The sequence below is a fragment of the Manis pentadactyla genome, chromosome 4 (assembly GCF_030020395.1).
Source record: "Manis pentadactyla isolate mManPen7 chromosome 4, mManPen7.hap1, whole genome shotgun sequence".
Lineage (NCBI taxonomy): Eukaryota > Metazoa > Chordata > Mammalia > Pholidota > Manidae > Manis > Manis pentadactyla.
The window spans coordinates 174,934,138-175,078,316 of NC_080022.1; the positions used below are offsets into that span (position 1 = coordinate 174,934,138).

The window sequence follows — 144,179 nt, forward strand, 5'->3', positions numbered from 1 at the left end:
GCTTTCTCATAGGATGCTTAGGGCTTGGAGCTCTATTTGCAAATGGAAGAACTTGAGGTTTTAGGAATTTTATTTACATTAGATGTTTTCAACTTGAATGGCTCTTCCAGGCTCTGCTAACCCTCAAAGATATCGCTTTGTTTTGATCTTGGGTCTTGTGTCTAGGCTGCCTGGTGGAGTCCACCTGTTTGTGGTAGTAGAGTCACTTTAACTGTGGAACATAGCAGGGAATGGGACATAATTTTGATGTAATTCATGCCTAGCTTTCCTAAAACCCTACTGGCCCCATAATTCATCCCAGGTGAAATCTTCCTCGCAGCACAGTCTGCACTGGTGGCTCCTGGTCTGCAGGGTGTGGGTCTTGGGGGTGGGAGAAGCTCCTCTTTCTCCTCAGCCCACCACCCCCACCTCCCTGCTCTCATCCCTTCTCTGTCCCTTCCTCCATTTTAAAGGAAAATTCATTGACACATATTCTACGGTTACATTATATCAGAGAGTTCACCATTTCAAGCGCTCAGTGCAATGAGCTTTAATGAATTTCTCAAGTTGTGTGAACATTTTCATGAAAGATCTTTAGAACACTATTTTTTTAGCCTCTTTTTTTGTTATCATTAATCTACAATTACATGAAGAACATTATGTTTACTAGGCTCTCCCCTACCCCAAGTACCTCCCCCACAAACCCCATTACAGTCACTGTCCATCAGTGTAGTAAGATGCTGTAGAATCACTACTTGTCTTCTCTGTGTTGCAAAGCCCTCCCCTTTCCCCCACCCCCCACATTATACATGCTAATCATAATACCCCCTTTCTTCTTCCCTGCCCTTATCCCTCCCTACCCTCCCATTCTCCCCAGTCTTTTTCCCTTTGGTAACTGTTAGTCCGTTCTTGGGTTCTGTGATTCTGTTGCTGTTTTGTTCCTTCAGTTTTTCTTTTGTTCTTATACTCCACAGATGAGTGAAATCATTTGGTACTTGTCTTTCTCCACCTGGCTTATTTCACTGAGCATAATACCCTCTAGCTCCATCCATGTTGTTGCAAATGGTAGGATTTGTTTTCTTCTTATGGCTGAATAATATTCCATTGTGTATATGTGCCACATCTTCTTTATCCATTCATCTACTGATGGACACTTAGGTTGCTTCCATTTCTTGGCTATTGTAAATAGTGCTGCGATAAACATAGGGGTGCATTTGTCTTTTTCAAACTGGAGTGCTGCATCCTTAGGGTAAATTCCTAGAAGTGGAATTCCTCTATCAAATGGTAAGTCTATTTTGAGCATTTTGAGGAACCTCCATATTGCTTTCCACAATGGTTGAACTAATTTACATTCCCACCAGCAGTGTAGGAGGGTTCCCCTTTCTCCACATCCTCGCCAACAGTTGCTGTTGTTTGTCTTTTGGATGATGGCCATCCTTACTGGTGTGAGGTGATATCTCATTGTGGTTTTAATTTGCATTTCTCTGATAACTAGTGATGTGGAGCATCTTTTCATGTGTCTGTTGGCCATCTGAATTTCTTCTTTGGAGAAATGTCTGTTCAGCTCCTCTGCCCATTTTTTTAATTGGATTATTTGCTTTTTGTTTGTTGAGGTGCATGAGCTCTTTATATATTTTGGATGTCAAACCTTTATTGGATCTGTCATTTATGAATATATTCTCCCATACTATAGAGTACCTTTTTGTTCTATTGATGGTGTCCTTTGCTGTACAGAAGCTTTTCAGCTTGATATAGTCCCACTTGTTCATTTTTGCTTTTGTTTTCCTTGCCCAGGGAGATATTTTCATGAAGAAGTCACCCATGTTTATGTCCAATAGATTTTTGCCTGTTTTTTTCTAAGAGTTTTATGGTTTCATGACTTACATTCAGGTCTTTGATCCATTTTGAATTTACTTTTGTGTATGGGGTTAGACAGTGATCCAGTTTCATTTTCTTACATGTAGCTGTCCAGTTTTGCCAGCACCATCTGTTGAAGAGACTGTCATTTCCCCATTGTATGTCCATGGCTCCTTTATCGAATATTAATTGACCATATATGTTCGGGTTAATGGTTGGAGTCTCTATTCTGTTCCACTGGTCTGTGGCTCTGTTCTTGTGCCAGTACCAAATTGTCTTGATTACTATGGCTTTGTAGTAGAGCTTGAAGTTGGGGACTGAGATCCCTGCCACTTTATTCTTCTCTCTCAGGATTGCTTTGGCTATTCGGGGTCTTTGGTGTTTTAGAACACTTTTATAAATCCAAAAAAGTCCCCTGGAGCCTGTTTGCAGTCACCCTCTGCTCCTAGGCCCAAACCCCAGCAACCACTGATCTTTCTGATCCTATGGTTTTTTGGTTTTGTTCTGCCTTCTCTAGAAATTGAGTCTAAATAGAATCCTATGTATTCTAAATATGTGGTCTTCTGTGTCTGGCTTCTTTCACTCATCATGTTGTTGCATAAGTCAGTAGTTCAGTCTCTCCATCTTTGTTATTTTTTTTACCTATCTTTGTCTCTCTCTCTCATTCTCTCTCACACACATACACACACAGTTTTCTCACCAACTTTCTCTGCATGCCTCACTCTGGTTCTTGAGCCCTAAGATGTAATTAGGAGATAACTGTGGGGTCCATACACCAAATGCATCCTAAGTGGGTACCTACAGGGGCAGCCAGCCATCCAGCCTGTCACAGTCCATGGGGGCCAGGATGTGTCATCCCTGGTGGTAGTGATGGCAGGGACCAAGGAGAAGTGGAGGTGGGATGGGGGCTGAGATGACCTCTCTCCTATTAGTTTGAGGTCCTGAGCCTTTGTCCAAGGACACTGAAATGAGCACCAAACAAAGCTGGGTGAGTAAAATCTGTTTACTATTATATGAATACGAGGCTCAATTCCACTCATGGTTGAGTACGCCTGAACAGATGCCCTCAGCAGAGGGACACCAGGCCACCTGCTGGAGCTGCTGAGTCCCCTGGGGCTTCTGGGCTGAGGAGCAGCTGCAGGGGCCCAGCAAGCCCAGGCTGTGTGGCCTGGACTGTCTGGGTCTGGGCTGGTCACTGTTGCTGTCTGTTCGCCAGACTCCAAAAAGACAGTGGCAGAAAAGTGAAATGAGAACTGCAAACACATTGGTTTCAGTTTCATTAAAGAGTAGGAAGGGAGGTGCATGGGGGCGTAGGAGAGGTGGCTGGGGACAGAGATCTCTGCTGAGCTCCATGGCCAGCTCCCTTGCTAGACGACCTGGCTGTTGCATTGATAAGTGCTGCTTTCATTTCCATCTCCCACTTCGGAATCTAGAAGCAAGAAAATCTCTCAAGCTATAGAGCCATAGCAGATGGTGGGATCTGTCATGGGGTGGGGCCCCCCTCTGGTCCCCATCCTAGCCCCAGCAGCCAATGAAACATGCTGCAATGCCTGGGACAGTGGGGAACAGAGACCACAGTCCGTGGAATCCCCAGACTGCCCCACTGGGCTTCCAGCCAGGCCAGGGCAGCTGGACTGTAAATCCCTCAAGAAAAGCATCTTAGTCATCTCCACATCCTCACGCAGCTTGGCGCAGCAAAACGTCTGCAGGCTTACTCGCTGGGAGGAGCCTTCGCCTCCTCTCTGGGTAACGCCTCCACATAAACTCCCACTTCCTTAACTCGGCAAGGAAGGGGGGAATCGACTTAGGTTTTTAAGAAGTCAGTCAGAGATCAATGGCTGGAGGCAAAGGGTCCTGCAATGGGAGGGAAGGGGGCAAAGAGGCAGTGGAAAGCAAGAGGGTCTGAGTGGAGGAGGTAGAGTGAGGGATTCTGCTTTATTCTTGGGGAAAACTCTTGTTCTCAATATTTCTGTTCCCAATGGCTTGAGTGAGTGCTCCCTGACTTTTTGGAAATGTTTTCTGTCTGTTGAGAAGGGCAGCAAACAGGAGCAATTGGCATTCTCTCATCCCTACCTGGACCATCTCAGCCTCTATCTCCAATCCTAAGGAAGCCCCAGCCTGCCACCCCCACCCATTCCCTTACCTGGCCTGTTCTTTCAAAAGCCGGTTTCCTTGACTTGTGTGTATAGAGGGAGGTGCTCTGGCCCAGCCTTTGGCCTAAAGGTCCTCACGCCTGCTCCTGTCGGCACCTGTTTGGATGGCTGCAGGGGGCATTACTCCCCTCCCTGGCCTTGGCCTTGGCTGTGGTGACAGTTGTTTGTGCCACTGGGAAGCAACTGTCAGGGGACTGGCCACAGAACCATGTGACAGGTTGTCAGCTCTGGGCACACCCACCCAGGAACTCTCCCCAGCTGCCCTTACCTCAGTGCTCCTATGGCATTTGTGTGTGGACTCAGGTCCCAAGTGCAGAGGAGTGGGGCCTCGGTGAGAAGTTTGGCATGGGTACCACAGAGCCATAAAGAGGCTGGCATCTCTCTGTGCCACCTGGTGGGTCCTGATGTTTCGCCCCCTTTCCTCCCTGTTTTCCTGAACTGAGCTAGGGTGGCAGGTCACAGCTGTGACTCAGCTCTTAAAGAGCCTCCAGCTAGGCTACTGGGGACCAAGGAAGAGTGTGTGGCCCAGGGGAGGGCAGGAGGCATGTGCATCTGCCTCTGGCGCCCTGGCTTTTGTCTTGAGTTGGCTCTGGCAGGAAGCCAGCCAAGTGCTGTGTCTGACCAGCATGCCCAGGATGCACCCTCTGTGCAGGGCTGTCCTCTGCCTCGGCTGCGCCCACGGGAGTCTGGGGTGTGTGGGGGCTATTTCCAGGGGAGACCCGGCAGTCCCCGTATGGGGGCTGCTGCAGGACGGGGCGGCTTCTAGAGCTGGGCTCAGCTTCCTGCAGCGGGATGGTCAGTGACAACCAGCGGGACCAGGAGCCTCAGCAACACCGAGGGCTGCAAAGCAGCACAGGGCACTGCAGGGAGAGCCCGCAGGGTCCCCCGGTGGAGATTCCTTTAGGAGCACCACCCAGAGGTGCTCTTCTGCCCGCCAGAGACGTCCGTCTCCTCTGCAGCACAGGCTGGGAACCCAAGTGCCCCTTCTGCACCCCCGGGAAGGCCCCCGAGCTCCGGGGAAAGGCTCCCGGCGGGCTCAGCGCCTCCCGGGTCAGCCGGGCGCAGTGGCCCGCAGTGGGCACTAGGGGGCGCCCCTGCCCTGCCGAACGCGCCCGGATGCCGCAGGTTTCCCCGAACCCGACAGAGCCCGGGCGCCTCGGGGGCGGGGAGGGCGCGGCGCCGAGCCCCGGGCCGCCGAGTCCTCCGGGCCCGGGCGGCCGACGTGCGGGGGCCCGGCGCCCGAGGTCGCCTCGCTCGCCTCGCTCGCCTCGCTCGCGCCCTTTCCGGAGCGGCGGCTCTCGCCAAAGGCCGCTTTGGGACCTGCAGGCGGGCGCGGAGGCTTCTCCCCGAGACACAAAGGTCTTCCTAGACCTCCACGCTCCCCACCCGCTCGCCCCCTTCCCGGTTGCGGAGCGGGGCAGCAGCCCCGGGGCGGCTCGGGCCACAAGGCCGGGGTCGCGGGCGGCGCCCGGCTCCCCCGGGGCTTTGCGAGGGCGCGAGGGCAATGCTCGGCCTGACGCCGCCGTGGCGCCGGCACTCGGGCTGTGCGCTCCTTTTGTGAACCGAGGGAAGGGCCCTCCCCCGAGGTTCTGAAAATGGTCAGCCCGGGTTCTCAGGGCTGCGGGTCTGGAATGGTAAATTGGGTTCTCCGGGGTCGGGATCTGGGTCCCGCGCTGTGGAGCCCCGAGCTGGTTCGGCTTCTCCAGGAGGGTCCACTCGGGGTTCCCCAAAGCATCGCCGTGAGCGGCTGCGTCGGGATCACAAGGCGCCCATCGGCATCTCGGGGGGTAGGGGGGGCGGGAGGGGCAGGAATCTGTATTTCTGGTAAGTTCCCCAGGTGGTTCTGATGGCAAAGCCAGTGTGGGAAGCACTGTTCTAAACCTTTTGGGGGCAGGCGGCAGGCAGCTGTAAAATATCCCCCCCGGAGTGCCTCTGGGGACGGAATTGGCACACGCGCTCAGTTCCCTGACCTGTTTATTCTCCCTGCTGATGGAAAAGCTCCCCCCGAGTCTGCTGCAAGCCCTCCTACTTTAATTAAGCACATTTTCTTCAGTTCGGTTTTCTATGGGATAATGAGACGGTCTGAAGACAGCTCTCCTGCCTCCTTTGCGGAACCTTTCTCAGGAGACCTGTTTTCCTCTTCAGCCTCTGACCCACTTGATTGCGCAGAACGGTGAGAAAATCCAATAAATAAAGCCACTGGTTTGTGGGTGACTGTGGTTTCCCCCTGGTAATGGCTAAACGGCACCCTTCCAGGGCGTAGAAGGGAACCCAAGAGGCTCCCCAGGACTGGATGCTGGAGAATCCCAGCAAAGGAAAAGGGGAAAGCCTGCCGCTAGGCATCCTACACCCGCCCAGCAAAACCATCTTCCCCTTCGTGGGCCCTTTTCCTTGCTTACAGGATGAATTAAAATTGTTATCTGCTCAGCTTCCAGCAGACTTGGACTCGCCTTCCTGATAGCTGCCGCTAGAGTTTCCCAAGCTTTGTGGGGTTATTTTTGCCTCCGGGTGGTGGTCATTACTTCCTTCCACAGCATTAGGTTCAACAGAGAGACAGAAAAAGAGTAAATTAGCAAACACCCTCAAAATGGCAGAACTGATCCCCAAACCTACTTTCATTTCCCTCCGGTCTGGGCTGTGGGCAGTTTCTTGACAACTATGAGAAAGAAGACAATGAAAAATGAATTGTTTTTCCAAAGCACTTGTGAACAGATGTATATAGTTCCCTGGCCTCGGGAATGTTCTGGGAATCCCTTGCCTCACCTTAAAGGGGCAGAGAAAACGGGCAAGGTGCTGTGGGTTGATGCACCCTACCAGGGCTTAGCCTTGCCCTGAGGACAGCCGCAGTGAAAACCCGGGTCACCTTTGCTGCTTGGAGGTGTCTACATTTGGCAGTGTAAACAGACTTGCTTCCTTTCAGCAACTGATCTGAACAGCAGAATCCCATTCTGATGGTCCAAACCACATCGACAGGCTGGGGGTGAAGGCCGGGTTAATTGGCCACTGGCCTCACCACTGGCTTGTAAACAATCAGTTGTATTCTCTGCCCGGCAGGAAGCAGCAGGCCCATCAAGGCTCTGGGCTCCCTCTTTGTTCTGACTTTATGGCATTTTATGCCACAATAAGAAACACTGTGTGCTCCGTGGGAGCCCATTGTGCCAGGCTGTAAGGATGTGGCTCTGGTACTGAAGGGCTGGGGCTCTTCCCCCAGAGAAGAGGAGCTCTGTAACAGGATAAACAAGGGGTGCCAGACACTGTTACTGGGGCAACAGCCTGGCCTGTGTGGAGGCAGCTGTGGCCCCTGGGTCCCTCTCACCAGCCGGCCAGGGGGAGGGCCGGGAAGGATGGAGTCCCTCCTGGAGAAGCAGTACCATGGAGACCTGGCAAATCATGCTTCAGGAATGCTACCTGTGGCCTCAGCCTCTGGTTGCTCCAGGCTGTGGAGACGACCTCATTCCAACCTGCTTCTAGACTCCACACCTGGTGACTGCATCTACTTAAAGCAACTCTCACAGTCCATCGGGGAACACCGCCTTGGTGAGTAGAGATGTTTTCCCACCTGTGGGCCAGCCACGCCTGGACGTTGAATTTTAGGGGTATATTGGGCCCTTTGATACGAGTTTGGGGTTTTGTAAAAATGGTGTGAATGAGGAGGGCCTAGAGAAAGACCACCCAGCTTCACACACAAATGGTCAGTGGGATTTCAGAGCTACTCGAAGTCCCTTCGTGCCTCCCAGGCCAGCCACTCCTTGCCAGGTTCATATACGTGAATGTTTTCCTGCAGTTAAAGTGTTAATTCTGCACACCTGGAGCAGAAGGCAAAGGTGGGAACTCACTCTGGGACAGCAAGTGAGTCCCTTTGGCCTCTGCCTTTTAGAATGTGGACAGATATTTTTTGTTTTACTTAGTGTAGTGAGTTAAGTACTGCAGGAGTATGGGGAGTGCCCGGGCAGGCGGCAAGAGGCACTTGATGCAGGTACATTTCACTGGGGGAATGGAGAGCATGGTACAGACAAAACCTGTGGCTTGCAGGAAGCCCAGAAAAGGGGACTTTGCAGGTACAGCCCTCAACAGTTGAGTGCCCAGATGGGTGCTGAAAGGGAAAGGGGAGGGAAGGCAAGTCCATTCAGCTTCGCCATCCAGGACAGCACTGTGTCCATCAGATTAAAGGGTGAGCCTAGTGGGATCAAGTGAAGCTGTGGGGTTGTGTGTTCTCTGGAGATGCTCCTCCATCAGCAGCTGAAGTGAGAAAGGGCCAGTGTCCTGCGTGGCACTTGCAGAGAATAGCAATCAGTGCCTCCTTCAGCCTGTGCCTCACTCTGTGCCCCCCTAAATCCTTCCTTCCCATCTGCAGTGCTCCCCACATGGGCCCCTTACCATGTCCCATTGCAACGGCTGCCCAGCTGATTTCTCCCCTCTCCAGTTCACCCTCCACGTGGCTGCTCCTGTTAGCTCTCAAAACTGCAAACCTCCTGGCCTGCTAGGCCCAGGCTTGACGCCCTTCAGTGGGCACACAGACCCTTCACATCCTGCTCCCTGCCTGTACCTCCAGGCTCACTTCCTGCCAGCACCAGCCACTTGACTTTCCCAAACACACGAGTCTTCGTTTCTCTGAGCCTTTGTGTTTCCTTTTGCGTGGAATGCCCTTTCCCTCTCCACCATCCTTGCCCATCTGCTAAACTCTATAAGATTGACTTCAAACCTCACCTCCTCAGCTGATGAGTTGATAAAGCATACAATAATGGAAGCAGTGTTGCCACCAGATTGCCAAAGCAGTGGGAGTTGAACCTGATTGGATTGAAGGCAAGGCTTCTGAAACATTGGCTGTGTCCCTGAAGCCCTGGAGAGTCTGTTATGGAGAAGGAGTGGAAGGACAGACAGGAATGGTGGCTCCTCATGTCCTCTAATTGCTCTGTATTCCTCCACATCTGGCTCGATCTTCTATCATAACACAGAGCACATTTTTTGATGCTCTTGGTTACATCAAATATGTAACCTGATTTAGTCTGAGTCTAACATAGGCAAGAACTATCTTAGTCATATTTGTATTCCCAGAATTTAGAACCTGGCACATAGTAGGCACACAGAAAATCTTTGAATTAATAAATATACCTAGGGAGTGTTCCTTTGCCTAGAATGCCTTTCTCTCCATGAATCTGTACTATCAGTTTCTCCAAAATGTAAGTCAAGATTCACATCCTGGAAGAAGTGGGTTTTGGCTCATTAGTTCATTGTTTGAGCATCAAAGGTTATTGTGCACTTGCAATGTGCCAGGCATTTTCTAGGCCCTGGAGGACTGTAGGGTACAAGAGAGGTAAGGGTTCCATGCCCAAGTTGCTGGTGAGCCCCCCTCCCAGCCCCCAGCAGACCACATGCTTCTTTGGCAGTCATTTGGCACTTTTGTCATCACTCAGTGTTCCTGGTATCCCTAGTGCCTGGGACATGGTCAGCAGTCAAATGTGATTCACTGTGTGCCCAGCATCTTGATAGACAGGTATAGAAGGCTCGGCTTTGCCTTCAGGTAGTTCACAACCTCACTGGGGAGACAAATTATTTGTTTATGGGATCACTGGAAACCCCAGGAAGCCCCAGCCAGTGCAGATCTTGTGCTGTCAATTTAACAACCTCTGGGGATTACTGGGCCCACTGGTTCTCTTGAAAGTGCTACTTTCCAATTATTTCCTGGTTTTATAAATAGGTGTGGCTCATTTTCCAAGTTGATCATAAGCTCCTCAAAGAAAGGGATGTTATGGCATCTTGTCTGGCATCAGCTGCTTTTTCTGATCCCCATCTCAGCACCTGATATGGTTCAGGGCATGAATGAATGAGTGAATAAATAAATGACCACCACCAGTGACAGGCATTCACCCCTGGGTGTCTGTCTTATTGAGACACAACCAAGAAGCCCGACTTGAATGGGTTCCCTAGTCTTGGTAGGTAAAGGAGGGGAAGGAGGGTTTCTCTTCCAACAGAATGCCTCTCTTTCGCTAAATGTTACCCTCAGATTTTGAGTATTTTCTACAAAAAATACTGCGACTCAAATCCAGAAGGGTGTGAGTTTGACAATAGGCATTTCTTTTCCTACTTTCCACTTGGGTACTTCCTAACTGGTTATTTGTACCGGTCAATGCTCTGTGGTTTCAGCGGGTGAGATCTATTTCAGGGTTTCTCAAATTGAATGTAAGCTTGCGGTAAGAGAGGAGTGTTGCCCTGTCCTTTCTGCTCCCTTCTGGTGCCCCTTGCTCCTTCTCTAGGACGGTTTTACCAGACAGTTCTTCAGAGTCAAAGCTGGAGAGCTTTGGTTTCCCTCCATTGGGTTGTACTGTTTGAAGTCTTCTCATGCTTGCTTTGCAGTCCTGGAGACTAACGTTGCTCGCACTAGCCTGCTGATGCTGCGGCCCTCTGTAACCTATATCAAACCCTGGGTGATTTGAAGTTCAACGTGCAATAAAAACTTCATTAAAAAGATGTGGAATCATGAAAATGAGGTTACAGAAATATTAACAAAGGATCATTTCCTGCTTCCTGTGCTTTCTTCTTTCTTTCTCTTTTAAAAAAATGTATTTCTTGGAGGAATTTATGTCACCATTAAAACTACGGAAGAGTTAAAGGAAGGACAGGCCTGGGTCAAAAGGAGGGTGAGATTCCTGTGCAGATATCTTGGCAAAGACCCAACCCTTTTCCTTAATTGAGAGCTTAGGGTCTGAGAGAAGAATTTAAGCAGGAAAAAAATAGGGACAAATCTAGAATTCTTATGTCTAAAGGTCTGAAACCAGCATTTTAAATAGCGATGGCTCCAAATGGATTGTGACAGCCTTCAGTCGTGCACGGTTGACAGCAATGTGATGAACACCTGCGATCACTGGGTTCTGACCTCCAGGCAGTGGCTGGTGCCAGAAGATGCCTCTTGTCTGCCTGAGGTTGAAGACGAGAGAGACTCAGAGAAGAGAGAGACGAAAAAGGGAGGTACGTGGGACAGGGTGGCGGAGCGTCACCTAAGCTGCTGTGGCACCACTGGTAGTTGTCCATTGCTGCACTGGCTTGCTCTCCAGTGATGACCTTCTGACATGAACAGAGGTCAAGTTTCAAGCCTCAAGGCATGTTCTGGGAATCCAAAACACTAAAACTGTATCAGCCCTTGTCATGACCTTAAGGTGAGGAAGTTCCTCTGTCAGGCCACAGGGAGGCGTTTAACCAAGAGAGAAGTCCGTTGGGGTGCAGGGTTCTGACTGACTCAGTGATGACCAAGTGGACTTGGACGCTTCAGAGGCAGGCCTGTTCACCTCCCACATTTTGGTTGACTTTGCTAAGTCCACATGAGGCTCCAGCGAGTCATAGGTCTGGGCTTCTCCCTCCACACCACAAAGCCCCTTAGAAGGCACCTGGTCCTCTTCAAGAAAGTGGAGCCACACATCATTCCTGGTAAATACACTGTCACTTCTCTAAAGACAAATGGGACACCATCAGCACACACATACACACTGCGCATGCACTCAAACTGGGATCCAAAGCAAAAGCAAAACGAACAGCTCTCCTATGGGGGACGGTCCCTGATTTCACAGACCCCCATGCTTGGGCAGTGGGCAAGCCTACACAAAACGCACCCCCAGCCCTGGTGGCTTTGAAGGCCTGCCTGTATTTTGGGGGCCAAATGTCCTCTTATGTAACCATTATTGACCATTTAATTACTACTCATGTTTCATAGTAAGCAATTATGTGATTATCACTAATTTTCAGCCAGAAGGCCACTGTGCATACACTTAGCAGCCACTAGATCTTAGTCCTAATGATAACAGTGCCATGTCCCACCAAGCGACTGTGAGGACCTCAGCAGACTGCACGTCTAATAAACAGCACTGCAGGACTTGGGGGGGATGGCTGCAGGACAGTCCAGGTCAGAGCCAGACTTACCCTCTCTCTTGCAGCCCAGTTGTAGTTGAGTCTCAAGAGTTCTGCAAACCTCTGTTCATAGAGGTGAAGCAGCAGCACCAGGTACAAGCCCGAATTCATCAGCTCATTTTGTGTCTAAATATGGAAGAGAAAGCTCTTACTTTTCACTAAAAGTATTCATGATTTAAATAATGGGGTGGAGGGTATCAAGGCCAAGAGGTGACAAGAAATGGAACCAGAGCCCAAGCCCCCAGGCAATGCCTACCCTTGGGAACAAAGAACAGAGCAGGAAGGGATCCAGGGTGGGGGCTGGGCAGCCTTCCTGGAGGATGCTCTGAAAAACCCCTGGGCTGCAGGCTCAGTCCCGTGCCCTGAGCATTTCTTGAGCAGTTATGTGTCAGAGCCTTGAGCTGGGTGCTAGGGGGAGCTCAGTGCAAACGGTTGCAGCCCTCTACTGGGACCCCATCATCTGATGCGGAAGCGCCTCATTCATGAGCAGCTCCAACATGAGCTGGTGTGTCGACTGCTATGCTGGAGGTGCAAAGGGGAAGAAAGAGACTGGTTGAGTGTACGTGGGGGAAGGCTTCTTGGAGGTCCTTCCAGGATGGCAGGGACTTTGATGGTTGGCTAGAGCCTTTCAGGCAGAGGCACTGAATGCCAGTGAAGGCAAAAGAGCAGAGAGAACATGTGTTGGGCGAAGTTCCCTACTCACTGGTGTGGCTGAAATATAAGGGGAGTGTTTGTTTTGGACTTTAGAAAAAACTTCGGCTTAGACTGGGGAGACAGTGAGGTGGGACCACAGGATGGCGGAGCTTGGACGTCATGCTGCTTGGATGCGTGAAGCTATGGGCCTCTGAGCAAAGGAGTGCTGGGTGTCTTAGAAAGGCAAATTTTTCTGTAGGAGAGTCTGGGACACAGATGCCACCAGCTGTGGAGCAGGGGAGGGGCACTTTATTTTCCTAGATCCCTTGTTTACCCAGAGAAAGGGCCCAGGCCTTACTTGTGTATGTTTCTTACAATTGGGCTTAGTGATGGCCTCACGTAAGGCTCCATCTGGATGCTCTGCCACCATGTAACCCCCAGTGAGCTTGGACCCTGCAGGGTCGCCGATGGCCCTGCCAACCTCAGGGCATTTGCTCAGGCTCTTGTGTGGTCTGTGGGCCTGCTTTTGTGCCTCTGCTTTGAATACTCCTTTTCTGCCTTTCTACCAGACTGTGCCCACAACATCCTTTACAGCTGTCTCAGAGTCCCCTAAGAAGCCTTCCTGATGGACCTGATTTGTTCCAATCAATCCTTTGCTCCCTGACTCCTAGGTCTTTATTTTGTACTTGTTGTGTTTTGCAGTTGTTAATGTTTTTGCCTTTTCTTGGTGGGTGGGCTGTGTTTTGTTTTTCTTGTTGGTGCTTAGAACACAGGTACACAGGGAGGGTCTGGTGATCTGGCTGACCACAGCACCTCTGTTCCCGGCCGTCTGGTGTTCTGTGCTGTGGACCCTTCCCAGATCTTTAGTAAACTGGCCGCATTAGTCATGACCCCTCCCTGTCTGCCACTTTATTTCCCCATCTGTCCTCCTGTCAAATCCGCACGGGTGGGGGGATCATGACTGTGCTCAGGAAGCCTCAGGGAATCTAAAAACACCAGCCGAAGGCATGGCCCTTCACTTCACCCTTGAGAAAGGTCAGAACTGTGGCCACTTTCCCAGGATGGCCGAAGCTCAGACTTGACACAGCGGCCCCCTCAGCACTGCCTCCTTCCGCAGCAGCCCAAGGCACTTGTTCCCTTTTGAGGACAGCTCAGGAAGCTGGTGCAGAACACACTTCTTCCAGGGTGAAATAGCTGCCAGAAGAGGTGCCCAAGCTGAGCAAGGATCGATGTGCTCTTCCTCCTGAACGGGGACCACCTCCGGAACTTGCTGACCACAGGCCCCAAGGTCACTGCTGCAGGCCCTTCTGCCATCCTACAGAACTCTCTTTAAAGGCTCGAGGCAACTCTCCTTACCAGTTAGCCTCCTATTTTTAGCCTTTGGTCATGTTTTCTGTGCTCTTCTGACCTTGGCCAAGAGTGGGCAGAGAGGAAGTTGCTTGTTTTTACTTTTTTCTGTTTTAATTACCTCCTCCCACCTTGCCCATGAATGAGTGCCCCCTTTATGGTCTGTCTCGCAAGCCGCTGCCTCTGGGAAGCCTTCCTAACCTACTACACCACCCAGCCTCGACCCTTGTTTGCTTTCTTTGGCGGCCGCCTGCAAGCTGCCGGTGGTTTTATCTCCAGCCCTCTCTTCGCCAGTCCGCCTTTATGCTCATAGACACTCCGATGCATAATGGAAAACCAATCAGCTAGAAAATGGCTTGGAACTATCAGGTTTGTCAAAGCATTCGGGGAAATCATTTACTTTTTATGACTCAATAAGGCCTGGAGGCATGCAGATGGGAAAATATCCACTAATGTTTTCTGCAGATAATTTGAAAAGTCACTTCTAGCAGATTGTGTCTTTTCTCTGGTTTGTGGGAGGGGACCTGTCACACGGTGCCATAAATCTCCTTGGCTGGGCTCCTTTATGTGCCCTTTGCAGAACTTGTGATGCTTGACAAAGGGGCTGGGCCAGCCAATCAGAGCAGGTGTTTCAGTCATCTTTTAGCTCCCAGCCACAAGTGGGAGGGATTTGTTATCAGAGAGAGTTCCATGGTGTTTGTGCAGCCAGGGCAAAATGAGCTAGGTTTTGGAGCGTTATTTATTGGAGCTACTCCTGACCGCCCCTCCCCTGACCCAATCAAATTACACTTTGCCGCCCATGGGCAGCGAAGGGAGAGGAGCAGGGGACTTGGAAAACGGGAGGCATGTGAAGCAGTGGACAAGAGCTCTGGGGCACTCAGCCCGCCGGCCCAGTGTGTTTCTTTCTTTTCTCCTGCTCCCCCTTCATTCTGTTAATACTCATTTCAGCCAGGAGATTTGCTGCCTATGGAAATGCTCAATATAATCTACTCAAAGAAGCAGACAGCCTGCCTGAACGTTCTACCAAGTCTTCAAATATGTTCAAGAGATGCTCCCAGGTGTGAGGGTGATTAGGGGACTGCATGTGTCCAAGGACATCTGTCCGCGGCAGAGATGGAGCGAGGCCAGGCCTGTGCTTCAGAGCAACGACAGCCAGAGGCCCGCTGAGCGCCTCCTGTTGCTGCCGAGCTATGATGGCAGAGCACCTCTCCATCACACGGTGGGTGCAGGTCCCCAGAATGGGCAGCCTGGGGCACCCTCAAGCACTAAGACTTTGAGCCAAGAGTTTTAACTGGGCATTGCCAAAATGACTCCTTTTATAAAAGGGGAGACTTACCCTCTCTTCTGCCTGTTTCAAAGGCATTAAGGCAAAATGAGCTAATACAAGTAGACACAGTACTTTGTAAAACAAAATCATCCTACACGAGGAAAGGATTAAGGATAGGATTCAGAGCAAGGACTACATGTGTCTTGTCTGCCCCTGTGCTCCTGTGCCTAGCCCAGTATATAGTGTGTGCTCCATAAACGTGTACAGATGAAAGAATGAGAAAAAAGTGTACAGTTTTGGACCAGACAGTGGCCCATTCAGCCATGACTTTTGACTCTAGTGTCTCCAACTTGAACATGAATAATGGCCTTTTAAAACACAGTTGCCGGCTGTCTCCTCCCAACCAGGTTCTGATTCAGTGGGCCTGGGGTGGGACCCAAGAGTGTGAGTTTCTGAAAAATTCCCGGGCGATGCTGATACTACCTGTCAGGACCACCCATCTTTGAGAACCACTGCTATGAACTAAGGATCAGCAGGTAGCCATAGGCTGAATCTGACCTTTGGATGCGCTCTGACTGGAAGGAAGGACAGCATAAATGTCCTCAGCTGGAGAGGGTATTCTCCATTTGCCACAGTTGCCACCACTCCCTATTCGTGACTCTTGGAAGATTCTGTCCATGTTAGCTGCCTGGCCTCTATGGTATGTGCGATCTGTGATTTAAACTTTTCTTAAACCTTTTTTCTCCTGGCCCATTTTGGAGCCTGGAATGTTGCTATCTAGAAGTTCTTTCTTCCACTCAAAAACCAAGTGCCCCAACCAGAATCTGGTAGAGTCCTACCTCCCAGTTAAAGAGTGCACACACAGGAGGAGGTGTGCAATCGCTGATGGGCAGAGGCTGCCGCAGGCCTGTTGGGCTTGATTTTCAGGCATCCTTGAATAAGGAGGAAGGGAGAATGATTGGGCTGCCAGGTATCAGCAGCCCCTGAGTGCTTAGTCCTGGTCCTGGGGCCCCAAAGTTGCTTTAGCTTCATGGGACCACTCTCTAGCAGCCCTCAGAACTTTCTAATCTAGCCACTGGAAGCCTAGTAACCAGTCTTGACCCTATGGGAACCACCTAATGTCTCAGAGGGATAAACATATTTCAGTGCCGTGTTAGGCCCATAGCATTCGCCCTGCCCCTATTCATTTGCATTGAACCAAACCAGGAAACATACTCAGACATAAGCCTCTCCACACCCTCAGAGACCAGTGACAGTGCTGACTGCGCCCTAATGGGCACCCGGCCATCTGCATGCAGATCCCAAGTGAGGTCTGTCTCTGGTATCTTGGACTTTGCCCTCAAAGGCAAATGGATAGAGGGCTTGCTCCTTTTTTTCCTTCCTGGTCTTAAATGTCTCTCCTGTAGGGAGGTCATCTCAGCGGGTCAGACCCTCAGTTCCCACAGCGGCCTGCACACCCTAGTTCCTATCCTCCCATGCCAGGGTGACCACTCGCTGTGGTTTTCTGCATCAGAGCTGTGACTGCGTTGGTCTTTGGCACCATGGCATCTCCAGCTGAGGAGGCACTGACATGCATCCAAATGGGTTCTAAAAGTTAAACTCTTATGTGTGTTTTGCCATACTTGAAACAGATGGATAACCTGAGCCCATCCCAGATCATTTTAATCAGAATCTCTGGGGGCTGGGCCCAAGCATCAGTAATTTAATAGGAAAAAAAAAAAAAGACATGCAGCTGAATGTTCATTTTGGTTATGGGAGATTTTTGTATCTTCATGATTTTTATAATTAAGGAAAAGCAAAAATAAATCTGAATGGGAAAAATGAATGAGTTGATAAATAAGTGGCTTCACTAGCTAGTTAGTGAAGGTCAAGGGAGAGCCAGACTGAGCTGAAGCCAGTTCTAGGCTTTTTCTGGTGTTGCCCCTTTCTTTGTACATGTCTGTATTTGGTACCAGCTACCCCGCTTCTCGGGAAGGGGCCTGTTGGAAGAGCACTGCAGGTTGGCCAAGAGCACCCAGAGCTGCCAAGGTTTGGGAGGCAGGGGTAGAGCCTGGCCCGCAGAAGTGCAGGTGCACATGTCAGCTCCAGGGCCAAGCCGAGGGGCCTCCCAGGTGGGGACACACTGAGGTTGTATTGCATTCTTGATATCTTCGGGTTAAACTGTTTGCTGTTGATCCATGGAGAGTTTCTGAACTTAGTCTAAGTCCCTTATAACTAGTGACTCAAGTTAACTCAGACTGTTAGCAAACAGACACCATTAAATTCACAATGGGCCATCGGGGCAGTCAGAACTGCTGTAAAAGTGTGAGCCCTCAGCTGCTTTCCATCAGCAGATAAATATTGCACATGGTTCTTGGGACCTTTGTGCGGCTGGGGTGGGTCTGTCAATCTGGTTTCTACCTGTGATTATAATGAAGGGTATTTTCAAAAGCTTTGATGACCTGTCAAGTTCTCACTGAAGCTAATTTAAACTTGTTTCTGCTTCCATGTAGAGTAATTACGGTGCTGGATATTTTCCATTTTCCCCTCCAGATCCATTCTCCATCCTGCTCTGTGGCCTAAAGGCTGATCTCAATGAATTGCATTAACTAGACCCCCTTGTCCTCTGGCTTTCCAATAGGATTGGCCAGTGGGAGGCCCTGGCAGGAAACCAGAGGGTGGTTAGGAGTGAGAGGCTGGGGTAATCATGCCCCTTGTTCCCTCTCTGCTGGGCAGGGGTGTGGTGATGGCTGCTTTCATCTACTGATGATCACAGGCTATTGGCGACTCTCTCCTGTGACTGTCACTCTCCTGACCCCGGTAACTGCCTGCTCTCCTTGTTGCTTCAGGTCTGGGAGAGTTCACATTGCCAGTCCCAGGATGCTTCGTTGCTCCTTGTTGCTTTCTTTAACTGCCCACAGTTTTGCCCTTCACTGACCTCTCATCACTCACCCTTTGAGTGTGCCACCATCTCTTTCCTTGCTGACACAATTGCTTTCACAGTTCTTCTCACAATGTGTTTGTAGCTGGTTCTTCAGCTGGTCTGATGCAGTGAAGCCCAGGACGTGACCCCTGTGCGGGCTGGTTGGCTTTGTTCAGCGATGGTCATCAGGCCTGGACCTGGTGCGCTTAGCTTTCTCCAGTGAGTCCACAGGGGTTGGGCATCTCTGGGGCTGTAAGATGGGGTTCTCATCATCTGAGTGCCCCCTCTGCTCAGGCACTGTGTGAGGAGATGTGCTTAGGTCTTTTCCTATAGACAGTGTGTGAAGTAAGAATTATAATCTCCAGCTTGCTGCAGATGAGAGAACTGTGATCCGGAGAGTTTGTGTAGTTTTCCCACAGTCACATGGCAACTCTGGGAAAGGGAATGGGGTTTAGGTTGACATCTTAGCTGAAGCTGGTGTGATTTTCGGCGGGGTGGGCTGCCTCTGGCTATGAGTGCAAACATTTTAGTACAACTGGAAAAATGTGCTCTCAGTGAGTCGGTTTTGCAAATAGCAGTATTTGGTGGCAGCAGAAGCTTTGCAGAGGGACAACATGTGGAAATGCTTGGGACCAACGGGGGGGGTCTTTCCTGGCTGAGGCATTCCCATGCGCTGCACGGTGCTCGTGATGTCTGCAGCCCGTTCTGGTGGTATTCTGGGTAAGCCGGCCTCATCTGGACGTGTCCTTCTCCAGAAGTCTGACTGGCTCTGTTTCTTGGAATGATCTATCCTTTGAGGTGACCGCATGGAACCTGTGTGCACCTTGACCTCAGGCATTCAGAGGACCTGGTTCCTTTTGATAGTTTACTCCAACATCCTCAGGGTCCAAGATTGGGAGTTGCTTCTGTTTCTCATCTCAGCTCTCGGTGCCAGGGGGTCATGACTGAGTGATTTGAGACCCTCAGGCCTCCAGATGTATGAACTCAAAATAATTTCTCAGGAAATTCTTTTTCTCTTCCTTTCTTTCCTCCTCCTTTCCTTCCTTCTACTCCTTCATGCCTGATCTTTGGGACACTGGTGTGGCATTATGTCCACTGTAACGGACTTACTGGTTCTGCTGTTCAAATCTCCATTCTTATCACTGTGTCGTTCTTTTGTCTAGTAGCCTTAGAACTTTAAAAAGGTAGCTATGTAATTGCTGAGACTCACATGCACCATTTTGACTCAGGTGTGCTTTTTGCAAAAAAGGGTCTAGATACAGGCTAATGATCTGAAAGCCAAGTGCCTCCTATGCTGAAGAGTGACATTTTAGTTGCTAACATTGATTTTATAGTTTTATAAGTATGTGCTTTATGGTCGTGGTTATTAAATAATTTTTTTCTGATCATCTTTTGGGGGAGGCCAGTCTTAAATAATAATGGTAATCATGGGCTATTTTCATTTGATAAATATTTATTAACTGCTTATTATATGCAAGGCACCTTCTAGATCAGCACCAGCCAACAGGAATACAATGTAAGCTACGTATGCAAGCTACATATGTAATTTGACAAGTCCTAGTAGCCACATTAAATAAATAAAAGTAAGCTGGTGAAATGAATTTTAACAATGTGTTTTATTTAACCCAATATATTAAAAATACCATTCCAATATGTAATTAATATAAAAGTATGTGACCTTTTCACACTTTTTTCTTTTTGTTTTGACTCTTTGAAATTTGGTATGTATTTGACACAGCACATCTCAATTAGAAGTAGCCACTTGTTCATCAGCCACATGTGGCTTGTGGCTTCCATACAGTGCAGTTCTAAATAGAAGATTGTTTGCCTGAGAATTAGGCAATTAATTATTATCTTGGGCATGCATCACCTTCCCTTGTAGAGTTAACTAACTTTCACAGTATTAAAATTGCAGTCCAAATGCCCCAGAAGAATTAATGCGCTAGGTGTTAGAAAGCACGCAGTAGGTGCTTACTACATGTTTATTAATCTCGAATAAAGCAGTTTCTTATTACCCCCAGAGTTTCTTGATACATAAATTGGGGATCATTTCCTCCAAGACCCTGATTTTTTTTCCCCTGTTGCTGTTAAACTGCTTTGGCAAATTTGGGTGTGGAGCTTGCCAGACTTCCTACTTCTATGTGTCCAGTCAGCTAACGCAGCCTCCGGCTTTCGTCCCTGGCAGCTGCAGAGCCTCAGCCTGGGGCACCAGGACTTTCCCGGCCTCCAAGTGTCCGGGGGAGGGAGCCAGCCAGACACTCCCAGACTCGCTCCATGCACAGGCCGTCTGCATTCCTTGTATCAGGGTGAGGGTTTCCTCCCCACTCACACCTCGCACTGACTTTGGCCTGTGAGGCAGAGTGCAGTGAGCGTCTCTTACCCGGGAATGCTGGTGCCTCTGGTAGAACTCGATCACGTTAAAGTCATCCAGGTCGACCAGCAGGTCTCGCTTACACATCTCGCAGGTCTTCACGGTGCCTAGATCAGCTCCTTAAAGTAAAAAGTTCTTTGTCACAAATAACCCTGAGTCTTTTTGTGTTGATATATTGGGTCTTTTCATGTTGACATTTAAAGAGCGAGTGTATTATGAATTCTGAGTTTCAGTGGCCTTCTTTTTAAAGTTAGGCATCTTATGTAGAAAATGACCTTGAATCTGAGATCTGAAAATTTTCCTTTGTAGTACTTTTCATTATTATGCAAGCTTCGTATTGTAAGATAAATTCTAACTGAAATAAGCAGGCGACCAGAGGCAACAAAGGACTAGGCAGTTTATTTGAGCACAATTCCGGGCGAAGTTCACCAGTCTGAAACACAGGCTGGAGAAGTCGCCCCTAACCAGATAGGTGGGGAGTTTTTATAAGCACAGGGAGGGGAGGGGGAAGTGGGCCGCGCCAGGGATATGTGGGGAATTTTTTATTGGCTCAGGGTTGGGTGATGGACAGCCAGAGGTCTCCTCCTTCCGGATGGAGGGGGTCTGCATCTGGGGTTTGTCTGCACGTCACGGGACTGGGGTCCAGGAAGAGCTGTCCGTTCCTTCCTTATATGGCACAGAGCTATTTGGTGCTGCCTTTGTTCCGTTTGCACTGTCCTCACTTTCCTCCCTCCAGGGCCTCCAGCCTTACACGTATAAGTCAAACTCCCAGGACTTTTAAATAACAGGTTTTGCTTTCTGTTCAAATATAAACATGCTGGTCCATAAAACTGGAATTGGTACATGAAGGTCGAGAGTGTCACACAGGCATTTGACAAAAGGGTGAATATTGGGCCTTGGTGGTTGTTTTCTGGCAGACCTAACACAGATCCAAACAAATAAATTAGTGAGGACCAAAATGATGGCAGCAGCGCTCCTTGGTCTGTGGCCCAAAGACCCTCCTTTACTCACGCCCAGGTGACTTCCTACCTGCGAGAAGGGAGTGAGCCGGGGGCTGTGTGTGGGAACTAGTACCACACTATCTTGGCTCAGTACAGAGCTGGAGTGCAGTCTCATCTGGGACAAGAAACAGGAAAAGCCTTCCTTGGTTGCTACTTTTTTTCTTTAAACATGCATGTTGGATCACCATTTTTTCTCTGCTTATCTTATTCCCCAGTGCGAAAGTGGAGGATGCAGAACTGTGGCTGTTATGTCTAAGCAAACAGTATGCCATTTGCCTTGCCCCCGCTGCCCGCCGCCCACCCCCTGTTCAGAGGCTGCCTTTTGGCTGATGGTATACTGGCATTTATTTTATGTATTAGAATATAGAGGATTCCTGAGTTACCTGAATGTATTTGGTAAAGAGAGGGTGTATGCCATTTTATACCTCAGTTCTGCTTTTTCTCCACTGAGGATATAAAGAAATGGTAAATAATGAAGAATTTCAAAGGACAGGGATGAGCAGTAATCCCTTATCTGCTTGTTGTTTGCTTGGCTTTTTTGGCATCATTCTGTAATGCTTTAGGCTACTGAACGTCCCCTGTGTCTTCCAGTCTAATCCTTCTCAACATCCCCACACTGACACTGGTGTTTACAAGCATTTAGCAGCACTTTCATCATGCATTTCATGAGTAATTTTTTTCTGTGCTAGATATTTAATTGGCCCAAATTTCTAATAAGATAAAGCACTGCGTGGTGGAATCATTAGCAGCCAAAACCCACTAGTTTGCTCTCTGAAGGACTGAGCGCTCTGCTTACTACGTGGAGATGCATTTAAGCAGGGCGGGCAGGGGTCTGAGGCTTCTCAGGCCTGGGAAGATGCACGGGGCAAAGGGCCTCAGGGAGGAGCGGTTAATGTGCTGCTCCCCGGGATCTTTCTCTGACGGAGCGGTGGGCCATTCTCGGTGAGGGGGTGCGGCCACACCCCATTGGGACAGGGTGGAGCTCTTGGGTCTTCCAGGCTGCCCGGAAGAATGATAACCAAGGAGGAGAACATGGGAGATGTGAGAAAGAGGGTCTGGCTATGAGGTAAAACGTTGTCTGAAAGACACAGCAGCTGTTTTCTATCCAAGCTCTTCTTTGCATTGAGGTTCCATCTTCTTTTGTTCAAGTTGCTCTCATTCCAAAAACCTTGTTTTAAACGTCCTGTTCTCTGCTAAGAAAACTACAGCTGACCTACTGATGTGACTGTATTTAGGTTATAATGTCCCCAGGATGTTGAGAAGGGGCTTCACACCCAGTTATAAGATCTAATAAAACAAAGCTGACAAAACGAGCACATGGAAATCTGTGTATCTAACGTGGTTTAGAAAATTAGCTCAGTGCTCTTTTCCTACCTGTACTACGGAAAGGCATCTCTGCTCAGCTTCTTAGGTGGCACCCCCTATTCCCTCACAGATGAAAGGGAACAGAACTGTTTTTGCCTGGTGTCTACCAGCTGCCATGGCTGCTGTGTGCTTGCAGAGGGTCAGCCGCTGACCTTTTTCTGGGTTCGGCAATCTTAGCATCTCTGCTCAAGCCTCAAGTAGGGGTAGAATTCAATAGCACACTCCAGGAGTCTTCTCTCAGACTTGGGAAAAGAATTTATCTCCCTCCCATTATTTGAAGACAGCATTTAGTCCTACTACTATCCATCAAGGCTGCGTGCAAGTGTTCCGGGCTTCGGGGCACGATTCCCGAGCTGCTGCTTGGTGGAGACTGAGCTGTCGTCAAGGCCCTGAGCCCCACGCTGCGGTGTCTGCTATTAATTATATGTCATTGCACGCTCGCCGCTCTTCCTTCCCCACCTACCTGATGTTATTTTCACTTCCAGCCACTTTCTCAGGCACTCGCGATGAACGAACCACAGGCTCCCCACGCAGCTGCAGGGCTCCAGCAGGGGGTTGGCCGGGAAGCCCCCGGCTGTCAGGCAGATGCGACAGGAGTCTCCCTCCTCCTCGGAGTCCTCTTCCAAGAGACTGAATGGAAAACAAGCCCTCGTGACCAGGAATCCACATGTGTGCCGTTTGCACAAATACCAGTTTGCAGGGCATCGAGGGGCAGGGAGAGGGAGCCATCCCCCAGCACCCCGCCTGCCTGGGCTCCCTCCAGCCCTGCTGAAATCTTGGTGTAGTTACTGATGACAGGTGCACTAATCCTTAGATCGGGCCCCTCAGCAGTTACTGATCCGCGCGAGCTGCCCCGGGAACCTGCACCACTGCCCTGGGAAACCTGCACCGCTGCCCTGAATCTGCAGGCATGGGAGAGGGCTGTGCAGGGAATCCGTCGAAGCAGCTGGGGCCCTGCTCCCTGGCGCGGCCGCTGTGAGAAGGTTGTGGTGTGGCCTGTGGGTGGGGGAGTGGGGTTTGTGGTCAGGGGTCTGGGTGGCAGGTTGGCCTCTAAAATCTGTGAGTTTGGTGATTCCATGGTGTCTGTTTCCTCATCTGCGAAGCCGTGGTGGTGACAGTCCTGCTGCTGTCACTTCACAGGGCCGTGGGTGGACTGGATGTGACAGCTGTGGTGAACGTGTTCTGCACGCTGTAAAGTGCATCTAGTGTCTGGCAGGGTATTTGCACAGAGACCACTCAGCAGGTGTTGGTTGGGATGACTGATGAATCAGTCAACCTGGATTTGAGCTCACCAATAACACAACACTTGCCAACAAATAATGCCAGCATTCCAGAATGTAAGCTGCTGGACTCTGATGGACAGAATTAGGAGAAGGTAAGCAAATACGTTTGCATCTAACAAGTGGTGAGTGAAGGATAGCTACGTGATATTCATGTCAGGAGGCTCTTAAGGAGCCTCAGACTAGGTTTTTGTTCTTTAGAATCCTCAGAAGGCCTTGGGCTGTCAGGTCGAGGAAGGGAAATGGACTCAAATCAAAGGGGAGGAAGAAATGGACATTGCTCTGGATATTGATGTGTATGCTCGGTTTCTTAAGATACCTTCCTCTCCAAGGACGAGAAGCTCAATGAAAAGGAACAGACTTACAGTTTTCCATTGTGGGCACAAACAAAAAAGAATATATTATGTTTATCAAAGGAAGTCTCAGTATCTCCAAGACGTCAGTTCTTCCCAGAATAATCTAGAGAGTCAATGCAATTCTGCTGAAAATCCCCACAAGCTGATTCTTAAATGAATGTAGTCAAAGACTCTTACGGAATAAAGTAGGAAGAGAGGCTTTGCACCATCACATATCAAAACTTCTAAAGCTGTAGACTAAGATGATGTGGTATTGGATTAGGGAAAAACAAAAAAGACCAGTAGGATGGAAATAGAGAGCCCTGAACCAGACTTAGACATCTATACTTGTGTTATTTGAAGAGATGTTTCTGTGGTTCAGCAGGGAGAGATCCCAGGACAACTGGGCATTCATAAAGCATACCTCACACATATCAAACCCTACGTCACATTTAAGTCCAAAATCTTAACATTTCATGTTAAGTCCAAGTAGCCAAGTAAAATTGTAGAGATTTCAAAAGAAAATAGGAAGTATATTGTAATGATCCCAGGTTAGGAAAGGATTTCTTAATCTGGGCAAGATACAAATCACAATCCATCCAGAAAATGGGTACATTTGACTACATTAAAATTAAGAATTTATTTTCATGAAAAGATGTCAAGAAAGAGAAAAGATGCAGTGCAAATTGGGAAAATATATTTCCAACACATAACTGCCAGATTACATTAGTAGCTGGAATATATAAAGGACTCTTAAAGTAAAAGAAAAATGTTCTGAAGGAAAAAATGAGCAAAAGACAAATAATTTATAGAAGAGGAAACACAAATGGTCACTGAACATTTAAAAGAGCATATAAAATGCCTAATCTCATTAACAGTCATGAAAATATAAAGCCACGATGTGATTCTACTCCCATCAGACTGGCAAAAAGTCGAAAAAACCAGTCATATATGTGCTGATAAGGTATACAACTATATGCATTACTGGTGAGAAAATAAACTGGCATTATTTAGTACAGTGGAAGCTCTGCTACCTGCCGGCCCAGCAATTCCACTTCTAGATAAACATCCCAGAGAACCCTTCCATGTGCACCAGGAGACATTTACAAGAATATTCGGATTTTTGCAGAAAACAGTGAAGAACCCAAATGCCTGTTGACAAGAGAATGGCTAAATTGTGGTATATTCATAATGGAATACTTTGTTGTTGAAAAACCAACAAATTAAAGCCACAAATACCAACAAGGATGCATCTTGCTAATGATGTAAGGGGAAAAAGCAAGTCACAGAGGAAGAGATTCCATTTCTGCAGAGTTCACAAGTAAACACAATGTATTGTTTAGGGGTACATATATTCATATAGTAAAACCATAAAGCCGAAAACTTCCAACAGCCATAAAATAAAAAGAAATGATAAATGCAGTGTGAGAATGTCTCCAGTGGCTGGAGGGTATTGGGAAGGAACAGAGGGAGGGAGGGAGATGAGGAGATTGGGTGGGTGAGGGCCTCATGAATTCCAGTAAGATTCTATTAGCTGGAAGGTAGACGTGGGGAATGGCTCAGTGTTATTTTATCTCTAACTCTCTACAGTGTAACACATGTTATCTACTTATTTGTATGTATGAAAGTAGTTGACCAGGGGAAAAATTTTAAAGAGTGTTAAGTAGCATTAAGAAATGGGCTTGAAATATTAAAATAAGGCATATTATAAAACGTGAGCCAATGTTTACTAAAAATTGCATTGATATGCAGAGACGAGAGACTGGAAACAAAGTTTTTAACAGTGCTTATTTCTGGATTAGAGGATTACAGGTGATTTTCCTTTTAAGTTTATATTTTTATTATTTCCTAAAATGAACATTTTTGAAACAATAAGAAAAGTGTAAGGTTTATTATGTACTGAAAAATGAGAGTGTCTGATACAGAAAGTACCTAAATAATAGCTGTTTAATGCATTACCATGCCTAAAAGTGGATGCATTTTTAAAAGAAGTCATTTTTAGCTTAAAGGCATCACTTTGGGATGATGGAAGTCCAGACTGCTGACAAGTGGGCCTGAGGCTGTATTTTTGGGTAGATAAAGGTGGGTGGGCGGGTGAGCATGAGGCCTTTCAGCCCTAAACCCTGGATCCGCCTTCTGGTGGCTTGTTTACTCTGGTAAAGAAAGGTGCTGCTACCTAGGAAGTCACTTCCCTCCTGCAGTAGGAGGAAAGACAGGAGCACAGTGGCTCCCACTTATCCGTGCTCTCTGTGTGTTCAGTTATGCGCAGTCAGTGGCAGTCCAGAAGCAGATGATCCTCCTTCTGACCCATCTTCAGGTCAGTACTAGCCTAAGGCTGGTCGCCATGCCTACATCATTCCCCTTACTTCATCTCATCATGCAGGCATTTGATCATCTTGCATCATCACAGGAAGAAGGGTGGGTACAGCATAGTGAGATATTTTGAGAGACCACATTCATAACTTTTATTACAGTATATTGTTGTAATTGTTCTATTTGATTAATTACTATTAATCTCTTACCATGCCTAATTTAGAAGTTAAACTTCATCACAGATAAAGGATGTGTATATAGGATAAGACATAGTATTCATAGGGTTTGGTTACTATCTGCAGTTTCATGCATCTACTGGGGGTCTTAGAACGTATCCCCTGAAGGTAAGGGGGACCACTGTATGGATGCATTCTATGTTCTTTTCTTTTTTGCATTCTAACTTGTGGCTGTGGAATTTTCTCACTTCTAAGTGAGTATCAGTAGGATATTCCCAAATGAGCCATACTAACATACACAAAGAGGGCTCACGTTCAGAGTTGATTTCCGGATCAGTAAGCCTGAACGTCAGCATGGGTAACACCTACCATAAATGAAATGACCAAACCCTGACATAGTGTTTAATGACGGCTTTAGAAAGTATCAAATTTCATAGTTGTGAAATATCCCCAAATCATTTCATAAGAAAGGGAAGACTAAAAAAACAAGGCAATTCGAAAAAGATGGTATTTCTCTCTCATGCATAGAGAGCACATGAAGTGGAAGCGGTGGTTACCTAAGCTGGCCCGTCGGAGAGCTGGGGTAACTATGGTAACTGCTTGGGGCTGGCCTTTTCATTGGGAAAATTCATATTCTAGAACTGTTGGTTGGATTTGCACAGTCCCACGAGGGAGAGCTGGTGAACTTCAAGTGTGGAATGGCTCCCTCTCTGGGGAGACAGCAACCTTTTCGTAAAAAACCTTGGTTCCTAATTGCCAGTGAGAAGAGCTAGCCCTATGTAGCAGTCAGAAACCCTTACCCTTGGCAAACTTGCCTTTCTTAAAGTTATGGTATTCAAGGAAAAAGACTACTTGGGGGATACTGAAGAAATTGAGCTGGAACACTGAACTTTTCTTTATATATATATATATGTATATATATATATATTTTAAGAGCAATGAAAGAGACAATTTTCTTGATAAGCAAATATTGATATGTCAAGGAAGGGCCTATCTATGCGTTAAAACTCCCACGACCTCTAATGAAAGCACTGCTTATTTCAGCGTGGGAAAAATGGAATGAAAAATGTATGGGAATATATATATAATTGTGAAAATTCCTCACCTTTCTTGCAATTTCTTGAGTTTCTCAGGGTCTGCCTTTATTTTCATGTCTTCCTTTTCATCTGTGAAATCAGAGACTGCCATTCTGGTTGCATTATCATTTTGGAAATCAGACACTGCAAAGAAAGTAAAAGGTGTACTTTCTTGCAGGGACCCAGGCACCTGCAAGTGGCCTTGTAAGTTCCTTCTTGATGGTGAGGAGCTGGAAGGTTCCACCAAGGGCAAGCTGCTTTGAGGATTTAGTAAAAGGTCTTCCGTATGTAATGGAGCTCCCAGAGATGGGCTTGTTAAAGTAATATTTTCCGCTCCCCTGACATCAAATTCATGTCCACTGTTTACTGGAAAATAACTGTGGTTTCCAGTGCTGGCAAATGGATTCCTACGCCCAATGGGCGACAGTGGTTGACAAACATTATACATTGAGTTTCCCTCCGCGTCTGGACTGTGAAATAATGTGGACAGCGACAAACGTACTGGAATATCGTCTCTCAGAACACGGTGCATTGATGATCTGGGAGTGTTGTAAGATGAATTCATGGGTGATCTTGGAGCTGTTGGTCTGCCAGAAACAAAGTAGTCAGGAGAGCTCCTAGGAGAGTTTAAATAGGTTTGCCAGTCTCTCTCGTAGCTGCGGGTACTAGGCCTGTCTTCCCTAGACACACAGTCGCTGAAGACATTTTCAGCAGTGAGATCACCATCTAGACCGGGTTCGAATTTGGCATCCCATGAATTAAAGGTCTTTTTCTCATTCTCACTGTCATTCTCTTTAGGAGGCCCGCCATCAGGCAACCCAGGGTCTTGGAACACCCTTTGCCAGACAGATGGCTGGTCTGTCACTGGCCCCACTGCACCACTTCTTCTTAATGAGCCATGATTGGACTCACTTCTTCCTGCAGAAGTAACTCTGCAATTTTCAGGATTTCCTTCAAAATTTTTATTTTTGGCCTGAGTGGCCGAAGTCCCAGGAAATGTATTTCTCTTATAACTGGCAGGAGACCTAGGGGGGCGCATACCAGCCAGCAGAAGTTCTTCCTCTACTTGTATTTCCTCTTCAGTGTCATCATTTTCTTCTCCAGAGTTTAATGGTAAAACAGAATGAAAATCTTCGTCTCGGAACCTAAACGGCACCCTTCTGGGCCCTCCCATGGTGCTGGTTGTGAGCAGTGGCCCCAAGGACTCTCTCACCCCTTGAGGACCGCTGGCTCCCTGGCAGGCCCGGGATAGGACCTGGCGTGCCTCATTCTGGGAGAGAGCAGCCGGCTCTCCTTTCCGGGCTCGCTCAGGGGGACTCCCAGGCATGGGCATGAGCTGTGAGGACCGGACTACGTTTCCTCTCTCTCGACTGGGCCTCTTCAGCTTAGCATCACCTGCCCATATTGGGCCTTCTCGTGGAGCGGCTGGGTCTGCATTGAGAAAAGACAAGTTTATCATTCTATTGGATTTTTTCTACTTTCATCAGGGATGAAAGGCCTCAGACACCAAGGGTGAAAATCCTTTAAGGCAACGAGCTCTAGAGAAGAAAATACGCATGGTGAAAATGGCTGGAGGTGTGAAAGGAGTAGACTAGGGTCAGCTTCATTTTACTGCTTCTGGATTCTCCTTTGTGCATTTGTGGAGTTCACGCTGGTTCTGGGAGACAGGGTGACCCTGAGGATACAGATCCTTAAAGCAGAAGCTTTGGGAAGACTGTTCAGCCCCAGGCCAGTCAGGGCTGCTAATGGGAAAATCTCTTAAGTGATGGTTTTCATTCCAGCATTTATGGAGAAGGAAAACTAGGGCTTTCTCATATGAATTCACCCCACATACATTTATGACCCTCCTGCTTCATACACAGCATTACAAAATCCTGAGAAAAATATAGTCTACCTTGGCAAATTAGTGGAAGGCTCTAGAGGCTGGTGCCCAGTTACACTGATGATTTTGGTTGCATTTAGTACTTAGTGCAAATAAAAATTCTAACTCTCTCATGAAATCATTATCTCCTCCTTGTCACTAGCCCTTAGTCAATTTGTAACCTCTGGCTGTAGTAGAATTCCTCCCTACCTTCCACTTCCTGAATCTTGAGTATGAGGATATGTAGAAAAAGGAGAGAGGTAAAATGTCCAAATGGGTAGGAATTTTTGTTGGTGAGATCACTTGGTCAGAAGTTGCCTTATAAAAATAATGAATAAGCACTACTTACGAGGGCTGATACTGAAAGGGTCAGGCACTGCGTAATATACCATGCTCACTGGAGTACATATATACATCAGGGCCTTACAACCCTATGAAACAGGTTCCACAATCACACCGCCTAATAATTGAGGGCACCAAGGCTTAGGGAGTTCATGTCGCTTACCCAAGATCACGCTTCTGCTAAGTGACAGAGTGATCATTCAAATTCAAGCCTGCCTGATACCATGACTTGTGTTCTTAACCACTGCCCTGTACTACCCCTCAAGAAATTTAAGTTTCCAATTTTCTTGTGGAAACCAGAACCCCTTTAATTCATTGCGATGTGTATGTACTGCAGAGGGTTTTGCGGGGCCCCCTCAGTGTTGACAGCGCACCAAGGTACTTGCCTCATGACACTTGGTTCCTGTCTGGTCTGCCTTCCGCTCTGCTGCTCTGGTATTGCGATCCTGCAGGGGCTGATGAGGCCCTGCTGACCTCATCATTCCGATTCTAAAGCAGTCGGCCTGTCGAGTGGACAGGACTGAGCAGGTTTGGAAGGGCCTACATGGTAACGGCTCAGGCGGGGGCGATGTAAATCCTCGGAGCCCCCGGCCCAGCCGAGCACCTCTGTCACTGCTGACTCACTTTAATTGAGGGCCTCCCGGCCGGGGGCACCAGCTCACATCTCTAAAGTCGTAATACTCTGTAAGCCTCTTTTACTGTTAACTGCATGGGACGCTCAGCGAAGCAGTGTGAGTTTTTACTCATCAGCTCTTCCAGAAATCAGTTAAGCTCTCTCGTCAGGCCCGTGTGGGTTTTAAGATGTGTCAGCGACTCCGGGATTCTGAGCATCAGGCTGTGTATGTCTAGGAGTGGAGCTGCTTTCCTTTTGCGGAACCAGTGCTTCTAGGGGACCAGTGGAATTCTCCCGAGATATATATAGATATATACCCACTTATTTTTTTTTTTTTTTGAGAAAAAATGTGATTTGGAAGATTCAAAAGTGTAAGCTCTGGTTGATTACTGTTCGTTTTTAATCTGATGAAGGGCCTCAGAGATTAGCTAACCTGAATCTTCTGGTTGTTCTCTGAACACACAGACCCTGCTGGATGGTAGGAGCTGCTCCTCTGCCCTGAGCCAGTTTAGTTCGTGTTTCAGGAGATGCCTAATGGGCAAAAGAATCAGCCAGGGCAGCTTCTGAAAAACAGACACTCAACAGGCACCATGAGCTTACTGGATGGAAGCCGCTGAGCTGTCACTCAGTGACCGTGGCATCTGGACCAGGAGCAGTGACAGGCTGGGTGGAGGGCTGCAGCTCCTGTGGATCCAGAAACACTCCAGGGGAGGCATCTTCACTCCTCGTCACCAGGACTGCACTTCCCGTACGCGTGAGCGTGTTTGTGTTTCCCCTAAAGGTAGCAGACTGTGCCATCCTACGTTTATGCTACTTTAGCCCCATTTCTTGCATCTATCAAATAGGGAGCAGATTTCATAGCTTTAGGGCTGGGACTAAACATCCAATTTGGTATTGCCAGGATGTGCTGTTCATATTCCAGGCTCCACAGATGCTGCTGAATGCCTCTCTGAGGCCCTACGTGGACTCCAGCTCTGAATGGAGGCCCTGCCATGTTCAGGGGTTCAATGAGGTACAACTGGATGTTCTGGGTGCAAGAGATGAAACCAGAAAAAACACCAGTCTATAGTAAGACTGTGCATGCATTCTAGACATCATGCACGTGACTAATAGTTTCTTACATTCCAACCGCCACGTACTTTTGCTTTCCTCTGGTTATAAAAGTAGTTGATGTTCACTGTAGAAAATTTAGGAAATACAGAAGAGGATGGCCATTTGCTGCTCTTCCGGAAAGCAGGGGTCGGCTGCACGCACAAGGCTCCTGGGCTGTCTTCATCTGCAGCAGTGCTTTGAACAGTAAGTGCCTTTAGGTGGAGCATGTTGTGATTTACCACAGGCCCTATAGCCCTCGTTGTATATTTCTCTTGCCTTATCGGCCTGTTGCCTGAAGGCATTTGAATTTACAACCCAGGGCTGTCTTTCTAAAACTCTATTTTTTTAATACAAAATTGGGATACTTGGATATATACAACTTTATGTCCTCTTTTCTTTTCCTAAACATTTTATTGTGAACATTTTCTCCCGACATTAATTACTCTTCAAGAACATGGTATGAATTATAATATAAGGGTACATTATATACATGCATCATAATTTAACTACTCTCCTGTTCTTTGGTAGATAGTTTCAAGGTTCTTGCCATGACAGATGGCACTGACAAGTGTCTTAGAACAGATTCATTGGAGTGGGATGGCTAGGTGAAAAGGTAGGAACTTTCCAAAGACTTATCACATGTTACAAACATTCCTTTTGTTGCCAAATTCTGGTCTGTACCAGATGACCCCACAGGTAGGATAAGAAAGCATGTCTGTGGGTAGAACTGTGACATTTCCAGAATATCTCGCCTGGCTTTTGTACATCTGCCTATCAACAGGCATTCAGTGGTGGAAAGAAGTATGGCTTTAGTGCATTTGCACCATTCCTCAGGGGTGGAGAGAAGTTCATCTCCATATCAATGGGTAAAATTACCTGGGCAATGGAGGGCTTATCTGTACCGGAGAGGTGAAGGGGAGGGTTGGTTTTGACTTCTGCTGGAGCAGGAAAGAGCTGGCCCGGACTGCAGTTTGTGAGCAATAAACGGATTTTAAACTTTATTTCTCCCTTTGACTGATTTTGGTTTCTAGAGGTATTTTGCCCCTGGATTTCCTCTCCCTGGACTTACATCTGGTACAGTCAGCAGGATTCCTCTGAACCCAAAATCTGTCATAATGGGTACAACCCTTGGGAGGGCCGCCCCTAGAAATGATGAGGAGAAGTGGCACTCGCGCCAAGGGATGTGTGTCTGCATTTGCGGTTGTGGAGGCACCACCACTGCTGCTGGCCATGCTGACCCCGGTCTGTGACCCGAGCCTAAGGCTACTGCTTCTGCCGCTGCTGTTGCTTCTGCTCCCGGCTGGAGCCTGCTCACAACTATGGGCAGAGGTCTGGTACATCGTGATAGAGAAGCAACTGGCTGCTGTGTACCATGCCTTGCTGGCTACTGAGCCCATTGCCAGAAAAACTCTGACCAAGGTAATAACCACTTATCCCATCTCAGGGTGGGTGAGCGACTGGACCCAAAGGCCACAGAGTGGCATGGCACAACTACCATATATCATGTGACTGGCCATTGGTATCCCCAGGGAATAATGAAGCAGATGCATTGGCCCAGGTGCACTGGCTAGAAGGAAAGCTTGCCTCTGATGTGGCCCAATGGCTACATCAGCGTTTGTTGCACGTGGGGCACATGACAATGTGGACTGTAGCCCATCGGTGGGGCTTGCCATTGACCTTTGAAGAAGTCAGCTCGTCCCGGAAGGAGTGCCCTGAACGTTGTGCAGATCAGCAAACCACCAAGAGGGGCTTAGAGTGTCTCTTTGCAGCCTATGGCTAGTCACCAGTGATTGAGAGCAATCAAGGCACCCACTTTATTGGACATGCGTTGCAAGGATGGGTGCAGCAATTAGGAGTAAAATGGACATGGCCCTGGACATGTCAACACATGGACCGGCAATGGCTGGCTCTTCTGGCACCTTGGGGGAAGAGGCCTGGAAGCTGGCCTCCTGTGTAGTCTTGGAATAACAGCAAAGTGGCCCCCCACAATCACGGTTGTTTGCTTCTACAGTCCTTGTGTCCTGGATGCACCCCCTGGACTTAATCTTTGGACTTAATCGGCATGGGACTTTGAACCTAGCTGAATCCTTTGGCTTGAGAATTATCATGATTGTGTTGCTGTTGTCAAGAAAAAAATGCTTAAAGAGAGGCTTGACTTTGTCTTATGTTTGGTAAAAGTTTTGTGAGTGATCTAGCATAGTTGTTAGGAATGAGTAAACAAGTGGAGAAACATATTTTGTGCTTAGTGAGAGATTGTGCTGTAAAGTACATTTACTCAATCTGCATAGGCTGAATCCTCTGGCTTGAGGATTATCAAGATTTTACTGCTATTGCTTAGATAGGTCGGAAGAGTAAATTTTAAGGCGAGATTTCTGGAGGGGTGGGCTGTGGGTAAAATTGTAACATTTCCAGAATATCTTGCCTGGCTTTGGTACATCTGCATATCAATAGGCATTCATTGGTGGAAAGAAGTATGGCTTTAGTGCATTTGCACCATTCCTCAGGGGTGGAAAGAAGTTCATCTCCATATCAGTGGGTAAAATTACCTGGCAATGGAGGGCTTTTCGGTACCTGGGAGGTGAAGGGGGAGGGCTGGTTTTGGCTTTTGCTGGAGCAGGAAAGAGATGGCCAGGACTACAGTTTGTGAGCAATAAATGGATTTTAAAATTTATTTCTCCCTTTGACTGATTTTGGTTTCTAGAGGTATTTTGCCCCGGGATTTCCTCTCCCCAGACTTACAATGTTCCCAGCAATGCAGGCCAAAGGCTTGGCATCATATCTTGTCACAACAGTGCCCAGGATGTGTTAGTTATTAGTTTCACAGTCAGTATTGAGTACTACTTTCAAGAACCGAGCCAACTTGACTGGCCAAATTTACCTCATATAAATTTACATTTGTTACTTCGTGTGGTTGAACTTCTTTTGAAATGTTTATAGCTATCTGTATTTGTTCTTCTGTGAAATTGTCTGCTCTGCCTCTTCCCCATTTTTCTAGTAGGTCGTCTTGCTTCTCTTATTGATTTGTAAGAGCTTTCTATATATTACCCCTTTGTCACATTTGCTTCAGAGGTGTCACTGGTAAAATTCAAACCACTTCAGGATGTGCCAAAAAGAATGAGCGAGAGACCAGTGAGAAAATAACTGGAGGAATGAGTACTTATCCTTGTCTAATAGAAAATTGAATAGGTACTAAAATAGAAAATATAGAATAGAAAATTGGGACAAATTCTCAGTGACTCTCATGATAACAGAAGGTGTCTTCTAGGTGCAGGTGGAAGATTGTATGAGCCTCATGGGTTCTGGAATGCCGCTTGCATGGAGAACCTCACCTTTGAAATAATATTTGAGAGTTCACAAGGGTTGGTGGGGAGGTGGCAGGAGAGAAACTAACATTGGCTTGGTGTCCACTATAGCCAGGTGCCGGTCAGTATGTTATTTCCTTAGTGTTTGTAATAGTGCAGTGAGGTAGATTTCATCCACCTCAATTTAAGACAAGGGAACTGTAACCACCCAGGGCTCTAGTGCTTGGAGCAAGAGCTGGAATTAGAGGTGAGACCTGCCCTTCCCAACAAGGAGGAGGTCACTGGGGGCCTGTGGGCATCTAGGTCTACAGATTCACATATGCTCTAATTGCCCCTAATTCCAAGCCATCCAAACACTCCCATGTTCTACATGTACGTGTGTCCACCAACATATGTATCACATTTTAAAGTAAAGGCTACCATGCTGATTGGATGACAAGGAAGTGTGATGCTCAGTGGTTTCCCCACAGCCAAGAACAGGTCTGTGGTAAGGTTGGCTGTTGAGTGGCTCTTTTCTTGAGTCCCATGGGGGCTCCTTAGGTCCTGTTCCTCTGCCTCTGCAGGGGAGGGTATGTGGTCAGCAGAGCAGCATGGCTTGGGCCTTAGGGTGACGCTCAGGACTGAAAGAGGAGGTATCTACCAAGTGAGTGTTTTGAAATGAAGCATATATTTGTTTTGAAGTGATTTCTTACACATTGAGATCTTGGTGCCCTGGATCAGAGGGGAGACCATCTCCATGGGAGGTGAGCAGTGTGCCACCCACAGACACCCACCTTCTCTTCCTGGGAGGTAGGTGGGAACTATGGCCGGGTGAGACATGCCCAGAGCTGCAGACTGCATCCCCTCCTCCAATTCCCCTGCCCCAACAACCCTCCATCCCATCCCTTCTCTAGAAGCCAATATTTGTTTTGAAGTGATTTCTTACCCATTAAGATCTTGGTGCCCTCTCCTTCACATAAAAGCACAAAGGTCCAAAAACCATACAGAATCCACCAGGTGACAGCAGAGGTCAGCTCTCCTCTCTGAGGACCAAGATGCATGGGCCACAGGTCCTTACCTGCTCCCCTGAGGGCTGGTGCCTTTGCCAGCAGCCGCAATTTCTGCTGTCTGCTTCTGTCCCCGGATGCTTGTGGTCTCTGTATTTCTGGGCTGACTGTCAGTCTCCCCAGGTTTGGCCTCCTCTTCCTTGATAAAATCTGTGGTGCCTGGGCTTCTGAAAGGTGCAAAATCTTTTCAATAATTGTTTTTTTTTTTTTGAGGTACTGTGTTTTTTTTTTTTTTTTTTTTTTTTTTTAGATAATTATTTTTTATTGAAGGGTAGTTGACACACAGTATTACATTACATTAGTTTCAGGTGTACAACACAGTGATTCAACATTTATATACATGATAATTCTAAGTACCAGCTATCACCATACCAAGTTGTTACAATATTTTGACTATATTCCTTATGCTGTACATTACATCCCGGTTGCTTATTTATTTTACAATTGGAAGTGTGTACTTTTTCTTGGTTGTTGTTGTTAGGGCATCTCTCATATTTATTGATCAAATGGTTGTTAACAACAATAAAATTCTGTATAGGGGAGTCAATGCTCAATGCACAATCATTAATCCACCCCAAGCCTAATTTTCGTCAGTCTCCAATCTTCTGAAGCATAACGAACAAGTTCTTACATGGAGAACAAATTCTTACATAGTGAATAAGTTACATGGTGAACAGTACAAGGGCAGTCATCACAGAAACTTTTGGTTTTGCTCATGCATTATGAACTATAAACAGTCAGTTCAAATATGAATACACATTTGATTTTTATACTTGATTTATATGTGGATACCACATTTCTCTCTTTATTATTTTTAATAAGATGCTGAAGTGGTAGGTAGATACAACATAAAGGTAGAAAACATAGTTTAGTGTTGTAAGAGAGCAAATGTAGATGATCAGGTGTGTGCCTGTAGACTATGTGTTAATCCAAGCTAGACAAGGGCAATAAAACATCCACATATGCAGAAGATTTCTCTCAGAACAGGGGGGGTGAGGTTCTAAGCCTCACCTCTGTTGATCCCCAATTTCTCACCTGATGGCCCCCCTGCGACTGTGCCTGTCTTAGGTTGTTCCTCCCTTGAGGAATCTTACCCGTCTCTGGCTAACCAGTCATCTTCCGGGGCCATACAGGGAAATGTTAAGTTGGTAAGTGAGAGAGAAGCCTTATTGTTTGAAATGGTTAGCTTTTTATTTCTTTGCATATTTATGCCCTGTGGCTTCTATGCCCAGCATTTGTCTTGAGGTACCTTTACCACTTGGAGGAGTTATGATACTTGGTAAATTTGATATGAGGCACGAATTCTATTTAAGAATTCGTTGTAATTAGGAAGGAAGAAGAAAAGCTATAGAAGTAGCAGGCGGGAGAAAACATGGGAAGATTGATTATTTCTTTGACATATCTTCTTGTAGAGTAACTTCAGCATGTATTTATTTTAAGCTACTACTTAAATTGCGCACACACATTAACATAATAGGAGTATAGTTACATAACCAAAGCATACCTGTAATTACCAGCCATCTCCAGTGAAACCAAGAAAACCAGTTAGGCACCCTAGGCATTTGTGAAAACTTATCAATGATATGATGGTTATTATCTAACTGAATTTGAATAGTTTGAGAAAAATCAGACAAATTAAAACAACCCATTCCTGGGCACTGTTCACATCCCATATGTTCTTTTAACAGTAAATAGTCTGTAGTTGTAAGATTTTGGAGCGCTACAATTTCAATAATTGTTTTAAAATTTTATTTTATCAAATGTAATCACAGTGGTTCAACATCCCCCTTCCCCTCCCCCTTGGTAACCACTAGTCCCTTCTCAGTGTCTCTGAGTCTAATGCTGTTTTGTTCCTTCTGTTTTGCTCTGTTTTTATGTTCCACAAATAAGTGATCTCATATGGTATTTGTCTTTCTCCACCTGGCTTTTTTACTGAGCATAATACCCTCTAGCTCCATCCATGTTGTTGCAAATGGCAGAATTTGTTTCCTCTTATGGCTGAATAATATTCCATTGTGTATATGTGCCACCTCTTCTTTATCCATTCATCTATTGATGGACACTTAGGTTGCTTCCATATTCAATAATTAATTTTTTACAAGAAAACATCTTCTGCATAAAGAATGCTCAAAGGGCCCAGCAATGGGGAAGGCAGGCAAGAGAGTGGACCCAGGTAGCCAGAGAAGAGCTGGACTTGAAACCTCATTTTGCAACCTTATAGCCATGTGAGCTTGAATAACTTCATCTCTTAGAGCCTTAGTCCTCCCCCGATTACATGGGACTAATACCTGCTTCACAGGGCTGTTATCACCACTAATGAACATCAGTGACACCTGCAATACAACTGTCAAGAGCGTTCTACACACGAGCTGGGACACACAAAAGCCCCGTTCCCCAGGTGCTCTTCCAAGTTTGAATCACAGCTTATTTTGTACCTGCATATCCTCAGGTTGTTTATTAGCAGCTAAGATGGCTTTCCAGAAAGGTTCCAAGCATCTGGGGACCATATACCTTTTTTCTTGCTTATGCATTACCCACCAGTATGCTGACAGGATACACTTGCAGGAAGACAGTAGCAGAAATGCTAAATGTGGATTGAGTTCCCAATGAATATTTTTGAAATTCCACATTTTGAATCAGGTTGCTAATTGGTATGAATAATCTGAAGTTTCTCCTTCACATGTATTAAGTGTCAGTGCACGTGAGTTTGGGGAAAGAATTAAGGTAATTTTCATGTCTTTTTACAAGTTCTTAAGTCTGCAAGGCAGTTAAACTGTGAATATCTGAGCTAAATCCTTTCCAGAGAATTTTCCTGGCATGTCCCCTTTTGGACAGTTCAGAAATTTCACAAATAGCCATAGCCAGCAGGCAACAAGGGCCCTTGAGTTGTGTGCGAGAGCACAGATGTTCTTGGCCCATGAGGACAAGTGGATTTATGTTCCAGAGTGTAAGCTGTGGTGGCGTGAATAGTTTTCATCCAGATTCAGGAAATGAATGAAAGTTCTTGGCAACCCATGAAGCCCAGTTTAATACAATGATAGGTTCTGCCTACTTCTCCTGTCAGGCCCCAGGAGGGGAAAACAGTGGGCTCTGCGTCCCAGGACAGAAAGGACCCAGAGCCACGGGGATTTGCTGCAAGAGGGGAGGTGCTGGTGGCGTCTCTTCCGGGACAGGCGAGTGGATGGAGCCCAGAGGCTGTGGGTGTGACCAGGAAGGAGAGAAGAGAGTGCTCTGGAAAATGAGGATGTATTCTGCAGAGGGTATAGGGTGGTGAATAGGCACGATTTCACTGACTGGGAGGAGGAGGGGAGAGGGATCAAGGGCTTTCAGTAGGGCACCCAGCATGGAGGAAATGGGGGAGCCACATTCGCAGCACCAAGAGCTGCATCGCTCCCATCCAGAGGCTTCCCCTCCCTCACCCGCATCTCACCCTTCCCCACTCAGCAGCCAACAGCTGCCTCCTGCCTTTCACCTGACTGACTGGGAGGCAGCCAGATTCTTATTTACTGACGAAGAAACAGAAGGAGGACTAGGGAAGGGGAAGGCTTGGGTTGGGGCTCAGGCCAAGCTCTGTGCATATTCCAGATTGGCCCAAAAGTTGTGGTCACAAGGATTCACCTTGATTCCCAGCTGGAATCCCAGCAGAATTTTCACATGGCCTTCATACCTAGGAAGAGGGTCACACCACCTGGGCTCCCAGGGCCTGTCCATTCACACCCTCACTCTCTCCGGAGATTGATCCCCCTCCCAAAGGGCCTTCGTTCCCAACCTCGGCTAGCCAGCAAGTCCTTCCAGGCCTGTTTCCAGTTCTATGTCCACCATGTCTGCTCTGACTCTGCTTTGGCCAGAACTTTCACTGTTTTCTGATCTTTAGATTTTAATATTCTAAAGCTGCCTGAGGTGTGTGTCTTTTCTCTCCAACTAGAGTAAGCCCCTGCCTTGGCCGGCCTGTGCACAGGGCAAGAATAATTGCCTGGTATGATTTGCAGGGCTTGAGAAGATTCATTCAGCTGGAACTATAAGGACGTCTAAAAGTAGAACAAATGTTTTCCCATGCTAAACACCCAAGATAACCAAAGATGCCAGGTTACTTTGTATCCTTGTTCAAAAAAGCTCTCTTTTTTGAGCATCAGCTCTCTACAATGATTTCCGAAACGATTTCCATTACCATGTTTCCTCTAATCGAGTGTTCAGCAAACTAAAGTAGTAAAGCTGAAAAACTAGAGATTGTTTAACCAGGATTGGCAGTGAGGAAATCACTGCTGGAAGTACAGGCAGGATCCTCTGACTTTGGGCAGTTGGAAGCTCAGTATCCCCAGCTGTAAAATGGGAATACTCTTACCAGTTTTCCTGAGTGGAAATCTGAAGTCACTCAAATGAGAAAAGAATTTGACCAGAAACTTGTTTTGGAGGCTTCATAGGTTGAGAGCAACTTTTTCGGCAGTCTCCATTACTGCATGGTTCTTGCTCTCTACCTCAATCCTTTCATAAAATCCAAAAGGCAAATAGCAACCTTTTATTATAATTTGTTCAACAAATAACCTGTGCACCTTTGCTATGTAACAAAGATGAAGAAGACATTTTGGCCATGACCTGAAAGATTATAATCTAATTTGGCTGCCCTGATGACTTCTTCCCTGCCGGGACACTTCAGATGCTATGGAAAGCAAGCTCTTGCGAAACATTCCCTCTTCTCTGTCTGCAGTTGCCATCACAAATGATGCAACCTAGACTGCACAGCTTATGTGTACCTGGCTTCCGGTTCCTAATCGCCTTACCCACACCCAAGTGAACCAAACTTCAAACCTCTGGGGCCCTTCTAGGATGGTCCTCCCCATGGCACGGTACGTCTACTGATCTTCAGGAAGACCAAGTTATATTTACACTGGAAGATGAAACGTAATTTGCTCTTCAGGTGGTAGGACAGACTCTGCCTTACAGGGAGGGAGGAATTTGTGTTCAGGAGTCCTGTCGCCAGGCCACTCAACGTCCTGAAGTTTTCAGGGAACTTTGGAAGACTGGTTAGCTTTGGACAACATGAAACACCAGCTCCTCCTGGTATCTGAGCAAGCTGACTTCTCCAGTAGTAAAGAAACCAAACAGCAGTTTAGATATAAGGTGTCTGCGTCAGTTCTCTTGACAATGCTGGGACACGGCAACTGCTGACTGACTAGTTCTTAATTTGCCCAGGAAAGGAAGAAAAGGTAGAAAGCTCCTGTTTATGGCAAGACTCTGACAACTGAACCAGGTCCATCTGCCGGGTCGTGTTATGCACCTGATAATTGTTCAGTTCCTCACATCACTTGCCACACCCAGACATGGTTCTCAATAAAGCCGAAAAGAGAGAAGAATGTGATTCTTGAGCTTTTATCCCTCCCTCGCACTATCTTGACTCGTATGCCCGGGGCCTAGGAGGTGCCCTTTTAAAACAATGTATTGCTTCCTTTAGATCATGGGAAGAATTACAGCTTAATTGCAAGAGCCGACATCGCCTTGGTGCCATTAGGCAGCTTTCTGTACAGTCACAAATGATAGGCCGCGTCTTTTTGCCTATTTGTGCTGCAAATGTGTGTTGTCTCACATACCCAGAGGAGATCTTAATTAAAGTTTAATTATGTACCATAAATATGTTTTATTTTGGAACCCAGGAGGTGGGATTTCTGATTTTGGGAAATGTAGTGCCTAATAAGTAGGCAGGAAAGGAAATGTAAACGGTGGCTTCGCCCTTTAATTGGTCTCTGCTCTGAAGGGGCTTTCAGTCCCAGCGTGTGCTCTTTCACAGGGGTCTGTCCCCAGCCACCCTCCAGGGCCACCCTGGGTATGATCAGATACTGAGAGGCCTGTTTGATTTCTGGTGGTAAGGTTCCAAAGTGTGTCAGACACAGGAGTGAAGAAATCAAATGAGTCTTGAGAGATGATAGGATTTTATTGGTCACTTCCTCCCGAACACCGGGAGGCTGGGGCAAGTGGCAGCCACTGTCTGTCTTCCTGCTCCCTGCCCACCATGCGGAATTGTCGGCACTGTCCTCTGGCTGCCTGCTTCTGGGAGCCTGCAGCCCCCTCTCCCTGTGCTGTGTGCTGTGCCGAGGGCGACTCACCACATGAGGTAGATTTTACTGGGCCTCCTGCGGCTGGGTAGACATAGCACAGGGATCTCTGCCGGGCTGGGGCAGGAGATGGGGAAGGTCCACATGGTGGCCGGTGCCTTGGGCCTGGGGCCTGAAGAGGAGGGCGAGTAGCTCATGAAGGAGGGAAGGAGACGGGAGGTGGGGTCCTGGGCTGCTTTGGGGGCCAGTGGCACAAGTGGCAGGAGGAGGCAGCAGTGACTGCTATTGGGCTGCAGGACAGGGGACCGAGCAAAGACGGAGCAGAAAGGGGAATATTCAACACAGAACTGGGGGTACTCGCTGCTGTCACCTGCACAAAAGAAAAACAGCAATCAGGAAGGCGTGCTCACCATGGGGAAGGACCTAGAAGTCTGTGAACGAATCAGAAAGTAAAGACTTTTTTCGGGGTGGGTGTCTCTAAGCAGGTCTGGCCCCAGCCCAGGAAGCACCTGGCTTGGATCTCAAAGGCACCAAGGAGCTGACCGAGCAAAAGGCGTCACCGTCACACCCTTTCCAGCCAGGAGCCTCTGGCATCCCTGACGGCACCCAGCGAAGTTCCTTCCCTGCTGGGATCTGAGTGGAAGCGCTGGGTCCCTCCTGTCCCGCGGCCTAACTGGCCGAGCAGGCAGCCACCTGAGGGGGCCTGCAGGCCTCAGGTAAGGCTGTGTCCCCAGTCCTCCAGCTGCCCCCTGTGGGCCCTAATCTGGCCTTTCCGCTGCAGAGGGGCAGCCTGGGGAAAGAAAGCAGCAGAGAGATCCTGGCGGGATTCTGGGAGGGGAGAGGAAGCAAGGGGGAAAACGGGGGTGAGGGAGGTCTCCAGGCCGAGTTAATGATTTGTTTACTAACCTCACCCTCAATCTGCCAACCTTTCTGGAGGCCGAGTGTGGACACTGGTGGAGTCCCACCCCGAGAGACCCCCTCACGCATGACAAACCTCTCCACTCTGCCGCTAACCTGCTGGTTCACCTTGGGCCAACTGCTTACCTTCCAGAAACCTGTTTCCTCGTCTGCAAAATAAGCTGTGTGGCCTAAGGGCCAGCGGCACAGATGTCACTTGGGAGCTTCTTAGATACGCAGAGTCTTGGCCCACCCAACCCGACCGCGTCAGAACCTGCGGTTTATCGAGGTCCCTGGGTGTCTCCCAGGGACTTCACAGTGTGAGAAGCAAGGCTCTGGGACAGTTTCCCGGGCGCCGGGCGCCGTGAGGAGCATCGCCTGCAGTGCTGGCGGATGCAGTTTTGCAGACCTCTTCATTGCAGATTCTGATGCTCTGGGTCAGGACTGGGAACCATGAATATGTATTTTAATTAAGCACCTCCCCGGTGATTCTTATCTGAAATTAGTTCCAATTCTAAATGCCACCATTGTAGCAGCACCTGAAAACCACTGCTTACACTGAAGGGGTCTTCGGTGCTTCCTGGGATGCTCTGTAGGATTCGACGCTGTTACCCACTCCTTCGTTTCCCTCGGCGCCTGTGGTGGCTCCTGCTTCTCACATCATTTCTTTGCGGGTGGGTCTCCCACTCTTCCCTGTTCTTCTTTCCTAAGGTTCTTCCACCGTCTCTCTTCTTACTCCATCCCCTTGCATAGGGGACACACCCGTGTGGGTGCAGCCACCTCGTACTTGCTGTGGGCCCTTGGGTGCCTACTGGTGGCTGGGAGTTCCCTGATGGAGCCGCAGAACTGGGGGCTGGGTGCCTCCCGGCTTGGCCTCCTGCCTGCCTGCCGACCCTTCAGAGGCCGCACCCGAGGGATGGGATGGCCCCTCTTCTTTCTCAGCCTCTTCAAACGTAACCTCCCTTGGTCTAGTTTTCTGGGCCAGAACTCCACATTCTTGGATGTCTCCTTTTCCCTAAGCCCCACATGGTATAGTCCACAAGTTCTGCCAGGTTTAGGCCCTGAAACATCTCTTCCCTCACCCCCTTGCTTTTGCTCCAGGATGGCCCTTCTCCTTTCTGTCTGGGTCCACTGCAACTACACCTTGTCTGGTGACTCAGCCCTCTTCCCATGCCACAGTCACGGGCTCAGTGTGTCACCTCCATCGACTGATCCAGTCACATCCAGACTGATGCTCCATCGCCCACAGCGTGAGAGCCAGGCCCTTGCCTACCTGTAGTGTGGTCAATTTTATACGCTGCTCTTCCTAATTTGTAGTCTGGAGCTTCTCAAATATGCATACGAATATCCCAGAGATGGTGTTCAATGTAGGTTCTGGTTCAGTAAGCCTGGGCTGGCACCTGAGGGTCTGTGTTTTAACAAGTTCTCAGGTGATGCCTCTGTTCCTAGCCTGGGGAGACTTTGAGCATGAGGCCCTAGGCTATTTGTAGCTCCTCCATGCCTGTCTGCCTGCCTCTCCCCCTCTTCTTTGCTCTCTGTCCTCTGTGCCTTCACACAGGCAGTCCCCCCTGCTGGGCACGTCTTTCTCTCCTTCCTCCCCTGGCTGAATCCGGGGGGCCTCGGGGCTTCCACCCTGCTGCCCTCCCTACAAGCTAGCTGAATTTTCCCTGGAAGGGACCTGTTGGTGTCCTGCCCTCCCACCAAGCTGTGAGCCCCTGGAGGGAAGGTCCTGTGTATTTTATTTTTGCATTCCTGGCACCCATGTAGTGCCTGGCAGGTGAGCATGCAGTAAATGAACCGAAGTGCCGAATGAGGAGGAGCAATGGATGAGAACACTAGTGCACCCCTGGTGGCACATGCCCTGGGAAGAGGTGGGGGCCGAATGTATTTGCTAACCTCCCCATGGGTACTGGATAAATGGATGGCTTCCCTGATAGTCAAATAGTTAAAAGCAAGTTTTTAAAATTTATTTTGGTACCATTAATCTACAATTACATGAAGAACATTAAGTTTACTAGGCTCCCCCCTTCACCAAGTGCCCCCCACATACCCCTTCACAGTCACTGTCCATCTGCATAGTAAGATGCCGTAAAATCACTTGTCTTCTCTGTGTTGCACAGCCCTCCCTGTGCCCCCCCACACTATACATGCTAATCGTAATGCCCTCTTTCTTTTTCCCACCCTTCTCCCTCCCTGCCCACCCATCCTCCCCAGTCCCTTTCCCTTTGGTAACTGCTAGTCCATTCTTGGGTTCTGTGATTCTGCTGCTGTTTTGTTCCTTCAGTTTTTCTTTGTCCTTATACTCCACATATGAGTGAAATCATTTGGTACTTGTCTTTCTCTGCCTGGCTTATTTCAGTGAGCATAATACCCTCTAGCTCCATTAAAAGCAAGTTTATATAAAATTTTTGTAATCAAGTTGGAACCTCCCTTACATCTCAGACTAAAATACCTGATTGATCAGTTCTTGTCCATTTACAAAGATGCTAAGCCAGGAGCTGCAGGTGCTGTTGGGCTTCATAAACAGAGGGAGGGTTTGGGATTAACCTTTACCTGAGGCCTAGTCTATACCCAGGCTTTAATTCCCCTGTGTACCTGGTGAGGTAGATAATCACTTCATTTTACTAATGAGGAAACTGAGTTTGGAGAAATTGCCAGTTCACATTTGGGGCTATAGTGTGGTAGACCAGTATTCTGAGCCGGGACTTCAGATTCTGGGCTCTGTGACACCCCCAAGCTCCTCTGATGAGGAAGCATTCCCATAAATGGGCTGAGATTTATGATTCTCTGTATAAAATGGGAGCATTTGCTCATGTGGGTTGTTCTCTAACCTGGACAGATAGCTTGGAAAGTTCTTGGACACCAATGAACTGCCTGGAAACCCATTAATCTTGACTGTTCAGAGAAAATCTTCAACAGAACTTATTTGCAAGGTAAGTTACAAAGATTTGGAATTTGCCTCAAATTTCTCTTCAAGGTCGTTCTTCAAATAAATATTTCCCAATGCAAAGGAGACCACAGTTATTTTAGATGTTTATCCTTTGAAATCTGAATTCACTGCTTTTTCTTAGTTTTACAAGTACACACCTTCATGATAAGCCGCTATAAGGCCAGTAGGTTTTGCTTCTCCTACAAATCTGAATGTGGTAATGACTAACATTGAACTCAGTAATAAGTGAGGATAATTTCAGAACACTTGGCTTCATTTTAAAGGGCAAGATTTTGGAAGCAGGCTCACAGGACTCCATCCAGATCCGTTTTCCTGGCACATAGCTAGGGGACTGTGCCTGAGCTCTAGGTGAGAGGAGAGGGCAGCAGAGGCCACCTCACTCCCCGTGGACCTGGCACTGGGGTAGAGAGCACTACAGGACTCCAGGCGCCAGAACCCCATGGCACAATGGCCTTTGGATGCCTTTACGTGTCCTGGAAAGGAGAGGTGGCCCCTTTCCAACTCAGGCTAAGGCTGGGACAGGCCTTTGGAGCCAGCAGGAGTCCAGGATTTGGAGGCCACAGTAGCTCCCGGCACTTCTCTGTCCCCGTGTACTCGCCGGGCCTGCTGCCTGCTCCATTTCTCACTGATCCACACACAATTCTAAAATAAGAATATGTAACTCTGCTAGGCTTATTTCTCACCTTGCATCAGTATTCACCTTGATTATGAAATAGGGTTTCTGAATCAGTTGCACATCATGCCTAGCTGGGTCTTGACTCACTGCCTGAATTTTCCATGTCTTTTTGGAGATAAAGCAAAATCTCTGGCTTGGTGAATGCTTTCTTATTATTCATCTTTTTCCATTCAGTGTTTTGCTTTGGAAATTCAGCGTATATTAAAGTGTCTGTACCTGCATTTATGTTAGGATTTTTAAAAACACAACTCCAATTTTTGGTAAAGGAAGAAGAATATCGGGGGAGGAGGGATGACATTAGAACAAAGAAAACAAGGTTTTCTAGTTCATTCTCCCTACTAACTACAGCTCTCATGTGCTAGATATAATGCTACAATTTATTAAGTGCTTATGGTGTTAGGCACTGTTCTAATGACTGAGCATATATTTTATCACTGAATCTTCACAGCAATCCCAGCAGGTAGGATCTGTTCTGATCTGACCCCCCGTTTTACAGATGAGGAAACTGAGGCTCCGAGATGTTCCTTGCCAAAAGGTACCCAGAAAATAAGAAATGGGGCCTAAATGTTAATCCAAGCATTTTGACTTTAAAGCACTTGTCCAAAACTACACGGAGAGAGACGACAACGAGAATCACAAGTCAACTCATATGGAAACAGTTCCATGGAATTTATGAATGTAATTGAAAATGCATGAATACCTTCTAATAAGAGTGTGAAGAACAATGAAAATCTGACATCTTCTCAGTTATAAATCTATCTGTAGAGGGCTCTGATGGTTCCTATGTTGTAAATAGCCATTGTAGGGGTTCTAGATGGTAGTTTGCACGTAAGGCAATCTCTCCTATAGCATGGGTTGTCATTACATAGGTTTGCATGTAGGGCAAGCCACGTTCCCTCACTGTATTCTTTATTCAGGAGAGGTCCGGCATAACTTAGCATGGAAGTTCAGCCTATTAGGCAGATGTTGCAAAGGGCTTACACTGCATCTGATGCTTCAGTATTGCACAGAACCTCAGGTCTGATGTATGAAGAAGTTTTGGTGATGCTGCCAATTTAGGATTGACCCCAAAATGCTTTTGGAAAATATTTCCCTACAGAGGTGAAGAAAAAACAGGAGACTGTGAATTTAGTTGGTGCACTAGGTCAAGGTCTCCAGATAATTCAGGCCCCAAGTCCTCTTTTTCTATAGTAGCAGTGTATTTATGTAAATTCTTGGAGTTGTCTCTGTCGCCCAACTAGACTTTTCATGAAGAGACTCAGCTTAAATTCTCCCGCATCTCTGGGCGCTCATTTTGCTGTGCTAACTGAAGAATTCTGAGGGGGAGTTGACACACATAAAACAAATGGATCGTAACACACCAAGGCTTTGCTTTTAGCCAGCTTCACGGTCAACCCAGTTTGCTGCACAACTGACTTGGCTTCTGTAGCAATGGACATTAATCGCCAGGCCCGCTCCGTTCCTGGGACAGCAAGGCCATGGTCCAGCTTACGGCTGCGTGGACATAGTCTAGGACCACACATGATGGTAAAGGCTTTTACTATAAGTAACATCCTTCATTTGATGAAATAGATATCTTTCTGCCAACTTGGCTCTCTTGGTGTTTTCCAGTCTAGTAATTCGTCAAATTTGATGTTTTATAGAATATAAAGTGAATTCATTCTCCCTTTTTGTCAGTGTGGTAAGCTCCATATGGAGTTTGCTCAGTTGGAAAAACATCTGTATTAATCAGACAAACTAAAATCATTGAGTGGGCCTAAACTATTCATTTTAATGATTTTTCTCCACAGATGACAAAGCACACCATTAGAGAACAGCTACCCAGTTTTAGCAAGAAGGCTAAAAATTATATTGAGTAAATGGAGTTGCATTTATTTAAACTTAAATTCAATTTATTCTATTAAAAACATCCCCAATTCAGTGAGTTACAACATGTATTTTGAAATATTTGGGGAAGGATCTTATCTGTCCTATTTCATTCTTAAACAGCTGAATTAAAAACTTAATTCCTAACTAAGCATGTTCAAAATGAGAAATTGTTAACTATGATGATATTTTCCCCTGATTAAATAAGGAAAATGAGTTGGGGCTTTGCCTGGAAGGACATCGTTTTTTTTTACTTCATTAATGCAATAAAATGTGGGTGGTTAATCTGAGTGAGAGCTGCTGTTTTCTGAAAATGCTTTAAGATTTGTCTGGATGGGTGGATGCGTGACAGGCGCTATTTAGGATTAGAAAGTGGTTGTGATTTGGCTTCAAATGAACTGCACGCTATTTACGAATTCTTCAGCAGTTAATTTGGATCATTTCCATTCCCCAGCAAGCAGAAGGCAGACCTTTCTGCCTAGTTACCCCAATTTCAACGTGAGCTCCCGGAGGAGTCAAGTTTGTCCTCCAGATGTTGACTCTGATGGGATGAGCCTGGGGGACTCTAAACTTTCACTTGAATTTAATCCCCCTTTCTGGACACTATTAAATCACTCCTGCTTCAGGCAGTGCTCAAGCAGACGACCCGTCTTTGCTTCAAAGGCAACTAAAAAGTGAATTATTTACCAAATTGCACAAAAGAGAGGATTTATCAAGCCCCTTTTCTCTTAGAGGACAACCCCAGAAGTGGAGGACTTTATTACTCTCTTTCTTGACTATAAATTATTCCATTCAGATGCTTTTGAAAGCTTCCCTTCATGCTCTCACTTGAGTCATAAAACTTGATACCTGGGGCCAAATGCCTTTATCCCCCCTCCGAAGGATAAAGATGAACAGGCGGCAATTCTGGGCCCCCCGAAACCAATAACTGGGCAGAAAATGTGGGCAGCAGAGACTGTTACTCCACATAATTCAGGCCTCCTTGACTGGACAACTCCACTCTGACATACAGCCACTTGGAAAACACTAGGTGTAACCCATGCCACTGGTTTGTTGTCATTACCTTTACTCCTGGGATTTTAGCTTTGGTGACTATCAAGAAGCCAGCCACTCACCTGGAGAGGGGTTGCTGGGGCCTGCTTTCTCTGGTTTCTGTGGAGTTATGGTACTTTTATGTTTCTGCTTGACTGATGATTGGTCAATTGCTGGAAGTCTGGAATCACACTTAACTGCAGGATTCTCAGCAGATAATCTTGTTTTGGTTAGAGGATCCTCTTCACCAGAACTCTACCAAAAATGAAAGGTGTCTGAGTATCAGTGGCCAAATTGGTCACCTTTGTGGGGCAGAGGGAGAAGAGACGAATCAAGTGCAGCGAACCGCCGGCAGCAACCTGCAGCCTCCTGCTGTGCTCACCACACCCGTTGACCAGTGAGTTTTTGATAGACTGGGTGTGTTAACTTAGAAATAATAGCAAAGTTAATTACTGTTTTGCAGAAAATTTTGAGAATGCACTTCTTTGTGTCTCTCTTGTAGAACATCATAAAAAGAATGCATTTCCAACCCTGAAGTCATTTGATGGCTGAGAGACAGCTCATGATAAAAGCTGCATATGAAGGCAGGAGAAACAATCAGGGCTTTAAAACTTCCTGCTATTTGAACTACTTTGTGGATGGGCAAAGAAAAAAATGATCCTTATGCTAACCAGATACTTGATAATGGAAAGGAAATTTAGATAGAGTATTGAGACTGAATAAGACCTCAGTTTAATATTCCAAATTATTGGGTGTAACATAAGACAGACTCATCTTTTAAAAAGTCTTCTGAAAAGAAGTCAGTATAAATCTACTCATGGACAAATCGTAATTCCTGCAGTGTCAGAACATCTCGGCACAGCCTTGCAGACATGATGAAAATCATCCGGGCATTCAACTGTTTTATACTTTGCCGCACTTACCCCCACCCAAAGAAATGATGAAACAGTGTAAATGATGATGAGATATATCTGGTCTTAAAGGGTGATTTATGTCCTGCCTTATGATTTTAGGCCCTGGTGTTCATATGATTTTCTAGGTGATACGCTCTGCAACAAACAAAACTATGAGGTTCCCTCCCTTCTTTTCTGGGGGCAGGGTCACTAAATTCTACTTTGCACATTAATCTGGTGTTGGAAAATCCTCTGAAAATGCAGTCTTTTGTAGCAACAGAAGGCTAAATGAATGTTCCTCTCCACCTCCCCAACCTGTGGCAATTTGTATCGATCCTGGTCATCGTTCTCGCTGACAGTTGTGGCATTTTCACTTCAAGGCTCCTGACTCAGGAAAATACTCTGAGTGGCTTTGAGTTGTTGGGTACAGTGTAAGACAAACTAAACTCTAAAAAAGCCCCCTACTTTTCAGTCTACTGTGAGGAAATCTGTACAGATTTATAGGTGGACAGTTGATTATCCTCCAAGATTACAAATCATGTTTTGTAATTTAGAGTTGGGATACAGCCGTCAAACAAATAATCACTATTTCTCCCTACATGTTCAGAAAACAGACTGCCCTCAGCTAAAAGGACAGGAAGAGGAAAGGACACAATGGATTGGTTGTTCTCCCTTTTCCCTTTTGATTCTGAAATTTAATAGAAGTCCTTGAAAATTATTCTGAAATGTCAAAGATGAAACATTAGGTCATTTCTGAACATAAGGTGGGCTGTCTGTCCTCGGAGAAGGAAATGTGGGCAGATTTTAACTACAACACCTAAGGTTGTCACAGGCAAGAACATAAGTGAACATGTGGCAGAAATTCTGCCACAAACTGCCCAACACAAACCACACATATTAGTGGGCGAAGTCTGCTCACACGGTGATCTATTCTTCAGCCCTTTATTTCCAGCTAATGGGAAGGCAAGAGACATGCTCCGGGCTAAGGATCCCAATACCCATGATTAGAGCATCGGGCGCAGTGACAGTAATAATAGTAACCATCACTATTGCTGGTGGGTCTGTTCCCCGTTCCCCGTTCCCCGTTCCCCTCAGCGGGTGTGTGATTCTTTGCTTGCTCTGGGCAGTGGTGAATTGGGAGGAGTGAAGAGACTCTTTATTGGGTAGGGTGTCAAGCCACGTTTATCATTCCTTTATCCATTCATTATACCTCAAGCCATTAGGAGCACCGGAGGTGGGCGGCCCCGCCGCTGGGATAGCCTGCCTCCGTGTGCGGGACTGCGCGCCTGCGTTCTGAGCACATCCTTCTCTGCCTTCTGGTTCCTGGTTCCATCAGCCTTACTCCCGCAATCATTCTTAAAAGTGCAGAAATGGCAGCTAGAAGTGGGCGTTTTGTTAGCTGAAAACTAAAGTAAAGCCACCATAGCAAGAACTATAACACGAGTGAGCTTGCTTCACTGAGTAATTTTAAGCCGATCCTTCAGCCTTCTGTATCTTTGTGTCCTTTCATATACTCAGCTATTCTCATCTGTCCTGTCTTGTGAAAACCCACCATGTTATCTGGGGAGGATGATCCTTGGGTGGAAGATGTGTGGTAATTCATTCTGGCACTAAAGCACAGTATTTAAGACTCTGGATGGAGCCCAGCTTTCTGGGAGTGAATCCTGGCTCTCTCACGTGGTGGTTGTGTGACATAAGGTTAGTGTTAGTTACCCGTGAAGAACAGTGTCTATCTTTTGGTGGTTCTGTGAAGATTAAATGAGTTAAGGTATATGTATGGCACTTATAACAGTGCCAGGTACACGGTAAGTGCCATGTGTGTGCTGGCGTTTGCAATTAGCAATTAATTCATGTTCAGCCATTTAAAAAATTAACTAGCTAACTACTGAACATTAACTACCTACTGTCAAAACCAAAACCAAAGGCCCCTGTGAAAAATTCTCACCTATTCCAGATATGAATGAAAGGGTGGGTCATTCTGACAGCAGAATCTTGGTTAGGAATAGGTTATAAAATTTATGATAGTCTTACAAAAATGCAGTTGAAATTTATCTAGTATTAAGAAAATATGCTCAACTTTCTTTTTCAGATAGTAAAGCTCTAATGGAGAATACTTAACACATAGAGATTATCGAACAATAATGAATTATTCTGATTTACAGTTCATTTTAGAACTATGTCTTTTCCACTTGTAATTTTGAACAGTAATTACAATTTTCATTGCTTCCCCCACATGTTCCTAAGTTGAAATGTCACGTGGAGGTGGAAGCAATAGCACATTGCTATTTCTTTGAGGGAAGAAAACCAGCTTTGGCTTTCAAAATCAAAGTCTAAAAGGTTAAGAAAAAACAAACAACAACAAGGAAATAAACCAAACTGTGTGTGTGATACATGTGCAGACTTTAAGTTTCCTCAGGGATGTGAGAATAACTAGGTTTTCTAACTGGGACCTAATGGCAAGGAGACACTGAGCAGAGGTATCAGAAGATCCAGGAGACTAAAGGGACAGGGACCCAAGAGACAGCATTACGTCCGACTCTTGCCCGACGGTTCATTTCCAAGACCCAGGAAACTGGCTCTCAAATAGTATGCTGCCTCCCTTCTGCCCTCCCTCCAGGCATGCGGCTGAATTCTGCTGGATGTGCACAGACCCTTCTGCGCTGTGTGTCACGTGGTGGGAGGCTGAGCTGAGTGGATCTTATGACGCTGTAGATCAGGATGTGACTTGCTGTGAATAAGGGGTTAGAGGCAGAGAGCGGTGTCAGGCTGGTGCCAGAGGAAGACTGGGTGTTTGTTACATTGGAAATGAAAGTATTCTCATGAGATTATGAGAGAGACTGATCGAGACAGTGAACCTCGGCACGCCAACAGTAATGACACGGGAAAGGTCACCGAGGGAGTCTGCTTCCAAAGCCCACATTCAAACTGGGCCTCAAACATGCAAACTGCCCAGAGGATGGGGGGCAGCTTGTATAGATAGCATTCTAGATAGGCTGGGTACCTTTATGCCTTCAAGAAATGTAAAGTTAGTGCGTTCTACACACAGTGCTGTTGAATCGCTAAGTACACTGAACTTTCTCTCATCTAGAAAAAACTCTGAGAGCTGCCAAATCCTTCAGATGTTCAGGACAGTTTTGAACTTACCAGGATTGTGAACTTGAACAATAGAGAACAGGGATCAGAAACCTTTTCCAGGCTTTTTTTGACTCAGGTCCCACCTACCCACCTGAATCAAACTGCTGCTTAACTCCTTTTGCCTCCCCCGCCTGGAGACCCAGCTGCCAGGTGGGGCTGGGCAAGACCAGGGTCGGCAGTAGAGACCCTTCGTCTCCATTCTGCCCTGATATGCCCTCCGGAGTCAGCCAAGCCTCCTAGTGCCTCAGTACCACAGCCTGTCTCTACCATCACCCTCTGTAGGGAGCTCTCTCCCGCCTGCCACCTCCTCTGTGAGTCTCGTGCTAGCAGGTTGGAACCACCCAGCCTGCACCACTGGTTCGAGAGCAAAAGCAGCCTCAGTGATTAAGATCTTCATACCCTTTGGTGACCACTGGGTCTCCTCTCCAGAGGAGAGCCATGGGGGACTTTAGAAGTTGCTTCTTGATTACTACCCATCCCGCTATGGAATGGCCTCTGGGTGTAACTCAGCTCCAAGCCACTGTAATGGTGAACATGACATGTTTTCTGATACTTGCTGGGTATTTCTTATGATACAAATTAACCTCTTGTGTGCTGCACAGATCACGTTGATCTACTCGCATGGTACCATGCTCTTGGGGACCAGTGTTACAGTGTTCTCTGGGATGGAGTTCCATGTGGTGGACAGTGGGTAAGGGAGTGGTATGCAGCCAGAAAATTGTGAGACTTAAAAAATTTGAACACTCAAGTGTAGTGTTTAGTAGCACATGGAGACTGCCCTCAGCTGGGTATTTTCCAGGAATAGTTTTGCTGCAACGTATTTCTCCTTCATCCTTTATTTTAATTCATATTCTCCTTTTAGCTGAGAGGCAAGTCTGAGAAACGTGAAAGGCTTGGCCATCAAATGGAGATCATCTATGAAAATACTACCTGCACAGAATAACAGGTCATAGGACATGGAAATTAATTGAGAAATACCTTATGTACCTACCGTGTCTTCAACCCCTTGCCTAGGTACTATGAAGGAATATGAAAACAAGAAGTTTACAATGGGAGAGGCAAGATTTGTACCATACTAACAAAATGCAAGACAACATTCAATTAAGCAATAAATTGGTGACACCAATTCTAAGTTCCAAAGGAACTCAAGGAAAAGGTGAGAAGTCCAGGGGGGACTTCATGAAGGTGGTGGGGTTTTCTGGGACCTGGAAGATGAGTGGGAACTGGCTTAGGCTGAGACAGCACACAAGCCAAGGTATGGATGGAGTAGCAAGCCTGGCATGAGTCTCATGTGGTGAGGCAAGTGGCCAGAGCAGAGAGTATGGAGAGGTGGGATGAGAAATAAGCTGGATGGCAGGGGGATCTGAGATTCAGGCGAAGGACTGAGAGTCAGTTTCATAGAGAATGGGGTCCAGCTGAAGGTTTCTGAGTAGGAAAATGCTTAATTAGCATGGTACTTGAGATGAGCCTGACCATTTCTTTCAGGGGGAGAAAACAGCATATTGCAAGTCTGCCAGCAAAATCACCTTTTCACAGTTTCGATGGTTTATTTTTGTAAAGTGTAATTCTTTATTACAAAAGAAATGCATGTTCATAATGGAAAAATAGAGACAGACATACAGAAAGAAAACTTCAGACATAAAAAACCCATGAACCTTGAAATAAAGACTGCAAATAGCTTACTATATATTTTCTCAGACCCCTTTTTAATGACTGTGATGGAGAGTACTAGCTTTCCACCAAAATCCCTCTTCAGGTGATAGGGGTTGAAGCTGGGATGTGACCACCCACCCTGAACTGAATGTGTCAGCCTCTCCTGCAACGAGCTGTGGCCTCAGGAGGAGCATCTCACCAGTGGAGAAAGAGCACAGGTGTGATGTGTGCCGCCGGCTTCAGAGATCATCTCTAGCCCTGCGCCTCAGCTGGAGAGGCAGCAACTTTGAAAGTCATGTGTTCAAGACAATCCCTGAAAGTCCCAGTGGAGGAGAGCTGCCTGCCAACCTGGACTGGCACAGGCGCAAGAAATAAACTTCTATCTTGATTGAATCATCACAGTTCTTTTGGTCTCTTTGTTACAGTAGCTAACATTATCCTGGTGATGTTTATGCATATTGTAAATATTATTCACTTTTAAAAAAATAGAATCACACCATACATACTGTTCCATTCAACAATACATGGCATCAATAGACAGCTTTCTAAAATTTTTCAACTTTATTTTGAAAAATTTCAAATCTGCAGAGTTGCAAGAACAGTATAAATAACATCCATTACCCTTTACCTCGCCAATTTACGTTCTCTCTGTCTGTATATAATGTATATATGCTTTTTCTGAATAGTTTCAAAGTGATCAGGCTTCCTGATCCTTCACCCATAAATACTTGAACATGCATCTATCAAAACAGACATTCTCCTACAAAGTCACAATACCATTATCTTACCTAAGGAAATGTAGTAGTTCCCTAACATTATCTAATATGTAGCTACATATTTGAACCAAATTATCCCCAAAATATCTTTTGGCTGTTTTTTTGATACATGCATGCAGTTATTATGTCTCTTTAGTGTGTACTTTTCTGCCCTTTTTATGATTTTTGCTGTTTTAAAGGGTCCCAGCTTCATAGAAAGTTTTATGTTCTGAATTTGAATGTTTCCTCATAATAAAATTCAGGTTAATAATTTGGGCATGAGTATTCTAAAGGTGGTGTGGCGTCCGTCTTTATGCTCTCACACCGGCACCTCACAACGCTGCTTGGTCTCATAGGGTAAGGTGGTGACTGCACATTTCTCCGTGGTAAAGGTATATCCCATCTGCCTTTGTAATTAGTTGGTAATCTAGGGATGGTTCTTTGATCCTGAATAGCTCGCTTATTCATAAACAGCATTTTACCTAAGGATTTTAGCATCTTTTGATGTGCTTTGCCTGATTTGAGAATTACTCTGGGGTAGCAGAATGATGGTTTTTCCAATTCTGTCATTTCTTCAACAGTTATTAACTGGCATTCTTCTCTGAGGAGGAGCTTTCCTTTCCCTCCTTCTTTCTCCTTTATTTATTTATTTAACATACTTATGATCACTGTGATCTCGAGGATATCTTTTATTCAGTTACCTCATCACATTTTTTGATGCTCAGATTGTACCAAAAATGGTGAGAGGGAGTCCAGTCATGCTGACTCTGGACTTGAATCACTGAGAACTTCTTGGCTTTTTGGTACAATAAAATGTAGCCTCACTTTGTACTTTACCTGACTCAGACCAGGAATTAGCTACTTCTCCAAGAAGCTCTGGTTTCTTTTAGTTGAAAGACATACTTAGAAATCAAACCGCGCTTCGTAGGTGCGCTCACTGCTGCCAGAGTGAAATTGTTCCTAAATCCTTTCAATGGAATTAATTAGAAATATGTATTTAAAAAATCAGGAGTCCACAGCAGTATTTCTAATTAAAATCTAACGCTACATGGGGGTTTTCTTTATATGTGTATCTTTCTTCTATTTAAAATCTTTATTCCTTAATTATATTAGTATATTTACTCACATTTTGCTCTGCAATAAACATGGAATAATTTCAGAATTATAATACAAATATTACTCTAAGAATGAATCCACTAAGAAAAGCTTATTCTTTCTCAGCAGTTCTCTGCCTTTAGAATATATTCCTCATTGTATGGATCTGTCATAATTCCCTTTGTTGGTCATGTAGGTTGCTTCCAAACTTTTGCTATGATGAGTATTCTTGTGTATTTATACACATCTTTAATTAAGTTCCCCAAAGTGGAAATTATATTAGTAGATTAAAAACACCACAAAGATTTACAATTTTTGTTCCCAAATTGTCCTCCAGAAATAATGTACCAATGTACATTTCCAGATGTATGTGAGAATGCCATTTCTACATTTCTTTTCTGACTCTTTTATCTTTTCTAAAAAGTCTCTGTCATTTTTGGGAGAAGGTTATAATTTTAACTTGTAATTTGTGTGTACTTTTAACTATTCACTGGCTCATTTTTTATCTCATCTACTTAGAATGTATATTCCACTTATTTCTGAGGAGGATCTGAGATGACTTAAAAGTTGAACTCAAAACAGTTTAAAAAAATGGAACAAGAAAAGGCAAAACTGATTTACAGGAAATCGCTCAGAAAGTGGTCACCTCTGGGAGGAACAGGGGCAGGGATTGAGCAGGAAGGAGCATGAGGGAACTTCATGGGGAAGATGGAAACCCGATGGGGGTTTGGGTTATAGGGTTACATGCATTTGTCCAAACTCACAAAATACTACTCTTAAAGTCTGTACAACTCCTCTAGGTCATTTTTACCTCAAAAAGTGGAAGAAAAACATGAACAATCAAAACCACAAAACCCATAAATATTCAGCTCTAGTTAATGATGTGCATGCTGAAGTTTTCAGGGGCACAAAATATTGATAGCAGCAGCTTACTTTGAAATGCACTGGAAGATAAGAGGCATGAGTGGGTGGACAGACAGATTGTATGTGATAAAGCAAATATAGTAAAATTTCAGCAATGGTAGCACCTAGGTGGTAGGTATATATCCAGATATTTGCTGTACGATTCTCTTAACTTTTCTAGCTGTCAGAGTAAAATACTGGGAGGAAATGGAACAGAAATATAGATATAACTATATAGATGTCAGAGCTGCTGGGATAAACTGGGCACTTTGTGGGAACACTGCTAGTTTTCTTTTGCATGGTTCATAATAAACATGTATTTCATTAGATTAAAAAATTGTTCCCTGCATGATATCATCTGGTAACAGTGAAAGGTCGGTGATCAAATCTTGATGAGACAACCTGAGGAGAATTTACAGAGCAGGGCTTCTTGTGGGCAGGTCATGAACTTGGATGGGAATAAATTACATCTTGATTTCCGCTAATCTGTAACTGAAATCTAAGCATATTTATCATTCACGAATACAGGCAACAAACCACAGTAGTATTAGCAGTGCCTGAGATCTTTGTCGCCAATAGAAATCACAGGTATTTTCACATCTCATTAAATTTGTTGCAGATGTCTCAAAATACCCTTTACGCCCATCACTTGCTATTTAACGTGTTAATAAAGAAGCACATATATTACTGAATCACAGATTTCTAAAAATATTCTGATGACTGTTTCCATAAGAGTGGTTTCCTTTGAAATATAGATATGGCTGTGTATCCTCTTTTATGCTTTCGAAAATATTCTTCTGAGAAGAGGATCTAGTGCCCAAGAGGCCTGTGGTACAAAAACTGGACAAAACCCTCAGGGACGGAGAGAGCAGAGAACCAAGCCTTGAGGTGCTCCAGGACGCAGCCTGGAGAGAAGAGACGAGGAGGAGAAGCTGCCCTCAGAGACAGGGAGGAGCATGGGGCTTTGCAGAGCCCAGGGCCCCCGGGCTTTGAGGAGGAGTGAGTGGCCCAGGGAGTCAAAGGGGCCGAGGGGTGGAGCGCGGTGAGGGCTGAAGAGACTGCTGTGTCCAGGGGTGTGGAAGTCATGCAACAGAGAGCCATTGCCGTGGAGTGATGCGCGTGGAAGCCAGATTGGAGTGGGTCGAGGAGTGAGTAGGGGGTGGGGAAATGGAGTCAGGCAGTGTAAGTAATTCTCTTGGGAACTGTGGCCGTGAAGGAGAAGAAATAATTGGAGGGGATGTGGGATCAAGGAAGGGCTTGTCTGTTGCTTTTTTTTGGCCGGAGACCTTAGACTGTGATTAAATGCTGATGTGAAGGCAGCAGGCAGGGGAAGGGTGATGGATGGCGTGAGGGTCCTGAGGAGGGCAGGGAGGTGGAGGGGGGGGATGGGTGGGAGTGGGAGAGGGTGTTGCAGAAGGAAGGGGCAGGTGGGCTGGGCAGTGAGCTGAGGAAGCTTCCACGTGTGGCCGCCTGTGGCATGGGGTGGAGGCGGGGAGGCCGGGAAAGGGCAGAGGTCTGCAGTGGAAGAGCTGCCAGAGGAACTGGGCGGCCTTGAGGAGTTCCAGGAGGTTGGTGTCTGTGGCCTTCCACTCTCAAAGCTGGGTGATTTTTCCTCAGCAGTTGCCAGTGGCCCGGGGGCCATAGATGGGTGGGATTTCGCTAGAGAGGTGTGAGAAAGATACAAAGGGCAAGGGAATTATTAAGAGGATGGAGCACAGGATGTAGACTGCTTAGGAGGGGGAAATCAGTACAGAGCGGGCATGAGGGGCCCAGCGAGAGGGGCCGGCGCACCAGAGGTCCCCAGGGTGGAAGGGGCTGAGCAGGAGAGCTGGAAGGCTGGCGATGATGGGGGGCGGGGGGCACAGCAGAGTGGAGTGAAGGGAGCACTTAGATGCTGGGAACAGAGGGGTCAGGGGATGGCTGGAGTACCAGGTGGGCACTGGAGGCATCCTGGATTGTGGCAGAAGATCAGGGTGAACGGAGATGGAGCCCCTGCTCCCCTCACTGAAGAAGGGTGAGTGCTCAGGAGACAGGAGGGGTGACAGGAAGGGAGGGCGTGCCGGGACAAAGTGGTGCAAGCCTCAGCGAGCCAGTGTTTCCACCAAAGCCCGGGGAGTGGTGGTGTGGGGGCAGCACCCGAGAGCAGGAAGGGTGCCCTCCCACCTCCTGAGCCTGAGGCAGGTGTGCAGGAGGGGTACGAATGGCTCCCCCTCGACTCCAGGGAGGAGACCTCTTGAGAGAGGCTGACGCCCACTTGCTGTGTAGCAGGGAGAGGGATGGCTCAGCCTTTTCCAGATGTGCCCATCTCCTTGATTTCAGCGGTTCCTTCCACCTGAAATGTCCCTGAGCGCCCCCACCCCATTCCCATCTCTCTGAATCCTGCCCTGGCTGAAGTTTGAAATCAGCTGAAAATCTGTGTCCTCTGTGAAGCTTTCCCAGGCTTCCTCTTGCTTTCTTATCCCACTCCTCAGATACTGTCTTGAACAGCAGGCATTTGTGTCTTATTTCGCCAACACTGTGAACTATCCTGGGGTGCGCCCATGCTTTGTTCATGACCATATGCCCCTAGCGCCGAAAACAGGGTCTTAGACCTAAGTGGTTTATAATTCCTTAATGAATAAAATAATATAAAAACAAAAAAAGTTTTAGGATGAAATGCTCTATGTTGTAAATCATGTTTAATGAAGATATACACCTGGATAATGAGATCTTGCAATGGGAAAATTTTAAATTTTGATAACTGTATTTGAATTGACTTTTGACAATTTTTTTTTGGTTCTCAAATTTAATTGGAACCTTTATTTAAAAAGTAGGGAAAACTGATAAAATGTAATAAACTCATACATAGCACTACATAAACTGAGGAAAAAAAAGCCACTTTATTATAATCTCTCATGCAGTGTCTGAACCGCTGAGTCCAGTTAACACAAGGAACCCTTTGGGTCAGAGGCTACCAATTCTCGGCACCAACAATCTCACTGAGCTGGGATAACAGCTGGTTGGATCACTGCGCCACATGGCAGAGTCACCCAGTGGAAGGATTGACTCTAGGCCGTCTTGCTTATCTGTTGAAAAAGGCAGGACAACATTCTGGAAGTGGCTGCAATTTAAACCGACAGGCGCCCTGTTTTGCTGCCACGCCCTATTTTAAAATTACCTAGTGGAGCCGAGGCAAAGCACAGAAAAGGAGAAGAAATGAAGTACTGCTGGCTTTGCCCAAGATACGGTTATTATTTGTTTGCTCCGTTAATGCTGCTGAAGCCTTCCAGCACCCCGTGGGTTTGCCCACGGAGGGGCATGCCCACCAGGCATTCCAATTAGTCTATAATCTTATCAAAAAAGAAATAATCCAATTTAGTCTAGTGAGTTATCCAGTGGAATGTTTGATGGCAGCAAGACAACTTCTGTTATAAAGCACAAGTGAGTCCTGGGCTGTCCTGAGTTGGCTCTGTGCACGGAGAGCTGCAGTCCAGCCGCTCTTACGTCTTTGGGTTCCCGCCTACCTGTGACAAACGAAATTTACCTGGAGCTTTACAGAAGTCCCTCTGCAGAGTGGTAACCCAGGAAAAGACTGCTCTCTTTAGCCAGTTATGGCTGGTCACCACCAGTGTGGAGGTTTCCGAATGGTTGACTGTTATTGGCTCATCTTCAGTCCCAAACGGCTATGGCACACTGGCAACCTCATCGAGCAAACAGCTTGCCTCTCAATAATTTCAAGTTCCCTTTCTTCTCAGGTTCAGAGGGCGATGCCTATTTTGGCTGTTCCGATTACGTCGCTGTGACTTCAACATGTGCACGTTCCTAAAACATTCTTGCAACTGTCAGCCACCAATCATTCACTGAGCTCCTATTATGGGGTGGGCCTTGGAAAACTGACAATCAGCAGTGCCTGCTCCTGAGTAGCTCCCGGCCTAATGGACGAGGCAGACAGGAAGATGTACCCCAGGAGGACTTGGGCCCCGAGAGTGTTATGGGAAAACAGAAGAGGGAGAAGAGCAAAGTCACCCGACCCCCAGGAGAAGCTCTGGAAACTTCCCAAAGGAGGTGCCCTCAGACTTAAGGGTCAGGCCTGATACCAAGGGCCTTGAGTACCTTGCTAAGGTGTTTGAACTTGATCCCAAAGACAATGGAGAGTCACTAAGGAATTTTTAATAGAGTGACATGATCCAATTTGCTGCCAGAGGGATCAATCACTCTTACTGCTGCCTGGAAGACTAGCTGGGAAGGGTGAAGTGAAGGCAAAATGACCAGGGAAATGACTCCTCTGGGCAAAAAAAGCCAGGGCCTTGCCCGGGGAGATGCTGGAGGGCAGATTCAAGAGAGGCGATAAGACGGTCCTGCCTTAGTGTCTGGCTGCTGTGCAGCTGGAGCGGGAGCAGGAGGAGCCTGAGGAGGAGTCTGAGATAACTTCCACAATTTTGGCTTGGTCAGAAATAAAGTCAGGAAGAGGGACCAATCTGAGGGGCGGATGATGCATTCAGCGGCGGGAGTCTGAAGGGCTTGTGGGACATGCCCTGGTGAACAGGTTGATGGCTAAAAAGGAAAACTAACTGATGCAAATTCCCACGGATCTGCACTTGTCAAACCGTGGGCTGTACATTCCCTCCCCGTGACGTACGTTTGCAGCTGGAGATGTGCAGTGCAGGGCTGCGGTGTTACTCAGGTGCGCCTCGAGGGTGCAGAATCTGAGCTAGAGTCAAGAGGGCGGCTGTGACAAACTCCATGCCAGGTGTTAAAGATGACTCACAGCCTCCCAGGGTGGGGCCTTTTGGCAGTTAGAACCAGTGTGTGTGTGTGTGACCTGCCTGATTTGCACATGGGCCTGGAGCCAGAAAGGAGGGAGGCCTGACCCCCAAGGAATCTGACAATGGACAAGTAGAAGTTAAAGAAAATTAAAAGCGTGACTCACGGAACACTTATGCCATGCGCTAAGCCCTGGCTGCTTTCACCGCTAAGGGTGTTGGTAGGTTGACATTGACAGATTAATGGGAGAAGAACTCCCCAGGAGCCACTTGAAAGAGGAGGAGCTGAAGGTTTCACAAACAGGATAGGCTGAATAAATAGGTAGTGGATAAATAGGAGTCATGCAAATATACCCAGGTCGTGGAAAACAAAATGCAAATCAAGCCAGCCTTGGCAGACAGCTGAATCATCACTGAGAGCTAACATTTGCAAAGAGCTGCAGGGAGCAAAGTGCTGTGTTGCGGATTGTGCAGGGCTAGTTTCTGGGGGTGGAAAAAAACCTTCTTTGGCCCATGGGGCCTTCTCTTGTTTTGGTTTTTGAACTTGACCACAATCAAGGAAGATGCCACAGAACTTTTCTGCAATGTTGGAAATGTCCTATATCTGCATGGTCCAATATGGCAGCCACAGACCACCTGTGCTACTGTGCATGTGAAATGCAACTAATGAGACTAAGGAACCGAATTTTAAATTGTATTTTAGTTAATTTAAAGTTAAAGAGGCACCCATGGCTGGTGGCCACCTGATTGGACAGCACAGTTCTAGACTTTTGCTGCCCTTATGTGTGGATGGACAATCTGACTTTTTAAGCCACTACAGGTTACTTGAAGAGCCTTTATTTTTCATTTTAACTTCCAAAGCATCTGTGGATTATCACAGACAAAACAATTAAGATGTTTGTGTTGGGTAACTGCCCTCACACAAGTTTACCTTGCTTTCTGGGAGATTCAGGTGATCTCACTGCTGTAAACATCCCACTGGGCCAGGCCTGGGGCAGAGCCAGCTGCTGGCTGGTGTCAGGTTAACTGCCTCTTTCCAATGTAACATTGGGTCCTTGTGACCTGGAATCTAAATATTTAGTTGCCCTGTTGCTGGTGGTGAGGCGGACAATGATTCTATTCTTATTATCAGAGCAAATGGTGCTCTCAAAAAACTAGACCTGATCTCCACCTTTTTTGTCAACAGAGTAAATGCAGTGACAACATGTTCAGTCCTTGAGGTTTGTGCATTTCAAACTGTCCCTTCCAGCAAGGATGCAGGATCTTGCAAGACAAGACAGGCCCATGATGTCTCTCTTTGTGGAAGGCTGCTGGCCCCCATGTCCTGGGATAGTCATTTTCACCATTTTCTAGGTGGAAATCCTGTCCCTTTTCTGTGAAGGTTTGATAGGGTGAAGTATCCTGGTGCCCCGTCAATCATGGCAGGCTCCTCCAGGCCAGCAGCTGTGTCCTGCTCACATTGAGAGACTGCTTTGCTTTTTATTCTACTAAACCATCCAACTTCTACTTGGTTATGTGGAGCTGCTGTTTATTTCTCTATTAAATTCTAACCTGATTAAACAGTGCACAAGGTTGTATGTAACTTTGAAAAGGGTCTAAAATTAAGGCTACTTTAGGTTGGCTTCTTGAAATGTGGTCTGGGCTGAGACAAAAGAAGGTATTCTAGAAGCTTCAGAACCTGCTCCTCCACTGATACCTGCTGGAGCATCATTTGCTAGAATAGTCGGACACCAAGGCAATTTATAATGTAGTCTAATGTTAGCGTGACAGGAGTCTCACTTGCTCTCACAGTGATCCCATGAGATAAGCATTAGCGATAAGTATCTCCTTGATGGGAAACTGAAGTGCTTAGAAGGAAAGTGGTTTGCCTGCGTACACACTCTAATGGGGACAGAGCTGGTCCTCAATGATAGTTCTTTCTACTATACCACATCACTAACTGAATGTATTCAGAAGGTACCACTTTAAAGAACATCTGGTCCAGGCTCAGTAGTTACTACTTTATCCTGGATTTAGATTCAACACAACCTCTGCCTGAGGAGCAGTTAAAGCCACTGGTTGTAGTGAGGAGGTCATGCCATGTTAACTGTGCATTTGGTGACATGCCCACCTTTAGGCAGGTGTCTGGGAGTGACAGCCTGATACTGGATCTGCTACTTGGTGGTAACTGCCTTGCTTATTCTAGGCCCATCAGAATTGTGATCATGTGAGACTGGCCTAAGGGATGAACAGGTGATGGACATTGCAATACAGGTGTCGAAACTTGGTGGTGGTTCACTTCACATACAGACTGTACTGTGCATTTTCATGGGCAAAGCAATCCACTTTCCTACTCCCCACTCAATCAGAGAATGAACTTGCCTCCACAAATCGGAGGCAAAACACCCCAGAGGTTTCAGCCCCAGGAATCTCTAGAAGGAATTGGGTTAGCTTTGCTCTGTTGCATTGAGCTTTGTCTTCCTCCTGCCTTTTTCTGATTGGTCAGGTGACCAGGCACCTTTTGCAACTCTAGTGCCTGAAGTGACAGCCGATGTACTGAGCTCTGGAAGCTCCACCAGGCTGGCCTGGGATCTCCTTTGGGAGCTACCAGCTTTCTTATTCACAGCCTCCTCTGGCAGATGAGCTCCGGGAACTCCCTGGCCCTGAGGATCCTACCGGAGGAGGTTTGATAAGTTCTGCATTCCCTCAGGATTTGAGACAGAGCAGGGCAGGCCCAGACTGTGAAGGTTAAAGAACAACCAGATTTTCATAGGTATTTGGGCAGGGGTTCAAAGCCTGGGAGGGGCAAACTCCAAACCAACCCATGATCTCCAGGGCTGAAGATTTCACGTATGGGGTTTGAGCGTCACAAGGCATCTCTGGCTTCATTCGCACCAAGCAAAAGTCGAAGGCTTGAGCTGGGAGGGGTCAGCATAATGAGCACACAGGTCAAATAGCCCTTGGGAGTGGTACATTCAGTGACATTTTCTCACCCTGCCCTCCTGCACTTTTGTGTCCAGAGGCAAATCCTCCAGTATCCCCCAAAGAATATCTGTAATACGGAGAGCAAAGCAGGGGTGAATTTTACTATAGAAAATTCTGATTTTGTCACTCTTCTTAATAGAGAAGATGTGACTTTGAAGGCACTTGTACAAAGGCCCAAACCCTTGGGACATTATTATCTGGAAGAAATCAAGATGATGTAAGCAACATTGTTTTGAGTTCTCTGACATACTGGGTACAGTGACATAGTGCAGATGTGAAAAATCCTGTCCATGTTTACAAACTGCCAGATTTATGCATTTATTATATGTTTTTGTCCTTATTTCATAATCACTTTGATATGTACAACCATGTCTTTTGTTAGATGTGGTCTGAGTGTTTTGCAATGATGATTTAAAGAAAGAATAATTTTTATAGTGCAAAGAAGAAAACTATAGGAATCGGTCACCAGCTTGTCCCCCCGACAAAGTTTGAGGAGAGGAGCATGAAACTTTAAGACCTAGAATCTCCCAATTACATGACCATCACCAAGCAAAGTGACCATGGCCATGCAGGTGAGTCTTTGCATGACAATAGAGGAGCACAGCTGCCCATTTGTTTAGTAATCTCAACCTAAGAAGGTTACTATGTGCTACTGTTTGACTTAATTTTTTAATCTATCCTTGATTTTTGTTTCTAAGTGCAAAAATGTGAGAATTTATCTTAATGCTAGCAGTGTGTTGTTCTAGCCAAACTAGATTTAATTTTTGGATTAATTTCGCTCCCTAAGTTTAATCAGCAGCAGGCACTGTGTTTAGTCCTTTACTAACAGGAAAAGATTCAGGCAACAAGTTCTTGGTGCTGCCAGTATCGTAAGAGAGTCTCTTTCACCTTCAGACTTGAGGGGGAATATTTTATTGTGTGACTTTATGTTCCTTAATAGGGAGCACAGAACTCTCCTGGGGATATATCTATATCCATAAACATCTATCATTGATGTTTTAAAGGTGTCCTTTGAACATTAAATAACCGCAGTATGAACATCCTAGATTAAAGAAGAAATCCCAATGAGAACTTGATGGATATCAGGTATCCAGGATCTAGCTCAGGGATCCACGCCACTGATAGAAAAGAGAGAGTCTATTCTCTAGAGTATATTTTAGGCATAAAATATTAAATAAGAATTCATAAAAGGCATATTACTCATCTTAAATCAATTCTCCATGCTAACAACTGGCATTGAATGCAGCATGTGGTATTTAGAGCTTACATAGGATAAGTAAAATTCTTATACAGATAAGATCTTCAACATGAAATATGATCATATAGCTCTGTATTTCAGAGCACCCTCCCCGGGGTCAGACTGCTTGGATGGAAATCCTTACTCCACCACATACTGGCTGTGAAATTGTAGGTAAAGTTTCGTAACTTTTCTAAGGCTCAGTTTTCTTATCCGTGAAATGAGGCAATATACAGAGAATTATGAGAACGATATAAGCTAATGTGTATAAAGTGCTTAGCACAGTGCTGGAACATTGCAAGCACTCAAATAATGGTGACAACAGCCACTTTTACCATCATTATCATATTGCTATGAGGTGGTCTTATTATTTGTTATCATCCAGACAAACATGTTTGAATGATTTCTAGTTATTGCATGATGCATTTATGAGTGCATTTTACTCTATTTAAAATAAAAACTAGACTAAGCAATACAATGGGCTAGGCTCTAAGCCCACATGTAATGATACATCTATATACCTGTATCTATCTGCATCTGTATTTGTATAGACAGAGCAGACAGACAGAGCTATAGGTATATAGTAACAGGTATGCTTTAGAAGGCTCAGCGCCTTCAAGTCCAAAGAGCTGCAGCATTTCTGATTTGGATGTGCCTTGAGGACCATCTCCACCAGGGCCTTTATCTACAGGAGAGAAGAGTGAGACCCAACCAGGGTGAGGAGGGACACCACCCAGCGGAGGGGTTACGGGAGCGGTACCCAGAGTGGGCGGCTCCTGCCCCTGCTGCTCTCTGACCTTTAGGATTCTCCTCCATCCCTTTTTTAAGTCAGTTTTTTCCTAAGACAGACAGACAGACACACACACACACACACACACACAGAAGCAGGAGAATGCCTCCCAGAGTTCTAAGTACCTGTTTGAAAGAAGATCCGCTTGAAAATTGGGATCTCTCAAAATTTGTCTCTTGTCCCCCAAACTGATCACGTTTCTTCTCATTTGGGTCTCTTCTGTATTCCTGTTGCCTCAGACAAGCCTGGAGAACAAAGAATGTTTCTTTGGCTTAGGTCTATAACTAGCTTTGATAACTTTATGCTTAATTCCTATTGTGAGGAATGTGAAATACAAGATGTACGTCTCCCAGGTTCATCAACACCTTTACCAAGCGTGAGGGCACCCACCCAGGCATCAGTTCCTCCTCCCTTTGCCCAGAATGCCAGGCCAATATTATCAGTCACTGCTTTAGTAAATTCAAACAACACACACTAGGAGGCATTTTGACAAGTATTTATCCAGCAAATTGCCACCTCAAAGAAGGCAGTTCCCACTGCTCTGTATTAACTTCTCTCTCCTTTTTCATTCTCATCACAGCTCCCCCTCATACTACCTCCATCCTCCCTGTCCCCTGGGATCATGCCATAAAGGATTTTCATACACGAGAGCTTTAGCATATGCTGTTCCTTCCACTTGGTGTGCCTTTCACAAGATGTTGCTTGGCAAATCCTGCTGACCTACCAAGAACCAGCTCACTGGCCTCTCTCCTCTTTTCCCTGCCTTGTTACTCTCCCCCAGGCTGAATTAATTGCTTCTTTATACATACATAGCTTGAACTGTATGATTTTTTTGCTACTGTATTTCATTTTTTTTATTTTGGAGCCTGTTTCTCCTGCTGATCAGTGAGACCCCTGTGGGTAAGGACCACCTCTTATCTTTTGAATCCCCCAGCATCTAGCACTTAATGTTAGCTGAACTGCATTTTTGTTTTGGAGGGAAACATCCAATCCCAAATGCCAAATAATAAAAATAAAATAACCATCCAAAACAATGTTCCCTTTTTTTTTTAAACTGAAAATCTAATGCCAAAATTTTTATCCTCCAGTGTCAGGACTGAATCCAAAGGATATCATGTGCTTTTGGGGTTTCAACTGATATTTCAAATATTCCTAAATAATCAAACTTCTTGGAGCATTTCTATAGATCCAGTGACCGAATTCGCCTTTGGCCTGCCAGAGCCACATTAGCTGCTGTGATAGCAAAGAAATACAGTAGAAAGATCTACAATATTGTTCCTGAATGAGGTCTGGCATCTCCCTTTTCTTCGCTGGGTTGAGAAAGGAGAGCTTCCTCCTGCATCTTCCTCTTCCATTGGAAAATGCACCTCCTTCCTGATGTAGAAGGACTTGCCAGAATCTCATGGGGAAATGGGAATAGCTACGGGAAAAGCCTAATAACTACACGACAAGGTTAAGAATAGCAATGACCTGATACTAGCAAAGCATTTACCACTTGGAGCTGGGAACAGAGTCAGTTTTATACTGTGCTTTACAACTGAATTGCAGGTGAAGCTCTGGCCTCGTGGTACCTGCAGCAGATGGAATCCTGGATTCTCAGGAGAAAGGTGCAGTTTGCAGTCCCCCCCCCGCCGCCCGCCCTGCTTGGAAATGGAGAGCACTCCCAGATAGTCGAGGTTCTTTTTTTTCCTACAGCTAATCTTATTTCCAAAAACTATGCCCTATAGAGAGCAAGTCATTTAAATAAATCCTGGGCAGTGTTTAAAAAAAATAAACAAGAACCCCTGCCCCCCACAAATACTGGACAGTAACAATAATAAGGTAAACAAACAAATACCGAATAATAAAAAAATAACAACGTAGACCTAGAGTAAGGGAGAGTCAGCTAGAGAGTTTAATGAAGCTCAGCTAAGGGCCGACCTCCTCTTCTCCATTCCTCTTCCAGTGACTGCAGATCGGAGCTCCTATCTGGGAGGAGCCCTGGAGGGCTGCTGTGCCCTGGGGCAGCAGATCTGTGTTTTCCCCTTGCCCACTGGTATTAAGGCTCAAGGGGAAAGTGCTGATGGGCTGAATGGGAAGGAGTCAGTGTTAGCAAATGCGCACAGGACCAAGGCAGATTTTGTGGGATGAACAGAATTCTTGTGGGCTGAGTGTTTTTTGAAAATTCTCTCCAAGAATGCATGCGACTTAAATATTTCTTTACCAAATGGCGGGGGGAGGATGAGAAAGGTTTGCAATGTTGAAAAAAGAATTCTGTTGTCTCTGGTTCCCTGTCTCTCCCCTCACAGGGGGGCAGGGCTACCCAGGGTCAAGGTAGGCACTTCCTAATTTTTATCTTGATACAGCCAAGCAATCTTTCCATGTAAAACAAACATGAGGGCTCTTGAAGTTCCAGCTTTGCTGAGGAGAAGGAAGGTGGGGACAGAGCCAAGCCCCAGCCTTCCAGTCCTAGAAACAGTGAGAATCCAGCCATACATCCCCCAGGCGGCTGGGTTTCTTGTTATCTGCAAATGTGAAGGCTTTTTTGTTGTTTTGGATGCTGTTTGTTTCTGCTTTGGGGGTCCTGAAGTGACAGGGACAGAGGAGTGGGAAATCCATAGGACACGGGGGAGGAATGGATTTGTAATTCATAGTCACCAGGGGCTCGTCTTACCCTGGAACTTTGAAAACATTCTCCTTTGAATTGCACGTGTCTGGAGCCCAATTGCTATAAATAAGTTTCTGTTCACGTGGCAGAACTGGCTGAGGGCAGCCGGAAAACTGAAGGCTTTCAGGTACTTTCTGCCTTCTTCCCTCCCGGGAGAATCTGGGCTTCCCCCTCTCTCCTCCCTGGTGTGGCGCCACCTGCCAGCCCATCCCTCTGACTGCAGCGCACACAGTCAGGCTGCCTTCTGGGCAGAAGCCACGCTGTGGGGGCAGAATACAGAACGTGCATATATGCCTGTGGGGGATGACGTGGGCTCTGTGACTCACTGTAACTCGATACTGGTAAACACCAGCAACCCCGGCTCTGCCACCCTCTAGCATCGTGACCTTGGGCAAGCTGACTAACTCCACGGATTCTTGCTTCTCTCATCTGTGAGATGTGTCCCTGTGCTGCAGGATGCTTGGGAGAGCAGGAGACACTGCTGGGAACACGCGGAGTTAAGCCACGGGCTCGGGACCAGTGTTCAGTAAAAGGCACTCACCGTGACCACCAGCCCCCCTATCGTTGCCATCGTTAGGCTTCATCATCGTTTCCAATCCCATTTCATGCTTGGCTTCTGCAGTCAGCCTTTGCCAAATAACGTGACTCTGTGATCTTGGGCTCTGGGGAAGAAAGAATCTTTCTTCTGCGGTGCATCCTTGTGTTTCTGCCCCGGATGAGGAGGCCTGTTCCCCCAGCCAACCCGTGGAGGTTACCCTGCTCGGGGTCACTCGGGGGCCTCTCTAACGGCCTCTTTCCAGCATTACAGCTTTCTGAATCCACAGAGACGCTCGGTTTCTTTGGTCTCCTTTATTATCAGTCCCTTCCTTCCAGTCCTGCAGGCTCCTGGTGCCTGAGACGTGGTGCACCGCAGGTCACTCCCTGGCCTCGCAGTTCTGGGACAGAAACATCGCGACCGAGACCCGGCCCCCCACCTCATCCGCAGGGGCCTCTGCCGAGGTCATCGGTCCTCAACATCGTGAGCGTTGGAGGAGTGGGAGTTGCCATTGTCGTCAGTTGGCTCTTTTTTGTTGTTCTTATGATCTAAGCCCCGGTTTGGGGTTTTAGTTATCCATGGTGACATTAGTGAAGATCATTAGTTTTAAGAGCTTAAGAAATCAAAGGTGTAAAAACAGTTTGATGTGACAGTCCCCTCAAATGAGTTTATGTTCCTGCTCTGTCTGTGAAGAATAGAGAAACGCATACCTCAGAGGTGAGAGAGTAGAGAACCCTGCCCTGATTCCTACAGGCAGGGAAGTCGAATTATCTCCATCACCTCCACCCCATGAGCAGATGGATGGTCCCCAAACCCCAGCCACCTGGGTAGTCACCCATCACGCCCTTGATCAAGTTTATATAGTCATGTTCCGGTGTTGGCTCTGCATTTGAAAGCACCAGGATGAATAAGTGACATGAAGTGAAACCTACTTGAACACATTTGATAGATTATGGAAAATCATTCCGAAATGTCAAGTGTAATCTTTCTCTCCACCTTTCAGTGGACATTAATGACTAAATTCTGCCTCAAGTTACATAAACACATTTGACCAAAAGAAGGAAAAAAAAAAAAAAAGCCATGGAGCACGAACTCAAAGAGACAGGGCCAAATTCTGAGATGGCATATAATTATGGACTACTTACCAGATTCTGAAATAGCATGTAATATGCCAAATAGATGTTTATTTCCTCTTGTGTTTTCAAAAGGGTCCCACCCAACCACTGAAAAGAGTAGCATCAAAATGCCTCAGGGTGGATTTAATCCACTTCTCCCGCTGCTGGCACACAGACCTACCAAGGCACTGCTAATTTGGTGCATACCAACCCTTAGCATATTTTAGGATGTAGCAGAAATAGTGTTTCCAGGAGGTTTCTAAGGGCTTCAGTTTGAGCCCATTCATGAAAGGCAAGGCAAGTACAGAAGGAATATGTGGCAAATGTATGTGGCTTGGGAGTCAGGACTAGGTATCAGGCCTTACACTGCTTGTCATCCGGAAACAGGGAACCCCTAGTGTCCAAGCAGCTCGCTGCACTGAGAGTGACGGAAATCTCAGAGATTTCTTGGGCCACAAATAACTGGCAAAGCTCATCGATGACCCAGGGTGTCAATATCCACCCAATGCAAAGTTGGCCTTAGTAAATTCTCTGCACACAGGTCATACATGGACCAAATTATTGAGTGGTAATTAAAGTCTGCAACTGAGTCTTAAACTTCAATGTTAAATCCCTTCTGGAACAAAGCAAGGGATAGATTAAATAATGTAAATAACTCATCACTGTTCCCTTCGAAGTAATTTCTGTGGGTTGCTATATACTTAATTCAATAATATTTAGAACATATTAAAGACAACCATATTTATTTTTTGCAGACCTTGTGGTGCGTGGTTTTGAAAATGCTCAGTGAGGGTGGATTTGACTTTTAGGATTATTTACAAGTCAGCTGGATCTAAGTCGGATAAACAGAGTTGGTGGTAAAGTTAGGTAATGCTGGCTCTCATCAAAGACAAAGCATTCGGTTCAGCATAGAGTCCACTTCTGCCCTTAAGAAGCTATAGTCCTGTTTGAGAGGAAGTCACACAAAAGACAATTTCAATACAATTTCGTAAACATGTGAAAGAGGTATGGAAAGGGTGTGCTGGAATCGGAGTGATGGAAATGTTCTCAGACGTGGTAGCAGTGATGGCTGCAGCTTTAGCAAGTTTACTAAAAGCTATTAAATGATGCATTTAAAACAGGTGAATTGTATGATGTGTAAATTGAACCTCAATACATTAATTTGTTAAAGAAGGGTGCTGTGGAAGTACAGAAGTTCCCTTTAGATCTAAAATAAAACTGCTGTCTTTACCACCCTGTCAAGAAGTAAAGAAGGGGGAAAAAGAGGTTGGAGAAGTGGTTAAGGTTTAGGCTGGTCTTGCTGCAGTTCTTGGGTCTCGGACCCACCTTTAGGTGAGGGGAAGCAATGGAAGGGTTTCATGTATTCCAAGTGCAGAGTCAATTTCACATTTTAGATAGATTTCTAGAAAGCAATCTGAAAGATGGCAAGGCTGGGGGCAAGGGCACTGGTTATAAGGATGTTATAATCGTCTTGGAGAGAAACCATACAGCTTGGAACCGGAGTGCTGGCAATGGGACAGAAAGGAGGGCACAAGGTACAAGCTTTCAGGTGAACCTGGCAGGTCTTGGTAATTGGTGAGATGTGGATGGTGACAGAGAGGAAGGGGTCAGGGAAGACTTAGGCTGCTGTCATCAGAGAGAGAAGACAGAGGAGGATGGCAGGACGCATGGAGTGCCAGTGTGGACACGCTGAATTTGGGTCACGTGACATCATGATGGAAATGTCCGACGCAGAGGGCAGCCTGTGATTCTGACACTCAGGATTGCAAGCCATTAGTTTATGAGTGGTGGTTAAAAACACAGGAGGGGATGACATGGGTCACAGAGAAGGAAATCGGGCTGACAGAAACCTGGGGGAATTCTCATGTGAGGGGCAGAGAGAAGAATGTGATAGAAACAGGGCAAAGATCAGGAAACTTCAAGTGATGTCAGAAAGTCAAAGAAGTGAAATAATGTTCAAGGAGAAAAGAGCAATAGTGTCAAGTGTAGATAAAACTTAAGAAAACAAAGACTATAAAGGTGTCCACTGGATCTGGCTGCTGACCTGAGCAAGAACAGTTTCGGGGATGGTGAGGTGCTGCCTGGGCTGCAGGGCGTAAGGAGGTGAATGAGAGGGGAGGAAGCAGAGAAGTGGAACTGACCGAGGGGCCATCTGGGGGAAAGTGGCCGGGCTGTGGCTAGAGAAGGACACCTGGTCCTCAGACGGCTTGCTTCTTTTGTTCTTAGTGTGGGAGAGACTTGAGCTTGTTTGTAGGCTGAGGTGGTTAGAAGAAGGGAACTTTGATGAGAGGGCCATGGACGGGGAGAGGCTGGAGACAGAGGGGCAGGGACCAGCATCTCAGGCCGGGCACCTTCAGGGAGAGCGCCACTTGCCCCAAATTGGAGAGCTAGAGAGTGCGTAGCCTGGAATGGAAGGAGGTGCCCAGCTTTCACTGTGGGCTCTTTGTGTCCTGTGTCTATAACACAGGAAGGGAAGTTCTTTGTTGAAAGCATGGGGATTGGAGGTTTGAAAAAGGTAGAAAAGCTTGAAATAGTGGCGATAACAGAGGGAGAGCTGATGCGCATGTCGAAGTGAGTCACCCTTCATGCCTTTGCCTCGCTGCCCTTCCATCCATCAACAAGAAGTCTGTTCTGTTCCTACTTCCTGGGGGAGCGGGGGTGGGGGTGGGGCACTTCTCAGCATCTCCACTCCTGTCTTGTTGGTCCAAACACCACAATTTCTCTCCTAAATTTCTATCTTAGTTTCCTTACTAGTTTTTCTGCTGCATTTCTCGTCCCTTTTGGTTCTCCCTGACAAAGCAGCCAGAGTGATACTTAAAGAATATAAATCAGCTTGTACTTCTCCCCTACTTAAAATCATCCAGTAATTCTCACTGTGATAAGAATAAACTCCAAATACCACGCTTTGTCCTGAGAGACTCAGGGTGACCTGGCCTACCTGCCTCCTCCACCTCGTCATGCCCCGCACCCTCCCTTAGGCAGTGTGTTTCAGCTACTGCAGCCTTGCTTCCTGCCTCAGGACGCTTGTACATGCTTTCTTTCTGCTAGGATGCCCTGGCTGGCTCTTTCCCATCATTGACCTCCATGACCAAATGTTACCTCACTTCCCTGCCTGTGTGAAGGAGCATCACCTCCACCCCATTACCTTTGTTTTATTCACCTTATTATATTTATCAGTAATTGAAACTATCTTACATATTCATTTACTTGTGTGTTTTGTTTGTTTCTCAATCCTGGGATAAGAACTCCAGGAGGGAAAGGACTTTGTTTAGAACGTAGTAGGTACTTAACACGTACAGATATTTATAAGGATGGAAAGTGGCCTTATTAAGGTCACTGGAAATGCAGCTGAGATTAGAAAATGAAACTGCAGCATCTACAATCCATAAAGTTGTGTGACTTTTCTTCAGCAGAGACCATCAAATAATAAGATTGATTTTCTTATGTGCCTGTTCTGGAGATAATTTCAAACATGGACCGTGTGGCAGAGGCATCTTTGTGAAAATTAGAAGGATTCCCAGCATGCCCAGTTCAGATGTTTATGTTCTTATTTCACAGAAATCCCTGTTTTATAATCTTGTAGGTAGGTTGGCAAGTTGTAGGAGGAAATAGCTGATTTCATCTCCGGCCCCTGAGCTAAGCTGTATTATACAGGTGAAATCAGGTTACCGAGATAGGTCTGGTTTCCTTGGCGACCTGGGAGGTTCAGTTATATTTGAAATTGCTGATAACAGTAGTTCTGGGTTTTCCTTAGGGCAGGAGTGCTTTCCCACCCTCAGCTGAGGCCTTGATTGGTGAGAATTGACCTCCAGCCAGTGGGATGAGTGACACTTCCTAACTGCTCCCAGAATTCCACACCCGGCCTGGCAAGTTTGTCCCATGCCAGCTCTGGGTAATAGCGTCCTGTCTCCTGAGGCTCCCCCATCTGTTTTGTTTTTGCGTGTAAACACTGTAACTAGGGTGACGAATAGTTAGCTGATCGTAGAATGTGCTAACCACCTTTCTTCTGGCAGGATGACAGCTGGAAGGGCATGTTATTTTATAAGTGGTAGGCTGACCCAGTTAACTCCTTAATGTCTTTTTTCTTGATGGCTCTTTTATCACATTTAAGCCCTGATGTCATCTGTTGACAAGGTTTATGCTAAATATTTTTTAAATGTTCTCATTTCATTTTCATGACAATATTATCAAGTGGGTACTGTTATTATTCCCATTTTACAGATTAGAAACAGACTCAGAAAGATAAAGTGGCTTTCTATGGTCACACAGCAAGTAAGTGATGGATTTTGGATTTTAGAAAGAGATTACTGCCTGTCATATACTGATACAGTATCCTGAGTTCTCTTATAATACTGTGAGTGAAGGCAGAAGATAATTCTTAATTTCTGCAATTACCTGATATTCAGAGTCCACTTTATGCTGCATGTCCCGCAGATACTGAACATCACTGATGAACTTCTGCCTGTCCTTTGCTTGATGCAACATGATTCTTAATCCCCGACCTGCATATAAAAGATAAATAAATGCACCATAATATAATCCTTTGTGGCTTTGCCCTATTTGGATTTATTTTAGTATAATTGCTTTTATTCTCTTAATAATCTAATTTCCATTGTTTCAAAGGCATAGATGCTCCTTTCAGATGGAAAAGAATCTTTGTATTGGTGTCGATGGCCTTACTGCCCTCCTGTTCCAGGCATCAATAATGCAGTCACATTCATCAGCCACATTCATCGGGGATCCTGCTCTGGTTATTCAGAGGGAGTTAGATTGGCGGACGCCTGACTTACGTTTAGCTAGGAGTCTAGCTAAATTAGCTATGGCCAAAGTTATGAGCCTCTGGTAACTTAAATTCATTTATTCAACAATTACTGCACCCCTATTCTAAGTCAGACACCCTGTGGGGCATGGGGTATAGCAGCCAGCCAGATGAACATGGCCCCTGCCTGTGTGTGCTGACGGTCTAGGGTGGAAGACTGACGCTGAACACTGCCGTACCCCAGCTGCTTCACACTCCACATGGTCTGCTCACAAACCTGCTCCTCCCGAGGAGTTGTTTGCAGGGGAAGTTCACACTGACCAGGTAGCCGCTCGAGCTAGTAACCTCGGCAGCTTCCCTCACACTTCCCTTCCCACCACAACCATACAATCACCAAGTACTGATGACTTTCTCTCCTTGACTCCATCACAATTAGTGTGCATATACTGGTGTGAGACTGGGTTCAAATCCCAATTGTGTGAACACTGACAAGGGACCCCTCACTCTGATAAGTGCTGTGGAGTAGAAATAACGGGTTCTTTGAGAGAGAGTTATCATGGGAGGGTACGGCATGTCCTGCGAGGCAAGGCTTTCTTTAGGGAATGACACTGGGTTTTGCAAAGCAGTGAGCTAGGCAAGAAGTGGGACAGAGAACATTTCGGACAGAAAGGATAGCAGGTGCAGAAGCGTCAGGGCAGGAAGGGGCTGGAGCGTTCGAGGAGCAGGAGGCCAGTGCCATGGGAGCAGAGAGCTGGGGAGAAGAGCAGCAGAAGGGCCGGAGGGCAGGCAGGGCAGGTTCATGCGCGTCTGGGAGGCCAAGATGCCAAGAGCCATATAAAGCCACTGGAAGGTTCCAACCAGGGGAGCCACTGATTAGATTTGCATGTGTTTGTGCCTCCAGTTGCATGGAGAATGGATGGGGTTGGGGAGAGAGAATAAAAACAGAAGTGGAAAGACCACTGGGAATATGTTTTAGCATTCAGGTAAGATGGTGACCAGCCTTGGGTAGCAACAGTGGAGAGAAGGTGAGGAGAAAGAGGACATCATAGCTACTAATTAGCCTCTTGGAAGTGCTAGACATTGTTCTAAACATTTACACGTATTAATTCATTCAGTCTTCATGACCTTGCTGCAAGGCCAGCACTGTATCTCTATTTACAGATGATGAAACTGAGGCACAGAGGGGTTAAGTTACTTGCCTAAGGTTACAGAGCTGTTCAGTGGAAGGGTTGGGATTTGAGCCCAGAGAGTCTCACACCAGCGCACACACCCTAATCGTGATGGACTCACGGGATACTCAGGAGGGAAAATCATCAGGACTTGGTGGTTATATGGATGGGGAAGGGAAGGGAAGTGTGTGGGAAGCTGTCCAGGTGTGGATAAAATGAGAGTTCCTGTGGCCAGGATTCTCACCTGGCCCTGGTTGACTAGCTCACTGCACACCTGTGGGCAATACATGGCTGTTGACTCTATATAAAGAGCTCTGCTCAGTGATCTGGGTGCGACATGGTGGCAGGGCTGCAAGGCTGCAGGAGAGCAGAGCAGAGCAGAGGCTGGAGTGGTGGCAGCACCGAGAACAGAGGCCCAGAGGACGGCTGTGTGGGGTGACTGTGCAGAGAGGTCCAGAGGACAGCTGTGTGGGATGACTGTGCAGAGGCCTGGAGGACATCTGTGTGGGATGGCTGTGCAGAGAAGCCCAGAGGACGGCTGTGCGGACAGAGGGGCCCAGAGGCAGAGACCAGCTTGCTGCATGCAGACTTGCTCTGAGTGAATGGGATTTTAGTGACTGACCTGCCACCTGGAAATAAAGTTGGGTATAACCCTATTACCCCAAGAACGTTTTGCTGTCATTTTCTTTGGTCACATTGAATCCATGGCAGACTTGCCCGGGGCTGAAACCCATTGGCAAGACACCAGGTTACTGGCTGGCAGGTGTGAACATTCTTCAGAGAACTCTGGAGGAGGAGCGGGTTGGTGAGGAAAATCCTAGGGCGTCTGAAGCGGCTGGGGTATAGCAAATGGATATGTCAAGGAAGCAATTAGACACAGGGCTCTGGAACTGATAGGAGAAGATTTGGACATTGCTCGCATTTTGGTGATAAATGAAGTTCAAGCCAGAATGGGTATTGGAAAGAGGATGACAACGAGGACCAAACTCCGAGGAGCACACATATTCGAGAACAGATAGCCAAAGAGAGAGTCTGCAAAGAAGCCAGAATGGCAAGAGGAAAACCAGGTGGGTGTAGTTTCACAGATGCTGAGAAGAGCGTGTTTCAAGGAGGTTATTAATAACCTTGGTGAGAGCATTTAGTGGAGTGACAGGGCTGGAGACAGATTGCTGTGAGTTGCATAAATGAGCGGTTAAGGAAGTAGAGACAATGCTTTTAAGAAGTTTGACTGATTAGTGTGGCCTAAATTTGAGTGAAATATTTAAGTTCACGAAGTTAGGAAATGGCACAGTTCATAAAGAGTCTGCTTGACCTCCCACACTACTCCTGCTTATTGGCCAGTGATGCTTTTTCATTTACTTCTACATACGTTTTTTTAAAAATCGAGATGTAATTGACATGTAACATTAGTTTCAGGTGTACAACATGATTCCATGCTTGTATATATTGAAAAATGATCACCACAATAAGTCTACTTAACAGCCATCACCACACAATTTTTTTTCTTTTTGTGATGAGAACTTTTAAGTTCTCTCTTAGCAACTTTCAAATATATAGTATTAATCGTAGTCACCATGCTGTCCATTACATCCTCAGTCCTTATTTATAACTGGAAATGTGTGCTTTTTGACCCCCTTCTCCCATTTTGTCCATTCTCTATCTCCCACCTCTGGCAACCACCAATCTGTTCTCTGTATGGTCTCTGTATCTATGAGTTCATTTTTGTTTTGTTTCGCTTGTTTTGTTTTTTAGATTCCACATGAGTGAGATCATATGGTATTTGTCTTTCTCCAGCTGACTTATTTCACTTAGCATAAAGCCCTTAAGGTTCATCCATGTTGTCACAAGTGGCAAGATTTCCTTCTTTTATTAATTTCAGGTGTACAACATAGTGATTTCACAATTGCATCCATCTCAAAACACCACAGTAAGTGTAGTTACCGTGTGTCACCATACAAAGTTATAACAGTATTATTGACTATATTCCCTGTATTGTACTTTTTATTTCTGTGACTTATTTTATAATTGGAAGTTTGTGCCTCTTTATCCCCTTCACCTGTTTACCCTTTCCCCTAACAGCCCCTCCCCTGTGGCAACCACCAGTTCTCTGTATTTGAATCTTTTATTTTTTAGATTCTACGTACAAGTGAAATCACATGGCATTTATCTTTCTCTGACTTATTTCACTTAGCATAATATCTTCAAGGTTCATCCATGTTTGCAAATGGCCAAGATTTCATTATTGTTTATAGCTGAACATTGTCCATTGTATATATCTTGATCCATTCACCTATCAGTGCTTCCATATCTTGGCTATTATAAGTAATGCTGTGATAAACATAGGGGTGCATGTATCTTTTTCAAGTAGTGATTTTGTTTTCTTCAGGTAAATTCCTAGAAGTGGAAATACTGAGTTGTAGGTATTTCTATTTTTAGTTTTCTGAGAAACTTCCATACTGCTTTCCATAGTGGCTGCCCCAGTTTGCAATCCCACCAGCAGTGTATGAGGGTTCTCTTTTCTCCACATCCTCACTGTATTTGTTATTTCTTGTGTTTTTGATATTAGTCATTCTGACCAGTATGAGGTGATTACCTCATGGTGATTTTGATTTGCATTTGGCTGACTAGTGATACTGAGCATCTTTTCATGTGTCTGTTGGCCATCTGTATTTCTTTTTTGGAAAAACGTCTATTCAGTTCCTCTTCCCATTTTTCAATTGGGTTATTTTTTCAGTGTTGAGTTGTATGAGTTCTTTATATATTTTGGATTTTAACCCCTTATCAGGTACATCATTTACAAATATAGTCTCCTGTTCTGTGGGTTGCCTTTTCATTTTGTGGATGGTTTCCTTTGCTGTGCAGAAGCTTGTTATTTTGATATAGTCCCTTGTTTCGTTTTGCTTTTGTTTCCCTAGCTTGGGGAGACTTGTCCAGAAAAAAATCACTAAGGCTGATGTCCAAGAGTTTACTGCCTATGTTTTGTTTTAGGGGTTTTATAGTTTCGGGTCTTACATTTTGGTCTTTAATCCATTCCAAGTTGAAATTTTGTGTATGCTCTAAGACAGTGATTCAGTTTTGTTGTTCTGCATGTTATTTGTCCAGTTTTCCCAGCATGACCTATTGAAGAGACTGTCTTCCCTATTCTGTGTCCTTGCCTCCTTTGTCATGGATTAAATTGACCATATAAGCATGGGTTTATTTATTTATGTTTCATTGATCTATGTTTCTGTTTTTGTGCCAGTACCATACTGTTTTGATTACTATAGCTTTTATAGTATAGCTTGAAATCAGGGAGCATGGTGCCTCCACCTGTGTTCTTCTCTCCTACACACATTTTTTAATGACTACCATGTGAGAGGTACTGCTCTAGGCTCTGGGAAAACAGCAAGATGAGACAGACCACATCCTTGCCCTCAGGTGTCCACATTCTATGGCTTTCCTTCCTTCCTTCATTTTTTTTCAGTTGTGTAGACACTGGCAGAATCAGGTTGCCCCTGACTCAAGGTGTCCCAGTGTGGGCTGGTCACTATGAAATCTCACAAGGTTTATCTAACCCTGAGCAAATCTAGCAATTTGTGCTCACTCCTCATGGGTTATCTTCTTTTAAGTATAGAAAGTTGGTCTTTGAGAGTCACAGTCTTAAACTACAACCCAGTAGGTAATTCCAGAGACTACATACAAACCTAAATTTTGTCTGAGCATTTTAATAGTCATTTATGGAACTATAGTTTGAAAGAGATCACTTTCAACTTTTCATACAAATTTGTACCTGCACCGAATGAGGTTATGATTCCACTCTTTTCAGAAAACAGTTGTGTTAAAACCGGTAGAAAAATGAGCCCCTGCTGCTACTGTTAGAAAGAGAAGCCTGTCTGAATACTAATCAGGCAGAGAACATAAAGATTCATAAAGAAAATATGTTAATGGTCACTAAAGGAGAATACTCCAGAGTCACTTGGATGATACATTTTGGTTAAAAAGTTGACATAGAAAAGCCAGATAATCTATCCTGGCTCTAATGAGGTGTTATTTTAAGGAGACTTCTAAGTCAAGAGACATGACATAACTTTGTCTAAATTGGTAGGAAATAACACTATTTGAGTTATATGCTAGCTTACCTCTGACTTCACAATCATCTACCAAGTAAAGGACATTAAAATTGTCTACAAAGTCTCCCATAAAGTCTCCATTGCTGTACTTTACTATAGAATGAATATTTAGAAGCATCATGGTGCCACATGCAATTTCTTCTTTAAATACACCAATACTTTGTGAGATTAAACAAATACTACAGGCACCAAGGAAACGGATTATTAGGAGATTACCATGGTTTTGGCAAATATCCTCTGCATTTCTGGAGCATCACTTGAACTTCATACCGGGCTGCAGTTTTGAAAAACTGGCCAGGATGAAGAAAAAACAGAGATAACTGTATGGAAATAAATTCACATGAGATAGTGTTTCATTCATGGAGCTCAGGTTTGTGGGCCTGCTCAACCAGATGGCCAATTGAAGCCAAAACTTTTTCCTCAGCAAGAACAGACAGATGAGGGAGGGGGCAAGGAGGTGATCAGAAAATGTGGGCAAGCACGTTTTTTAAAAATAGCATTCTGTATTCTCTTTTGTTTCTCACCTTTGAACAGCTTCTCAATTTACAGTCTGCTCATGGTCATGCCCACTTCTGTTTTAAGTCTCTGGCGATAATACATTGTGCCAATTTGTGCTGTAGAAATCAACACGAGACCACATTAAATTGGGAAAGGGAGAAGGAAAGAAGGGAGTAGGAGGCATGGGGGGAAGGGAGTCCTGCTTCGTGGAAAGCAAGAGCAAGTGATTCTTCTTGGCCTCAAAATTCTACCTATCTGTGAAATTTCAATGAGGAATATTCTAAGAACTTTGTGACATATGTATTCCTCTCTAGTGTGAACTTCCAGTGAATTCAAACTGAATTTCCCTGACTAAGGAGTACAGAATCTGTTTGCAGAATATATGATTTTTTCAGAGAACTGAAAAAAATATATGTTGTTTTTCTGCTCTATGGCCACATCTGTCAAAAGAATTTATTTGATGGGAGTTCTTTTTAATAACAGTCAAGTCATCTTACCATTTTCTCACTATGTTCTTATATTAGAATATCATTAAAGTGAACATTTTATTGGTTCAGCAATAAAGAGTAATGCAAATTTAAGTCTCTCTTTAGGCTGAAGCTCCTTTGGAACCAAAAATCTAAATGGCTATATATATATTACCTGACAATTAGGTTTATAAATTCCCCGTTTTCCACAATTAGATCCTTGGAAGAAGTTCAGGAGAACATATCCTTTTACACAATTAACTAATAAAGATTACAAGATTTAAATCTAAGCTGTAAAAAAAAAAATAAAGACCCTAGAGTTTTAAAATGTTAACATATGAAAACGACTTGAGTATAAGCAACCAAAATGAGTGATTTAGGCCCAATTGTCCTAACACTTCCACGGAAAGAATACTGTGACCCAAGAGAAAGAAGAGGAACGGGAATTGAGGATGGAGATGACTTGACTCTTCAAGCCAAGTGGCTTAGGAAATCAAGGAGTGGAGGTGCTGTAAAGGGCTTGTAAGAAAAGCTCTTTGGCGGGGACTCTTAATTTTATTGTGAAACTATGAAAGAGATGGGCGGTCACACACGGACCGTCGAGCCCAGAAGACAGGGATTCAGCGTGCAATTGGGGAACTTTGGGGATGAGGGCGATGTCACAGGCTGGGCAAGCAATTCGATGCTCTCCACTGTAACTGTCAACAGTTTCGCCCCCAGAAGCCGTGGTCCGTGTACACCTACTTCGCACCTGCACTCCCGGGCAGTCTGCGGGGCAGGCAGGGGAGGTGCGGGGCGCCTGCCAGCGCGCAGGTGAGGATCCCAGCGTCTCCCAGCCCTGTCCCGGCGGCAGCCAGGAACCGGAGCTGCGGCCAGCCGGAAGGGACGAGCGCCGGGCCGCCAGGCTCCGGGCCCGATTTCCCTCCAGGCCCTTAGCAGCCGACAGAGAGGCGGTCGCACTCCTTGTCGGCCGCCTCCGCGCAGGAGCGGCCGCCCGTCGCGACGGGGCGTGGTGGGTGGGCGGAGCCGGCCGTTACCTGGCTCGTCGGTCCTTTCCCCGCGCCGAGAGGCTCCCGGGCCGAGGGGCGGGGCGCGCGGGCCGGTCTGGGGTGGGAGAGCCGCCATCGACCGTGCGAGGCGCCGGGGCCCCTCCTCCTCCTCCGTTCGCTGTCCCCTCCCTCTGCCGACCCTCTTCCTCCTCCTCCGCCGAGGCAGTTTTTCGCGGCGGCTGCCAGGCTTTCCGGGAAGGAAGCGGTGTGGCGGCTGCCCGGCGTCCTCCCGTTTCCTTGGCAACGCGGCCCGCTAGCGGGCGTGGGGGCGGGGCGGGGCGCGGACCGGTTGCCGTGGGAACCAGGCGGGATGCGGTCGCCGAGGACAGCGGAGATGGCGGCGGGCGGAGAGGAAGTGCCGGCGGAGGAAGCGATTGGCTTTGTCTCGACGTCGGAGCCCAGACCCAGATGTCGGGGCCATCCTTCCTGCCCTGGATCAGGGCTGTGTTTTATAAAGGACGTGGTTAGGAAACCAGGGGGGAAAATACTTTTAATTGAATAAAATACTATTAAAGGCGACCTATGGGTAGAGGAAAGATAGCGCAGCCCTGAAGTTGAGCCGAGCAGAGCATCCCTGAAATGTCTGCTCCAGCGTAACAAGGAAGGAACCGATGACGAAGGGAGGCGCCCCGTCAGCGGCAGCACCGGGACCCGTGCACGGTTACCCCCCCGTTAGCAGTAGGCGTGGCTGCCTTTCCTCAGGAAGGAGGTTCCTAGAGGTTTAGTCCAGGGCCCCCAGATTTGGAAGGAGGGATCAGAACCTGTGCTGGTCTCACCTTTCTGCCAGGTTTGTTTCTGTCTATGACTTTCATAGGCAAAGACAACTTCAATTTATTTTGCACGCTTAGGCACTCAGTAATTTGCCAACTGATGTCAAGTCAGGGCATTTTTGACTGGGTAGAGAATAGGGAAAAAGGGGAATGGAAATTCTTGGACCTTTCGCCAGCGCCCAGCGCGGTGTGTCTGTGGTTGAACGTCTTCTCAAGCCCCCAAACCCGGTTGGTGTCCACATCCCTTGCAGCTTGTCACCCTGCTTTTTATTATCAGCACCACCCTAGCATGCGGCTCCATGACCTCATGACTGGATTATTGTTTAGTATTATTGTGTATCCTAAACACACCGGGGACCCTGTCTTCCATACCCTCTCCCCACCATTTATTCTGTAAGCAGCACAGGTTTAGAGTCTTTGGTCCCCTGCTAAGAAGCTCTTCGCTGCCTGCGGAGTGAAGTCTGAACCCTCTGCCCCGGTTTTCCCTCTGCCCTCCCCCAGGGCTGCCCTCATGGTTTTCTTCCTTCAGCACTTCTTCACTAGGGCTCGGCCGGGCAAGACTGTGTGATGCTCACTGAGCAGCCCTCCCAGACTCCACACCGACTCCTAAGGCATGTCCTGAGCTGGGCAGAATCCAGATAAAATGTACTTAGGTGCGGTCTTGGTGCTGGACACTTGGTCATCCACCCTTCATAGGTCCTTCAGCAGTTCTCCAGTACCTTTCCCTGGGGGCCCAACGCAGGTTCTGTTCTTGTTCTCAGCTGGCTGTCAGGTAATCCTTATCAAAGCATTAACTGATAAGTACTGACCTAAGAGCTCTCCTCAGGGTTTTGCCTCTCAAAAGGAGATCCTTAAACATGCAAAATCTTTAAGACACTGATTGAAACTATAACAGTGAAATGATAGGTAGAGAACTTGTTCTGTTGAAGCTAGAGCTTCCCTCAAATAAAAATAATTGTGATTATTAATGATAATTGTTAGTAATCATTAATGATTAACCGAGGAAGTAGTGGAAGCCCAGGTGAAATAGTTGAAGAGAAGTGGTGTGCCAAGGACGCAGGGGGAGCAGAAGGCCAGGGCTCAAGAGCAGGGCTCCCCGTGGGCCCTGCCCTGATGCTGCCTACTAGTAAAAAGCACCTTGGAACATACTGGACCCAGATATGTCCCCTTCCACTTGCACATCTGTAGAAAATAACACTACCTCGAAACATTGCTGTGGGGATTACATGAGGACAAAACATTTACCACCATTCTTGGCACATAGTAAGCACTCAATAATCAGTAGCTTAACATTCTGAGGCACATTTTAAGTTTTTATTTAATGCACTTGAGGGTAAACCATAGATATTTTAAGATTTTTAAATAAGGTTTAGAGATATGTTACTTCATATCTCAGTTTTAAACTCATTTCAAGTATTTCTGAAAATTAAATTCCGTGAAAAGAATCATAGTGCCCTTGAAAGAGGGTGGGAGTGCCGGAGGTCAGCCTGTAAAAAGTTATTGAGCAACTCCAACTATAGTGTTTAAAGAGTAAACTTAAACTTGGCATGCACATAACAGGAATAGTTCTAGCATTCAAAAGCAAAGTGCTAAGGAAGAGAAATATTAAAGTTGAGGAAGAAACGCAACGGGAAAAGATTCTACTCATCATTATTCCTTGTAAAATGTCCCTGGTAGATATAGATGTGGGTTCTAATGATTGAAATATTTGGTGTTTGCAAAAAAGCATTAAGTTTTTAGTTTCCAAGAGTTCTGCAAAAGGCAAATTTTCAAGTATGAAATTTCAGAAGTAGACCATGTATTAAGTTTCAAAAGTATATTTTTGAAGGAAATATTTAATTCAGTGACAAAAGTAAGGTCACCAGAGGGATAGCTATGTAGTCTAAGCCTCCCAAGATTTCTGGGACTGGGTTACCCAAGAGCCTCCTGGAGGCCTGGGCCAGCTACTCACCTGATCTGGAACACCCCTTGCTCTCTTTGTCCACCTAATAGTTCCTCTTCCTGAAAGAGAGAATCTAACTAGGTCACTTTCTCGCTATCAGGAGCTCCCCTGATGAGCAGAAACCCAGTGGCCTCAGAAGCAGATGGCCTGCCTCATATACAACATGCTTGTTTTTTTACGTTGGGCCTCGCCATGACTAATGGGTTTCTGTTCTCATCAGTCGAGGCCAATGTGGTGATATTGCCTCCATTCAATGCACAAGCATGAGCCATGGAGGTTTCCAGGAAGAACCTCTAGGAGTGGCTTTCCTAAAGTGGGGACTGCGGGCATGTGAGCTTTAAAGCTTCATGGAGTCTCCAGAACTCCATTGTACAGGGATTCATCTGATTAATTTTAAAAACTGGCTAATGGCCTATTGACTATGCCATGGTGGGCTATGGGACATTCTGCATTCATCCCATAGCTTTATTTGGTCAGACAGTGGGTGTGCAATGTGACAATCTCTTAATGATACTCATTAAAAGTGGCCTACATTGATGTCATTAAGATGGCTAGAGTGCTTGGTAGGCTGTGTCATAGTCTCTGGACTATGTGTACATTTTGATGGAGGTCATTGAAGACCCAGGATCGGGTCCTTCATTTTGTAGCATCAGAAATGCCATTTTAGCTCACTCAGAGTGGATCTTTTTAGGAATTGATTCCCAATAATTCCATTCAGCAGAGACTAAACGTTCTCCACCAGAACACATTATTATTTTATTTCAGAGAATAAAACTGGCAGCTGACCAGCCCTGGTCAGGTGCACAAGGGACTCCCTCCTGGTGGAAAGGCAACCCCAGGAGATCAAATTAAAGATCAGAAGGTTTGGTGAATATTGAATTACATCAAGAGGGACTTGAGTTTTCTTAAGGGATATCTCTAGTAGGCTGAGGAGGACTTAAGGAATAACCTTCCTTCTCCCCAGAGGTGTTTCAGTATCGGTGACTGATTTGGATTCTCAACGCTCTTGGGGACTTTTACCACATCTTTGTTTGAGTTAACTGCCTTTTTGCTCAGCTGCATGAAACCATTTCTCTTCTACTTACGCCATTGTCAGCATAGTTTGGAATTGAGAAACCCTGTGTTAGAATTCCTGGGGTGGCACTTGCTGTAGTATAATGAACACCTTTCATACCCCTTCATACTTCCAGATCCTCAGAGTTAAAATGGGAATAGTCAGGGCCTCCTCACCACACCAGCTTGTGAGGATTAATGAAATAGCAAATGAAAAGTCTCTGGCATTGTGCTTGCCACATAATAGCTGCTCAACAAATTTGCTATCATTATTTCCATTATATAGATTGAATTCTCCTTGCTGAGATCTGAAGACCTACCAAGGTACATCATCCATAAATTTATAAAACATCTGACAAGCTTTGTTATTTCTTTTTTGTTTTATTTTATTAAAGTATCATTGATATAAAATCTTATGATGGTTTCACATACACAACACAGTGGTTCAACATTCACCCACATTATCAAGTTTTCACCCCTTCCATTGTGGTCATTGTCTATCAATGTAGTAAGATGTTATAGAGTCATTAATTGTATTCTCCATGCTGTACTACTGTCCCTGTGACCTACCTATATTGTGATTACAGATTATTTTACCCCTTAATCCCCTTCTCCGTCCCCCACATCCCTCCCCTTTGGTAACCACTAAGTGTCCCTTCTTGAAGTCTATGAGTCTATTGCTATTTTCTTCCTTCTGATTTGCTTTGTTTTATACTCCAAAAATGAGTGAAATCATTTGGTATTTGTCTTTCGCCACCTGGCTTATTTCATTGAGCATAATACCCTCTAGATCCATCCATGTTGTTGTAAATGGTAGGATTTCTTTTTTATGGCAGAATAATATTCCATTATGTATATGTACCACCTCTTCTTTATCCATTTATCTATTGATGGACACTTAGGTTGCTTCCATATCTTGGCTATTGTAAATAGTGCTGCAATAAACATAGGGGTGCATGTGTCTTTTTGAATCAGGGATCTTGTTTTCTTTGGGTAAATTCCTAGGAGTGGAATTACTGGGTCAAATGGTATTTCTAGTTTTCGTTTTTTGAGGAAACTCCATATTGCTTACCACAACGGCTGAACCAATTTACATTCCCACCAATAGTGTTGGAGTGTTCCCCTTTCTCTGCCTCCTTGATAGCATTTGTTGTTTCTTGTTTTTTGGACAGTGGCCATCCTAACTGGTGTGAAATGATATCTCATTGCATTTTTTTTGTATCATTAATATACAGTTACACGAGCAACATTGTGGTTACTAGATTCCCCCCATAATCAAGTCCCCACCATATACCCCATTACAGTCACTGTCCATCAGCGTAGTAAGATGCTATAGAGTCACTACTTGTCTTCTCTGTGCTATACTGTCTTCCCTGCCTGCCCCTCCCACCACTACATTATATGTGCTAATCATAATGCCCCTTATTCCCCTTCTCCCTCCCTTCCCCAGCCCCCCCAAGTCCCTTTCCCTTTGGCAACTTTAGTCCATTCTTGGGTTCTGTGAGTCTGCTGCTGTTCTGTTCCTTCAGTTTTTGCTTTGTTCTTATGCTCCACAGATGAGTGAAATCATTTGGTACTTGTCTTTCTCTGCCTGGCTTATTTCACTGAGCATAATACCCTCTAGCTCCATCCATGTTGTTGCTAATGGTAGGATTTGTTTTCTTCTTATGGCTGAATAATACTCCATTGTGTATATGTACCACATCTTCTTTATCCATTCATCTACTGATGGACAGTTAGGTTGCTTCCATTTCTTGGCTATTGTAAATTGTTCTGCGATAAACAAAGGGGTACATATGTCTTTTTGAGACTGGGAAACTGCATTCTTAGGGTAAATTCCTAGGAGTATAATTCCTGGGTCAAATGGTATTTCTATTTTTAGGTTTTTGAGGAACCTCCATACTGCTTTCCACAAAGGTTGAACTAGTTTACATTCCCACCAGCACTGTAGGAGGGTTCCCCTTTCTCTGCATCCTCGCCAGCATTTGTTCCTATTCTTTTCTACTTTGGCCATCCTAACTGGCATGAGGTGATATCTCATTGCAGTTTTAATTTACATTTCCCTGATAATGAGTGATGTGGAGCATCTTTTCATGTGCCTGTTGGCCATCTGAATTACTTTTTGGAAAAGCGTTCAGATCCTCAGCTCATTTTTAAAATCAGGTTATTTGCTTTTTGGGTGTTGAGGCATATGGGCTTTTTATATATTTTGGATGTTAACCTCTTATTGGAGGTGTCATTTACAAATATATTCTCCCATACTGTAGGATGCTTTTTTGTTCTGTTGTTGGTGTCCTTTGCTGTACAGAAGCTTTTACATTTGATGTAGTACCATTTATTCATTTTTGATTTTGTTTCCCTTGCCCATGGAGATGTGTTCAGGAAAAAGTTGCTTATGTTTATATTCAAGAAATTTTTGCCTATGTTTTCTTCTAAGAGTTTTATGGTTTCATGACTTACATTCAGGTCTTTGATCCATTTTGAGTTTACTTTTGTGAGTGGAGTCAGACAAATAATCCAGTTTCATTCTATTACATGTAGCTGTCCAGTTTTGCCAACACCAGTTGTTGAAGAGGCTGTTGTTTCTCCCATGTATATCCATGGCTCCTTTGTCGTGTGTTAATTGACCATATATGCTTGGGTTTATATCTGGGCTCTGTATTTGTTCCATTGTTCTGTTGGTCTGTTCTTGTGCCAGTACCAAATTGTTTTGATTACTGTGGCTTTGTAGTAGAGCTTGAAGTCAGGGAGCATAATCCCTCCAGCTTTGTTTTTCCTTCTCAGGATTGCTTTAGCTATTTGGGGTCTTTTGTGGTTCAATACGAATTTTAGAACTATTTGTTCTAGTTCATTGAAGAATGCTGTTGGTATCTTGATAGGGATTGCATTGAATCTGTAGATTGCTTTAGGCAGGATGGCCATTTTGACAATATTAATTCTTCCTATCCATGAGCATGGGATAGATTTCCATTTATTGGTGTCTTCTTTAATTTCTCTCATGAGTGTCTTATAGTTTTCATAGTAAAGGTCTTTCACTTCGTTGGTTAGGCTTATTCCTAGATATTTTGTTCTGTTTGATGCAATTGTAAATGGAGTCATTTTTCTGATTCCTCTTTCTGCTAATTTTTTGTTAGTATTCAGGAATGGAACAGATTTCTGTGTATTAATTTGTATCCTGCAACTTTGCTGAATTCAGTTATTAGTTCTAATAGTTTTTTGGTGGAGTCTTTAGGGTTTTCTATGTATACTCTCATGTTATCTGCAAACAGTGACAGTTTAACTTCTTCCTTACCAATTTGGATGCTGTCTTGCCAATGGGTTTCAGCCCCGGACAAGTTCACTATGGATTCAATGAGACCACGAAATGACAGTGGAACATCCTTCAGGTGAAAGGGTTTATACCCAACTTTATTACCCTGGTGGCAGGTCAATCACTAGAATCCTGTCCACTGAGAGTGAGTCTGCATGCAGCAAGCCAGTCTCTGCCTCTGGGCCTCTCTACACCCGCAGCCATCTCAGTCTCTGTCCTTGGCGCTGCCACCACTCCTGTCTCATCTCTGCTCTCCTGCAGCCTTGCAGCCCTACCATTGTGTCACCATATAGTCAATAACAATGTATTGTCCACATGTGTGTAATGAGCCAGCCAGCCAGGGCCACATGAGAATCCTGGCCACAGGAACCTTTACTTTATCCACAGATGCCTTTTATCTCTTTGTGTTGTCTGATTGCTGTGGCTAAGACCTATAGTACTGTTGAGTAAAAGTGGTGAAAGTGGGCATCCTTGTCTTGTTCCTGATCTTAGAGGAAAAGATTTCAGCTTTTCGTGACTAAGTGTAATGTGGGTTTGTCATATATGGCTTTTATTATGTTGAGACATGTACCCCCTCTGTCCATTTTGTTAAGAGTTTTTATCATGAATGGTTGGTGAATTTTGTCAAATGCTTTTTCAGCATCTATTGAGATAATCATGTGATTTTTGTCCTTCCTTTTGTTGATGTGATATATGATTGTGGATACAGTGAAGGTTCCTGTGGCCAGGATTCTCACTGGCCCTGATTGGCTAGCTCACTACACATGTGTGGGTAATACATTGCTACTGACTCTGTACATTAAAAAGCTCCTCCCAGTGCTCTGTGCAACACAGTGGCACAGCTGCAAGAATACAGGAGAGCAGAGACGAGACTGGAGTGGTGGCAGCACCGAAGACAGAGACTGAGAAGGCTGCAGCGGCAGAGAGGCCCAGAGGCAGAGACCAGCTTGCTGCATGCAGACTTGCTCTGAGTGGATGGGATTCTGGTGATTGACCTGCCACCATGGGAATACAGTTGGGTATAACCCTTTCACCCCAAGAATGTTCTACTGTCGTTTCTTTGGTCACATTGAATCCATAGTGAACTTGTCGGGGGCTGAAACCCATTAGTAAGACAATGATATTGATTGATTTTTGGATATTGTACCATCTTTGCATCCCTGGAATAAATCCCACTTGATCATGATGGATGATCTTTTTGGTGTATTTTTGAATTTGGTTTGCTAATATTTTGTTGAGGATTTTTGCCTCTATATTCACCAGGGATATTGGTCTGTAATTCTCTCTTTTTGTGGTGTCTTTGTCTGGTTTTGGTATTAGAGTGATGCTGGCTTCACAGAATGAGTTTAGAAGTATTCCCTCCTCTTCTACTTTTTGGAAAACTTTAAGAAGGGTGGGTATTAGCTCTTCTTTAAATGTTTGATAAAATTCAGCTGTGAAGCCATTGGGCCAGGAGTTTTGTTTTTAGGTAGTTTTTTGATTACCAATTTGATGTCATTGCTGGTAATTGGTCTGTTCAGATTTTCTGTTTCTTCTTGGGTCAGTCTTGGAAAGTTGTATTTTTCTAGAAAGTTGTCCATTTCTTCTATGTTGTCCAATTTATTGGCATATACTTTTTCATAGTATTCTCTAGGCTTGTTATTTCTTTAAAACATTAATCTTATATCACTAATATCATGATGGTTTATTTTATGTTGATATTTTTTATCCTGAATTTCACAGACTGACATTTTATGCCCTTATCCCTAATGGTGGGGGTGAATCCAATTTGGGGCTTGCAGCCATCCATGAGAGCTATATGAAATTTAGTAATGCCTGTTTGGCATTTATCACCAGATATTTGAGATCTGACTCTCTTGTGGAATAATGTAGAATTTAATAGAGATTGGCAAACTCCCTGTAATAATACTAATCAAAAAGGATGTCCTTTGGAGGATCACTTAGAATTTTCCTTATTTGGAATGGCTGGTGTATTGTGCTCTTTTATAAAGAGAGGGAGCACTCATTAAAGTTTTGGATCCTACAGTGCTGAGGTGTTTCTCAAAAGTTCAAACAGGCTTGATTTCTCTATCCATTTTGGAAGCTTCAGACTTTTCAAAACCCTCATTATGGCAATTGATGCATCTGATACAAGATTGGATGTGATTATAAGAACTTTGAGAACATAAAACATACTGCTTTCCTGAATTTCTGAGAAGTTGTTGCCAAAGGAAAGAATTTGACTTCTGTCCAGAAGGAGTATCTGGTTTGTTTGGACTTTGGATAAACTCAAGCCATATATGTTTGGCCAAGAGTTTGATTTGTGGACTGATAATCAAGCCCTGAGCAAGATGCAGGCTTGGAAAGCCATGACATCATCAGGGATCTCACATGACCATTAAACATACTTCTGAACAACTATGTACTCAGGTCAAACAAACAAAGATCCTTCTCCTCAAAAGGGCAGGGAGGCACGAGCACTGAGCAACTTGTGGACCTTCATGAAGTGGACATTTGACATTGTAACTCCGAGGGGAAAAATTGTTCCCAGCCCAGGGCAAATTACCTTTGAGTCAAAATCAATCAAAGAGAGAAATATGGAGGGAGAAATCCATTTACTGCTTACAAGTAGTCTTCCACTTCTGCTTGCCCGTGTCTCTTGTGACCCGGCTGCAGAAAGGGACCCCATAACTGGTAGTTATGACCTCATGACCTCTAGTTCAGCATTGAGGGACCTTCAAAATGTCATTCAAGCACATGCTTATCCACTGGCACAATACAAGCTGATTAGAGATGATTTATCAAAGATACTTCTCCTTGTTCCAGGACATTGACATGACCAGGGGTCCCAGAGTGGATAGCATATCCTGATTTTTAACTTCAGTCTCTCGACAGTTCATGTCCTGTAATGTCCTTGGCGATGTCTTTCTGTCACACTAAGTCTTGCTCCTTTTACTCTCCCGCTCTTCCTTCCTTTCTTGCTCTCCTTGCCTCTCTTCTTCCCTCTTTTCCCTCTTCATCCCCATTTCCCCATTTCTATGCCTTTCTCATTAAGAGTCAGAGTGGTTTACCAAACCACAGCTCTTAGATTTCTATTTTCCCAAACAAATTTCTGGGCTCATCATTTTTGTCGTTGGTTCTCTCCTCTCTTCTCAGGTTAGTCCCATCTGTGCTTCCACTCACCTCTCCTAGATGCTCCTCTGGCCCTCTCCTCTCCTTCACTGAGCTTAACCCCTAGCTACACAGCTTAAGAACATCAACGGGAGAAGACAGGCTTGCTCCAGCCCTGGAAAAAGCTGTGAAGCCATAAGCCTCAGTAGCATCAGGCTTCAGCCATCAGTACAGTGGAAGGCAGTTGTTGAAAACCAGACAGAATAGAAGGTATCACTGTACAGCCTCCCTTCTGTGGCTCACTGCACCCTCTGAGTCAGGATAATGAGAGAACATTCTTAAAACATGACTTAACCATGCTCAGTCCTCAATTTCCTGGCTTTGTGGGGAATAAGCCCTACCAGCAAGCCCAAGCACAAATGTGTGGGGCGGGCTTGTCAGCACTCTTCCCAGAGTAGCTACCTTTGCAAAGCTACCTTCTCAGCCAGTTTGTTTATATTAAAAGAAATTTGAAGAAAAAAAAAGACACACTGTGGAGCCTCTCATGGCTGCATTTTTGTATCTGTATCGTGGTGACTGGGTCTCTGTCTTAGGGTACTTGGGAGCCCTTGACATCATACTTTAGCAGGAAGGAGTTATGGAAAATCCTTGGCAGATATAGAAAAATGAAACAGGATGTTGTCCATTTCCAAAATACAGTGGAAGTAGAGAGTCACAACATGAGTGCCGTTTGTCTTTTATTCCACCTATACCTGGAGAGTGTGTGTGTATGTGTGTGTGTGTGTGTGTGTGTGTGTGTGTGTGTGTGTGTGTTTAACAAAGGTGGCTTATCTAAGTGAATTTTTAAAAATTAATTTAACTGAAAAATGATTAAATTACAAAGAAAGGAGAAAGCATTCAGTTAGCATCATACGGGGTCTGAGGCCATTGCTAATGCAATATTTCATCAATCGACTCATTGCTATTCTTTCACTGATGTCATTTAGTTTCTCAAATGGCTCTTATCGTGGCAGGCATGCATTGTATACATTGTACAGATGCCTTGTAATCATTTCAGTGTGTTTACTTAAAATTTTTAAAAGCAATTAAGCTATTTTAAATATATTTATGTGTGTGTGTGTACAGAGAGATTTTATAAAAGTTCAGACAAGGGTTCTGAGTGAACAGTAGGGTAAGTGTTAAATTTATACACTGGAGTGCCCTTCCTGCATTTCAAAGAGCTTCATGCAGACTAATGTTAAGCTTTCTTCATACTCATTGAATATACCATTCTCTCCCTTAATTCATTGAAGAAACCAGAGGACAAAGAGTCTCCCTGTGTTCCTTATCCAAGGCCACACAACTGTTGCTGGAACCTTGAGCTTTCTGAGTGCCAGGCACTTACTTGCAGCGTATCATAAATGCTGGAAAACGATGGTGGGTCAGTTTGTTGAAAAGCATAATAATCTCCTGTTGCTGGGGTAGGGTTTTGATAAACGCTGTTATTTATTTATTTTGATACAAAATAGAGCAGAACAAGTCACAATAATGGTTTTTTCTCATAGAAACCTCGTGAGCTTGGGGGTAAAACAGTAATGCATATCCATGGGAAAGGGCAGAGCAACATTTTGGCGGCATATAAATAGGTATGTGTGCACATGGGTGGCGGTATCTTCATGCCTCGACCCGTCCTTCACCTCTTCTGCTTCACCTCTGTTTCAGACGCTGTGTCCAGAGTTTAGGGACCTGGGCTAGTCTGATGCAGAGGTTTGGAACAGGCGCCATCAGCAGGATGACAGACTCTTCTGGGGCCCCCGGGGAGGAAAGGAGGTGCAGTCAGATACTCATTCATCAAACGCTTGTTAAGACTTATTGCCAAGTGCTGTGCTAAGTTCTGGGGACTCACAGAGGAATGAGACATGGTCTTGGTGCTTGTGGGGGAAAAGGGAAAGTAAACGGGGATCATGGGTTAAGTTTCAGTAGGGTAGGTGGGGGCCTGGGACGGGGGCGGGAGATGGCAAGCAGGAAAGGTTCGCACTGTGGGGAATGGTGAAGTGCCTCCAGCATTGCTTGAGGCCCTACTCAGTGCTGCCTGGTGGCGCCAGTTCCCTTCCGAGGGAGGCGTTCCTCACAGTGCCAGACTCCGGCTAGACAGTGAGCTCCATGACGTCCGCTGTCAGCATTCCCAGCCTCCCCGGCTCTGCCCTTTTCCTCCCTCCCACACGTTTCTTTCCCTCCCTGTCTGGAAGGGGCTCCTACCAGTCTTATTGGAACCTGCTTAGGGCAGCCACCAATAGTCAATCAACACTGGCAGAACCAAATTGATCTGAAAGTATTTATGCTATGGTATAAACAAATACAGTGTAGGGTGCACCTGGGAACATGTGCGTTCATGAGACCTCAAAGCCTTAAGCTGAAAGAGCTGCAGCCGGCTGCGAACAGCGTTTCCTTCGGGCTGGCGTGTTCCTGGCACCTCTGAATTCACATATTCTGGACAGTTGCCTGCTCTTTCTGCACTTAAAGCTGGCCCTTCTTCCCAACATTCAGTCTTACATGATTTCCCCTCCCAGCCCTCTATTGTGGCTGTATGATAAGGAGAGGGTGGGGCCCACTAACCGCTAATCTAAGACCTCTTGGCTAGAAATCCCACAAGACTCCAGGAACAACTGCTTTGAATGATTGGAGACACGAGTGATGAAAAACAAAGTCGTGTGAGTGGCACATTTAGGTGTTGCCCCCTCTAAATTCCCCACTAATTTAGTTCATTCTTTACCATTTCTATGTCTCACACATAGAGCTGTTGTGGGTGAGTGCACGAACGGGGGAGACACTGGGAACAGGCAGGTAGATCAACATTGTACTCCCAATGTTAGGCGGAAGGAGGGGGGAAATGACCAGTAACTTCCACACCCTTCTCCCCATAGTATTCCAGTAGGCTTCTCCCAAGGGCAGTACTTGGGTGTGCAAAAGTGTCCAATGGGCACAAAGCCTTGCCTTTGATTGGTTCATCCCCACCCAGCTGAGGCTGTTTCTGTCCGTTCTGTGAAGAACAGTTCCCTTGTAGGAGTGTGCACAGTAAAGACAAGTAATTAAATGTTTTCCAAACCCCAACTTAGTCATTTTGAGGACCTTTCCTTAAACACTATAAACTTCAGAAAGTGGACCCCTCTTAGCACAAATACAATGTGAACCACCTAAGTAATTAAGAACTTTCTAGTAATCATAGAAAAGTAAAAAGGAACAGGTGAAATTAATTTTAATAATGTATTTTATTAAACCCACTCTACTGAAACATTACCATTTCAAAATGGGATTGATATAAATATTAAGGCGATTATCTTTTTTTTTGGTTGTACTAAATGTACCAAGTTCAGCATCTGTTTTTCACTGCCAGCCTATCTCAGGTGGGAGCAGGAACATTTCAGGTGTTGGGGGTAATGTGTGGCTGGTGGTAACTTTATCCTACTGGGAAGGTCCTGGCATCTTCTAAGTGGCAACACTTTTGACATCTTGTCCAGATAAAAATATTTACGATGGGGGAATCATTGTGCCCTGGGCAAGTGATGCTGAATATGGTTGTGGGGAGTAAGTTTAAGGCAGCGGTTGTTAGAATTTGGACTTGTATTCTAGGTTTTTTTTTTTTTTAGTGTGCAATGAATAGTCTTTGCTGGCAATATAATATAAAGGAGAAATTCACAGCACAAATGGCTATTCTCCCTGCACCTGCTCCCAAACCTGAGACCACAAAATCAGAAACAGGGAGGAACTTTGGAGACCGTCTCTCCTAGTGTCTCCTTGCAGCTGATGTGGACTTTTCTCCCTCTCTGTACCTCAGAATCACAGAGGAGCATCGGGGAAATACTGATTCCTGGGCCCCATCTCAGAGAGTCAGATTCAATCGGTCTGTGGTGAGACCTAGGCATCAGCCCTTTTAATGTCCCCAGGTGATTTGAACGTGTAGCCTAGGCTCTGAATGTAGAAAAACCCCCTTCACTTTATAGGTGAAGAAACAGAGGCTCAGGGAGGGAAGTGACTCACCGTGGGGTTTTACGGCTTGTCAGAGTCCGAGTGGGCCCAGAATCCAAGTATTCTTTTCCACTCTCTCTCACAGAGAAACATTTCAAAAATACCTTCCTTGAAGGTCTTTTCTTGTTAGATCCCAGAATTACTCTCATTTTGAATAGAGGTACAGACCCGGGTCAACCCAGATTAGACATACACTTCAAGAAAAGGCTCTGAACTCCTTTTTTCCCAGAAAATCTTCAGATCAATGTTAACTTTGAAGTGATTCTGACCTGGGGAAATGGCCCTGCGTGTCTCCCGTTTTATGTCCTACTGGGATTTGAAGCACTATACTTAAAATAGAGTTTTATTGGAAGGGATGGGAAGGGGCCCCAAAGGAGCAAAGGCCTGGGTCTGATCAGCCTTGTCTTCATTGACTCAACAGCTGAAGACAGTGGCTCGTTAACAGGGGCCTCACGTGCAAATATATCCATGCACTAAGCAGGCACCGCGCATGAGTAAGGAGGGCTGGAGAGACGGGAAGGGGAACCCCACGGCCCAGCTTGCCAGGGCACAGCGAACCTGGTGCTGTGTAGCCAGACCATCAGTGGTTCTGGAAAACAGAAATGCAGGGCTGCATTTGTTTCTGTCTTTGTGAGTATCCTGATTTGTGAATGTTGGCAACTAATTCCGTTTTTAGAGAAAAACACTCTAAGGGGCAGGTGAAGCCCACTCATGAGCTCTGGTCTATTGTAGGCCTTCTGAGTGCCGCTTGTTAGGTAAGTCTAAGACTTCTTCATACTCAATATTGAGTTCATTGGTTTTACAAAAGGTTGACCTAATACCATCATACTTCCTTTTTGCCCTAGACCCTATGAGCACCAGGTTCAGAAGGAAAAATCATAGAAAACTAGTACCTGAGTTCCCTTCTAAATCTTACTTGTTTTCTCATGGTCCACATTGTTTCTTTTGGGTTTGCCACCTGTGACATGTCATAAATTTTCATAATGAAATTGCAAATGAAGATCATTGCAGTTCATAAGATCTAGTATGATTTATTTTTAAATTATTTTTGAACATATAACCAGTCAGGCTATTATTAGCATTGCCATAGGACAGACTAGTTCTGCCATACACAGCCATGTAAGGAAAAATGCTTTCATTCACCATAAGATGAAATGGAAATTTCCACTGTAGCACTGGGGCAACCTCTTAGTTAACAAAATGATAATCCAAATAAAAATCAGAGTTACTCTCACCCACATCCTTCATTTTAAGAAGAGAACACCCTGGGTAAGTACACAGTGTAACATTGACAGCCCTTGATTTTAAATAATCTAAGGTGTTAATAATAACAGGCGAAGGGATTTTAGTTAACTTGAGTTGGTGCTAAATTACCCTTAAATCTGAAGTATTCATACAGCAAAAATAAACATGAGTTATTTGTGAAGCATATTAGAGATTAATGTAAAACAGGCATCTCGTTTGTATTTTGTGATTCCCCCTACACATAACCTTGAATTTTGCCACAGTTCTCTTTTTTAAATGTAACCAACCTAGACTAGGTTCTTGTAAGAATCTGTTTCAGGTATATTTCTGTGAACTGTCCCACTGTCCTCAAATAACCAGAGGTGGATAACAGTTTCTGACAAAAGCTGAAGAAAACAGGATTAAACAAGAATTAGAGCGATTATATTTTCTTTATCTCCAACCTGCAAGTCTCTGGAAAACTGCTTGGTTTCTATTTTGAGCCATGCTGCCCACATATCTTAACGACAGAATTGTTGCATAATTTTGCTCTTCCTCTTTTTTATCTCTGTTTGGGTGTATTTATTATTTCATATGTGATGATGCAAAGCTCACTAAAAGGTTCATTTATATTTTTGTTATCTGTATGGGGATCTAGCTGTTTTTCTCTTACCATTTATAGAACCTTCACTGTAATATTCAGATTTGCTGGCAACAGTCCATTTCTAACACAGTATATATTCCATTCTCCTGTGTGACTCTATTTATGGGAGTCTTTGTGATTTACTCAAGACTGATAAAGGCAGTGTAAAAGGATGGGTCATGGATTTATCCACCCATGGAATTTGAGCACTTTCAGAGGGAAGCTGATCTTGTGTTCTTTCTTCCCCCAAATTTAATTAAAACAACAGCAAAAAAAAAACCTTAGTCAAAATGAGTGACAGTTGGCAGATTTGCATTATTCAACTGGAGGGCCTCCAGAGTTTCTGATGCTTGGAGATGGACAAGTAATTACCTCCTGTCTGGGACTATTTTCTACCAGGCTAAGCCCAATGTTTATTGTAAACTATCTGCCATTAAAAGCTGTAATAGCAAGCCTTATGTTCCCACACCATAAATTTGACTTGTACTGTTTTTTTATTTACCTTCATGTTTTATTATATTCTTTGAAATGTTTCATTTTAAAGGAAGATAACAGAAGAATAAAAGTTGAATGCAGTCCAAATTCACACTTGAAAAAAGGATATGCTTTGCATACATATTTTTACATACTCCTGGACAGCCTTATGGCTGCTTTCTGCATATTGGCAGCTTCTGTGTAACTATTAGATGCAGTTGTTATTAGTGTATCACTTGTCAAATGGTCCAGAAAATAACCTAAAAATTAAATTTTAACCAGACCACATGGGCCCAGGGCAGTGGTCCTCAGACTTTGTGGTTTCAGGATCCCGTTATGCTCCAACATTCCTTGAAGACCTCAAGGAACTTTTGTTTGTGTGGATTATATCTTCAATATTTATTGTGTAAAAAAAGAGAACTGAAACATTTAAAAAATATTTATTTAAAAATGTTTTAAAAAATCATTGCATGTGAAGTAGCATGTCAAAAGGAAACTATTTTCTACAAGTTTAGTGAGAAGAGAGGGATTGTTTCGGATTCTGTATGACTTAACAGAAGACACATGTATTCTCCTACCTGCTTTTTCATTCTATCTGTCATGATGTTACTTTGGTTTAAGTATATGAAGAAAATCTGGCCCTATACAGATATGTAGTTGGAAGAGAGTATTTTAACAGCCTTTTCAAAGAATTATGGATATTTGATCTCAAACCCAAATTTGACAAATCGTAGTTTCTTAAAGGTTCGTTACAATGAGGAATCTGAAATCCTATCAGTGGACTTTTTTTTTTTAATAGACCGTATTGGTTAGAGCAGTTTTGGAGTTACAAAAAAATTGAGCAGATAGTACAGAGAGTTTCATATACTCTCCCATCTCCTCCTGTTGAGCTTTCTCTGTGATTAACATATTGCATTAGCTTAGTACATTTGTTACAATTGAGCCAATATTGATACATTATTATTAACTAAAATCCATAGTTTACCTTAGGATTCACTCTTTGTGATATAAACATCTGTGGGTTTTGACAAATGTTTGTCATGTATTCGCCATTGCAGTATCATACAGAATAGTTTCTGTGCCCTAAAAATCATGTCCCACCTATTTATCCCTTCCCTTCCCCGAACCTCTTGCAACCACTGATCTTTCACTGTCTCTATAGTTTTGCCTTTTCTAGAATATCCTATAGTTGAAATCATAGAGTATATGTCCTTTTCAAACTAGCTTCTGCCACCAAACAATATGCATTTAATGTACCTTTATTGTCTTTTCATGGCTTAATAGCTCATTTCTTTATATAGCTGAACAATATTCTATTGATGTGTATCACAAATTGTTATCTGTTGAGGACATCTTGGTTGTCTTTGATTTTTGGAAGTCATGAGTAAAACTGCTATAAACACTTGTGTGCAGGTTTTTGTATGGACATAAGTTTTCAACTCATTTGGGTAAATCCCAAGAAGCATGATTGCTGGATCCTCTAGTAAGACTATATTTAGTTTTGTAAGAAACTGCCAGACTGTCTTCCAAAGTAGCTGTACCATTTCACATTCCCACCAGCCATGAATGAGTGTTCCTATTATTGCCCATTTTCATCTGCACTTGGTATTATTACCAAATTTTTTTTTCACCATTCTAATAGATATATAGTAGTATCTTGTTTTTAATTTGTAATTCCCTAGTGACATATAATATTGAGCATCTTACCATAGGCTTATTTGTTATCTGTGTGTCCTCTTTGGTGAGGTGCCTATTGAGATTATCTTTTGCTCTTTTAAAAATTGGATTGTTGTTGAAGTTTAGGAGTTCTTTGTGTATTTTGGATACTAGTCCTTTATCAGATATGTATTTGTAAATATTTACTCCCAGTCTGTGGCCTGTTGTTCCATTCTCTGAAGTCAGTGGACCTTTCAGGCTAGTACAGTTTGGTGCCATTGCTTTTGAATTTTGCTAAGGCTCCAGCAGTTTTACCCACCCCTGTTGTGTAACACCAATGCAAATTGCAACACAGAGAAAAGGCAAATAACATCTTAGTGTTTTGTGGAGATAGTTGTAATTTGTGAACACCCCTAAAAGGGCCTCAGGGATCCCCAGCACCCACAGACCATACTTTTGAGAAACACTGGCTGAGAGCAAATAAGTGTGACCCATAGGATTTAATTCAAGCCTCAGAAAGACCAAAAATAATTAGAAACCTGAGTTTCCCAAATGTGAAATGTTAACTTATTTTTCTGCAAAAGGAATTTAGAAGGCACAGAGAAATGTACACTGAAGTTAGTGTTCTAATTCATTGGGCAGAGTCAATTTTGTTTCCTTTTGTTTTTACCAGTGATTCCTGGCAGAATATCATCTTTATTTTTCAAGAAATATTGTGTGTGTGTGTGTTGTAAATACATCAACTAAAGTTTGTGAGCCGATTAATGTCTTTTAGTGGCCAAAAAATTGGTAAATGATGACCTCAGTAATGGACCAATATTTATATATATAAACAATATATGGAGTCCTCAACTCTTTCCTTTCTCTACTTCTCCAATAAGCATAGATATGGGAAAACACTTTATGCAATCCAGACAGACTGGGATTTGAATTTTGGCTAAGTAATGTTATTTAACCTCTCTGAGCCTTGTGTTCTCCATCTATAAAAGGGAAATGATCTTATTGCCAAGGCTGTGAAGATTATATGTATAAGACAATCTATGTGAAGTGTCTAGAGCCTCAAAGCTATCACTCTAATAATCAAAAGTCATCTCCTCCATTTTTAAGAATTTTGTAGCCTATTCTTATTTTCTGGCCCAGGAAATTATGCCTTAAGAGTTAATTTGCTGGGGAAAATACTACTAAGACTTAGTGTACTTCCATGGGAATACTATGTTTTCACAGGGAGCGAAACCAGGAAATCCCTAGTACTGTCAGCCCCTAGCAGAGGGACAAAGATGTGAATGAACATGAGAAGCAGCTAGAAGAAAATCTAAGGATGATGCCCTAGGAGATACGATGCCCAACTGAGGAAGTGGTTGAAGCCCATCTCAAAGGCAAAGGTCCAATAACGGTCAAAAGTTAAGGATGAGAACGAATTGTGGGGGTATGTTCCCGAAGTAGGAATAATCAGTGGTGAGCCCCAAGGAAATGTCCCAGGAATGTGTCTGTCCACACAGAATTCAGAATTCCCAAAGGCAAGATTAGTTGCATCTTCCCTTCTTCTAGAAGCACCATAATGCTGCTTTGGGCAAGCACGATCTGTCAAACAGCTGGAAGAGACAGTATTTTTAGAGCAGAGAAAGCCTTCTTGACACCCTTGAGATAAAAGTTTGGGTTCAGGAGCTACACTTCCTGTGCTTTATCTTAGCTCCTCTGCTTGCTGCTGTGTGATGTAAGGCAATCACAGGAGGCACGTCTGCCTCTGTCTTCTCATCTGCAGCATGAGGCAAAGATTGTTATGAGGACAGTGCTCCTTGTACCTGATGCGAGGTAAAGGCTCAATAAATGCCAGCTTCTGTTGTCATTAATCTGCCACCCATGTTGGCCACTCATCTGATGAATCCTGGGTGCAGTTGTGTGAAACTTCTGTGCAGTTTCCCCATAGGCCTACCTCCCTTAGGTGCCATGATGTCTTGTGAAGTGACACATCTCACATACGCTTCTATTTCTATCTCCAAGTTAATGCAGGGTCAGGATTACCAGTCAATAGACAGATAGAGCATGATGTTGTTTATAAATGCTACAGATTATCCCCCAATGACCACAGCTTTGGGCTATTGAGTTTTCCTTTCAGTCACCCTTAGAATGACTTATTGTTTTAATCTTTTCAGATATAATGAGTGATTATTGTAGAAAATGTAGAACACTAAGGAAATTTCAGAGGTAACACTGGGATTTTATTTTGATGAATGTCTTTCTAACCATTTTTGCAAATTCATATGTTGAAACCCATACTTAGAAAGCTAAGTTCCTTCCACCATAAATTTAAATACTGACAGAGAAGGCATATCTCAAGTCTTTCTCAATGAATAAGCTAATTTTTAGCTTGTAACAGTTTTAATTCTTGAAGTTTTAAAGTCTCATTTTGATGTGGTAAGAATCTTTGGAGCAATTAAGTGTACACTAGGTAAAGAATGAAGTTGTGGTTCAGTCCCAGTGCAGTAATTCATTCATTCATTCAATATGTTTATTAGCTACCTGTTATGTGGCTTGGCACTACTGAGCCCTGGTGATACAGAAATGAAAAGCAAACAAATACCCAAACAATAAACTCCTTTGTTTGTCATAGCATTGTTCTTAGTGAAAAAAAAATACGTTTACTAACAACCTAAATGTACATCAGTCAATTATGGCAGGGCCCTCCAATAAAATCCTTAAAAAGAATGAAATAGCAGAAAAGTAGACTATTCCTTCTACTAAATACAACTAAAAGCCCTGGGCATTATATATTAAATGGTTCTATGTAGTTTTGCTGCAAACAGTTTCTCCACAACTAATTTTGCTATAAGACAGTTTTGCCATAAAAGACAAAATCACCAAAAATAAGTGAGACAGTCATAAAAAAAATTAAACATGAAAAATGACAAATAAAAAAGGCTTTACTGAGAAATATAAGATATTTGAATATATTTAAAATGTGTGTCATTTCATGGTAATATTGTACAAAAAACTGGTTTTATTTTGTGGTGTGTACTTGAGCACTTACTTGCCTTGAAGTAGTGTTGCTCATAGTATTATAATTTTTCTTTTTGCTTGTTGATTTGTCTCCTCATTTGGTATCACACTTTTTCTTTTTTTACTAAAATATCTCCCTTCACTAGGAGAAGTATTAGTTTCCAAGTTGAGGGTGTATATTTGTGACTGAGCCTTGCATTGCATTGTGAGAGCATTCTGCACAGTTATTTGTTCTTAGCATATTGTCCTATGTCTGTTGATGAATGTTCCAGAGTTCTATGGGAAATGCGGGCTTAAAACTCTGCACTATAGTATAGACCATGATGAGGCTAAGTTATATCATATGAAAATGGGAGTACTGCATTAATGGAGAAATGAAACCAAACTGTCAACCGGTTTTTGTTTTTTACAACAAAATTGTCTTATGACCAATTAGGAAAATGATTATGGTGAAATGCTGGCAGGAAAGATGTTTTATAGCAAAGATGCTCACAGCAAAAATACTGAACATGATATAAAACAAACATAAGGTTCTGAAAGGTGGAAGAAAGTCAGAATGGCTAGGGACTGTGCAACCCAAGGAACAGTGAGGAAGTGAGTTTCTTGAGTTTTCGTTCTGCCTCATACATCTCAGACTAGGAACTGAAAGAGCCAGCAACCTGGAACACCAACAGGAGTCGACAAGAAAACCTCAACAGAAGCCTTCTGTCTCCAGCCAAAGGACTGAGAAAGGGGCAGCCTAGCAAAATAATAGTATTGTCTAGATTGGAATTGTATCCATCAAACCCCCAAATCTGTATGTTGAAACCCTAACCCCACCAACATGATAATATTTGGACACAGGCCTTTGAGACATATTAGGGTTAGATGAGGTCATGCGGGTGGGGCCCTCATGATGGGACTGGTGGCTTTATAAGAAGAGAGGGAGGTATTGTTTTCTCTGCCATGTAAGCATACAGCAAGAGGTGGTCCTTTGCCACCCAAGGAGAGAACCCTCATCAGACATTGACCCTGCTGCGCCTTGACCTTGGACTTCTAACCCCCAGAACTATGAGAAAAATTTTGGTTAAGTCATCCAGTCTACGGTATGTATTTTGTTAGAGCAGCCCAAGCAGACTAAGACAGGTTTGGTTCTGAGAGTTAAGGTGCTGCTGTGACAATGCCCAAACCTGTTGGAAGCAGCTTTGGAACTGGGTGATGGGTAGACGGTAGAAGAGTTGTGAAGTGCATGCTAGAAGCGTGGGTGTTAAAAGTGATTCTAGTGAAACAGAAATGAGGAGCAAGTGTCTGCAAACTGGAGAAAAGGTGATTTTTGCTATAACAGCAAAGATCATAGCTGAACTGTATTCCAGTGTTTTGTGGAAGGTAGAACTTGTGAATGAGAAAATTGGATATTTAACTGAGGAGATTCCTATGTACAGTGTTGAAAGAGAAGCTTATTTCCTTCCTAGCCAATAGGAATAGAGATTGGATTATACTAGCAAAGATACTACCAATTTCAACTGAAGGTGATGAAAAAAAAAAAAAAAAGGGAAGGCTATTTGATTTCCTAGGTCCTACAGGACTGGACCACAGAGTTATTCAGCTGTAAATGTGTGTTATTCAAAAAAAGCGAAGAACCCTGAAGGCAAGTTCAGAAATCATCAAGGTTACCACCTGGGTTTCAAGAGACCACATGGCCACTGACTGAAGTGGGTCTGCATATAAGTGGACCCACATAGTTCAAACCTGCATTGTTCAAGGATTAACTTTACTATTAACAATCACTCAAAAAAAATGCCTACCTATAATCTAACAAAAGTACTGGACTTATATGTTGTAAACTATACAATATAATGAAAGCTTTTACAGAAGATCTAAATAGATATTCTCAGTTCATGGATTGAAAGACTCAACATAGTAAAGTTGTCAATTCTCCCCAAATGGTTATAAAGGTTTAATGTAATTCCTATCAAAATCCCATCAAGATTTCTTTATAAATATAGACAAGGCTATTCTAAAATTTATATGGAAAATCAAAACAAAAAGCAAAAAACAATTTTGAAAAAGAATAGAATTGGTCTTCATGATTTCAAAACTTACTCTATAGCTTTAGTAATTAATTTTTCATAGTATTGGCAAAGACACATGTTAAGCACATGTACTAATAGAATAGAAAAGGGAATATAGAAATAGACCTATGCAAATTTGCCCAACTGATTTTTGAGGAAGATGTAAAAACAATTCGATGGGCGAAAGCCTTTTCAAGAAATGATGCCAGAGCAATTAGACATTCACAGCACCAGAAAACCCCAACAAACCTTGACCTAAATCTCACACTTTATATAAAAATCAACTTATAAAGGATCACAGACTTAAGTAGGAAATGTAAAACTGTTAAGATTATTAGAAAAAATATAAAATCTTTGAGATGTGTAGGTCTAGGCAAAGACTTGACAACAAAAACAAGATCCATAAAAGGAAACATTAATAAGATTTTATTAAATTAATTTTGCTCTGCAAAAAACTGTTAAGAGGATTAAAAAGATAGTTCTGGACATATTTCTACAAGGAAAATACTTGCAAACCACTTATCTGACAAGGAACTAGTATCTAGAATATATAAAGAATTATCAAAACTCAACAGTAAAATAAGCACATCCGATTAGAAGATGGCCAAAAGACATGAAGAATTTAAAGATGCCAGATAAGCACAGGAGAAGATTTTCATTATCATTATTCATTAGGGAAGTCGAAATTAAAAGCCAGTGAGATACTACTACTTGCCTGTCACAATAGCTAACATAAAAAATACTGATAACATCAAATGTTGGCATGGATACCAAAAGACTGGATTTCTTATATTGTTGGTGTGAATGTAAAATCGTGTAGCCATTCCAGAAAACAGTTTGGCAATTTATTAACTAAATCTGTAATGATGATACAACGCAATTACACTCTTGGACTTTAATTTCAGAAAAATTAAAACATATGTTCAGTTCACACAAAAACCTATATGCAAATGTTACCTGCAGCTTTATTCACATAACCAAAACCTGAAAACCAGTTTCTTCCAACAGGTGAATGGTTAAACTGTGGTACATCCAAAATACTGAATAATATAAAGGAATGAACTGTTGATACAACCCTGCATGACTCTCCAGAGGATTATGCTGAGTGAATAAAGCCAATCCCAAAAGTTATATACTATATGATTCTATTTGTATGACATTCTTGAAATGGCAAAATTGTAGAAAAGGATTAGTGGCTGCCAGGGGTTAAGGAGGGGTTGGGGGTGGTAAAAATGTGGGTTTGGTTATGGAAGAGGAACATAGGAAACCCTGTGGTGAAGGAAATGTTTTGCATCTTGACTGTATCTAATGTAAATATCCCAGTTGTGATATTGTGTTATAGTTTTATAAGGAGTGACCACTGGGGGAAACTGGGTAAAGAGTATACAGAATTTCTCTGTATTCTTATAACTGCATGTGAATCTACAGTGATCTAAAAATAAAACAATTAAGAATCACGTAATGTTTTTGCTGTGTGGGATATGACAGATGTCCTAATTTTTTGCCTACTCCAAGCCCTCCTCAGAATGATTGCTCAGTTGCTCATCTTCAGTGGTTCCATGTTGCCTTTATCTAGAGTATTCCATTTAATGATTGCTGTAACCCTATGAAATGCCATTATTCCCTCTTGAAAGGTTCTGTAAAGGAACCTGACGTCAGTGAGGTCCACTGACCTGCAACAGGCAACTCAGGTGTTCTCAGTGTTCTTAGTCTCTAAAGACCATGCTCTAAACCACCATTGAGATACAGAAGTTCACATTTTAATTAAAGTAGGGAAAGACCTTGCAATGAGAAATAAAATGCCTCAGGCATTCAGAGGACGCAAATCAGTTATGAGTAAGTCTAATTATAGGTCTCCACCCATCCCATCTTGCTTTGATGGCCCTGCCCGAAGGCAATTCTCTCCAGGGGGTTTTCCAAATTTTCCAATGCAGGGACATACATCTTGCCTCCTCTTCCTAGACTTCAGAGCCTCTGGTCCAGTGCAGTCCACACGTCAGTCATCCTCAAGGAGATGTCTTTGGAAGACAACAAACATATGCATGGAAAACATCCATCCTGTGTAGCAATGTCAGAGTATTCCAGGAGCACAGAGGAGCCAGTGCCAGTCCAGGGGAGAGGGTAGAGCAGGGAGAAACTTCCAGGGGTAACAGGTCAAGACTGTGGGTCCGTAGAACCTTGTCACCACACAGAGGCTCATGCACAGAGTGTGGGACAATGGAGAGATTTGTGAGGGGCCAATGGCATTGTCTAATTACCTGAGGGAGCGTTAAAAACGCCACCCTCAGAGATCCAAAATACAGCTCATGTGCAGCAAGGGCACCCTGCTGGTTCCTACATCCCGGATGGTGGGGGCTGGGGCACAGATTCTGCCCTCCTGTAGCTCCCTGCCCAGTATGAGATTACGGCTGGACTAACAGCAACAGAAAAGGCTATGGCTTAGGAATGCATGCTGAAGGAGTCACAGATGAGACAGTTGATGGAGAGTGCTGAAATCCATGCAAAGGAGTTTGGTTTGTATTTTGAAGATAATAATCTATTGGTGGATTTTTAAGGAGAAGTGGTTAACAAGATCAGATTTGTTATTTTCACAGGTCATTGGGATTTGTCCCAATAATATCCTTCATAGTAAAAGAAAGTCCCAAATCACAGGTTGCATTCTGTTGTCCCATCTCCTTAGTCACCTTTAATCTGAAATGCTTTCTCCATGCCTTCGTTGTCACTCATGAACTTGACATTTTTAAAGGGTAGGGCCTGGCTGGTTATTTTGCAGAATGTCTCTCGATTTGGGTTTGTCTGATGTTTCCTCATAATTTTATTCAGGATCTGCATTTTGACTGAAATGATGAAGTGATACTGTGACCCTTTTAGTGCATCATATTAGATGATGTCAGTAGGTCCCATTAATTATGGTGCTAATGCAGATCACTTGGTGAAGGTGGTGCCTGTCAAGTATCTTCAATGGAAAGCTATGATTTTTCCCTTGTAATTTATAAATTCTCTCTTGTGGAAAGTTATTTTGAGACCATTGTAAACACGTTGTTACGCCTCAAATTTTTACCCTTATTTTTAGTAAAAATCAATGACTTTTGCTTGTATCAATTATTACTATGATGTTTGCCAAATGGCAATTTTCTGCTTCCATTATTTCTTTGATATTGAACAATTGGCTTTCTTCTGTAAGGCAGAAATTTCCCTACTCCTCCATGTATTTTTTAAATTGAGGCACATATACTAAAAGATACAAATGTTAGCATACAGCTTGATGAATCTTGACATGTGTACACTCATGTAATCATTACCCAGATCAAGATATACATTCTCACTAATTTTTTCCCTTCACCTATTTCACCCATCTCCTCCCCTCCCCCCACTCCCCACCATGGTAACCACCAGTCTGTTCTCTGTGTTTATGAGTCTATTTCAGTTTAGTTTGCTTGTTTATTTGTTTTGTTTTTTAGATTCCACATGTAAATGAAATAATACAATATTTGTCTTTGACTTATTTCACTTAGCATAATACCTTCTAGGTCCATCCATGTTGTCACAAATGGCATTTCGTTCTTTTTTATGACTAATGCTCCTTGTATATATGTACCACTTCTTTTTTATCCATTCATCTATTCGTGGACATTTAAGTATTTTCCATATTTTGGCTATTGTAAATAATGCTGCAGCAACATAGGGGTGCATGTATCCTTTTAGACTAGTGATTTTCTCCTTTGTGTAAACCCAGAAGTGGAATTGCTGTATCATATGGTATTTTTCAGTCCTTTGAGAAGCCTCCATATTGCTTTCCATAGTGGTTGCACCAATTTGCAATCCCACAGCAGTGTATGAGAATTCCCTTTTCTTCCCATCCTTGCCAACACTTGTTATTTCTTGTTGGTATTGGCCATTCTGACTGGGGTGAAGTGATATCTCATTGTGGTTTTGATTTATATTTGCCTGACGATTAGTGATGCTGAGCATCTTTTCATGTATGTCTGCTTTGGAAAAATGTCTATTCCTTTGTCAGTTCCTTTGCCCATTTTTTAACAAGCTTATTTGTCTTTTTGGTGTTGTGCTGTTTAAATTCTTTATATATTTTGGGTGTTAGCTCCTTATTAGATATATTATTAGCAAATATGTTCTCTTATATAGTAGGTTGACTTTTCATTTTTTTGATGGTCTCCTTTGCTGTGCAGAAGCTTTTTAGTTTGATATAATCCCACTTATTTAAAAAAAATTTTTGTTTCCCTTGCTTGGGGAGACATATCCAGAAAAAAGTTTACTGCCTATGTTTTCTTCTAGGAGTTTTATGATTTCAGGTCTTATATTTAGGACTTTAATACATTTTGAGTTTATTTTTGTGTATTTTATGTAAGACAGGGATTCAGTTTCATTCTTTTGCATGTAGCTCTCCAGTCTCCCAGTACCATTTATTGAAGACTGTCTTTTTCCTATTGTATATTCTTGCCTCCTTTGTCATATATTAATTGACCACATAGGCATGGGCTTATTTCTGGGCTCTTCCCACTGTTTCATTGGTCTATGTATCTGTTCTTGTGCTAGTACCATATTGTTTTGATGACTGTAGCTTTGTAGTATAGTCTGAAATCAGGGCATGTGATACATACCTCCAGCTTTGTTCTTTCTCAGGATTCAGGGTCTTTTGTGATTCCATATGAATTTTAGGATTATTTGCTTTTGTTCAGTGAAAAATGCCATTGGTATTTTGATAGGGTTTGCATTGGACTTGTAGACTGCTTTTGGGCAGTATCACCAAATTAACAATATTCTTCCTATCCACAGGCATGGGATGGCTTTCCATTTACTTGTGTCTTCTTCAATTCTTTCATCAGTGCCTTATAGTTTTCAAAGTATAGGCCTTTCACCTCCTTGGTTAAATTTATTCCTAGGTATTCTATTCTTTTTGATGCAATTGTAAATGGGATTGATTTCTTTTTTTTTTTTTTTTTTTTTTTTTAATAATTATTTTTTATTGAAGGGTAGTTGACACACAGTATTACATTACATGAGTTTCAAGTGTACAACACAGTGGTAGAACATTTATATACATAATTCTAGGTTCCAGCTATCACCCTACCAGGCTGTTACAATATCTTGACTATATTCCTTATGCTATACATTACATCCCGGTTACTAATTTATTTTACCATTGGAAGTCTGTCCTTTTTTTTTTTTTTTTTTTTTTTTTTTTTTTTTTTGTGAGGGCATCTCTCATATTTATTGATCAAATGGTTGTTAACGACAATAAAATTCTGTATAGGGGAGTCAATGCTCAATGCACAATCATTATTCCACCCCAAGCCTAATTTTTGTCAGTCTCCAATCTTCTGAGGCATAACAAACAAGTTTTTACATGTAGAACAAATTCTTACATAATGAATAAGTTACATAGTGAACAGTACAAGGGCAGTCATCACAGAAACTTTCGGTTTTGCTCATGCATTATGAACTATAAACAGTCAGTTCAAATATGAATACTCATTTGGTTTTTATACTTGATTTATATGTGGATACCACATTTCTCTCTTTATTATTATTATTTTTAATAAAATGCTGAAGTGGTAGGTAGATACAAGATAAAGGTAGAAAACATAGTTTAGTGTTGTAAGAGAGCACATGTAGATGATCAGGTGTGTGCCTGTAGACTATGTGTTAATCCAAGCTAGACCAGGGCAATAAAACATCCACGTATGCAGAAGATTTCTCTCAGAACGGGGCCGTGAGGTTCTAAGCCTCACCTCTGTTGATCCCCAATTTCTCACCTGATGGCCCCCCTGCGACTGTGCCTGTCTTAGGTTGTTCCTCCCTTGAGGAATCTTACCCGTCTCTGGCTAACCAGTCATCTTCCGGGGCCATACAGGGAAATGTGAAGTTGGTAAGTGAGAGAGAAGCCTTATTGTTTGAAAAGGTTAGCTTTTTACTTCTTTGCATATTTATGCCCTGTGGCTTCTATGCCCAGCATTTGTCTTGAAGTATCTTTACCACTTGGAAGAATTATGATACTCGGTAAATTTGATATGAGGCACGAATTCTATTTAAGGGTTGTAATTAGGAAGGAAGAAGAAAAGCTATAGAAGTAGCAGGCGGAAGAAAACATGGGAAGATTGATTATTTCTTTGATATATCTTCTTGTAGAGTAACTTCAGCATGTATAGGTTTTAAGCTACTACTTAAATTGCACACACACATTAACATAATAGGAGTATAGTTACATAACCAAAGCATATCTGTAATTACCAGCCATCTGCAGTGTAACCAAGAAAACCAGTTAGGCACCTTAGGCATTTGTGAAAACTTATCTATGATATGGTGGATATTGTCCAAATGAACTTGAACAGTCTGAGAGAAATCAGACAAATTAAAACAACCCATTCCTGGGGACTGTTCACATGCCATATGTTCTTTTAACAATAAATAGTTTGTAGTTGTAAGACTTTGGAGCGCTACAATTTGCACTTCTCCAAATTCTTGGTTGAGTTCCAACAGTATAGATCCAGTCCAATTTTGTTGTTTTACTGTATGCACAGGCCAGCTTAGATATCTCCTTCCTCATTCCCATGGCAGGTCCAGGAACTGGTGGGATGAGTGCATCTACAGCTGTAGCAGTGCGTGGATCTTTGTTGGGGTTTTTTGATGATCATCTTCTGGCATGAGTCTTCCAGAGGGTGCAGATGTTGGAAGTTCTTTTTCATATCGTATCTTAGTTCATTTTCGGGGTAGCCCAATTAGGCTTTGATCCTCTGTATAAACACAAACAGACCCTTTGCCTACACTTTTATATGCCCTTTATACCCTTGTGTAGAACTCGTTGGAGGTTACCACACAGGAACTGCCCTTTTTTTTTTTTTTTTTTTGCTATCACTAATCTACACTTACATGACGAATATTATGTTTACTAGGCTCTCCCCTATACCAGGTCTCCCCTATAAACCCCTTTACAGTCACTGTCCATCAGCATAGCAAAATGTTGTAGAATCACTACTTGCCTTCTCTGTGTTGTACAGCCCTCCCTTTTCTCCTACCCCCCCATGCATGTTAATCTTAATACCCCCCTACTTCTCCCCCCCTTATCCCTCCCTACCCACCCATCCTCCCCAGTCCCTTTCCCTTTGGTACCTGTTAGTCCATTCTTGAGTTCTGTGATTCTGCTGCTGTTTTGTTCCTTCAGTTTTTCCTTTGTTCTTATATTCCACAGATAAGTGAAATCATTTGGTATTTCTCTTTCTCCGCTTGGCTTGTTTCACTGAGCATAATACCCTCCAGCTCCATCCATGTTGCTGCAAATGATTGGATTTGCCCTTTTCTTATAGCTGAGTAGTATTCCATTGTGTATATGTACCACATCTTCTTTATCCATTCATCTATTGATGGACATTTAGGTTGCTTCCAATTCTTGGCTATTGTAAATAGTGCTGCAATAAACATAGGGGTGCATCTGTCTTTCTCAAACTTGATTGCTGCATTCTTAGGGTAAATTCCTAGGAGTGGAATTCCTGGGTCAAATGGTAAGTCTGTTTTGAGCATTTTGATGTACCTCCATACTGCTTTCCACAATGGTTGAACTAACTTACATTCCCACCAGCAGTGTAGGAGGGTTCCCCTTTCTCCACAGCCTCGCCAACATTTGTTGTTGTTTGTCTTTTGGATGGCAGCCATCCTTACTGGTGTGAGGTGATACCTCATTGTAGTTTTAATTTGCATTTCTCTGATAATTAGCGATGTGGAGCATCTTTTCATGTGTCTGTTGGCCATCTGTATTTCTTTTTTGGAGAACTGTCTGTTCAGTTCCTCTGCCCATTTTTTAATTGGGTTATTTGTTTTTTGTTTGTTGAGGCGTGACAGCTCCTTATATATTCTGGACGTCAAGCCTTTATCGGATGTGTCATTTTCAAATATATTCTCCCATACTGTAGGGATCCTTCTTGTTCTATTGATGGTGTCTTTTGCTGTACAGAAGCTTTTCAGCTTAATATAGTCCCACTTACTCATTTTTGCTGTTGTTTTCCTTGCCCGGGGAGATATGTTCAAGAAGAGGTCACTCATGTTTATGTCTAAGAGGTTTTCGCCTATGTTTTCTTCCAGGAGTTTAATGGTTTCATGGCTTACATTCAGGTCTTTGATCCATTTTGAGTTTACTTTTGTATATGGGGTTAGACAATGGTCCAGTTTCATTCTCCTACATGTAGCTGTCCAGTTTTGCCAGCACCACCTGTTGAAGAGACTGTCATTTCGCCATTGTATGTCCATGGCTCCTTTATCAAATATTAATTGACCATATATGTCTGGGTTAATGTCTGGATTCTCTAGTCTGTTCCATTGGTCTGTGGCTCTGCTCTTGTGCCAGTACCAAATTGTCTTGATTACTATGGCTTTATAGTAGAGCTTGAAGTTGGGGAGTGAGATCCCCCCTACTTTATTCTTCTTTCTCAGGATTGCTTTGGCTATTCAGGGTCTTTGGTGTTTCCATATGAATTTTTGAATTATTTGTTCCAGTTCATTGAAGAATGTTGCTGGTAGTTTCATAGGGATTGCATCAAATCTGTATATTGCTTTGGGCAGGATGGCCATTTTAACGATATTAATTCTTCCTAGCCACGAGCATGGGATGAGTTTCCATCTGTTAGTGTACCCTTTAATTTCTCTTAAGAGTGACTTGTAGTTTTCAGAGTATAAGTCTTTCACTTCTTTGGTTAGGTTTATTCCTAGGTATTTTATTTTTTTTGATGCAATTGTGAATGGAGTTGTTTTCCTGATTTCTCTCTCTGTTGGTTCATTGTTAGTATATAGGAAAGCCACAGATTTCTGTGTGTTGATTTTGTATCCTGCAACTTTGCTGTATTCCGATATCAGTTCTAGTAGTTTTGGGGTGGAGTCTTTAGGGTTTTTTATGTACAGTATCATGTCATCTGCAAATAGTGACAGTTTAACTTCTTCTTTACCAATCTGGATTCCTTGTATTTCTTTATTTTGTCTGATTGCCGTGGCTAGGACCTCCAGTACTATGTTAAATAACAGTGGAGAGAGTGGGCATCCCTGTCTAGTTCCCGATCTCAGAGGAAATGCTTTCAGCTTCTCGCTGTTCAATATAATGTTGGCTGTGGGTTTATCATAGATGGCCTTTATTATGTTGAGGTACTTGCCCTCTATTCCCATTTTGCTGAGAGTTTTTAACATGAATGGATGTTGAACTTTGTCAAATGCTTTTTCAGCATCTATGGAGATGATCATGTGGTTTTTGTCTTTCTTTTTGTTGATGTGGTGGATGATGTTGATGGACTTTCGAATGTTGTACCATCCTTGCATCCCTGGAATGAATCCCACTTGGTCATGGTGTATGATCCTTTTGATGTATTTTTGAATTCGGTTTGCTAATATTTTGTTGAGTATTTTTGCATCTACGTTCATCAGGGATATTGGTCTGTAGTTTTCTTTTTTGGTGGGGTCTTTGCCTGGTTTTGGTATTAGGGTGATGTTAGCTTCATAGAATGAGTTTGGGAGTATCCCCTCCTCCTCTATTTTTTGGAAAACTTTAAGGAGAATGGGTATTATGTCTTCCCTGTATGTCTGATAAAATTCCGAGGTAAATCCATCTGGCCCGGGGGTTTTGTTCTTTGGTAGTTTTTTGATTACCTCTTCAATTTCGTTGCTGGTAATTGGTCTGTTTAGATTTTCTGTTTCTTCCTGGGTCAATCTTGGAAGGTTATATTTTTCTAGGAAGTTGTCCATTTCTCCTAGGTTTCCCAGCTTGTTAGCATATAGGTTTTCATAGTATTCTCCAATAATTCTTTGCATTTCCGTGGGGTCCGTCGTGATTTTTCCTTTCTCGTTTCTGATACTGTTGATTTGTGTTGACTCTCTTTTCTTCTTAATAAGTCTGGCTAGAGGCTTATCTATTTTGTTTATTTTCTCGAAGAACCAGCTCTTGGTTTCATTGATTTTTGCTATTGTTTTATTCTTCTCAATTTTATTTATTTCTTCTCTGATCTTTATTATGTCCCTCCTTCTGCTGACCTTAGGCCTCATCTGTTCTTCTTTTTCCAATTTCGATAATTGTGACATTAGACCATTCATTTGGGATTGCTCTTCCTTTTTTAAATATGCTTGGATTGCTATATACTTTCCTCTTAAGACTGCTTTTGCTGTGTCCCACAGAAGTTGGGGCTTAGTGTTGTTGTTGTCATTTGTTTCCATATATTGCTGGATCTCCATTTTGATTTGGTCATTGATCCATTGATTATTTAGGAGCGTGTTGTTAAGCCTCCATGTGTTCGTGAGCCTCTTTGCTTTCTTTGTACAGTTTATTTCTAGTTTTATGCCTTTGTGGTCTGAAAAGTTGGTTGGTAGGATTTCAATCTTTTGGAATTTTCTGAGGCTCTTTTTGTGGCCTAATATGTGGTCTATTCTGGAGAATGTTCCATGTGCACTTGAGAAGAATGTATATCCCGCTGCTTTTGGATGTAGAGTTCTATAGATGTCTATTAGGTCCATCTGCTCTACTGTGTTGTTCAGTGCTTCCGTGTCCTTACTTATTTTCTGCCCAGTGGATCTATCCTTTGGGGTGAGTGGTGTGTTGAAGTCTCCTAGAATGAATGCATTGCAGTCTATATCCCCCTTTAGTTCTGTTAGTATTTGTTTCACATATGCTGGTGCTCCTGTGTTGGGTGCATATATATTTAGAATGGTTATATCCTCTTGTTTGACTGAGCCCTTTATCATTATGTAGTGTCCTTCTTTATCTCTTGTTACTTTCTTTGTTTTGAAGTCTATTTTGTCTGATATTAGTACTGCAACCCCTGCTTTCTTCTCACTGTTGTTTGCTTGAAATATGTTTTTCCATCCCTTGACTTTTAGTCTGTACATGTCTTTGGGTTTGAGGTGAGTTTCTTGTAAGCAGCATATAGATGGGTCTTGCTTTTTTATCCATTCTGTTACTCTGTGTCTTTTGATTGGTGCATTCAACCCATTAACATTTAGGGTGACTATTGAAAGATATGTACTTATTGCCATTGCAGGCTTTAAATTCGTGGTTACCAAAGGTTCAAGGTTAGCCTCTTTAGTATCTTACTGCCTAACTTAGCTCGCTTATTGAGCTGTTATATACACTGTCTGGAGATTCTTTTCTTCTCTCCCTTCTTGTTCCTCCTCCTCGATTCTTCATATGTTGGGTGTTTTGTGCTGTGCTCTTTCTAGGAGTGCTCCCATCTAGAGCAGTCCCTGTAAGATGTTCTGTAGAGGTGGTTTGTGGAAAGCAAATTCCCTCAGCTTTTGTTTGTCTGGGAATTGTTTAATCCCACCGTCATATTTGAATGATAGTCGTGCTGGATACAGTATCCTTGGTTCAAGGCCCTTCTGTTTCATTGTATTAAATATATCATGCCATTCTCTTCTGGCCTGTAGGGTTTCTGTTGAGAAATCTGACGTTAGCCTGATGGGTTTCCCTTTATAGGTGACCTTTTTCTCTCTAGCTGCCTCTAACACTCTTTCCTTGTCCTTGATCTTTGCCATTTTAATTATTATGTGTCTTGGTGTTGCCCTTCTTGGATCCTTTCTGTTGGGGGTTCTGTGTATTTCCGTGGTCTGTTTGATTACTTCCTCCCCCAGTGTGGGGAAGTTTTCAGCAATTATTTCTTCTAAGATACTTTCCATCTCTTTGCCTCTCTCTTCTTCTTCTGGGACCCCTATAATACGGATATTGCTCCTTTTAGATTGGTCACACAGTTCTCTTAATATTGTTTCATTCCTGGAGATCCTTTTGTCTCTCTCTATGTCAGCTTCTATGCGTTCCTGTTCTCTGATTTCAATTCCATCAATGGCCTCTTGCATTCTATCCATTCTGCTTATAAACCCTTCCAGAGTTTGTTTCATTTCTGCGATCTCCTTTCTGGCATCTGTGATCTCTTTCCGGACTTCATCCCATTTTTCTTGCGTGTTTCTCTGCATCTCTGTCAGCATGTTTATGATTCTTATTTTGAATTCTTTGTCAGGAAGACTGGTTAGGTCTGTCTCCTTCTCTGGTGTTGTCTCTGTGATCTTTGTCTGCCTGTAGCTTTGCCTTTTCATGGTGATAGGAATAGTCTGCAGAACTGGGACGAGTGACGGCTGGAAGGACTTCCTTTCTTGTTGGTTTGTGGCCCTCCTCTCCTGGGAGAACAGCGGCCTCTAGTGGCTTGTGCTGCGCAGCTGCGCGCAGACAGGGTTTCTGCTTCCTGCCCGGCTGCTATGGAGTTAATCTCCGCTGTTGCTGTGGGCGTGGCCTGGCTCGGGCAGCTACTCCAAAATGGTGGAGTCGCGTTGGAGCAGGAGCTGCTGGGAGGCTATTTATCTCCGTAAGGGGCCTCCCTGCTCCCTGCAGCCCAGGGGTTAGGGTGCCCAGAGATCCCGGATTCCCTACCTCTGGATTAAGTGGCCCGCCCTGCCCCTTTAAGACTTCCAAAAAGCACCCGCCAAAACAAAACAACGACCACAAAAAAAAACAAGAAAAAAAATTTTTTTAATTAAAAAAAAAAAAAATTTTTTTTTTAATTAAAAAAAAAAAAAGGTGGTCGTTCGTTTTTCTTTATTCTCCGGTGCCAGCCTCAGGCCTCTGCTCACCGGTCTTTCTGCCCTGTTTCCCTAATATTGGGGTCCCTGTCCCTTTAAGACTTCCAAAAAGCGCTCGCCAAAACAAAGCAGCAAAAAAGCAAAAAAAAAAAAAATGGTCGCGCGCTTTTCTTATGTCCTCTGTCGCCCAGCCTCCAGTGCCTGCTCACTGTTCTTGCTGCCCTGTTTTCCCAGTATCGAGGGCCCTGCACTCTGGCCCGGATGGCTGGGGCTGGGTGTTCGGCAGCCCTGGGCTCCGTCTCCCTCCCGCTCTGCCTGCTCTTCTCCCGCCGGGAGCTGGGGGGAGGGGCGCTCGGCTCCCGCGGGGCCGGGGCTTGTATCTTACCCCCTTCGCGAGGCGCTGGGTTCTCTCAGGTGTGGATGTGGTCTGGATATTGTCCTGTGTCCTCTGGTCTTTATTCTAGGAAGGGTTGTCTTTGTTATATTTTCATAGATATATGTTGTTTTGGGAGGAGATTTCCGCTGCTCTACTTACGCCGCCATCTTCCGCCCCAGTTGGGATTGATTTCTTAATTTCTCTTTCTATTAGCTCATTATTTGTATATAGAAACAAAACAGATTTCTGTATATTGATTTTGTATCCTGCAATTTTACTGAATTCATTTATTCCAGCAGGTTTTTAGTGGAGTCTTTAGGGTTTTGTATACATAGTATCATGCTGCCTGATTGCTAAGGTTAGGACTTCCAGTGCTATTACAATGAAGTGGGGAGAGTGGGCATCCTTGTCCTATTTCTGATCATAGGGAAAAGCATTCAGCTTTTTGCCATTGAGTATGATGTTGGTCATGGGTTTGTTATATATTGCCTTGATTATGTTGAAATATGTTCCCTCTATACCCACTTTGTTGAGAGTTTTTATCATGAATGGATGTTGAATTTTGTCAAATGCTGTTTCAGTATCTATTCAGATGACCATATGGTTTTTATTCTTCCTTTTATTAGTGTGGTGCATCATATTGCTTTGTGGCTATTGAATGATCTTTGCATCCCAGGAATAATCCTACTTGGTTGTGAATGATCTTTTTCATGTATTTTTGAATTCAGTTTGTTTATATTTTGTTGTGGATTTTTGCATCTATGTTCATCAGGGATATTGGTCTATAATTTTCTTGTTTTGTAGTGTCTTTGGTTTTGGTATCAAGGTGATATTTTTCTCATAGAATGAATTTGGAAGCTTTCTGTCCTTTTTTTTTTTGGAATAGCTTGAGAAGAATGGGTATGAACACTCCTCTAAGTGTTTGTTAAAATTCTCTTGTGAAGCTATCTGCTCCTGTACTTTTGATGTTGGGAATTTTCTGATTATTGATTCAATTTCATTACTAGTAATTGGCCTGTTCAGATTTTCTATTTCTTCCTGATTCAGTCTTTAAGAGAGTGCGTGATTTTAGGAATTTATCCGTTTCATCTATGTTGTACAATTTGTTGGCACATAGTTTTTCATAGTAATCTTTTATAATTGTATTTCTGTGTGTCAGTTGTAACTTTTCTTTCCTGATTTTTTATTTTTTTGATTCCTCCCTTTTTTTTCAAGAGTCTGGCTAATAGTTTATCAGTTTTGTTTATCTTTTCAAAGAACCAGCTCTTAGTTTCATTGATCCTTTGTATTTTTTTTTTTAGTTTCTATTTCATTTGTTTTCACTCTGATCTTTATTATTTCCTTCTTTCTACTAACTTTGGGTTTTCTTTGTTTTTTTTCTAGTTCCTTAACTTAAATTGCTTATTTCAGATTTTTCTTGTTTTTTTGAGGTAGGTTGGTAACACTATATACTTCCCCCAGTATATACACTGAATCCCAAAGATTTTGTATTGTGTGTTTCTATTTTCATTATTCTCCAAGTACTTACTGATTTCCTCTTTAATTTCTTTTTTGGCCTATTGGTTTTTAAATATGTTTTAAAAAATGCTGTTTAGCCTCCACATGTTTGTGTTTTTTTCTAGTTTTTTTTCCTGTAATTGATTTCTAGTTTCATACTGTTGTGGTCAGAAAAGATGCTTGGTATGATTTCAATCTTCCTAAATATATTAAGTCTTGTTTTGTTACTTAACATGTGATCTATCCTGGAGAATATTCCATGTGTACATGGAAAGAATGAGTATTGTGCTGTTTTTAGATTTAATGTTCTGCTTATATTAGGTCCATTTGGCCTAATGTGTCATTCACAGCCATTATTTCTTTATTAATTTTCTGTCTGGAAGAACTATTCATCAATGTAAGTGGCATATTGAAGTCCCCCACTATCACTATATTACTGTCCATTTTCCCTTCATGTCTGTTAATGTTTGCTCTGTGTACTTAGGTAATCCTCTCTTGGGTGCATAGATATTTACAATTGTTATATCTTCTTGCTGGATTGAGCCCTTGATCATTACATAATATCCTTCTTTGTCTCTTTTCAGTCTTTGTTTTATTTAAAGTCTATTTTGTCTGATATAAGTACTGTTACTTTAGCTTTTTTTCATTTCTATTTGCATACAATGTCTTTTACCATCCCTTCAGTGTCACTGTGTGTGTGAATTAAGGTCTGAAGTGAATCTCTTGTAGGCAGCATATAGATGGGTCTTGTTTATTTATCCATTCAGTCACCCTATGTCTTTTTTAAATTTTTTATTAAGGTATCATTGATATAAGCTTTTATGAAGGTTTCACAAGCAAAACAATGTGGTTATTATATTCACCCTTATTATTGAGTCCCCCCCCATACCCCATTACAGTCACTGTCCATCAGTGTAGTAAGATGCCACAGAGTCACTATTTGTCTTCTCTGAGCTACACTGTCTCCCTGTGACCCCACACACACACCATGTGCACCAATCATGATACCCCACAATCCCCTTCTCCCTCCTTCCCCACCTGCCCTCCCCAGTCACTCCCCTTTGGTAACCACTAGTCCCTTCTTGGAGTCTGTGAGTCAGCTGCTGTTTTGTTCCTTCAGTTTTGTTTTGTTGTTATACTCCACAAATGAGGGAAATCATTTGGTATTTGTCTTTCTCTACCTGACTTATTGCACTGAGCATAATACCCTCTAGCTCTATCCATGTTGTTGCAAATGGTAGGATTTGTTTCTTTCTTATGGCCGAATAGTATTCCATTGTGTATATGTACCACCTCTTCTTTATCCATTCATCTACTGATGGACACTTAGGTTGCTTTCATATCTTGGCTGTTGTAAAAAGTGCTGCGATAAACATAGGGGTGCATATGTCTTTTTGAATCGGAGAAGTTGTTTTCTATGGGTAAATTCCTAGGAGTGGAATTCCTGGGTCAAATGGTATTTCTATTTTTCGTTTTTTGAGGAACCTCCATATTGCTTTCCACAATGGTTGAACTAGTTTACATTCACACCAGCAGTGTAGGAAGGTTCCCGTTTCTCCACATCCTCATCAGCATTTGTTGTTCCTAGTCTTTTCGTTGTTGGCCATCCTAACTGGTGTGAGGTGATACCTCATTGTGGTTTTAATTTGCATTTCCCTGATTATTAGACATGTGGAACATCTTTTCATGTGTCTGTTGGCCATCTGAATTTCTTCTTTGGAGAAGTGCCTGTTCAGCTCCTCTGCCCATTTTTTAATCACCCTGTGTCTTTTGATTGGAGCATTTAGTCCATTTACATTTAAAGTAATTACTGATAGGTATGTACTTATTGCCATTTTGTTAAACATTTTCAGGGTCTTTTTGTAATTCTTCTCTATCCTTTCTTCTTCTCTCTCTTCCCTTGTGCATGGCTTTCTTTAAAGTTATGGTTGGATTCCTTTCCCTTTATCATGTTTCTATCATAGGCTTTTTGTTTGTGGTTACCATGTGATTTATATATGATATCTTACATATATAGCAGTTTGTTAAGTTGATAGTTGCTTACGTTTGAATGTGTCCTAACAGCACTGTGTTTTTAACTCTCCCTCCTCAGGTTTTATGTATATGAAGTCTTCTTTAACACCTTTTATTTAGTGATTTCCTTAACTGATTTTTAGTAGTAGATGATTTTACTTTTAACCTTCATAATAGCTTTTGATCCATTACCTTTGCTATTTGTTTGCTTTTACCAGTGAAATGTTTTCTTTTCATAATTTTCTTGCTTCTAGTTGTGGACTTTTCCTCTTAGAGAAATCTCTTTAACATTTCTTATAAGGTTGGTTAATGGTGAACTTCTTTAATCTGCATTTATTTGAAAAGCTCTTTATCTCTCCTTCAGTTCTGAATGATAACATTGCTACATAGAGTATTCTTGGTTATAGGTATTTCCCCTTTCAGTAGTCTAAGTATATCATGCCATTCCCTTCTGGGCTGTAGAGTTTCCACTGAAAAATCAGCTGATAGACCTATTTTGTAGGTAATTCATTTTTCTCTTGCTGCTTTTAAGATTCTCTTTTGTCTTTGATCTTTGACATTTTAATTAAGATGTTATGGATCTCCTTGGATACATCTTATTTGGGTTCATGGACCTAGATGTCTGTTTTCTTATCTAGGTTAGGGAAGTTTTCAGCTATTATTTCTTTAAATAAGTTTTCCACCCCTTTGTCTCTCTCATATCCTTCTGGGACTCCTGGAATGTGAATGTTAGGACGTTTGATGTTGTCTCAGAGCTCCCTCAAGCTATCTTCATTTCTTTTTATTCTCCTTTCATTCTGCTCTTCAGCTTGAGTGCTTTCCATTACTCTGTCTTCCAGACTGCTGATGTATTCTGCATCCCCTAATCTGTTGAATTCCTCTACTGTTTTTTTTATTTTATTCATTGTATTTTTCATCTCTGGTTCTTTTTCCTATCTCTTTGTAGAGGTTCTCACTGAGTTCATCCACTCTTCTCTCAAAACTGGTGAACATCAGTATAACCATTACTTTAAACTCTGTTATGTGGATTGCTTAACTATTTCATTTAGTTCTTTCTCCGAAATTTTGTTATATTCTTGTGTTTCAAGCATATCCCTATTTTCTCATTTTGTTTGATTTTGTGTTTGTTCCTATAGGCTAGCTGAAAGGGCTCCCTCTCCCAGTCTTTAAGGCATGGCCTTGAGTAAGAACATCCTTTCAGTAGACTGCATGTGTCTGGAGGTCTTGTCTGTCTGGCTGGCTGGAGGCTGGGTGGGCATGGACTGGGTTGTCCCAGTGCTGGGGCTACCAGAGAATGGGCTGGGGGCCTCCTGTGTGATGGCCAGCCAAGGCCATGCTAGCAGGGTGGCTTGTGTCAAAGTGGCATAGTCTGGGGACCTCCTGGGTTGACAAGAGGCTGGTGGCATTTCTGGTGGGGTGACTGGAAGCAGAGGGGCATGGTCTGGGGGTTCTCCCAGGTTGGCACCAGACTATGGCCATGCACACAGGGTGGCCAGGGATGGAAGGGGCACAGGCAGGGTGACTCCATGTGAGTGTCACTCTACTACCATGTTGGTGGGGTTGCTGTATCTCTGACAGCCATGTTTGGGTGTAGGCAGGGGCTGGGAGGCCACTTCTGCCATGTCTGGACCTGATGTGTCCACCCTGACTCTGCTCCTGTCCACACTATAAATGTGGGCAGGGAACAAACAGTGTTGTTCACTCTGCTCCCATCTGTGCTAGGAGTGTGTATGTGTTGGGGGGAAGGTAAACAATTGCATTCACCCTGCTCCCATTCACACTGGCAGCGTCTGGGAAGAATGCTAACAGTGGCACTTGCCCGCATCTCAGGCACCAGAGAGTTTTCCCACAGTAATCCTGCCATTTGGTGGCTGGGCTTAAACCCTCCAGCCTATGGCTTTCTGTGCCCCAGGGAGGTGAGTCTGCACTCTGGTATTTCAGCAATATGCCTCTCTACTGCAGGGCTGCACTGGGGGTGGGGCTCCATTACCATGTCTCCATCTCTCCTGCTGTTTTTTATGTAATCTTTTTATCCCTTGTTGTACAGATGGTGTTCACTCAGGCTTGTTCTTCAGGATGAATTGCTCAAGGTGTAGGTATTGTTTTGGTGTGTACATGAGGGAAGGTGGGCTCAGACTCTTTGTACACCACCATCTTGGACCCAGTTCCTCCATGTATTTATTTACACATATGTGCCTGCACATATACTTGTGTATTCTTATTTTATTCAATGACTTTCTTGACTTTTAATCCTTCTGCATCATATTTTAGATGTTTCTCTTATAATCAGCATATAGCTAGATTTCTTTTTTCCAGAATGACTTTCTAACTTTTAAACACTTTTATTCACTTATACAAATTGTGAAAATAGTATACATGGATTTGCTTCTACAAAAAAATAAAGATATATAGGTCTGCAAGTACTGGTGTACAAAATTATCTAAGATATAGTCTTAAGGGAAAAAAACAAATGGCAGGAAAGTATGTACAGAGCCCATCTGTTGGAGGAAAGAATATATATACATATATTTCCATAGTCATAAAAAATTCTGGTAGGTTACATAAGATGTAGGTTAAAATTTTAAGGAGCTGGGCTGGGGGGGCTACTTAATAGTTTTGTATATTATCTGAATTTTAACGTGTGGACAGATAATCTTTTTATTAAGGTATCATTGATATACAATCTCATGAAGGTTTCACATGAGTAACATTGTGGTTTCAACATTCACCCCATATCATCAAGTCCCCCCCAAAACCCCATTGCAATCACTGTCCATCAGCATAGTAAGAAGCTATAGTCATTACTTGTCTTCTCCATGCTGTACTGCTTTCCCCATGACCTCCCTATACTGTGATTGTTCATTATAATTCCCCTTAATCCCTTTCTCCCTCCCTCCCCTCTCACCCTCCCACACCCCTCCCCTTTGGTAACCGCTAGTCCCTTCTTGGGTTCTGTGATTCTGCTGCTGTTTTGTTCCTTCAGTTTTGCTTTGTTGTTATACTCCACAGATGAGTGAAATCATTTGGTACTTTTCTTTTCTCTGCCTGGCTTATTTCACTGAGCATAATATCCTCTAGCTCCATCCATGTTGTTGCAAATGGTAGGATTTGTTTTCTTTTTATGGCTGAATAATATTCCATTGTGTATATGTACCACTTCTTCTTTATCCATTCATCTACTGATGGACACTTAGGTTGCTTCCATATCTTGGCTATTGTAAAAAGTGCTGCAATAAATGTAGGGGTGCATATGTCTTTTTGAATCTGAGAAGTTGTATTCTTTGGGTAAATTCCAAGGAGTGGGATTCCTGGGTCAAATGGTATTTCTATTTTTCGTTTTTTGGGAACCTCCATATTGCTTTCCACAATGGTTGAACTAATTTACATTCCCACCAGCAGTGTAGGAGGGTTCCCCTTTCTCCGCATCCTCACCAGCATTTGTTGTTCTTAGTCTTTTCGATGCTGGCCATCCTTACTGGTGTGAGGTGATATCTCATTGTGGTTTTAATTTGCATTTCCCTGATGATTAGTGATGTGGAGCATCTTTTCATGTGTCTGTTGGCCATCTGAATTTCTTCTTTGGAGAACTGTCTCTTCATATCCTCTGCCCATTTGTTAATCAGGTTATTTGCTTTTTGGGTGTTGAGGCATGTAAGTTCTTTATATATTTTGGATGTTAACCCCTTGTTGGATATGTCATTTACAAATATATTCTCCCATACATGCCTTTTTGGCATCTCCCAGGATGCCTTTTTGTTCTGTTGATGTTGTCCTTTGCCATACAGAAATTTTTTAGTTTGATGTAGTCCCATGAGTTCATTTTTGCTTTTGTTTCCCTTGCTTGAGGAGATGCATTCAGGAAGAAGTTGCTCATGTTTATATTCAGGAGATGTTTGCCTATGTTTTCTTCTAAGAGTTTTATGGTTTCATGACTTACATTCAAGTCTTTGATCCATTTCAAGTTTACTTTAGTGTATGGGGTTAAATAATCCAGTTTCATTCTCTTGCATGTAGCTGTCCAGTTTTGCTAACACCAGTTGTTGAAGAGGCTATCATTTCCCCATTGTATATCCATGGCTCCTTTATCATATATTAATTGACCATATATGTATGGGTTTATATCTGGGCTCTTTATTCTGTTCCACTGATCTATGGGTCTGTTCTTATGCCAGTACCAAATTGTTTTGATTACTGTGGCTTTGTAGTAGAGCTTGAAGTCAGGGAGCATAACCCCCCCCCACCCCCAGCTTTATTCTTCCTTCTCAGGATTGCTTTGTCTATTCAGGGCCTTTGTGCTTCCATACAAATTTTAGAACTATTTGTTCTAGTTCACTGAAGAATACTGTTGGTATTTTGATAGGGATTGCATTGGATCTATGGATTGCTTTAGGCAAGATGGCCATTTTGACAATATTAATTCTTCCTATCAATGAGCACAGAATTTGTTTCCATTTATTGGTATCTTCTTTAATTTCTCTCATGAGTGTCTTATAGTTTTCAGAGTAAAGGTTTTTTACCTCCTTGGTTAGTATTCCTAGGTATTTTATTCTTTTTGATGCAATTGTAAGTGGAGTTGTTTAACTGATTTTTCTTTCTGTTAGTTCATTGTTAGTATATAGGAATACAACATATTTCTGTGTATTAATTTTGTATCCTACAACTTTGCTGAATTCAGTTATTCTAATAGTTTTTGGGTGGATTCTTTAGGGTTTTTTATGTACAATCTGTCATCTACAAACAGTGACAGTTTAACTTCTTCCTTACCAATCTGGATACCTTTTATTTCTTTGTGTTACAGATATTCTTTTATAATTTAAAGTCTCAATGTCTGCTTACTAGAAGCTCACAGCAGAAAATGGAGCCTGATGAACACGGTGCTGCATATTACCTGAGGTTATTAGAGAAAAGCCTTGGCAGAGTGTTGCAAAAGCAGCATGAGAAATCAGGGGAGGCTCCCAGGAGAAGATGTCAGAGTATAGTATTAAAGTGAGACATGTTGGCTTCATGGAAAGAATGTAGGCACTGGAATTAAGCAGGCCTGGATTTCAGTCTATTTAGCTACTTATTAGCTGTGTGACCATCATTAAATTCTGCAAGTCCCATGGGATTGTTGGGAGGGTTAGAAATTATAATGCATGTGTACAGCACCAAAATAGTTCCCAGCATGAACATTCCATATATTTTTGAAGAATGAGAAGGTGTTAAGCAAGGGAAGAAGTGTGGCCAAGAGGAGAAGGAATAGCACATGTTTACTGGGCCCATGCTGTGGGGGCTGGTGTGGTGGAGCGGAAGCAGACGTGGGGACAGCTCAAGAAGAACACTGAGTTCCATGTAAGAAGTTTGGTTTGTGTTTTGAAGACAAGGGGGCATCTATTGAAGGATTTTAAGTACAAATGGTTACAAGATCAGATTTGTAATGTTGAAAGGTCATTGGCCACACACTGGCATAAGAGGGGCTAAAAGTGGAATTTGGAAGGCCAGTTAGAATGTTGCGGTGATCCAGAAGGAAAATGAAGAAGAGGCGACGTGAAACACTTAGTTAAAAAGGAGGTAGAATCGTTAAGACCTTAATACCTATTGGATGTGAGAGTTGAAAAGGAGAAAGACCTAGTATCTTCATCTCGAGCACTGTGTGTGTGGTGGTGGGTGCAGAGAGACAAGAAGAGGAGATCTGGAAGAAAGAAGAGTCCAGCTTTAGGTATGTGGAGCTTCAGGAATCTTTGGGCTGTACAAGTTGTTACTTAGTAAACCACTGGATATGTTAAGCTAGACTCAGAAGTAAAGTCTATGCTGGAGTCAAACCCTACTTTGTTAGTGTAAGAGGGGGATGGATGGCCAGAACAGGCCATGGCTATTTTGGGTAATGATTAAGCATAACAGGGTATGGACTTGGTAGATTACTTGTTCTTAAGGTTCTAAACAGAAGACAGATGAAAAGTTTCACTATCAAATGTTTGGGAATTAGTGTTGATATTTGTACAACTTTCAGACTATTAAAAACCACTAAATTGTACACTTTAAAAGGGTAGATCTTATGTGAATTATATCTTAAAAATAATAAAAATTTTAACTAAGTGAATGAATAAAAAAAAAGTTTCATTATCAACAACGATCAAGGCCTAAGGGGGTATGAGAGGTTTGAGGATGACACCGTGAGGCTATTGCTGTTAAAATAACACAATAATTTTGGATGTCTCCAGCAAAGCCTCAATTGTTTGTGCTTCCAAGGGGAGCTATTAATATGACAACTGTTGAAACACATTTGGCAAGTGGCAGACGTCACCTGAAACTGACAATTACATTATTTGTTCGGCTTAGAGATCTAAAGGTAGGGACTGGACAGTAGTTGATAAAGGCTATTAAATCAGGCGAAAATCCTGAGTATAATATTTGAAAGCTCATGTTGAACACTTTGAGTGTGGTTCACCTTGGTTCATATGAGAAGAATTCGTTGAAGTGATCAGAGCTTTATTAAAGAAAAATCAAAGAATCCGGATTTTTGTCTTCACAACACCTGATGTAACTGAAAGGGAAGCCTAAGGTCCTTGCTGTGAGCTGCTGTCTTCCCGTGGGATTTTTCAGCCTGGGTCCCTAGGTGAGGGACTGCATGGTCCACAGAGCCCTACAGACGGTTTGCGCAATATGAGGTGAGAATGGGTTTGTGTGCATTTCTGGGGAGAAAGTCCCCCAAACCACTACTGTAGCAATTGATGTTATTCTTTCTCTGACTTCTGTCTTTTTTCCCCATTTAACTATTTCCCCATTTTCTTCTTTCTTGTCTAGGCCCTGGGCTTAGCAGACTGTGGAAGGAATTGCTTTCCCCACGGTCTAGTCCTGGCCATCTACATATGGTCAAAATGACTTGACTTGTGGTCTAGGACAGTGATTTCAAGTATCCTCACCTCTTTTTTTGAAAATAAATGCATAAAAGAGTCTCCTCCAATCTTTTTGTTTTATCAAGCAAAATCTTGCATGGAGGTTCAGCTTAGAAAATGGATTTAAAATATAAAGAGCAGCTCTGTGTGTACCAAAGTGGGGAAGCCTGGTCCCCACCCACCAGGCCACTCTATGGATGTATGTTTGAGGAATATTTGAAAACCACTGGCGTAAAGCAGGGCTTCAGGATGGCGATCAAGAGGACAACTCCATGAGAGTCCCTCCAGGGGAGCAGCATTACTGAAGGCACCACGGAGCACAAGGTATTTCTTCTGCTAGGCGTGAAAGATTTTCCCAATGGGGTGGCTCTTGAGGAGAGAAAGGAAGCGGACTCTGGACGTCCTGGTGAGTTTAGTAGTGGAATATGATGTGAGTGAAGCTGATGTTGCAGGCCTGACAGCCTCATCAGTTCGATCAGCTCTACTTCATGCCCATCAGCACACTCCAAGTTGCAGCTAGACTTCTCTCCAGAGTGGAATATTCAGAGCAGGAGAGTTAATCGAGCTGTGTGCAAATCCATGTCTAATGCTGGGGAAAACAAACAAAAGCAAAACCGGGTATATGACTTGTCAGTTATGAAAAGAGGGTCCTTTTGTATACATGCAACTTCAGATGGCTCCTGGGTAGCTAAGGAATCATTAGGAAATACTGTCAAATAAGTCAGTAGTCCCTGTTCCATTTTAGCCCTTTATTGACCACGTGTAATTAGTACATAATTATCCTTAGGCTTCTTTGTCTCCTTCTTGTGGCAAAGGAGGGGCCGACCAGACAGTCTTGAAGGATTTAAAGTAGTTGTGGCTGCTCTACTAGGAGGAGAAGCGCCGTTGCCCCATGCTTGCTTCACCGAGCTGTAGGTGAGTGCAGCTCCTCGTGCCAGGCTGTTCTGGGTAACTGGGTAACTGGGATATTCCTACTCCCCTGGGCTTTGGTGCCCACATACAGATCTAGTTCCCACGTCTCCCCATCCAGTTTGGGGGTGGATTCTCTTAATACACCTGGCCAAGGTTCTCTCTGGGGTCAGGTCTTCTGAAGCTGCCTTATTTAATGCTCCTCCCCATGCTCTGCTCCCTCCTCTGCCCAAGGGTTTTGTCACCTGCCTGGACTTGTCCCACCGAGCTCTCTGTCCTGACCTCTCCCAGCGACCTCTCTGCTCTCCTGGGCAGATGTCCTCACTCCATTAGAGGAGTACAAACTGATCCCTTGGAGAGGCCATGCCTTTGTTCCAGCGATGATGCCATTGTCCAGTAATTTATTTGTAACTCTTCTCTTAAAGCCTGTATCGTGTTGTTTAGAGTCATCTTCAGCGACTTTATTTCAGGGATTGACTTTTTTCAAATGGACAGACATTATTCAGGGTCATGCACGGTAATGAAGATGGTGATCAAACATGACACTACGATTTGTGTCGCTGAAGTAATAAGATTGATTTTCTTTTGTAATTGGTAGTCTGGGCTCCACAAGAAATTCCACTAGGCTGCAAGCATGAGGGCAGGGGCTGCATTTGTTCTGCTCAGCCCTTTATGTTCAGCTTGGAAGACTAGAGGTGCTTCATAAATAATTGTAGAGTGAATGAGTAGGAGGTCTTCAAAGAAAGTCTGGAGCAGAAGCAGTGTCATCTGAACAAAGAGATGGCCTGTCAGGGTGATGTTAGAGGACTCCACTGGCCTAGCGCAGAAATCCTGAAACATGCATTCCTCTCCCCTTATTTCTTATGCTCATGTGGGAATAGGCAGCTGACAAATCGCAAGCCCAGAGAGTGAATAACAATTAAATCAGAAATGTAAACCTTGGGATCCTCTACATGTTGAAGCCATGTGTGCAGATGTTCCCAAGGGACCAGCTGGAGCGGCTGATGGTCAGTACCATGTGTCTAAGTCTTTCCATTCATAAATCATTATTACCAGAAAATTTTTAAAAAATGTTTTCAAGTACAGCTCAGTGCTTTAGATAGATTTGTTTTTCTCTTCATGTGGTAGAATCACATCTGGGCATTAGTGTTAGATATATTTCATCTAAAAATAGTATTTATCCAATTTACTGTCACTTGAGAGAGAATTTTTTTTTTTGAGGCCGACTCCACCAGTAATTCTCCGCAGTCTTTCTTTCATGGCTCACTGCCATTTAGTATAAAAAAAATGAAGGTATCAGGTTTGTGTGTGTGTGTGTGTGTGGAAGTACAATGAAATAATTATTTTTATAGACTAAGAAAAAAAATGACAGCTGCCTTCTCTTCTCCTTTCCTTCATTTCTTCTTTAAAGCCCTGACTGATTTTCCCGGTTGTGTTGTTAAGCTCTAAACTCAGCACTGGTATGAACGCTTGTCAGGCTTTCCTTAGTAATTCCTCCAGGGCCACAGTACACAAATTGGGGGATTTTTGTCTGTCTGCTTTCAGACTGTCTCCTTCTTACTGTCACTGTGTCTTCTCATCAACCCATTTGGAGTATAGAAAGAAAGGAGGAGAGAAACGAGAAAGAAGTCGAGAATGAGAGATGAGGGAAAACAGAGTGGCCGGGTTAAAGCCCCACGTTTGCAGAACCCTTGGAGCAGCCTGCACACATTTAAAGGCAAAAGCTGGAATGAAATCGGAATAAAGAAAAAATCTGCTTGCTGCTCCTCCTAGCTAAGGCACTGACATTAAGAAAACCAGAGTTGGCTCTGGAAGGGACTGGTTGTAAATAAGGAAGCACTCATCAATCCCAATTCCACATTTGTCAAGGTCCTTGGTGGTTCTGGAAAGATTTATCTTCAGGGACAGGACTCAGACCTTTCTTGCCTTGTGACACCTGTCCTGTCTCCCTACAGAGAACTCCGGCTTCTGCCCTTTTTCTCTGAAAGCACGCCTGCTCCTATATCCCTCCCGCTCCGTCCCTTCCCCTCCCCCTTGACTGATGGCATCGTTACTGTCATCAGTGTGACGGTGATGATTTCTGTTTTCCCTTTCAGCATGCCTTCCAATCAGAGTGAATGGGTCTGACCTCTCATTGTTAGACGTGTCGTCCCTCACTTGTCAAAGTGGCTTCCCTGGTCTCCGTTAGTGGAGCACGTGCGTGGCCTTCCTTTCCATGCTGAGGGCAAGAGTTTGCCTCACTCCATCCATGTCGTCTACTCTTCCCGTGTGTGACCTGCCACAGTAGTATGTGAAACCTAACAGGGCACAGAGGTGTCAGGGCTACAGCCTGAGCTGTGCAACTGAGCCACAGGGGCTGAGCTGCACAATGATTCAGTCCAGGCCCTTGCTATTGTCAGGACCATGCCTTGAACAAGGGTGCCAATTGCGGATATGCCCATTAGGCTGAGCTGAAATGCATTTGTTCAGAAGATTCTCTTCCAATCCATTAACCCAGGGGCCTTCCATTTCCTAAGCATATCCAGCCTATAAAAACATTTGCAATATCAACCCTGAGATTGGACCTGTTGAATCGTTTTCATTTTGTGAAGTATTTTTACAGATTTTTCTTTAGATACATCTTGGCATAAATGAAGCAACAGACTTAATATTTTAAGAGGAGACTCTCATTTGAATGCAGTTATTTGCAACCTTCATTTCTCAACTATAAAAATTTAACAGATATGTGAGTATCATGGGTGGAATGAAAGTAATTTTTACCACCCACAAGAGTTCATTAGTGAAATAAGGAAAAGTATTTAATGGATTTGTGCTTGGTGTGCCTAAAATTATTTCGCCATAACAAAAGGTCTTGAAAGACTAAGAAAAAGAATGATGACAATTAAATTGCCTATCTGAACAGTATTACTGTATAGAAGGAAACGTCTTAAAATAGCTCACCACTGTAGAGTTGAAAAAGATGGAGAAATCCATGAAGGAAGCACAAAGGTGTTGCAAACAGGATGAAAATCTTTTTAAAAATACTAACATGGTACTTGCTCTGCCTGCACAGACTCCCAGATTTTTACCATTTTTCATGCTTCCATTTCATTTCTGTGGGGGTGTGACTTGCTTGTTAGACTCCTAAGAAATCTCTGTTTCTCTGCTCTTCATTCTGTACAGTATGACTTCTTATTCTTCACATTTTGAAACCTACAAATGAAGAATTTGATACTTTCTATTAAAAAAAAAGGTCAACAGGGCAGAGAAATAGAAGGGACTGTTTAAAAAACAAGCCTGCCCAGCCCTTGAAGAGCACTTCTTCTGTGTAATGTCAGAGGGAGAAGGGATCTTAGTGGCCATCTAGTCTGACACTCTTGCAGATGAAGACAATGACACCCAGAGACAGTAAATGATTTGCTCAAGGGTGCACAGCCAGTTAGTGCCAAGGAAGCAGAGAATGCAGCCCAGGGCCCTATCTCATGACAGCTGACTCTCAAGCAGCACTGGGGTTAGCGGTGCTGACTGCCTGTAGTTAAAAAGCCATGTCTAACTTTTGACTCCCCAAAAGTTAACTGCTAATAGCCTACTGTTGATTTTACGGTAGAAAATGATAAAACAGACTAGTATCTACATACAGTTTATGCATTCAGGACGTACATTTTCTTAATTATTTCTAGGTGACATGATTCACTCGTGAGTTTTTTCAAATTGTCACATATTTCCAAAAAATTTTCAATATACTTATTGAAAAAATATCCATGGATAAGTGGGCCTGCATTGTTCAAGGCTCAACTGTATAGTGCCTGAACACAGGTCATCACTTATCTACCTGATAAAGGCTTGCCAGTACTTCAGTATGGGAGCTACTAGTCTTTATTAATGTACCCAACTGGAAGAAGTACAATTCCTTTGAAATGTCCTCTAATGCAGATTTTTCACAGATATTTCAATGCTGTATTTGCTCTCCATCCTGAGCCCGGGTGGTTTGAAGATGTTCTCTTGTAGAGCCTGCTGCCAGCCGGAGGTAGTTGCCAGCCTTGGTTTGATAGGTCAGAGAATGGTGACCCGCCTCAGAGCAAGGCGGTTCTGGGAGCCTCTCTGTCCCATGAGGCTGTTTGTCTAAGATTTACCTCCCTCTGCTCCTCTTGACCCTGAAAGGAAAAAGTGGGGAATGAAACCCAAATTTCTTTTTTCATTATTTGGTAACATTGGGCCCAGACAAGTATAGTTTACTTTTCTGGTTTTCCAGCTGCTTATGTTTTTATTGTCTTAACTTAAAAATATTTTAAAAATGACAAATAATTGTCTTACGGAAGGTCAAGGGGTGGGGTATGAAATCTAGAATTCTGTGTGTGCCCCACCATTTTGTTCTAATAATTTGGTGCTTAAGTCTGTGCTGGGCATTTAGGGTGTAGAGGGTGGGCTGAAACAACAATACACAGGCACGAGGGTCTCCACACTCAGATTTTTTTGGCTGGGGGAAACAAATACAACAGAAACAACTAGACACTACAGCTGGGTTACTGATAATAACCGTATGGCTGGCCCTAGGTCACTTGGTAAAGTGGGCAGCGGCCAGTCTCCTGCCTGCCTGTCTGTGGTGGTTCCTTCTTCCCCCATCAGGCAGCTCACCCCGATGCAGGGAAGGGATGGCAGGGCTGCAGCCAGGGCGAGGCTGTGGGGCAGCTGCCCTGGGCACACATTGAAGGGGGGGCACCAAAAACTCATAATCAAGATTAATATTTTAATCCAAAAAAATCTATGATGAACAAAATATCAAAAATTTAAATAAAAAGAACCAGTATTACTGATGTTTCTTTTTGCCTTAGGTTCTGATATGGCCCAGCATGGCATTCAGAGTTAATATCCAGAAATAATACAGAATGAATGTGTGTGTGTGTGTGTGTGTGTGAGAGAGAGAGAGAGAGAGAGAGAGAGAGAGAGAGAGAGAGAGAGACGGTAAATTATACAAGCTAGAAAAAACCTTGGTTTCTAAAGGCTAACCCAATCAGTTTCACAGGTGAGGAAACTGAGAAGTTACATGTTTTACGTCAAGTCAATCCCAGATACCTTTAAAAACACTGACTCCCAGGTCTCTTGCCCACCACTCCCATGGATTGTTGCACAATAGTGGCTTCCATGGCAGGGGAAACTTACCTCCCCCAAAAGGAGGCAAGTTCAATGAATTGGTCGAATTGAGGCATTTTAATGAGCCATCAATGGAGATAGAGCTTTTAAAATAAAGGTCCTAGAGCACATGCATAGTCTCCATTTAGATGTTTACATCTGGTGCCTGTAAGCATTCCAGAAAAATAAAGCATGGCTGAAGACCGAGCCACCACTTTTTTTGGATGCCAGTGCTTTAGGGGGCCAAGAGATTGTTGGCGGGGAGGTGGTGTCTGGCCCAGCTGGCACCCCTAGAGCCCTGGCTAGGAGCCCCCCTGGCAGGGCAAATGCTCGCCTGCACTGTATCCCTGCCTTGTTCTTTGGCTCTGCTCACTGGTGGCCTTCCTGGCTTGGCCTTTTGTGACACTGGAGTGGTTTGACCTGAGGTTTGGGTTTGTGCTTTGGTTCTGGCTCAGCCCTTGCAGTGACCCAGGCCCATTCACTGGAGATTGACAGTAGGGTTCGGGGCCCAAGGGCCACTGGAGTAAACATCCCTTTGCCTCTCTTTGGCCTCAGTGAGTATGGACTCCCTCACGACTCACGGGAAGGCTTGGAGGAGGGAAGGAGGGAAGGTCTGGGCGTCTGGGTTCCTGACCCAGTTCTGCACCACTCATCTATCTCTCAGTCTATAGTAACTGTCAACATCCCATTTTGACAAGACTTAGAATACAGTCCAGGCATGTGGTGAAGAAAATCCCTGTCCTCTTGCTCCTTCCCCGTCCAGGCCGAGGGGGCCACAGACTATCCAGTGTACACACAAGAGGCTGAAGAAGGCAAAGGACAGCAGCACTTGTTCCAGATCCAGCTCTTCCTTTGTCCCCATGGATTCTGGCTGTGCTGCAGGTCCCACGGATGCTGGAGAGGTGGTCTAAGAGGTCAGGGGTCAGGTCAGGTTAAGGTGACCAACTCATCAGGGTTGCTTGGACTTTCCAGGTTTTAGCTCTGAACGTACCTAGTCCCAGGAAACTGGCACAGTGGTCATACTGCCTCTAGTGACTAGTAGCCAGTGGTTACTAGGCCACGTGGTGATCTCTAGAGTCATTATGGAAGTGGAGAGTTTGACTTTTTTTCAAGAATAGGATGGAACCCCAAGTGTGTAGGGTAAAGGGGCAGATGAACTTGCTTTTCAAGTTTGGGCATAGGAAATCCAGTAAAACCTGTCCTTCAGCCTCTGATAAGAATCAGATGCTTTTGGCCAGGGTCCTGCTGAAGTCTGCATTTCCAAAGCAGTAAGAGTTTGTTACTAGCCCCATGGCCCTTGGGCTGCAGGCTAGAGTATGTGGTGAGGACCCTGGATAATAGGTAAGCATTGATGGTGGCAAATCCTGCCATCGGATCCCTACCCCCATTGTGAGCAGGCAGAGGGAATGAAGGCAGGAGCGACCATACCCAAACCCCCAGGGGCGGGGATTCCAAGATGATACCCCATCCTGTAAGGCCAACCACAGAGCCTCTTTGCTGTAAACAGGCTGAACTTGTCCTTGGTACTCAGTTTCTCTCCAAGGCTGATGGAGACAGGTGAGCCCTCAACACGTACATGGTGCGTAGCAGTCCCTCACCTGAACTTTGAGATGAAACAGGACAGGAAGACAAGAGAGGGAATAAGGGTCGGCAAGCCCACCCACGTTATCTTTCCCCTCTGGTACGTGCTCACACACACAGGCTCCAGCCTGTTGAAAGCATGGAGAGCTGTTATGAGAGGAATCAGAAGTGTGAGTTCCTGGATGAACCAGAAGAACAGAGCAAGTGTCTGAGTAGCAAAAGGGGTCCCAGTGCCCAGCAGCTCAGGTAAACTTTCAGTGTGTGGGGTCTCCCTGAGAGATGGTCTCTGGGCCAGAGGACTCAGACGTCTTAAAGCCTCTAGTCATAACCTCCATCATATTGGAGTAAACAGAGGCTGCAGAGCCTCCACAGAGGTCACAAGCCATGGAAGGATCTGCCAGGACTGTATGGCTGTGGGACGAGTAGGATGAAAGGGTGGGCAGGATTTAGAGAGAGATGGGGTAGAAGGAGGAACAAGCGATGAGGGGTGGTTGAGGCTCCAATCAGAAGGTTGGGGAGGTTTTGAGAGCCTGCATGGAAGCTGATAATAGTCTTTATTGCCTTCTTGTTACTGAAATGTCTAATGTGTCTAATTCTCCCTCCACTTTCAAATGACAAGTTGCATGGACAGGGCTGTGTCTTATTCAACTCTGTATCCATATAAGTGTTTAGTATCATACGTTAATGTCAATGTCCAAAGTGTGTAATGTCATAGATATTCAGGAAATGTTTCTGAAAAAAACTGAAGTGGAATTTAAGCACCGATGTATTAAAGTTTAGGTCATATATCTTGGGACAAAGAGTGGCCACCATAAATGTGAAAATAAACCTAGTAAAGCAAACTGAAGTCCATTACCAGCTGTAGCAAGGAACATCAGGGTGGCCAAAATACAACTGTGGATTATTTCTATCATACATGTAGGCCATGCTATTAAAGCTTTAATATAAATACTTAAGTATAAAAAGTATACAGACTTCCTCAAGATCATGTACATGATTTCAATTAATAGAACTTTATCTCTTTTAAAATAGAACATGCAATCAGAATGTAAATCAGGATGACCAGTTGGGTAAATTGGACAGGCCTGCAGCCCCCTGCTCTGAGGCAGGCTGGTTCCACACTAGGGATGGCCCATCTTTAGTGAGGGAGCTGTTGATTGCTGGCTGAAGCATTTGGGGAGGACTTGGGTCAATCCTCAGCGTGGGCATAGCTTCTTTTTCTCTTTGGTCCAGTTTTTACTTCTTCTCCCACTTCTATTCCCCCTTTACTTCCCCTTTTGTCTTCCTATGTTTAAAGAGACTAATTGTCTGCAGGCCTGCCCCCTCTAGGGACACCTGTGCACCGCTCTGCCTGCCCTTTCTCTACTATCTCACTCTCCCACGACATCTGCGGCAGGTTCCCACCCTTCCTGACGCCTGATCTTTCCACTTGCCTTGAGATCCGTGAGCTCTTATAACCGTCGCCCTCTTACACGAGCTCATCTAAGCAGATTTCTGTTCTTGCAAGCGAAGGTGTCCTGAGCCCCTTCCTCCTCCTCCCTCTGTTGTTAGTGGACCTGCTAGTGGCAGCCCGAGGAATTGTTCAGCTTCCACAGAATCACCCAGGACATAAACGGGTCCTGCATAAAACCAACCTGCCTGCTATGAAAGCATCAGAACGTTTCAAAATGGGTAGACGGTTGAATTTTCTTTTTATTGGAATGTTTCAGCTACTTGTGGAAAGGCTCTTGGGCTACATGGAAGCACCTTGTTAAGACCATTACATGAGTTTTGTTGTCCTAAACAAGGAGGATTCACATTGATGTTGCCACTAAGCCCGGCATCTGTGGTAGGTTTAGCTGGATATAGGTGGTCAGGGATTTATTAGTTTTGTTAAGAATGACAAACGTTTATAATTGGGAGATAAATGAGACTTTATCTCCCTAACAGGAATGGCTGTAGAACAGCAAAACCTCTCTCCATCTCCAGAAGGGAATTGTGGCAAGAGAATAGAAGCTTTACAGGGAATTACTGGTATTATCAAAGGCTTTTCAAAATAGACTTGAAATGAATAGCTGTGTGCTGGTTTTATTACTGCTTTGCAAGTTTACATTTTGTTTTTGTATGGTATTTTTCTCTCCCCTATGAGATGGTTGCTAGGGCATAAGAGCAAATAACATTTATTGTGTTGAATTTGGGACTGAACACAATTATCCTATAATTTGGGTTCATAGTGCCATTTTTGACAGTTACATTATGAGCTTTTTGAGGAAAATTGAGCCCACATGCTGGAAGCAGCTTCCTATTCAGTTGCCCTTCAAGTTATGTTATCTGTGCTCCCCTCTCCCCATCCTCTGCACTAGGGCAGCCTGGGACCAGATGCTACTGCAGGCAAACCAGACGAGCCAGTGTGGGCACCGCCAAGCTCCAGCGTCAGCTCCTCTGAAGAGACCCTGTCACCAGTCAGTGTGTTTTTCCAGATGACTCCACAGACTTGAGTCTCAAGAGATGCTGCAGTTGGTTATCAACACAGGTATGCTGCAATTCTCCTGAGGAAAGTTGTGAGTAAACAGAAGTTTTGTAAATCAAATCAACGTTCCTAGTAACCTTTGTGACCATCTCAGAGACGCTCCATCTCCACTTACGACTGGTCTTTCGCTGGCAGCTCTTCTTATCTGATTTATCCCATAGCATTTCTGTAAAGAAAGGTAATGAACTGTAAATAAATTCCTAAATGTATTATGGGTGCACACCACTTACAAAAATCCTTCCTTTAAATAGCAGTCATTTTTCTCTGTTCCTTCCTATTGCCCTAGCAGAAGTTTGGGCTCCCCTAGAAGCAGGCGTTGAGATAAGGGTTTAAATGCAAATGGTTTGCTAAGGAGGAAATGCCAGGAAACACCAGTAGGGGAGTGGGAAGTAATAGAGAGAACGAAGGAAGTCAAGTAAAAAAGATATGACAAGGAGGTCACTGCTGTAGGCAAATGGGGCTCGGCCCTGTTAGGGGCTCCTGGGACACACCTCAGACTCATACTGCCTGAGGGCCAGTGAGCTGGGTGATTTACATCCTGCCTCCTTCCCTCATTGGTTGAGGGCTGCTTCTTGGGTATGGAGAGAGCATTAACTTCCCAGCACTTCTACCTTCTACTGAAATCCAAGAAACCACTTGAACAGTAAGTCCTGGCAGTTGGAAGCCAAGCCAGATATAAATGATTGAAATGTAAATGGCTATGGGCAGGACATGAGCCCATCTGCTACACTGTTTCTTAGAGCATGTATGAGGGGATTAACTCTCTCTTGCTCCTGAGAGTTGCTAACACAACTCTTCTTTATTGGTAAGTGTCTTCCATATGCATTTTCTGCAAATCAAAAAAGGTTTTTAGAAATCCATTATTAGGAAAGTGAAATATATCCCTTAAAATATTTTCTTTGTGGAGAAATGTGGAGTGGCCACAACCAATAGATTACTATCAAGATTTTTCAAAATGCTCCCATCTGTCATTTTTAGGGGATGGAGAACACAGAAGCAAATATATATGGCCTTTAGTCTCAAGAAGATCTGTAATCCACTGGCTGGATTCCCATGATTAACATGTGCTTGCCCCTTGGATGCTTTTTGAAAGTGTTTGTCCATCCCTAGGTACCTCATGGACCACAGCGTGACAGGCAGACCGCCCATAACTTGCCTAAGTGGTCAAGTGCCAAACAGGTGTTCCTCGGTACCAACGGCAAACACAGACTACTGCGAAGTGTGATAAACCCAGACAGGCTACTTCCTGTGACATCTCTTGGAGGCCCTGGAACCTCTTATCCCCAGCAAGTCCTTCTGCTCTCTTTATCCCTAATGGCACTATGACAGCTGAACCAACCACGCCCTGGTTGGTCTCCTATTGTTCTGAGAGGTGATGAGTCTCTCTAAGCTCCTAAAATGGCATCAGAGAGAGATTGCAGAGATGAGAGAATTAAGTTCATGGAGTCTCTGTTGCACACAGATGCCACAAAAGAGTAGTTAGAGCTGAATTTCCCTTGAGAGGCATACTGATGGATTGGCATCTTGGCAAATGGAGTGTAGAATCAAGTCTGCCTAAGTGGTGGCCTGTATCTGTATCAGATCCATTGACCATTTCTACTTTGACTCCTAGTTCTATTCCCTGATAGGTAATTCATGAGGTTTCAGAATTAGAAAAGACTTAAAAGATCACCTAGACAACCTGTCTATTTTACTGATAAGGACACTGCATTCCTGTGTGGTTAAGTAATTTGCCAAAGTCAAACAGCTAGTGAAGAACTGAGCCTAAAGAGAGCCAGCCTTCTCCCACTCTACTGCAAAGCTAATAAGTTAAAACAGAATTTCTCATTGGATTCAGGAGAAGTAAATGTAAAAGTTTTTTGAATACCTGCTCAGGAGAGTAGAGCACACCATGATGGATTCGAAGAACCAGACACAGTGCCCTCGTGGCTCTAGCAGATGTGGAGAAATAACCACGCAGTATAGCAGAAGCGTGTTAATATGTGTGAGTCCATGTGACAAACTGAGGCTCATCCTAGAACTCATGTCACAAGCCCACTGTTACTGGCGAGGAAACTAGCTTTCCAAACCTGTGGGACAGGGGTTCTGGGGACATGGCGGAAGAGACAGAGCTGGCATTCATGCATACATAGTTAAGGGAATAAACTCCCCACTTCTCAGCCCCACTTCAACCAAGATGACTCTAAGAGTTGGGGTTGGCTGCCCAGCAAAAAGCCTGCTTCACCCACTTCCTAACTGTACAGCTTTGGGAAGGTACTTAACCCTAAAATTCAATTTCCCTATCTCTGAAATGCTATAAATAATAGCATCTACAGTGTTGGCTGGAATGAAGCCTAAATGAAGCAATGCACGTCAATTCTCAGCACTCAATACATCTTTATTGTCCTTGTTATTTTCCCTCCAGTTGCTACCTTCTGTCCTCGCCCGTAATACCTCCCCATTTCTCCATCTTCTGAAGTTTTCCCACCTCACCAACAATGTTCTCTCCTGTTCTTTTATACTGTCTGCTTAAGCTCTGCTTCCTGCTTCCCAGCTTGCTTCCCCTCCTTGGACTTCCTCTCCCTGGACTTCATTCCTCCTAGTTGCTCTCCATTTTATTTTCTTATAATTTATGTTCTTCATTCCACCTCCCCAGTTCCCTTCCCCCTCCATTTCCCTGTTCCCATCCTACCAGGTTCTTTCCCTTCTCTAGTACGTTTTCTCTTCACACTTATCCTTTGTTCCCTGTGCTGCCCCCTCCTGGACCCCCTCGGCCTTCCCTCTCCCAGTTCCATACCCAACTGGGAGCTCGGCCCCCACCCCCGTCTCCCCCAGTGGGTTTGGATCTAGGAGGCACACCAGTGGGCCCCGCCTCCCACCTGTTCCTTGGCAGAACTCCCTCCCTAGCAGTACGGGCTGGACCTAGCAACCCAACTCTGATGAGTACGACAAAAATGGTGGATTGTCACTTCTGAGCTTGGGTTGGTTAAAGAAGACTGTGGCTTCCATTTCAGGTGCCCTTTGGCTTTAAGGAAGGTAGCTGCCACCCGGTACGCTGCCCTGGTGAAAGAAAGGCCTACATAGCAAGGAACTGAAGTCTCCAGCCAGCAGCCCGTGAGGACCTGAGGTCTGCCGACAGCCACGTGAGTGATCCTCCCCCCACTGAGCCCTGAGAAGCTGTAGCCTCTCCGCCATTTCAACTGTCGCCTGTGTGAGACCCCAAGTCTGAGACACCCAGCTGGGGTGCTCCTGGATTCCTGGCCCACAGAAACTGTAAGATAAGAAGTGTTGGTGGTTTTAAGCTGCCAAGTTTTGGGGTAACCTGTTACGTAGCTATATTAAAATTGCTGATTGTCCTTTATAGACCACTC

General features: G+C 44.0%; 1 protein-coding gene across 1 annotated transcript; it reads right to left on the reverse strand.

Moving 5' to 3' along the window:
- Window positions 1-2,284: 2,284 nt before the first annotated feature.
- MARCHF10 (membrane associated ring-CH-type finger 10) lies at window positions 2,285-76,637 on the reverse strand. Its single transcript, XM_057499534.1, has 13 exons — window positions 76,538-76,637; window positions 67,971-68,090; window positions 49,762-49,933; window positions 42,309-42,627; window positions 36,035-36,349; window positions 32,932-33,179; window positions 30,544-30,677; window positions 27,984-29,428; window positions 23,238-23,404; window positions 20,418-20,527; window positions 11,901-12,014; window positions 6,603-6,645; window positions 2,285-3,265 (listed from the first exon to the last, which is right to left on the reverse strand). Exons 1-13 carry the CDS (start codon window positions 76,625-76,627, stop codon window positions 3,204-3,206), a joined length of 3,339 nt encoding a protein of 1,112 aa, XP_057355517.1. The 5' UTR covers window positions 76,628-76,637; the 3' UTR covers window positions 2,285-3,203.
- Window positions 76,638-144,179: the final 67,542 nt, after the last annotated feature.

Coding starts and splice junctions, on each gene's coding strand:
- MARCHF10 (XM_057499534.1), bottom strand. CDS start 76,627: ATGTTGCATCAAGCAAAGGACAGGCAGAAGTTCATCAGTGATGTTCAG. Junction 12,015..20,417: donor AGAGGCACCAGCATTCCCGG/GTAAGAGACGCT, acceptor TTCCATATTTAG/ACACAAAATGAGCTGATGAA. Junction 6,646..11,900: donor ACTGGGCTGCAAGAGAGAGG/GTAAGTCTGGCT, acceptor TCTTTCTCATAG/TTGTCAAGAAACTGCCCACA.